The sequence below is a fragment of the Panthera leo genome, chromosome C1 (genome assembly GCF_018350215.1).
Source record: "Panthera leo isolate Ple1 chromosome C1, P.leo_Ple1_pat1.1, whole genome shotgun sequence".
NCBI lineage: Eukaryota > Metazoa > Chordata > Mammalia > Carnivora > Felidae > Panthera > Panthera leo.
In genome coordinates this window covers 33,422,308-33,566,486 of record NC_056686.1, presented here as the reverse complement: position 1 = coordinate 33,566,486, position 144,179 = coordinate 33,422,308, and the positions used below count along the sequence as shown (strand labels likewise).

At 43.0% G+C, this 144,179-nt stretch overlaps 7 protein-coding genes, 2 long non-coding RNA genes and 1 pseudogene across 11 annotated transcripts; 6 read left to right on the top strand and 4 right to left on the bottom strand.

Moving 5' to 3' along the window:
• The first annotated feature begins 18,905 nt into the window (after positions 1-18,905).
• LOC122226815 (olfactory receptor 2A12-like) lies at positions 18,906-19,853 on the top strand. Its single transcript, XM_042950611.1, has one exon. It carries the CDS (start codon positions 18,906-18,908, stop codon positions 19,851-19,853), a length of 948 nt encoding a protein of 315 aa, XP_042806545.1.
• An 8,385-nt stretch (positions 19,854-28,238) lies between these two features.
• Positions 28,239-29,177, bottom strand: LOC122226816 (olfactory receptor 2G3-like). Its single transcript, XM_042950612.1, has one exon. It carries the CDS (start codon positions 29,175-29,177, stop codon positions 28,239-28,241), a length of 939 nt encoding a protein of 312 aa, XP_042806546.1.
• Positions 29,178-37,723: 8,546 nt separating this feature from the next.
• LOC122226820 lies at positions 37,724-41,968 on the bottom strand. Of its 2 annotated transcripts, none has more exons than XR_006205783.1 (3): positions 41,908-41,968; positions 40,598-40,685; positions 37,724-37,951 (listed from the first exon to the last, which is right to left on the bottom strand). It is a non-coding gene; the product is annotated as an uncharacterized LOC122226820 (long non-coding RNA). The 2 variants fall into 2 exon arrangements; XR_006205782.1 differs by having other exon boundaries at positions 41,710-41,959.
• Positions 41,969-46,800: 4,832 nt separating this feature from the next.
• LOC122228005 (olfactory receptor 2A12-like) lies at positions 46,801-47,748 on the bottom strand. Its single transcript, XM_042952817.1, has one exon. The coding sequence runs from the start codon at positions 47,746-47,748 to the stop codon at positions 46,801-46,803; it is 948 nt and encodes a 315-aa protein (XP_042808751.1).
• A 16,116-nt stretch (positions 47,749-63,864) lies between these two features.
• LOC122227812 (olfactory receptor 2A12-like) lies at positions 63,865-64,848 on the top strand. Its single transcript, XM_042952548.1, has one exon. The coding sequence runs from the start codon at positions 63,865-63,867 to the stop codon at positions 64,846-64,848; it is 984 nt and encodes a 327-aa protein (XP_042808482.1).
• A 13,086-nt stretch (positions 64,849-77,934) lies between these two features.
• On the top strand, positions 77,935-78,965 carry LOC122225864 (annotated as a pseudogene).
• A 7,410-nt stretch (positions 78,966-86,375) lies between these two features.
• LOC122227317 lies at positions 86,376-106,754 on the top strand. Of its 2 annotated transcripts, XR_006205963.1 has the most exons (4): positions 86,376-86,561; positions 87,557-87,626; positions 102,636-102,720; positions 106,318-106,754. It is a non-coding gene; the product is annotated as an uncharacterized LOC122227317 (long non-coding RNA). The 2 variants fall into 2 exon arrangements; XR_006205964.1 differs by lacking the exon at positions 87,557-87,626.
• On the top strand, positions 92,052-92,999 carry LOC122227315 (putative olfactory receptor 2B3). Its single transcript, XM_042951720.1, has one exon. The coding sequence runs from the start codon at positions 92,052-92,054 to the stop codon at positions 92,997-92,999; it is 948 nt and encodes a 315-aa protein (XP_042807654.1).
• LOC122227316 (olfactory receptor 2A12-like) lies at positions 98,937-99,884 on the bottom strand. Its single transcript, XM_042951721.1, has one exon. It carries the CDS (start codon positions 99,882-99,884, stop codon positions 98,937-98,939), a length of 948 nt encoding a protein of 315 aa, XP_042807655.1.
• A 12,079-nt stretch (positions 106,755-118,833) lies between the features above and the next one.
• LOC122225863 (L-amino-acid oxidase-like) lies at positions 118,834-125,061 on the top strand. Its single transcript, XM_042948587.1, has 7 exons — positions 118,834-118,870; positions 120,496-120,710; positions 121,197-121,309; positions 122,337-122,538; positions 123,058-123,126; positions 123,336-123,472; positions 124,036-125,061. The coding sequence occupies exons 1-7, from the start codon at positions 118,834-118,836 to the stop codon at positions 124,865-124,867; spliced, it is 1,605 nt and encodes a 534-aa protein (XP_042804521.1). The 3' UTR covers positions 124,868-125,061.
• Positions 125,062-144,179: the final 19,118 nt, after the last annotated feature.

Genomic DNA, 144,179 nt, shown 5'->3' with positions numbered 1-144,179 from the left:
GATAAGAGAGGAAAGTAACAGATTCTCTAGAAAAAGGATCCTATTAAACGTGTCTCTGGCATCTGAAGAGGATTGACAAGGATGAAGGCAAAATACAGACAGTAGTAAGATGTTCAGGTTATGGCTGAAAAACACCATCATGGAAAAGGGGTCCTGTAAATAACTGAGCTTACCCTCCAAAATGGATGTTGGCTGGCCATTCTCTCAAATTCCCGATGTTCATCAGGTCAGGCTCCTGGGGATCCACAGTCCTAGCACCTATGGACTGTACCAGAACTGTCCCACTTGCTGGGAAACCATTCCTCCAGGATGAGATTTGTGAATCATGGAGGTCTGGTTGGGGCTGGTTGGAGTGCTGGGGAGAACCCGACTCCAAGGATCTAGAAAGAAGGGCTAGGAGGGGGAGTAGGAGCCAAGACAAAACAGTAACAGGAAAGAGGTGCGAGATGAACAGAGCGGCGAGGGGGTGGTCTGGAAGGAACAGAGGAAGAGCTGGGCAGGGAAACTGGTAAGGTAGGGTAGCAAGAAGGGATGACTCTAGTCAGAGGTGGGAAAGAGGTAGGGCTGTAAACTGAGGGAAGTGGACGGCACTGGGGAACAGTCTGACAGCCAGAAGTTTTCGGAGGCAGGGGAGGAAGATGCGTTGGGAAACGAGAGTATGAGGGGACAGAGCGGGAAGTTGTAGGCTGGGGCTGAGATGAAGAAATCGGGGACAGCTTTCTTGTCATTTTTCCAAACGACGTTTCTCTAGCTACTCGTCTTGGCAAAATGAGCAACTGGGCACAAGCTCAGACCTACCCCAGCATTTATCTCACAAACCAGCCATCACATCATCCCATGGCTCAATGCCCATTATGACATGTGTGTCCCCCTCCCTTTGGGTAAGTCAGCATGCTCACCAGCCAGGGAAATGGCCCCAGTTGCTAGGTTGGAGAATTGATCACAGGAAATAGAGAGAAGAAATGGGGCTGTAGTATTAGTCTGTGTTCCTTGGGATAACATGTAGCTTTGCCCCTCACTACGCCAAGATGGATCAAAGGGCTATGACACAGCGAGGGACTGGGGACCACGAGAACGGATCTGAATCAGGAGTGGGCAAAGTGAGGAGAAGTCACAGTGCCTCCAGCTATTTAACTTACTACATTTTCCAAAGCCCCTTCACATCATTTATATCTCTCCGTGAATAACAGGTGATCAGAGATAGTATGTCCATTTTACCAATAAAGATACTGTAGGCCAGGCAGGGAGCTATATGGACAGGCAGTGGGTGACAAAGCAGGTGTGACTGAAACTTGAACCAAAACTTGAGACATAGGGGGGCATGCAGGCGGGGGCACAAAATAGCACAGAGCACTGTCAGTCAGCATGACCATCTCCCATGTTTCTGGACAGGATCTTGTAGGGTTGTTTCAGAACAGAACTTTACAGTGCAGCTTTCCTCTTGGTCCCTGGGGTCCCTTGGTTTGTTGCCTGACCCTTGCCTGGAGCCAGGAACATAGGACTGAAGCCAATAACTCTTGAGTGCCTAATAATTAGATTTGGACTTTCTTGCTTACTACCTGAGACGTCCAGCTGCATGTCAGATGATTTAGGAGGCTACTATACCCTTCCCCTTCTCTTCCTCTTGTCTGATGTGGCAATTCTGTCTGCTTACCATTCTTGGTTTCTTTGATCATCACCCAAATCATAAGCTCCTTTGGTCCTCTATTCTCTTCTGTATTCTTTAAATTTTTTTTTAATGTTTATTTATTTTTGAGAGAGAGAGAGAGAGAGCTGGGGAGGGGCAGAGAGGGAAACAGAATCCAAAGCAAGCTCCAGGCTCTGAGTTGTCAGCACAGAGCACAATGTGGGGCTCAAACTCACAAACCATGAGATCATGACCTGAGCTAAAGTCAGAGACTTAATGGACTGAACTATCCAGGTGCCCCAATTCTCTTCTGTACTCCTAACACCATAATATGCTCAGTTTTCTCCTTTGGTCTAACATCCATGCTCTTGCATACTTCACAAAACTATCAGCTGTATTCTTCAGAAGTCCAGCAACATGACTGGAAAACCTTCTGTTTCCTCAGACTGTTTCTTTATTTCCTGTCCCTTGAATCCCCTGGCTTTAACTGTAACCTGGATTTTCCTACAGGACACTGCTTCCCTTGCATATGTCTCCTTCTCTCAAACTCTGCAATTCTTCAGGGGGAATGTGGTGTATTTCCTTGTTCCTTCTGTCTCCTTTCAAGCCATTATTCTTCTCTTCCTATTAGAAAAATCACTCGCTCCTTAGAAGTTTTTGCTGCTTACCATTTCCTTGGCATTGTTACCTTCAGACTCGTGGATAATTTTTTTTCTATGAAAATTTTGCACTTGTCTCAAAGTCTTAGTCTTGAGTCCATCATCTTGAGTGACTTCAGTGCCCATATAGATGACCCCATTCAGTGGTCTGACCTCCTTTCTTTCATTCATTTATCAATAAAGGTATTTTATTGATACATTCTACTTTAGCCATAGCCATACCTGGTCTTTTCTATTGCCAAAGAATTATCCCACCTCCATTTTCTTTCTTTTTTTAAAAAAATATTTATTTATTTTGGGGAGTGCATAAGAAGGGGGAGGGCAGAGAGAGGTGGACAGAGGATCTGAAGTGGGCTTTCTGCTGACAGGCTGACAGCAGCATGCCAGATGTGGAGCTCAAACTCATGAACTGAGAGATCATGACCTGAGCCAAAGTCGAAGTTGGACACTCAACCAACTGAGCCACCCAAGAGCCCCAGACATTCCATTTTCTGACCACTACTTCCTCAACTTACAGTGTAATCACTCAATTGCTCCCCTTCACTGGGGCCTACAACCACTGGCTCTTTCTTTTCATTAATTCTGATTCCTATGTTATCTTTATTTTTGTCCTTACCCACTTCAGAATCTATGATTCATAATTTCAATGATTTTCTCTCTTTTTCTTAAAAAATTTTTTTAATGTTTATTTATCTATTTATTTATTTTTCATGTTATATTTTATTTTATTTTATTTTTTAAATTTACATCCAAGTTAGTTACCATATAGTGCAACAATGATTTCAGGAGTAGATTCTTTAAGGCTCCTTACCCATTTAGCCCATCCCCCCTCCCACAAACCCTCCAGTAACCCTCTGTTTGTTCTCCATATTTAAGAGTCCCTTAACTTAAGAGACTCTTAAAATAAGTCCGTATTTAAGAGGCTCTTAAAGAGCCCCTCCCTGTTTTTATATTATTTTTGCTTCCCTTCCCTTATGTTTGTCTGTTCTGTGTCTTAAAGTCGTCTATGAGTGAAGTCATATGATTTTTGTCTTTCTCTGACTAATTTTGCTTAGCATAATACTCTCTAGTTCCATCCACGTAGTTGCAAATGACAAAACTTCATTCTTTTTGATTGCCAAGTAATACTCCATTGTATATATGCCACATCTTCTTTATCCATTCATCCACCAATGGACATTTGGGCTCTTCCCATACTTTGGCTATTGTTGGTAGCGCTGCTATAAACATTGGGGCATGTGCCCCTTTGAAACAGCATACCTGTATCCCTTGGATAAATACCAAGTAGTTCAATGCTGGGTCATAGGATAGTTCTATTTTTAGTTTTTTGAGGAACTTCCATACTGTTTTCCAGAGTGGCTGCACCAGTTGCATTCCCACCAGCAGTGCAAAAGAGATCCTCTCTCTCCACATTCTCACCAACATCCGTTGTTGCCTGAGTTGTTAATATTAGCCATTCTGACAGGTGTGAGGTGGTATCTCATTGTGGTTTTGATTTGTATTTCCCTGATGATGAGTGATGTGGAGCAGTTTTTCATGTGTCTGTTAGCCATCTGGATGTCTTCTTTGGAGACGTGCCTACTCGTGTCTTTTGCCCATTTCTTCACTGGATTATTTGTTTTTTGAGTGTTGAGTTTGATAGGTTCTTTATAGATTTTGGATACCAACCCTTTATCTGATATGTCATCTGCAAATATCTTCTCCCATTCCACTGGTTTCTTTTAATTTTGCCAATTGTTTCCTTCGCTGCACAGAAGATTTTATTTTGATGAGGTCCCAATAGTTCATTTTTGCTTTTGTTTCCCTTGCCTCTGGAGACATGTTGAATAAGAAGTTGCTGCAGTCAAGATCAAAGAGGTTTTTGCCTGCTTTCTCCTCGAGGATTTTGATGTCTTCCTGCCTTACATTTAGGTCTTTTATCCATTTTGAGTGTATTTTTGTGTATGGTGTAAGAAAGTGACCCAGGTTCATTCTTCTGCATGTCGCTGTCCAGTTTTCCCAGCACCACTTGCTGAAGAGACTGTGTTTATTCCATTGGATATTCTTTCCTGCTTTGTCAAAGATTAGTTGGCCATACGTTTGTGAGTCCATTTCTGGGTTCTCTATTCTGTTCCATTGATCTGAGTGTCTGTTCTTGTGCCAGTACCATACTGTCTTGATGATTACAGCTTTGTAATACGGCTTGAAGTCTGGGATTGTGATGCCTCCTGCTTTGGTTTTCTTTTTCAAGATTGCTTTGGCTATTTGGGGTCTTTTTTGGTTCCATACAAATTTTAGGATTGTTCTAGCTCTGTGAAGAATGATGGTGTTGTTTTGATAGGTATTACATTGAATATGTAGATTGCTTTGGGTAGTATCAACATTTTAACAATATTTGTTCTTCCTATCCAAGAGCATGGAATCTTTTTGCATTTTTTTTTGTGTCTTCTTCAATTTCTTTCATAAGCTCTCTATAGTTTTCAGTGTATAGATTTTTCACCTCTTTGGTTAAAATTATTCCAAGGTATTTTATGGTTTTGGTGCAATTGTGAATGGGATTGATTCCTTGATTTCTCTTTCTGTTGCTTCATTGTTGGTGTGTAGGAATGCAACCAATATCTGTGCACTGATTTTATATCCTGCAACTTTGCTGAATTCATGGATCAGTTCTAGCAGTTTTTTTGTGGAATCTTTTGGGTTTTTCATATAGAATATCGTATCACCTGTGAAGAGTGAAAGTTTGACCTCCTCCTGGCTGATTTGGATGCCTTTTATTTCTTTGTGTTGTCTGATTACTGAGGCTAAGACTTCCAATACTATGTTGAATAACAGTGGCGAGAGTGGACATCCTTGTCTTGTTCCTGACCTTAAGGGGGAAAGCTCTCAGTTTTCCCCCATTGAGGATGATATTAGTGTTGGGTCTTTCATATATGGCTTTTATGATCTTGAGTTATGATCCTCCTATCCCTACTTTCTTGGGAGTAGGAATCCAAGAAATGATGCTGTGTTTTGTCAAATGCTTTCTCTGCATCTATTGAGAGGGTCATGTGGTTCTTGTCCTTTCTTTTATTGAGGTGGTGAATCACATTGTTTTGCAGATATTGAATAAGCCCTGCATCCCAGGTATAAATCCCACTTGGTCGTGGTGAATAACTTTTTAAATGTATTGTTGGATCCAGTTGGCTAATATCTTGTTGAGGATTTTTGCATCCATGTTCATCAGGGAAATTGGTCTATAGTTCTCCTTTTTAGCGGGGTCTTTGGTTTTGAAGTCAAGGTAATGCTGACTTCATAGAAAGAGTTTGGAAGTTTTCCTTCCATTTATGTTTTTTTGGAACAGCTTCAAAAGAATAGGTGTTAACTTTTCCTTAAATGTTTGGTAGAATTCCCCTGGAAAACCATCTGGCCCTAGACGCTTGTTTTTTGGGAGATTTTTGATTACTAATTCAATTTCTTTACTGGGTATGGGTCTGTTAAAATTTTCTATTCCTTTCTGTTTCAGTTTTGGTGGTTTATGTTTCTAGGAATTTGTCCATTTCTTCCAGATTGCCCATTTTATTGGTATATAATTTCTCATAATATTCTCTTATTATTGTTTGTATTTCTGCTGTGTTGGTTGTGATTTCTCCTCTTTCATTCTTGATTTTATTTATTTGGGTCCTTTCCTTTTTTTTTTTTTTTTTTGATCACACTGGCCAGTGGTTTATCAATTTTGTTAATTCTTTCAAAGAACCAGCTTCTGGTTTCATTGATCTGTTCTACTGTTTTTTTTTTTTTTTATTTCGATAGCATTGATTTATGCTCTAATCGTTATTATTTCCTTTCTTCTGCTGGTTTAGGGTTTTATTTACTGTTCTTTTACCAGCTCTTTAAGGTGTAAGGTAGGTGTGTATCTGAGACCTTTCTTCCTTCTTTAGGAAGGCCTAGATTGCTATATTCTTTACTCTTATGACTGCCTTTGCTGTGTCCCAGAGGTCTGGGGTTGTGGTATTATCATTTTCATTGGCTTCCATGTACTTTGTAATTTCCTCTTTAACTTATTTGTTAGCCCATTCATCCTTTAGTAGGATGTTCTTTAGTGTCCAAGTATTTGTTACCCTTCCAAATTTTTTCTTGTGGTTGGTTGATTTTGAGTTTCATAGAGTTGTGGTCTGAAAATATGCACAGTATGATCTCGATCTTTTTTTTAATTAATTAATTGTTTTTTTAATGTTTATTTATTTTTGAGAGAGAGTGAGACAGAGTGTGAGCAGGGGAGGGGCAGAGAGAGAGGGAGACACAGAATCAGAAGCAGGCTCCAGGCTCCGAGCCATCAGCACAGAGCCTTATGCGGGGCTGGAACCACAAACCATGAGATCATGACCTGAGCCGAAGTTAGATGTTCAACTGACTGAGCCACCCAGGCACCCCTGATCTCGATCTTTTTGTACTTGTTGAGGGCTAATTTGTGTTCCAGTAAGTGATCTATTCTGGAGGATGTTCCATGTGTACTGGAGAAGAATGTATATTCCACTGCTTTAGGATGAAATGTTCTGAATATATCTGTTAAGTCCATCTGGTCCAGTGTGTCATTCAAAGCCATTGTTTCCTTGTTGATTTTCTGATCAGATGACCTGTCCATTGCTGTAAGTGGGGTGAAAAAATTGAAGTCTCCTAGTATTATGGTATTATTATCAATGAGTTTCTGTATGTTTGTGATTAATTGATTTATATATTTGGGTGCTACCACATTTTCAGCATAAATGTTTACAGTTGTTAGGTCTTCTTGGTGGATAGACCCCTTAATTATGATATAATGCCCTTATTCATCTCTTATTACAGTCTTTATTTTAAAATCTAGATTGTCTGGTATAAGTATGGCTACTCCAGCTTTCTTTTGTTGACCATTAGCATGATAGATGGTTCTCCATCCCCTTACTTTCAATCTGAAGGTGTCTCTAGGTCCAAAGTGGGTCTCTTGTAAACAGCATAAAAATGGATCTTGTTTTCTTATCCTTTCTGTTACTGTATGTCTTTTGATTGGAGGACTGAGTCCATTGACGTTTAGAGTGAGTCTGAAAGATATGAATTTATTGTCATTATGTTTCTTGTAGAGTTGGAATGTCTAGTGATGTTCTCTGGTCCTTTCTAGTCTCTATTGCTTTTGGTTTTTATTTATTTATTTTTTGTCTTTTCTCTCCTCAGAGAGTCCTCCTTAAAATTCCTTGCAGGGCTGGTTTAGTGGTTATGAACTCCCTTAATTTTTGTTTGTCTGGGAAACTTTTAATCTCTCCTTCAATTTTGAATGACAGACTTGCTGGATAAAGACATCTTGTCTGCATATTGTTCCACTTCAGCACATTGAATATATCCTGCCACTCTTTTCTGGCCTGCCAAGTTTCTGTGGATAGGTCTGCTGCACACCTGATCTCTCTTCCTTGTAGGTTAAGGACTTTTTTTCCCTTGCTGCTTTCATGATTTTTCCTTGCCTGAGTATGTTGTGAATTTTCTAAGTTGTTGTTACTTTCTAAGTGTCAAAAGAAAACAACTATGAATCTAGAATTTCATACCCAGCCAAATTATCATTCATGACTGACATATAAGACACATAAGACATGTCCATCGTTTAAGACCAAGTGCTGAACAAGGAGAATTTACCACTAATAAGCTCTTATTCAAAGAAAAGCCAAAGGATAAGAAGAAAATTTGATCCTAGGAAGTAGGAAATGCAAGAAGTAACACCAGAGTAGAGGACTATGAGCTAGGATTGGTAAATAGGAAGCCTTTCCACCAGCGACAGCAAAACTTGTTGCAGGCTGAATGCACATTGCTGGCAGTTCCCTTGGCTGTAGAAGTGACAAGAAGTCAAACACACTGGAAACAGAAAGAAAAGCCCCTTCCTCCTGCAGTGAATCTCTGGTGCTCTCTACTGACACAGTTTAACATTACAACGTGTCAGCGGGTAAAGGAAAAAATGTTTCAGGGTCCAGCTCCAGGAGCACAAAATGAGACAATGCACTCGGTGGGTTTGGGGCAACAGGCAATGAATTGGTAACTGGCATGGCAATGAATGAACAAAGAAACTGGTAAACATACGTAAATCTAAACAAGCACCATGTGACTAAAATAATAATAGAAACTACTAATTTTGGGGCTATAGGGTGAGTCTGGCAGGCTGGTCTACCAGTGCTCCTAACTGTACACACAGAGCACCTGCTGCACTCTGGATCTTCCTCTCCCCTGTTGGTTTTGGGGTAGGGGTAGGTGGGTTGGTGATGAAGTTGCTCTAGGAGGGGCTAGGAAAGCTATCCTGGTAAGAGTTCACCATATGTGAAGCAAAAATGTAGAGATCTCCAAGGAGAAATAGACAAATTCACAATTATTTTTGGAAATCTCAAGACCCCTTTCTCAATAATCAATAAGACAAGTACATACAAAATCCACAGAGATATAGCAGACTTCAACAACACTATCAAACAACTTGACCTAATTGGCATTTATAAAACACTCCATCCAATGACAGCAGAATAAACATTTCTTTCAATTACAGGGGTTATTTGATCCATACCATCAATATTCTGGGCTATTAAACAAGTCTCAATAAACTAGAAAGTATTCAAGTCATGGAGAGTGTGTTCTCTGGTCACAGTGAAATTAAATTAGGAGCCTGTAACAAAGATTTCTAAAAAATCTACAAATATCTGGAAACTAAATAGCAGGCTTCTAAGTAACCCATGGACCAAGGAAGAAATGAACAAGGAAAATTAGAAAGTATTTTGAACTGGATGAATATGAAAACACAACATACCCCAATTTTTTCTTTTATGGAGAAAAGCTTCAGGGAACTATCAGTAGAAGCAATGAGAATGGATACTGGCCAGAAAAATCAGGTGACCAGCATAGTCTATGACACCGATTTTAGCTATCACTCCTAAGGAATCAGTCCAAGAATGAAGTCTGCATGTGTAAAGATATTCATTTCAGTATTGCTTATAAAAGGATTTGTCAAAATGTGTATGTCATTATGCATTCACTTAAGATGATATGTTGAATATAGCACAACTTGGGATAATGCATATGCTATAACATGAAGTGGATGGGGCGCCTGGGTGGCTCAGTCAGTTAAGCGTCCAACTCTTGGTTTTGGCCCAGGTCACGATCTGAGAATCTTGAGATTCTCTCTCTTCCTCTCTCACTACCCCTCCCCCACTTGCTATCTCTGTCTCTCTCTCAAAGGAAACAAATAAGCTTAAAAATTTTTTTTAAACTTAAAAAAATAACGTGAAGTCAATAAAAGCAGTCTACAAAAGGACCAGCATACGATAAATACAAATTTACACAAAAACTTGTAGTTGATAAGATAATGGAGAAAAAACACTAACAAGAAGATGGCTTTGGTTTTAGAGAAGTGGGATTATGGTTGATTCCCTTCTCATATTCTCCCGACTTCTCAGGAATGTAGTCATAACACAATGTTGACTGAGGCTTTTCCTGTTGTATCAAAAGTTTGGCTAAAAGCTCCATTTTCTGCAAGAGCCTCAATGAGTTGCCAGACACAACCCAGTCCTGTGTTCATCACTCCATCACCATGCACTTGTAGACTGTTTGAAAAGAACTGAGACATGGAAAGGACGTTCATTACATTGGAGAGTTCATTGTTTAGTGTAGGCTTCGTGCCAGGAGAGAGTAATGTGCTCTTCCCCTTTCGGTGGGGGAGGGGAATGGGTTCTCCCTGGCCCCTCACCTGTCAAGTGGAAGAAGCTCTAGGAGAACAGTCAGAGAGGCCACACAGAGAGATTTGTGCTGAGCTGCAGCAATTCTAGGCCTCCCTGCCCTGGCCCGAGGATGCAATCAGACAGGCGCTCCAGGATCGACTGGGAGATTGACATGTGTCCCTCAAGTTTGGGATGAGTGAGACTAGTGTCTCCTTCCCACCTGGGGAATACTTAAGGCAAGAGGCTGACCAGAGAGGCCCCTGAAGGCAGGGAGAGCAGACAGGGTAGCGGCGAGGCCTGCATTCCCATTTGGTGTTGCAAAGATGTGTGTGGATGCTGCATGTACATCCTGCCGATTCAGATAATGCAATGAAACTTGACTTTGCTCCTTGGTTGTTGAATGGATCATTCTGGCTGTGGTGTGGAGAGCAAATTGTCAGGTGGATGTGTGCAGGTGTAGAAATCCTTCATGAATTTTCCCTGGAATATAGTGGGGGCACGTTGATCTTCAGGGTGTTTCTTTTTGAGATCCAGAAAGGTTTCTTACATTGTACTTCTGGATATTGCCTCTGTTTTACTGTTTCTTCTGTAGAAACTCTTTAATACCTGCAGACAGATCTTTGTAACTCATCTTTGTTCCGTAATTATCCTAATTTTCTTTCTTCTTCCCTGTGTCCCGCGAATACTTTAATTTTTATGGAAGGCCCATTGTGCCCTTTACTGTCTCCACTTCAGGCTATTTTTGACTACTGTGGTAAATGTACTTTGTTGGCTTAAATGCATTCTTCCCTCAGTCTGTTATCGTCACATGATCTGCTTTGTCCTTTTGTACTTGACTGAAATCACAGAACAGCTATTTAAAAATATTTGCCTTTCCAAATACAGGCTTTTCCTCTGAAGCTCCGGGCCACCGCTCTCTTCTCATGAGCTGCAGATACACGTTGGGGCGCTGGCCCTGGAAGTGCTGGCCTTGATGGACTGACAGAGTGGCAGAGTTAATGAGGGTGTTTGCACCGCAACAGGATGATGATGACCTTGATGTTGGTGGTGGGGAGATGATGAGTTGGGTGATAATGCTGAGGGCAATGATGCACTGGGGAAAGGGTGACATTTTGGGAGGGATGCCAAATGAATGTGGAGGTGAATACTAACAGGGCGATGTGGCTGTGGTAAGGTAACGTCTGATGAAAAAAACAGGTGATGGTGGTGGTGGAGGGGAAGGTGATTTGGGCAGGTGCTTGTTGGCTGGTGTACACGCTCAGGATAAAGTCAGGTTGAAGTTAAAGCAGGTTTCTTCAGATGCCTCTGAGGGACACTGGGTCATCTCTGATCTTGCTGCGTAGCTGCTGTGGCTGGCCCAGATGTCTAATGAGCTGAAGTTCTTAATGGTGTTCCTTCCATGTTCTTAAACACTGAATTTAACAAGCTCCCCCAGGACTTCTCACGTCAGAGCAACTCCGCTGTGGCTTAGGCAGACCACAACCAGGAAGGAGGACTCCTGGGGCAGAGGGACCCAGGGGTGGCTCCCAGGAACTGGGGAGCAAAGTTGGAGACTCACAGCAGGAGGGGGAAAGAGGAAGAGCAATCAAGACATTACTTTTGGCTTAATTGAGATGAGAAAATTTTAACTCTGTATAACCAACAGTTCTTATATCCTCCTGGGAAACGTCAGGTTAATGCAGAGCTGGTGGGGAATTCTCAGTAGCTCAATGTCTGGAGCCTATGATTACGTTTGGGAAGTCACGCACACAGTTCCAAAGCAGGCCCCCAGACTCAGCAGGCATACGCTGCCTAAGAAGTTTTCTCCACCTTGAACTAGCCTTGACATGTAAGTCAGTCACCGAAGATCACTGCTGTTAGCCTTACGGGAGACAGTGATAGCCCAATTACATCAGGAATCTCTCAAGTACTTTTACTGCTACTGTTTGTAATTTCTTTTTACTTTTCTCTAATTATACAAGTGAACATCAATATATTCATTATAAACATTTAAAAATACAGATAAAGAAAAGTTCCCTTTGATTCTCTCTTCAATACTAGTCCCCTTAAATCTGCAAAAATCAAAATACATGGTAAAGATATATTGTTAACAATTTCATCATATGACTTTTGACAATTTGGGGAAATTGGGTAAATGAACTGAAAAATGCCCTAAAGGAAGAAAGAAGAAAAAAATATATGGCCCCTTGAATAGTTGCAGAAAAAACATTTACTAAAAGCTAATACAATATTTTTTTTCTCCTGGCTTTTTTATTTAAAATAATTTTTTAAAAATATTTTTAGGGACGCCTGGGTGGCTCAGTCGGTTAAGCATCCGACTTCGGCTCAGGTCATGATCTCATGGTTTGTGAGTTCAAGCCCCGCGTCAGGCTCTGTGCTGATGGCTCAGAGCCTGGAGCCTATTTCAGATTCTGTGTCTCCCTCTCTCTCTGACCCTCCCCCGTTCATGCTTTGTCTCAAAAATAAATAAACGTTAAAAAAAATTTTAAAAAATATTTTTTAAAGTTTTTTGAGAGACAGAGAGACAGAGCATGAGTGGGGAAGGGAGAGAAAGAGAAGGAGACACAGAATCTGAAGCAGGCTCCAGACTCTGAGCTGTTAGCAAAGAGCCCCACACGGGGCTTGAACCCACAAACCGTGAGATTATGACCTGAACCTAAGTCGGACACTTAACTCACTGAGCCACCCAGGCACCCCTTTTCTCCCAGCTTTATTGAAGTATGGTTGACAAATAAACATTGCATATATTTAAGGTCTACAATGTGATGTTCTGATAGTGGTTACTACTGTCAAGCTAGTTCTCTTCTAGTTCAACCAAGGTCTTCTTTTTTCTTTTTAATTTTTATTTTATTTATTCTTTTTAAGCAGGCTCCACACCCAATGTGGGGTTCAAACTCACAACCCTGAGATCAAGAGTTGCATGCTGTACCCACTGGGCTAGGCCAGCCAGATGCCCCCCTCTTCTGTAACTTACGGTGAATGAGGTGATTTGAGATCTTTCTTATTTTTAAATAAACTTTTTTTTTGCATTCTGTGAATTTTGATGTGCTCTGTTTTTTTGTGTTCATTCCTCTCAAGTATCTTCTGTTTTCCCCTGTGATTTCTCCTTTGACCTATTGGTTGCATTAGAGTGTATTATTTAATTTCCACATGTTGAAACTTAATTCCAATAGTAGACAAAACCTTTGCACTTGCTCTGCCTTCCTTCCCTCCTCAGGGCCCTCACAGATCACGCAGGACTCCCAGGAACAATAATGGAGAGTGAGGGTAACAGGAGGTCAGTCATGGCTGCCTTCCTGAGGGGGTGGACCTGAAATTTAGGGCAGGCTTAAAGACACAAGGGAAGAGGGTCTTCAGGTGGAGAGCATAGAAGGAGCAAATGAGGGAGAATAATAAATGTACAGGTGACTTACTTCCTATACACTTGGCACAGTCTTAAGAGCTTTCTATTTGTGAACTCCTTTTACCCTCCCTACAACTCTATGGAGCAGGTTCTAGTTTCCTGATAAAAGGCCTGGAGGCCTGGAAAGGTTTCTGAAACTTGCCCAAAGTCACAGCTGGTAACTGTGACACTAGGGATTGAACATATGCAGTCTAGCGCTAACCCAGAGAAAATATGTGGCACAGGAGGGCATGGACCTCTGGGGAGTAGTCGGGGCTCCAGTCAGGGGGTCTTGAGTACTAGGTGATGGGAGTGCAGACTTGATACTCAGTCCCTGGGGGATTTAAGGCACAGAGAGTTCGTTGGAAGTCATTGGATTTGTCCTCCTGGGAACTGGGGCCCCCGTGAGCACAGTTTCAAAGGAGAGCTCCTCAGGCTTCTGGCCCATCCCTCACACAGAGCCTGAGAGCAGGTAAAGAGCAGTGGGAGTGGGGACGGTGGCCCATGGCTTTGGTGTCTGCTCCTCTGAGGCATCCTTTCTCTGCTTGCTCTGGTTCTCTTGACTTTCTACAAATCTCCACATCTGCAGGTCCCTTCATGCCTATGCTCTTTGCTCTGTCCTATCCTTTGTCCACTTCTTCTTCCCCAACTCTGACTTGCTCTCCATCCAACTACCTTTCTTTTCCCTCTGACTGAGTATGCACATCTCCTTTAAGACATTTGGCCTTCAGTTGCCAATGAAGACAAAGAGAAGGAGGAGGGGCTGTTGCTGGGGAGGCTGAGGCAGCGGGGCTCTCCCATGTGTCTGTCCCAATCAGGGGGACCCTTGGAAGTGGGCAAGTCAAGGGATGCAGGTGAGAGGTGGGGAAGGTTGATAGGACAGCACTAGGATATGGGAGAGGAGGAGGGAGGCTGCAAGGAGATCTCAGGGGAGGCAAGGATTTGGAGGACCACTCTGACATTGGGAATTGCTCTAAGGATCTCTTATTGAGGAGCAGGGAGCAAGGCAGATGCCTCCCGCCAAGATACTTATAGTTCAGTGATACTCCCTGTCACTGTTGTCCAAAATTGTGGGACTGAGAGTGCTTCTGGAGTTCTGGAGCTATCCCCCATCTCTATTCCCTCTTCTTCTCTTCTACCCACCCAATGCTCCTTCCCCCATACATTCTGCACCAGTAGAATGAGCGGACAAAGGCCACACTGAAAATGCTCTTTTATTTAGATTGCTCCTAGAAAATGCTGTAGGACTGAGTGAGTGGGTGGGACTGGAGGATGAGAGTCACAGTGAGAGGCTGCTACAGTGCTCCAGGTATTAGGCATTGGGAAACAGGTGAAGACAGATAGTAAAGAGGACAGAGAAGATGGGAAAGACCTTAACTCCTCCGGATGGAATGGACCTCAGCAGTCCTTCTGCTCCACCTATAAGTCCAGGTTGATCCCACTGTGTCCCTGACATATGGTCAGCTAGATTCAGCCTGAACCTGTCAACAGAAACAGGGAGCTCATTGCTTCTCAGGACAGTCTTTTCTGTCTATGAATATCTCTGGATGTTGGAACTTTTCTGTAGTCAATCTGAAGCTTGGTGTCCTAGTAAAATTTATATTAATTCTAAATTTGGGACTATGCAGGGAAATTCTTATTCATCTCCCTTAATGCAGCCCTTTAGATACTTCTGTAGACAGACCTCAGCATCCTCCCTAGCTTAAATTTCCACAGAGAAAAATCACCAGTTGCTTAGATTTGTTTTTGTACCATCATAATATATCTTTCTACAAGCCACAACTTGTCCACGTATCTCCTTAAGACTTGGGTCACAGGTGTAAATTCTACATTCCAAATATGTTTGCCCCACTGGAGAGGGCAGGTATCAATCACCTCTATTTATCCTGCCAATATAGCTTCTAGGATGGAATCTAAGACTGGCATCCTTGCCTTAACAATTTAATAAATATTAATTGAGTGGCTACCATGTGCCCAGCACAGTGATTGACACTAGAGATATACTAGTGAACAAAACAAAGTTTCTGCTTTTACAACCTACTTGGGGACAGCAGACAATAATCAGATAAATAGGTAAGTTTTTTAAGAAATGAGAAGTACAATAAAGAAAGTAAAGCTGACTAAGGAGACAGTGAAGGATGGCTGCATTTCAGACAGGATGGTGAAGAAGGAGCTCTCTGATGAGTGACAGTTGGGCAGGGAACTGAAGGAAGTAGGAGAACTCCCCCCTAAAGAGATCTGGTAGAAGGGAGCATAAGTACTGGATGTTGTGGCAAAAGTCTTTAGGTGAAAGTCTAGTTGGCAGTTGTTGGACTCGAAAGGGTAACAGTGACAGTGTGGTTTTTGTGGAATGAGACAAGGGGACAGTAATGGGAGATGAGATCCAAGAGCTAGAGCATGTAGTAAAAAATTAGGAGTTCAGTCTTGGATGTGAGAAGTTTGAGAAGTCAAACAGCAACAGGCAGAGTTCAAGTAGGCAGTTGGACACAAGGAATATAGGGGGACCATCCAGGCAAGAGATATAAATATGGAGATGTATTTAAGGCAGGAGATGGGCTGGCTTCAGACACTTTTGGTTCTCATCTCACTTGGTATCTATCCATATTTGACCACAAAGACCATCCTCTCCTTGTAGACCTTGTCTCTCCTTGGGTTTCTGTGTCACATGTCATCCATCTTTGGCCCCTCAATACCATCTTCTCTGGATTCTCTCCTTGAAGCCAACCCTTAGAATGTGGCTTCTCAGAGTGCTGCTTTCAGCTGTCTTCTCCCTCTACACGCTCTCCCCAGGTGATCTCATCTCTTCCGATGGCTTCAGTTCCTATAGAAGTGCTGAGGACGCTCAGATTCCTGTCTCTAGAGCTTTCTTTTCAGCTCTCAACCATCAGCCAAACAGATACTGGGAGTCCCACAAACTCCCCGACTCCAAAACTAGACTCATCATGTGTCCTTCTTCCCTCCTTCCCAAACTTTCCACTCCCATGTACCCAACCTCAGTGAATGACACCATCATCCCCATCCATTTACTCAAACTTGGAATCCATCCTTGACCCATCTTTCTTTCTCACCACTCCCTAATCACTTACCTACATCCATAGACTCACCTCCTAAAGACTCTTGTTGAATACCTACCTTTCATATCAATATTTGCTCCCACTCTCATCCTTTCCTCCCTGAATTGCTGCAGTCTCCACACTGCAGCCAGTGTGATTGTTGCCAGATATAAGCCTGATGTCATGCCTATTTGGTGGATCCTTATGTTCCTTTCTATAAAATCCACCCTCATTAGACCATTTTGTAGGGCTTTATAGGTCCTCCAAGGTCTGTCCTTGCCTACCTCTTTACCCCATCTCCCATCACTCTCTGGCTAGCTAATGGTTCATGACTTCACACAGATGACTTTCTCTCCCTGGTATATCCTTTCCTGCACTTTCCTTGTAGTTAGCATCTACCCACTCTTCAACGACCAGCTTGACTCTTACCTCCTGCAGGATGTCTTCTATAATTCTTCAGATTGAGTTAGGCTTGCTGTAGCAAGTTGCAAGTAGCAAGGAGGAAGTATGTTATGTTTCTTTACCTTTTAGTTTGTCAATTCCTCATCCCAATTCCCAGTGGCTTTAGCCACTGCCAGGCTTGCAGTAAGAGAGAGATGAGGTGAGGGGCAAGACAGTCCTGAGTTGACTGGTACTATCTTGATAATCTAAAAATTGTATTCTTGTTCTTCTCTGGTTTTTAAAGATTATTCCTTTCTTTATGGAATTCTTTCATTGCCACTAGTTTTTATTTTATTTTATTTAAAAAAATTTTTTTATTTTTAGTTTAGGGAGAGGGAAGACTATTTTTAGTCTAGTAGGGACTAAACTAGACAGAGAGAGAGAGAGGGAGAGAGGATCTTGAGCGGGCTCCACGCTCAGCACAGAGCCCAACATGGGGCTCAATCCCATAACCCTGGGATTATGACCTGAGCCAAAATCAAGAGTTGGACACTCAACCAACTGAGCCACCCAAGTGCCCCAGCATTGCTACCAGTTTTTGAAAATCCAGTCTGATAATCTTTGTCTTTCAGTAGGCTTGCTTACTAATATACATTTAACGTAGTTACTATTGTGATTAGGTTTGAGTCTATCATTTTAATACTTGTTTCCTACTTGTTCCAAGTGTTCTTTTTTCTTTATTCCACTTTTCCTGCCTTCTTTTGAATTAATCAAAAACTTTTAATTATTCCCTTTACATTCTGTACTGTATTTTGAGTTTTACTATTTTTTAAAATTATTCTTTTGTTATTCTACAACAGGGATTGGTAAACCTTATATTTTTAAAAGGGTTTTTAAAAAACAAATAAAAATATGCTACAGTGACTGTATTTTCTGTGCAAAGCCTAAACTATTTATTGTCTGACTCCTTATGTGAAAAAGTGTCTTGACACATGACCTAGAGACTAAAATATGCATCTTTGGCTTATAGTCTCACTTAAAGTGCCATTTTCCAAACAATGCAAAATTTAACAACAGTTTAAGTCCATTTCCTCCTCCTTCTTGTTAGACCATTTTTGTCACATATTCAACTTCTATGTGTATATTTAAAGCTCCAACAAGGTGTCGCTATTTTTGTTGCTTTAAACAATTAATATTCTATGATATTTACACACACATTTATGATTTCTGGTGTTAATTTTCTCTTTCAATTGCATACTTCCATCAGGGACCATTTGCCTTTAGCCTAAAGAAGCTCTTTAATATTTCTTTTACTGTGAGTCTTTTAGTAATTGATTATCGGGTTTTTGGAGAGCAAACAGCTTTCATTCCATATGGATATATTTGTTGAGTATAGTATCCTAGCATGGTAGTTTCTTTCCCTCCATCTCTTGTTCCTTCCTTCCTTCCTTCTCTCTCTCTCTCTCTCTCTCTCTCTCTCTCTCTCTTTCTCTCTCTCTGTCTCTCTCTCTCTCTCATGTATTACCCACCTCTGGTCCATGGAAACACATGACTTTGACTTGTCATGAAGCTGAATTTATTTCCAAATGATAGTTGTCTTCTGGAGTAAGTCAGATATCCAATAACTATGTCTCTAAAATTCCAGAGTACCTATTAGGCTACTCAAGTAGTCCCACTGAAGTCCATTTTGATAAAAGCTTCCAAGGAGGGGTAGAAATCTTCATGTGGTATGAAACTCACAACAGATGCTGTAATCTCAAATATCGAATTATTTTTTTGACTGCTTTGAAATCTTTTATAAGCTCCATGAACTATGGTGAGTTCAGGAAGTGCAGGACACAGTTTTGGACACTCCTTTTTGCAAGTTCTACATTTTGAAATGTGAAATTTATTATCTGTGGTCTCAGAATAAACTAGGATTAAGTAATACAATATTAACATGCTGTTTCATATAAAATGGAAATTCTTTTTTAAAAAATTTTGTTCCCAGCTTTGTGGGTGTCCTAATGAGAACCTACTTTGCTACTTATATTTGGCCCTCCTAATAAAAGAGTAGCATCAGGGTTTGAATCTGAAGACTTTATTTTATGAATGATTATGGCTCTGTTCTTTCTCTATACCAGGAGAAGGATGCAAGACTTACGCTGGGGAAACCATAGCTCTCTTACTGAGTTTATTCTTTTAGGATTCTCTCGTAACACAGAGATAAATGTTATTCTATTCAGTGTCTTCCTCTTCCTCTACCTCATCACTCTTCTGGGCAATGGGCTTATTATCACCTTGATACGCATGGACTCCCGCCTCCACACACCCATGTACTTTTTCCTCAGTGTCCTATCCATTATGGATATGGGCTATGTCACCACCACAGTGCCCCAGATGCTGGTACACCTGGTTTGCAAGGAGAAGACCATCTCCTACATTGGATGTGTGGCGCAGATGTACATCTTCCTGATGCTAGGAATCACTGAGTCTTGGCTTTTTGCAATCATGGCTTATGACAGGTATGTGGCCATTTGCCATCCCCTGAGGTATAAAGTCATTATGAGCCCTTTGCTATGTGGGTCAATGGTGGCCTTCTGTGGATTCTGGGGTATCAGCTGTGCCATGATATACACTGTCTCTACTATGATTCTTCCCTATTGTGGTCCTAATGAGATCAATCACTTCTTCTGTGAAGTACCTGCAGTCTTGAAGTTGGCCTGTGCAGACACATCTCTCAATGATCAGGTGGACTTCATCTTGGGCTTCATTCTTCTGTTGGTCCCACTCTCCCTCATCATCATTGTCTACATCAATATTTTTGCTGCCATCTTGAGAATTCGCTCAGCCCAAGGGCAGCTCAAGGCCTTTTCCACCTGTGCCTCCCACATTACTGTTGTCACTATGTTCTCTATACCATGTATGGTTATGTACATGAGACCTGGTTCTGAATCTTCCCCAGAAGAAGATAAGAAGTTGGCTCTATTCTACAACATCATCTCTGCCTTCCTCAATCCTATCATCTATAGTCTTAGGAACAAAGATGTAAAGAGAGCTTTCCTCAAAGTGACAGGCTGGGGTAAAGCCACAGAATGAAGTCACAGAAGCATGGGCACCAGCAACAAACCCGGGACACAGCCTACATGACTTCTCCATCTAAATTCTTTCCAACATCCAATGGGCACACATGATGTATTAATGGGTTAGTCTCAGTAAGATCATATCTCAGAACACCCGGGAGGTTATGGCAATAGGTGTTCCTCAAGCATAAAGACACCTGACAGGGAACTCCGTGAAGGCACGCCTATATTTGATTTCATTTCTGTACCACCAGTTTACAAGACCTGGCATAGAATTGGCACCAATATTCATGTTTCCTATTACTGAGTGAACATGCACCTGAGTGCTTGATCTCTGGATTCTTGAAATAAGTTCAAATTGATGGGCATAAGACGACTTCTGGTCAGTGACTGACTAATGGTCAGTTACTAGTTACTGACTAATGGTCAGTAACACCATTAAAGCTCAGTCAGGGATTTGACAAGGTCTGAACCACAGAACAATTTAAGAAAATCTATGGTAATCATATAAAATAGGGTTCAGGAAAGTAATATAGGTCACAGGTCATTTCTCCTTCAATACTATTAGGAGAGTATTCATTTAGGGCACATAAACCCTCATGTATCTAAAGTAAGGAGCTCTGTCTTAGTGAAGTGATATTTTCAGGGGAGAGCAGAATCTCCTAGCAATTGGGAAAATCTCCTCCCACCCAGACACTTTCATAATGCATTTTTAACTGTATTGAAATACATTGACATATGGGGAACTGTAGATATTGAAAGTATACAATTTGATGAGTTTTGAAATGTGTATATATACTTATGAAAATACCACCATAATCAAGATCATTATCATCAACCCCCAAAGTTTCCTTGTGACTCTTTGCAGTTCCTCTGTGTTAGTTATCTATTGTTGTGTGACAAATTACCCCCAAATTTTGTGGTTTAAAACAATAAACATTTGGGGCGCCTGGGTGGCTCAGTCGGTTAAGCGTCCGACTTCAGCTCAGGTCACGATCTCGCGGTCCGTGAGTTCGAGCCCCGCGCCAGGCTCTGGGCTGATGGCTCAGAGCCTGGAGCCTGCTTCCGATTCTGTGTCTCCCTCTTTCTCTGCCCCTCCCCCGTTCATGCTCTGTCTCTCTCTGTCTCAAAAATAAATAAGCGTTAAAAAAAAAATAAACATTTATTTTTTCTGTGGGTTAGGAATCTGAGCAAAGTTTAGCTGGATCCTCAGATTAGGGAGTCTCAGAAGGCTGTAATCAAGGAATCAGCTACAGAAATCCTAGCACTTGACTGGGGAAGGATCTGCTTCCAAGCTTACTTGATTGTCACCAGGGTTCAGTTTCTGGTGGGCTTTTAGACTGAGGGTCTTTCCTGACAGATGCAAAGTCAGATGCTTAACTGACTGAGACACCCAGGTGTCCCCATTCCATGTTATTATCCTTGACCAACACCTCATCTGGATAGGATGCTTCACTTGGGGAGGTGTCTCAAGCCTGCATTCCTGTAGGACCTGACTGCTGGACGCCTTTTTTTAAAGAGAGGTTTTAAAAACTTTATTTTTCTATTGAAATATATTTGACATATAATACTGTATACATTCAAGATATGCAACTTGTTGATTTGAGATATTTATATATGGTAATATGATTACCATTGTAATGATAGTTTGCACCTTTATCATACCACATAATTATCACTTCTTTTTTGTGATTAGCATAACTAAGATCTAGACTCTTAGTAAGTTTAGTTATTACAATGCAACACTGTTGTCCATATTCACTATACTGTGCATTAGATCTCTATTTACTCATTGCAAGTTTCTTGATTGGGTCACCACACTTGTCAGTGACAATTTCTACTGGTCAAGGGAGTACAAGATATATATTCCCTTGCCCTCCTTGCAAACCAATTTCCCCTGGTAACAGGAACCAGGCAATATAGTGACCCTCTCCTCCATTTTGTTTACAAGAGTGGCCAGCAGGCAATCTCAGCGTCTAATAGAACCATAGATCTCGTCCCTAATGAATGAATTCCTCCTTTGAGCACAAACTCAAAGTTGTAGGGACAGGAAGCAAAACTTCTCTTGAAAGCTATTTCTGTGTGTGTCTGACTTGATGGTTCAGTGGATATGATAACACAGTTTATGATGGGCTATTTTGTTTGCCTAGTCATGTGGTGGGTGACCCGCAGTAAGATTTTCAGCTTCTACCAGGGCATGAGATCCATGAAAAAAAAACCCCAACATTGTATTTTGAAATAATTTATGATTCACAAGAAGTTGCAAAAATAGTGAATTGAGCTCTTGTGTATCCTTTATCCAGCTTCCCTGCATTATCATATCCAGTAAACTGACATCAGTATACCACTACTAATGAAACTACAGATGTTATTACAATTTCACCATTTATTACATGTACCCATTTGGGGGGATATATGGTTTTAAGAAAAATTTTTATATTCATAGCTTCATGTAACCACAATAAGGATACAACATTGTTCCATTACCACAAAGAGGGCTGGCACTGATTGTCTATCATCTATTTTGTCACTTTAACCGAAAATGTTACACAAACAGGGGTGAGTGGGTAAGTCAGTTGGTTAAACATCCGACTCTTGATTTTAGCTGACTCGGGTCATGATCTCATGGTTGAAGGATCAAGCCCTGCACAGGGCTCTGTGCTGAGCATGGAGCCTACTTAAGGGTCTCTCTCTCTTTCTCTCTCTCTCTCTCTCTCTCTCTCTCACCCCCTCTGCCCCTCCTCCCTGACCTGTGCTCTCTCTCTAAAATAAACAAACATTAAAAAAGAAAATGTTACACAAATGGAATCATACAGTATGTAACTTTTTGAGACTAATAAAAAAAAACCCCAAAAAACCCAGCCTGATGTCTTTGAGATCCATCTAGATTGTTGTACATATCAATGGTTTGTTCCTTTGTATTGCTGAATAGTATTCTCTTGTATGAAGGTACCAAAGTTTATCCATTCACCTGTTGAAGTACATTCAGATTGTTTTTAGCTCTTGACTTTTATGAATAAATCTGCTATGAATATTTGTGTAAATATAAAAAAACAAGTCATTTTTTTTCTAGAACAAATTCTCAGGAATGTGTTTGCTGGGGTTGTATGATATGTGTATGCTTATAGTAATATTCTAACCCAAACCACAATGAGATACCACTTTACCTATTAGGATGGCTATAGTTTAAAATACTACATTAACAAGTATTGGTGAGGATGTGGAGAAACTGGAACTCTTACACATCGGTTGTAAGAACATAAAATGGTACTGCTGCTTTGGGAAATAATAGTTCCTCAAAATGTTAAACATAGAGTTATCATATGAGCCATCAATTTCAGTCCTAGATATATAAGAGAAATGAAGACATATGTTTACACAAAAGCTTGTATATCAATATTCCTAGCATCATTATTCATAATAGCCAAGAAGTGGAATCAATTCAAATGTCCATCAACTAAATGGATAAAAAAATATGGTATATCCATACAATGAAATGCTACTTTGCAATAAAAAGGAATGAAGTAATAATACATGCTAAATGATGACCTTTGAAATCAGTGAAAAAAAGCCAGTCAGAAAAGTCTGCATTTTATAGGGTTTCATTTATAGAAAATGTCTAGAATAGGTAAATCTATAGGCAGAAAGTAAATTAGTAGTAGTTGGGTAGACCTGGGGATAAGAGCGGGGGAGAAGGAGTGATTGCTAATCGGTATGGAAGTTCCTTTTGGGGTGATGAAATGTTCCAGAATTAGATTGTGGTGTTAGTTATATGATTCTGTGAATATAATAAAAACCATTGAATTTGCACAGGGCCAGTGGGTGAGTTTTATGGTATATAAGTTATATCTCAATGCAGCTGTTTTACAAAAGCATACACCAAACCGTTCTACAGAGAGGCTATACAATTTTGCATTCCCACTAGCTATGATCCTGTTGCTCTGCATACTTCCTAGCCTTGAGTGTTGTCAGTATTTTTCATGTAAGCCAGTATAACAGGCTAAATAGTGTAAGAGTATAGTGACACCTCCTCATGGCTGTCGTCTGTATTTGACTAACAGTTCATGATATTGAAAATCTTTTCATGTGCTTAATTGCATTTATTTGCCATCTGTATAACCTCTGTTGAAGTGTTTGTTCAAAATCTTGTCCATTTTCCAACAGGATTCTTTATTTTCTTACAGTCGAGCTTAGAGAGTATTATATATATTCTAGATACAAGTTCTTTGTCAGATATGGGACTTGAGAATATTTTCTCCCAGTATATGGCCTGTCTTTTCATCTTTTAACAGGATCTTTTGCAGAGCAAAAGTTTTCCATTTTGGTGAAGTCCAGTTTATCAGTTTTTGAATTTATGGATTACATTTTGGTATAAACATCTAAGAAATTGTTGCCTAAATCTAGGTCATAAAGATTTTCTCCTATTTTTTAAAATAAGTTTCATAGCTTTACATTTAACATTTAATCAAAACGGTAATGCCTCCGATCCTGCAAAATGACTTTGACCGTTAGATGAAGGAGCTGGTTGGGGCTGGACCCTGCAGGCCACAAAAGACTGGCCATGAAACGCCACTTAGTACTAGTGGCACTTTGGCATGGACACAGCATCCTTTGTGTCTATCAGAAAAAGACCTTTGTGCTTCTCTGGTCACCATCCCATCAGCCGTAGCAGCCAGGAGAGCCAAATGAGCCCCAGTAGAGACACCAAAGAATCTGTCACTGCAACCCAAGGCTGATAGGTACCACTCTGGGAACAGGCTGGGACAGAACATTTCATCAGGACCCCTTGTAAGAGGAAAGTAATGCAGGAAGGAGTAATGTGCCTGGCACCCCTGCTCTGCAAATCTCTAGTATTCACGAATCTCAGAACAGGAAGCGATGTCAGAGGTTACCCGGGTTGGCCTCCTGGGCTCTGCAAGCCTCATCGCTGTGGTCTTTCTGACCAGGCTCAGAGTAAGCGACCACTTCTACTACCGCATTTGGCAGCCTGCTTCTGAGCATGAGTACTTGACTCACGTTCTGTTTGACCACATGTTCACACTGAGCTGTTAAAACATAGAGTATGAACATGGCTGGCTGCATAGAAATAAAGATTTTTTTTCCTGCAATGCTCTGGCCACAGCATGGACTTTGAGAAAGTTCTGGCTGCCATACAATCAGGATCTGGACTGATCGCTAGTACTTGGTTGTGCAAAATATGAATGTGTTTGGAAAAAAAAAGTGGGTATGAACCAATGGGATTTTTCACTATAATGACATTACTCCCCTATTTGTTGATTGATTTGAGGTATCCCACTCATGATAATGTGCACTGTAGCAGAAAAGATCAAGGTTAGGACTGAAAGAACCATCACATACAAAACTTTGTAGGAAGCAGTGAAGGCAGTGTTTAGATGGACATTTATAGCTCTATAGGTATTTATTACAAAACAAGAAAGACTGAAAATACTGAGCTAGTCATTCCCATTCTGTTTACTAGAGTAAATATAAAGAGAGCAGGAGGGAGATAATAAAAACAAAAGCAGAAATCAATTTGTAGAAGGTTAATTAACAAAGCCAAAATCTGTTTCTTTGAAAATACAAAATAGATGCTCCTCTGGCAAGACTGATCAAAGAATAAAGGGATACATATTAAGAATTTGTACATATTAAGATACATATTAAGAATTTAAAAAGGGGGGATACAGAGCTACACATACAACAAACTTAAAAAAAAAGTTTGATACCGGTAAACTTGAACACCAAGATAAAATGGACAATTTTCAAGAAAAATTTAAATTGGCAACATTGATTGAAGCAGGAGGAGGAAATGGAAATAGTAAATCATCAGAAGCTCTTTGGAAGAGGGGTTAGTTTACATGCTACAGGGGACAGACATGGTCAGAACTCTGGTTAGAGAAGTTTGAGATTTTCTCAATGGAACTAGCTGGGATGGCTCAGAGGGGAAGCTTGTTCCAGAATTGGAAGAGGTTTGCCCTATTTGGAAAAAAAATAAAGTGTCTGTAACAATGTCAGAGACTCTATCAAGGCAAACTGTGTGTCTGCGTTCACTGGAATTTCCTGGGAGTCCATGATTTCATCCCTGCTGTGTGAATTTAAGAGAAGAGGCTCATAGAGTGGATTGGGCCATTGAAAGCCTCTACTTGCCAGATGTCTGGACATACTGTGATTGGGGGTGAAATTAAATTGGGGTGAGAGAGGAGCATGAGAACGAATGTGAAAACACAGATAAGGTAAGCTGCCTTAATCAGTTTATTAATTCATTAATTTGAAAAGGTGGGGAGTGTGGCTGTGTGTGTGTGTGTGGGCGTGCACAAGTGTGTACAAAAGTATGACTCAGTGGCACTCTCTCCTATTCTGAGCTTTAATGTCTGACTTCAAGGGTGAAAGGGTATTTACAACTATTAATGGTGTGATCATAACATGCTGTTCACCAGCTGTTTCTTGCTTTTATTCACTTAGCATCTTGTGAGCAGTCATATCATTAAATATTCTTATAAAATACATTTTCAATGACTATGGAGTACACCATTATACCATAATATATTTAAATCACTCTCACAATGACAGATGTTTTCTGTTGGTTCGAATTTTTTCCTATGTAAGTAACACAATGAAAATGGTTATGTTACTTTTCCTGCCCTTTTGATGTCTATTCCTAAAATGTCCTGAAAATAGAAGTATTGGGTAGGAAATTATGGACATATGTAAGGTTCTTGATACATAAAGCCAAATCACCTTGCAAAAAGATGGGTACACTGGCCATGTACGAGAGTCCATGTTTCAATGGAGCCACCTCTGACTCCATTGTTTAAAAACTCTTCGCCATTTCAAAGGTGAAAAAGTGATATCTCATTGATACTTAAATTTGCATTTCTTTGGTGCCTACTGTGATAGGATTTTCCCCACACATCTATTAATGATTTGAATGTCTTTTTTTATGAACTGTTCAGATCTGTTGCCAGTTTCCTGGGGTGTTTGTATTTTTCTTACCAATTTGTAAGAGCTCTTTCTATGTTCATGTCATTATCAACATGTCTGTAAGTATGTTGCAATGATATGCCCTGTTTTGTTATCTGCCTTTTAATTTTGATTCATTATTTATGTGACACTCTGGCTCCTGTGTGGTGGCATAGGGCAATATTTTTGAGGACATAGAGACCTACACCTTTGGCACGGACCCTGGTAACCCATGGAGGACATAGGCATTCATGTTGAATTTTCCGGCCAGTCCAGCTGATTTTTTTTGCAAGGAGTTTCATAGTCAGTGTACATCAGCAAGGGGGTAGGAAAGAACAACCCGAAGGTGTTGCCTGTTAGCCTATGGAACATGTATTGCTTTGTTGGGTGCTGGAGTTCCTGCGGCAGCAAACAGACACAAAACCAGTAAATACAGTGATGCCCAGTAACATGACCCTGCAGATTAATGAAATTTGGGAAAAAACAATTTATGTTTGTAAACATTCTATGAGGCATAGGCAGAGTTTCAGGGAAGGTCTCTCTAAGCAAGAGGGAGCAGAAGAGAAACTCCCCATGGAGATTTTAACCTCTCCTGGACTGCCTAACTTTTGCATCTGGGGGGAACGTTATACCCACTCCCTCCCTAATTTTGCTCATCCTCAAGTGGACAGAGTCTCTCTTCCTTGAGATCACCCAGACAGGCTGTAGTTTTCCAAAATGGACTTTATTAGAACAAGGGGCAAAGGAAAATCAAGAGGTGTAAAGATACAAAAGCATAAGAATGAATGGCTACAAAACAAAGGTAGAAGATGAGTTCAAGGTGCACAATTTGTGGATGGAAGATAAGGGCTCACTTCCTCATTCTCAAGTCTCTCACCCTAAGATTCTCCACTTCTCAGTTTTTGAGTTTTTAATACTCCCACTCCCTGCCTTTTTCCCTTTACTCTCTAGGGCTCCAGTTACTTCCACAGTTCAGAAGAAGATCATTGGCTAGTTCAAGGTTGACAGTTCATCCCTAAGAAATAAATTTTAAACATTAAAACTAGTATCTGTTGAAAGCTGACTATTGCTAGTCTCGTACTAAATACTTTTCACATAGAATCTCACATCATCATTACAACCTCCCTGTGAGGAAGAGATAGGTATAAACCTTAGAGAAGTTAAATGGCTTGCAAAAATTCATATGTCCTGCTAATGGCTAAAATCAAGTCTGTCATCCTGGCTCTTGACCACTATGCTCTACCTTCACAATCACCTCTGTCCCAAACCAGGTCACCACAGATGCTGTGGTTGTCTGAGTACTCAGTTCCTTCTCCCTAGGCCAGGGTGAAGGGTTAGCTTTATGGAGTACAGCCCTCCCAGGTCTCCTGGAAGAGTCTTTGAGGGGTTGTGGGTGTGAGTCCTGCTTTGTTTGGCTCCCCAGGTCTTCAGCTTTAAGGCCTCACTGTGGGGCCCTGCTCTGTCCCATCAATTTGAGGAAAGCCTTTTTCACGTCCTTGTTCCTCAGACTGTAGATGACAGGGTTGAGGAAGGCTGTGGCAATGTTATAAAAAAGGGCCATTTTCTTGCCATTGTTTGACAAGGAGTCAGAGCCAGGGCTCATGTACATAATGATGCATGGAATGGCGAACATGGTGACCACAGTGATGTGGGAGGCACAGGTGGAGAAGGCCTTGACCCGTCCCTGGGCTGAGTGGATCTTCATGATGGTGGCAAAGATGTTGGCATAGACGATGACAACCAGGGACAGTGGGACCACAATGACATTGAAGCCCGTGATGAAGTCCACCAAGTCATTGAGGGATGTGTCTGCACAGGCCAGCTTTAGGACAGCAGGGACCTCACAGAAGTAGTGGTCAATTTCATTAGGGCCACAGTAGGGCAGACTCATAGCAAAGAAGGTATAGCACAGGCCACCCACCACACCATAGGCTGCACAGATGCCCACCATGAGGAGGCACATCCAATGGCTCATGATGATCTTATACCGGAGAGGATGGCAGATGGCCACGTACCTGTCCACAGACATGATAGAGAAAAGCCAGGACTCAGTGACCCCAAAGAGGAGGAAGATGTACATCTGGGCCACACATCTAGCAAAAGAGATGGTCCTCTTCTCACTGAGAATATGCACAAGCATCTGGGGCACGGTAGTGGTTGTGTAGCACACGTCCAGCGTGGAGAGGACACTGATGAAAAAGTACATGGGTATGTGGAGGCGAGAATCCTGGTGAATAAGGGTGATGAGGAGGCTGTTGCTTATGAGGATTAGCAGGTAAAAGGTGAGAAAGAAGGTGAAGAGCAGAGGGTTGGTCCTAGGGTTGGGGGCAAAACCCAATAGAATGAATTCCGTCACGGAGGACTGGTTGAGTTCTTGCATTGTGATCTGCCTGTTTAAAGAGTTTTGAGGATATGTAATTTATTGAGTGTCTATGCCAAGGGTGTGTAAGGAATTTTCACACTCATTGTTTCATTTATGTTTCTTAATGGGCAGTTTGGATTGGCAGATGGAAGCACTGTGAGATATGTCCCCATAGTAGCTTGGGTGGTATTGGGGTTGGGTTCAGGATTTAGTTGAGGAATATGGGGATGAAAATGGTGAACACCAAATCAGGGAAGCGTTATATGCTGTTTCCATTCTGGTCTATAGGTATCTGTTTTTCCTTCTGACACAGCCTTGCTTTTCTTTCTTTCTTTTTTTTTTAATGTTTATTTATTTTTGAGAGAGAGAAAGAGAGAGAGAGAGAGAGAGAGAGAGAGAGCAAGCAGGGGAGGGAGCAGAGAGAGAGGGAGACACAGAATCTGAAGAAGGCTCCAGGCTCTGAGCTGTCAGCACAGAGCCCAACGTGGGACTTGAGCTCGTGAACTGTGAGATCATGACTTGAGCTGAAGTCAGATGCTTAACCAACTGAACCACGCAGGTGCCCCAGAGCCTTGCTTTTCTATTCACCTTATTTTCTGTTTTCTCTTGGAACTACAGGGGTTGCTAATACTTGGTTTCAGATTAGGATCAAGGTACGACTATTATACTCATTATTTGGGTTAAGGTTTATCTTTTTTTAAAATCACTATTAGGATTGGGACTAGGGTTAGAATTGGGGATTAAAACCAATACTATGCACAATAAAAATTAGAGTTAATATTTAAGATTTAGCCTTTTCTGGTGAATAAGACTTCACCAGTGTTCATTAATTATGTCATTCATTCAACAAATTTTTACCAAATGCTTATTGAAACATTGTCTTCCAAAATATAAGGGATATTTTATAGTTAAGGAAAGGTCATGAGTAAAGTGAGTATAGTTCCATAAACAATTTTTAGAGTTACTAAAATAAAAAGAATAACACCAACACATCATGCAAAGAGGATATAATCTTAACAATGTGTATATTGTACAATTACTCTTCATTTATCATACCTCCTTAATTGGAAACTCTTCAAAGATGCCTTCCTTCACACTGTCCATATGGTGCCAATAAATTGGTTTTGCTTTGTTGGAGATGGTGAACATACTGAGATTTAAAAATTTTCCCTGTGGCTGGTCCATCTTTCAATATTCATTGTCTGTTTGGTCTTATGATTCAGAAAAACTTTTATTTTATTCTGAATATACTAAAAATTCTAGTGATTATAAGAAAATGTTCAGAAGTAAATCCACAAAACCCAGAGTTTCGTGAAAGAGAAATTTGTTGAGAGTGGTTACAATTTGTTGGGAAGGGTTTATTAAGCACATGCACTCTGCCCACGTGGGTACCCCAGCCCACCTCCTTATCCATTTCTGACTTGTACACCCTTTGTTCCTATGGCTTCGTAGATTGCTCTCAACTTTCTGTTTTGTGAACTCTCACAGAGACATTTAATATGGCATCTCCAAAAACTCCTTTGATATTATAAAGAATATTTGTTACAAAGAGCCAGCATCATGCTTACTGCTAAAACTATAGCATAGAGGTCACTTAATGGTCACCTGAAGGCCAAGTATAACCCACAGATATATTTTGTTTGGCTTGTATAGTTTTTAAAAGTTGAATTAATTGTCAATATTTTTAGAAGTTGAGCTTACACATAAAAAAATAGATTTTTAGCATCACAAGCTCGACTTGGCAATAATGGGCCCATGTTCCTCCAACCAGCAGGAGGTGAGCATGTGGTTTCCCTTTGGATGGAGTGTGAACCCACAAGTTCACCATATTCCTTGTCCTTCCTTATTATTTTTCATAGACTAGTTTTACTCAGTTACACTGCCTGCTTGCCACGCCCCAGCCATGCATTTGAATTTATGATCCTTGTTCTGGTGGTGTGCAAAGTGTTTGCTACTATTACTGCTAGTGTGTAAGATTATTCAGAAAGGTGTAGCCAAAGAAATAGTTTAAGGTGAGGAAATAATATTATAAAGATCAGAAAATTATAATGATTTGGAAATATCATACTTGTCTCTTGTAGAAATCCAAGACAACCAACTGATACAGTTCTAGAGCTAATTAAAGAGTTTGGTTGAGTTGGCTTAATATGAAAAAAGTTGGGGACCCTGGAGCCTGTGCAACACCAGCAGCTGGGCCCTGACACCTCTCCTGCTGGGTCTCCCCAGGTACTGACCCTGCCCAGCAGCCAGCTGCCCAGTGGGTCTCCCCAGGCCCGGTTCCTCCCTGCGTCCTGGCATAGGCCCGGGGAACTGAATTAAATTTTTTTAAAAAGGGAAAAATAGATTTGAAGAACTATATGCATAGTAAGATCTCATGTGTACAGAGATGCGCATGCACACACATTTTTAAAAAATGTATTTTACATCACATATCAGATGCATAGAAAATGACGGCTTGTTATACACAGACTTGTCAGATTTTTTTATCATTGAGGACTAAGATTTACCATAGTGGTGAGTGAGCAGCTAGCGATGAATGAAGTTCCTTTTCTTTTTCTTTTTCCATTTCTGTCCTATTTGCTATTTTTCTACAATGAGTATGTGTATTTTTTTAATCATTAAAAAACTAAGAAATACCCCAAAACGTAGAAATGTTTTATACCAGAAAAAAAGTTAGAAACATATTGGAAAAAAAGATCTAAAAAAGCAGCAAATAAACAAAAATATACAAATACCTAAGGATGAGCCTCACAAGAAATGTTCAGGACCTATGAGAGCAATATGAATGATGACAAAACAAACAGAAGATTCCTTAGAACTTTTCTGAAAGACATAAGGGAAGCTTCGATTAAGTTCAGGGATATACCATATTTCTGCACAGAAAAACTAAACTTGGCCAAAAACAAAACAAAACAAAACAAAACAAAACAAAACAAACCTCCCCCCAAACCACAAAAACCAAAACCAAACCTTTATCTCCAAATTTATTTATGTTATGCAAATCTAATTAAAACCAATAGAATGATTTTATAAGAACTTGATAATGTGATTCAGAAGCTCATGAAAGAATAAATAGGTGGGTGTCAGAAAGGCTGACATTAACAACTCAGGCAACAACAGGTGTTGGCGAGGATGCAGAGAAAGAAGATCCCTTTTGCATTGCTAGTGGGAACGCAAACTAGTGCAAGCCACTCTGAAAAACAGTATGGAGGGTCCTCAAAACACTAAAAATAGAACTACCCTATGACCCAGAAATTGCACTACTAGATACCTATCCAAGGGATACAGGTATGCTGTTTCGAAGGAACACTTGCACCCCAATGTTTCTAGCAGTGCTATCGACAATAGCCAAAGTATGGAAAGAGCCCAAATGTCCATCGATGGATGAATGGATAAAGAAGATGTGGTATATATATACAATGGAGTATTACTCGGCAATCAAAAAGAATGAAATCTTGCCATTTGTAACTACGTGGCTGGCACTAGAGGGTATTAAGCTAAGTGAAATTAGCCAGTCAGAGGAAGACACATACCATATGACTTCACTCATATGAGGAATTTAAGAGACAAAACAGATGAACATAAAGGAAGGGAATAAAAATAATATAAAAACAGGAAGGGGGACAAAACATAAGAGACTCTTAAATATAGAGAACAGAGGGTTACTGGAGGGGTTTTGGGAGGGGGGATGGGCTAAATGGGTAAGGGGCATTAAGGAATCCACTCCTGAAATCATTGTTGCACTATATGCTAACTAACTTGGATGTAAACTAAAAAATTAATTAACTAAAAAATACAAAAAAATAATAAATAGGTGGGAATAGTCAAGGAAATACTGAAGGAAAAAAGGGACAATGAAGAGGGAGTCAAGTTGTCAGATTTAGCAAATAAAAATAAATCTGACATTCAAATTTAACTGGTTATCCTGGATTTTATTTGTGACCCTCTTCCAAAGGAGTAAACAAAATACCATATATTTATGTATGTATGTATATGTGTGTGTGTGTGTGTGTGTGTGGTATACATACCACAAAAATGTAGTGTAAGCTCAGAGACAGCTACACAGATGGATGGGACAGAACAGAGAGCCTGGAAATGGACCTCAGCCAGGGATGAAGAGGTGATTATAAATCAGAGGGCAGGAAGTTATTTAACAAATGTTGCTCAACCAGTTGATGATCTGGATAGAGAAAGTTCTTTTATGCCGCCTACCAAGATAAATTCTAACTACATGAAACCGTTAAATGCAAAAAGCAAAAACTATAAAGCATCCTAGGGGAAAATATATGGGTGAATGTTTATTATATGATGAGACAAAGAGAGACCTTTATAGCATAACCTGAATGTTCGGAGTCGTTCAGCCTCGTGGTGATAATTCTTCCTTTTATAAGTACACAGGGCAACAAAGCTCCTCATCCCACCTGCTGTGAGAAGCCAGATTCTTTCCCCTTCTTAGTTTTTTAGTAGTTTTGAGGGTTCCTTGTGTATCCCTGGTTACTTTGTTCTCAAAATTTCTCCTCTCACTGAACCCTTGGCCCCCTGCCTTCCTCGGGTTGGGATGGACCTCTTCCATGGCTCATCCCTATTCTCTTTCACCTTTATGCCCCAAACCTCCCCAACACAAGGTTGTCCTCAGATTTGTTCTGAAGGTGTTGTAAGACAAAGATGTGTTACAAGGAAGCACAATTTAAAATTGAATATTTAATTCCATAAAGTCCTTAGACCCTCCATGCAACAGTTTTTCTTCCTCTAGTCCCGAGACAACCATTATGTCATACGGGGGTCTGGGTTCCTTCCTGGAACCTTGTCTCATCTCCCCTTATCTCCCTTCTAGGACTTCTTATTCCTGTCACCTGAGCAGCCAGCCATAAACCCCACTTCCCTATCTCCCTGCTTCGTGTATCAGAAGCATCTGGAAGGCTTGTTACACACTGCTGTGCTTCACACCCAGAGTTTCCCCAAAATTCAGTAGGTCTGGAGTGGAGCCCCAAAATTTGCATTTGTAACAAGCTCCCAGGGAATGCTCACACTGCCTGCTGGTGGGGCCACACTTTGAGAACCACTGATCCACTTAACTGTGCAGAGAAAGTTGACTCTCTTTCTTTCAATTTCCCTGTGTCCATATTATGCCAATCTACTCACATTCCCCCTGCCTAAATGCCAGTATTTTTTTCCTTTCACATAAACACAAAAACAAAATGGTAAAGGAAAAGACAAATATTTTTGGTGATATAATTTTCTTTAAGTTAAAAACACTAATGATATTTGTGATATATGTGGAAAACAAGTGCCATTAGAATATATCTTCTAAAACATAAAGAAAAACTCTAGCAACTGAGAATGAAATGTGAAAAATTAATTCACAAAAGAAGAGATCAAGTGGCCAATGAACCCACAGAAAAGTTTAACTGTTGTTAATGGTTAAAGATCACACCTTAAGACCTCAATGAAGTACGTTTTCAACCCGTAAAATTGGCAAAAACTACTTTAAAATGATAATGCCTGGCACTGGCCAGTTTACAATAAAACAGGAATCCTCATAATGTATTGTTATGGGAAATAAATTACTATACCTTTCTTTCTGCTGATGTGACAGTATGCAATTTTCTGATACCTTTCTTTCTGATGATGTGACAGTATGCAATTTCACTTTTAAGAATTTCACATAGGGAAAAACATCAGGGATGTGGGGAGAGATTTCATCAAGGGTGTTCACTGCAATATTATTTCTAACAGGGAAAACTGGAAACAACATAAATGTCCTATAATAAGGGACTGGGCTAAATAAATTATGGTATATTGATATGATTGAATACTGTACAGCCTTTAAAATCATATTTTGGAGACTACTCCATGTTGTAGGGAAATGCTCCAATAGATTGTTAAGTTAAGGAAACAGAATGTGAAACTATATGACCCAATCCTAATAGTGTAAAGATTTACAGGCATACACAAAAAATTGGAAAGGAATGTACCAAAATGTTAACTGGTCATTTCTGGTGCTTAGATTTATAGCTGATATTATTTGTTAAAGTTCTTTGAACTTTATAAATTCTTCACAACGAACATGAATTCATTTTATAATAAGGAATAAAGTTTGGGGCACCTGGATGGCTCGGTCGGTTAAGCATCAGACTTTGGCTCAGGTCATGATCTCACAGTTTGTGAGTTTGAGCCCCACATCAAGCTCTCTGCTGTCAGCATGAAGCCTGCTTTGGATCCTCTGTCCCTGTCTCTCTCTGCACCTCCCCTGCTGACGCTGTCCCTCCTTCTCTCTCACAAAATAAATGAACATTAAAAAAATAAGGAATAAAATTCAAGATACTTTGAAGTTAGAATACCTAGGGGTTTGGCTTCTTCTTTCAGTTTAGATCAAAGGGTGGGTACAGAGAGGAAGATGGCAGATGGAGAGAGATGCAGGGACTAGAGAAGGGCCAGACGGAATGGAAGAGAGAGCCCTCCTGCTGTCCTAGCTCATCTCCTCCACTGGGCTGCACCTGGAATTAGCTTATGCAGTTTATTTATTTATTTATTTATTTATTTATTTATATATTTTTTTAACATTTATTTATTCTATGAGAGACAGAGAGAGACATAGCATGAGCAGGAGAAGAGCAGAGAAAGAAGGAGTCACAGATTCCAAAGCAGGCTCCCAGCTCTGTGCTGACAGCTCAGAGCGGGGCTCCAACTCCCCAACTGCGAGATCATGACCTGAGCCAAAGTCGGCCATTTAACCAACTGAGCCACCCAGGTGCCCCAGTTTATGCAGTTTAATGCACATACACATCTTGGTTAGGGTAAACGTGTTTTGGATAGGAGATGACTTGGGAGGTGAAAACCCAGGTTGACTCCCCATAAGTGGAGAAGTCAGATTGGGAGACAGAATGGTAACCCCATCCCAATGTGGGATGAGACCAGACCAGCTCACAGAAGCGGGAAGTGTGATCACACAGGAAAAAGAAAGATGAGCTGAGATTCCAGATTCCTCAGGGCGCTAGACCTCTGGGACTGCAAAACTAGGAGAAGTGAGGCTAGATCTGAGGCCAAGGCAGAGCCCTGGATTTGGAGTTGGGCACACCTGGGCTCCAGGAGTAGCTTACTGTTCTTGCTGTGTAACCTGTGCAAATTACTTCACCTCTCTGAACCTGAGCAGCGTCGTCTGTACAGTGGGAACTCTGCAAGATGGTTGGAGGTTGGGTGAAGATAGTCCTGGGTTTATGCCAGTGAACAAAAGAGGTGGCAAATGAATGCCAAAAACACCTGAGGGATTGGTGTTGGTGTCTCTGCCTGAGCCAGCATGGGAGGTGGGGACATAAAGCAGACACATCTCTGCTTCCTGAACCACCACGAGAGTCCAGAGAATGCTCCAGCTCATGAGAGGAGGAACCCAACTTGCCCTGGGGCAGGTGCTCTGAGCTCTGGCCACTCCCGATCCCAGCCCAGAGATACATACGGGCTCCCACCTAAGAGGCTCACCTCCAGCTGTAGGTCTTCAGCATGGCAGAAGACCAGAATAAGGCTGCCCAGTACCCCCAGCCTACACCCCACCCTGTTCCCCCGACCCCCCTGTCCACCCTCCAGCTCAGGCAAGAAGGCCATTGCTCATTATTAACCATAAAAGAGACCAGAATTCTTAGCGTGCACACAGGCCTTCACATTTGGGCCCAGCCAACTTCCCCAGTCATTGTCCCTCTGTGTCCTATAAGAGCCGAGCCCTCCTGCTCACTGGAGCACTAGTTGGCTGCATGGCTTTGGGAAGTCGCCCAGCCTCCTGGCTCTCATGATCTCATCTATAAAAGGAGGGTGGTGGATAATCTGTAATGGCTCCTCTAGGACAGACACTCGATGCTTTTCTACTTATGCCTGGATTTGGAGGCGACTGGGGCCAGAGAGTGGGGCTGGAGAGATAGAGCAGGGGGTGCCAGGGCCCCACAATTCCATGCCTCCTCGGTGTCTAGGCTAGACAACACTTAAATGTCCTCCATGGAAGATACTCGAAGCTGAGACAGCAGGGGAGGCATGTGTGACTGAGGGGACACCGTCCTCTAGATGGGCCGTTCCCTGACAACAGAATTGAAAATGGATGTTGGACCACTGAGGTGTTGGGGAGCAGGTCATGGAGTCTTACAGTTCCCGAGCTATGCATTTTCAGGCTTTGTCAAAGACAGACTTCTGCAGGAGCTCAGAACCTACTCCATTCACACCCTCCTTACCCAGACACACGTGACTGCTGGTGGCTCCTCTTACTAGTTACAGACTTGAAACTCAATTTTATAACCACTAGTACAATCTTCTTGTTTTACCAAAGCCCAGAGAGGGGAAGTGACTGGCCCAGGGTCACACAGCAAGAGTGTCTCAAGTATGAGCACCCACATGGCTTGAGCCCTAGTCCAGGCTCTTGCACTGCCAAGTGTTGCTCTCAGAGATGAGCCATGGGCCAGGAATGGGACTTAGGGACATGGGGAACCTGATGCTGCAAACTACGTTTTCTCTCAGCTCCTGAGATATGGAGGTCCTTAAACAAGGGCCATAGTGATGAGAGGCTGCCCGGGTCTTACCTCCGACTTGTGCCTGCAGACTGAGGACAGAGGAAGCAGAGAAAATGTGGGTGGTGGGCCTCTGCCCCCAGGAATCCTTGGCCTTTGATGAATTTGTCTTTGTCCAGAGTGCAGCCTAGAGACTGATTTCTTCTCTCACTTTCCTTGGCTGGTTTGCTGTGTGTCTCAGGGTCAGTTGTTTGGCCTCTCTGAGCCTCAGGTTCTGACTCTCCCACAGCCAGGTTTGATGATGACCTGTACCAGTGAGAGAACAGGAATGGGTTGTCTGATTGCAAGGTCCTGGTAAGGGGTGAGCCTCTAATCCCCAGGTTGTCTGTGGCTTGGGGCTGGGGGTGCCAGCCTTGGCCCCTTGTTAGGATGTAATAGAAATTAGAGGAAAATTGTTTGCTTCTTCACTCGGACCCTTATATTTATCTCCTCCTCTCATATCTACTCTTCTGCAGCACAGCTAGGAGATGAAAGGCCCGAGAGTTTTAGGTTTTCACTGTTGCTATTTACTGCCATGACTCAGAGCCAGTAATTATTTCTTATCCGTAAAAATGGAGTTTGATTACAGTAATATTTAATTCTGTCAGGTTCTGAAGATATATGGTTTCTCCTCCCTTTTCCTTTCTCCAGCCCTTTCCCCTGTCACACACACGTACACCCTCCCCCAGTGTCAATGCTGACCTGCAGATGCTAAGCGTGACCCGAGAAACAGGAAACTTGACCCAGAAAGCAACAAACGCAGAAAAAATAATGGGAAAAGATAGAGAGGCCCTGGGAGGGAAAAAGAGACTCGCATACAAGTGATAAGGAGGCAGAGAGGCACAGAGAACCAGAATGTGAGGGGCACTGGCAGGAGAGAGAAAAGACCAGCACTGAAGGAGGAAGAAAGTGAAAGAATGGTCATTCTCTTTGTGAAGGAAGAGGAGAAAGGACTGAAGGAAAGAGCTGTGGAGCAGTGGAGACCCATGGGGAGAGGATCAGAGGGATGGAATGAGAAGACACAGAAGGGAAAGAGGTGGGAGCCAAGGAGAGACAGGTGATGGTCTGCAGTGCTGGGAAGGTGGGGTGGGAACTGCAGGAGGGCTGCCCAGGGCCACTGCACCTCAGAGAGCTGGTGGAGACCAAACGGGAGGAGAGGGACAGAGACCGTAGGACAGGGGTGTGGAGAGAGGAGAGATAAGGAGCTGGAGGTGGAGAGCAAGAAGGTGGGCGAGTGCAGACCAGACAGTGACAGAGGAGTGGAGGCTGAGATGGCAGGAAGGTGAAGGAGCGATTGGGCCAAGGGTCAGGTTCAAGGGGAGACCCAGGGAAACCCAGGGGGGAGATCCATGTGAATCACGGAGACAGCAGAGGCAGAGAAGAGGAGGACAAGGGATGGGTAGAGAGAGGCCTTGCCGCAGACTCATGCTGTGGTCCAGGGAGCGATACACAGAGCCAACAGGGCAAGAGGGGCAGAGTGCTGAAGATCAGTCAGCACAGCCGAGCCAGAGCTGCAGGAGGAGGGGCAGAGAGACAGACACTTGGAGGCAGAGAAACAGAGCAGCAAGCAGAAACAGAGGCAGAAAGAGATGGGCAGAAAGGGATGGAAAGCAAGACAGAGAAAGAGAGGCAGAGACAGAAGATCGCAGGCCAGAGAAAGACAGGCAGACAGACAGTCATGCACACACTCACACAGACGTGGGGAAAGAGACAGGCAGCTGGTGAGCAGGACTGCAGATCAGGCTGGGCTCCTACCCGACCTCGATGCAAGGCTGGGCGAGGCACCAGTAGCCTCGCTTTTCCCCAGGATAGTTGGGGGCATGCTGTCCTAAGCTTATAATCCCGTGGGGAAGGGGGTTGTGGGCAGGACTCCCTCAGACTCAGGGGCCACTCCTGAATGGCATGTGTCCATGGGGCCCTAGTCAGGACAGTCTCTAAGCCTCTAGTCCAGGCTCCCACTAAAGGGTGTCACCCCCCAGGGACCTCAGGCCGTGCCTTCTGGAGGCCCAGGTCTGGCTAGGAGAGATGAAGCCCAGCCAGGGGTGGCATTGCAGATGCTGGGGAGGGTGTGTGGAGGGCTCAGACAGTGCCCTGAGGGCAGGTCTTTTCTCAGCTATCCCTCCTTTCCCAGGGGGAAAAAAAAATAAGGCACCCTGGGAGGTCTAAGGTGATGGAGGCCAAGAAATTGTCCTCTCCCCCTGCCAAGTGGCATCCCCAGGGCTGTGTCATCCATTTGGTACTGCAGACAAAGTGTCTAGAGTCTTTGGGCTTTCATAATCTACAGATGTGTCAGAGACCCTAAAGCAAAGAATATTTGCTGAAAAACAGAGATCTCACAAAATAAAAATTAGTAAATATTTAAATGACTTTTAATATAACATTTTGTCAAGTTAGTGTGAACACATTCAACTTTTACATAGTTACATAGTAAGTGATACATTAATAATGTCTTTTAAAAATTTTTTTCTTAATGTTTATTTATTTTTGGGAGAGACAGAGACAGGATGTGAGTGGGTTAGGGGCAGAGAGAGAGGGAGACACAGAATCCGAAGCAGGCTCCAGTCTCCGAGCTGTCAGCACAGAGCTCGACACGGGGCTCAAACCCACGAGCTGTGAGATCATGACCTGAGCCAAAGTCGGACACTCAACTGACTGAGCCACCCAGGCGCCCCTACATTAATTATGTTTAATGTGGGACATGGGTACATTTCCTCATGTGTCTTATAAAGGACGGTGCCCATGGAGGTCCTAAACTGCTCAGTGGCTCTCAGACCTCAGCCCTTTGAGAGTATGTTCTGGCATTTCAAATCACTTGTGAGAAGCTTTTTTTCTTCTTGGTGGAGAGAAGAGCAAGAGAGAAGGGGCTAGAACTGTAGCAATAAGTGCTAAAGACGGGTGACAGAAAGAACTTACATCCTGCAATTTTGAGGCAGCAGCAAAGACCTTGGAGCCTCCTCTTTTGATGTCTTTGGCCAAAGGGTGAGGAGGAGATCAGTCCTGCCTGGAGGGCAAAAGAAACTTCAGATTCTATCCTTTCTGGGCATGAGAAGGCCAGTTGCTCACAGATGGCCCAGGGGACTGGCATCGCATTTGGAACTTGGCCCAATATGCCCCCAGGAGCCAGACTGGGGTTTGGCTTCATTACATAGGTATGATTTAGTTGAGATCTCCACGAGGGAGAGGCCACTGAGAGCTGAGCCCAAGAGTCTGGCTTCTGGGACAGGAGGGCTCCTCAGGCTGGGACACTCAGCTCATATTCGGCTGCCTCTTGGGTGCTGTAGGGTGTGGGAAGCCAGGGCTGGGAGCCCTGGAGCCTCACTGTGCCCTGTACTCCCTGGATGAAGTCCCCTCTCTCCTGTAGCCACACCGAGGGCCGGGTGCTTCCTCCTCGGTGACAGGGTCTCTCTCCTATTCCCTGCTCTCCTGAGCCTGACTCCCACAGGGAGTCCACTGCAGCACTGACCAGGCCACAGAGTCCTCTTGCTCTTTTGAGGAAAGCTCAGGATTTGGTGGTGTCCACAACCAGCTAAATCTGACTTCAGCTCCCTTTGAGAGACCCTCAAGGCTGGAGGCCTTTGCCTGCCCCACAGGGAAGCTCCCACCCCAGAGACCTCCTCACACCCCTGGAGGCTGTTTCTTTCCCAGCATTTCCCTGGCCCAGCCTGGAATGCCCTCTTCCTGACTGGCCACCCCAAGCACTCAGAGACTGTAGGTGTGTGACCCACCTCCTTCCTCAACTGGCAGGGTGATAACGCTGATACCAAATTCCAACGTGGGTTTTTCTCCATGTGGCCAAGCAGCTTTCCCATACTACCTGGTGCCTACAAGCCACCTTAATTCTCACATAATCTGCCTGGAGATAGAGTCAGATCCCACAGGTTAAGGGCTCAGTCCTACAAGACTTTTCCCACTCTCTTACTTCAGACACCAATCAGAAGCCCAAGGTGTCACCTGTGCATCTGACCCTTCCTTGGGTTCAATTAATTTGCTAATGGCTTATAGAACTCAGAGGAACATTTACTTACTGTATTGCCAGTTTGTTGTAAAAGGATGTAACTTAGGAGTAGCCAGATGGAAGAGATGCACAGAGCAAGGTATGTGGGAAGGGGCATGGGGCATCTATGCCTTCTCCAGGTGCACTGCCCTCCCAGCACATCCAGGTGTTCACCAACCCAGAAGCTCTCTGAACCCAACCTTTTGGGTTTTTATGGTGGCTTCATTACCTAGTTGTGATTGATTAAATCACTGGCTGTTGGTGCTTGAGCTCCAGCTCCTCTCTTCTCCCAGGAGGTTGAGGATGAGACTGAAAGTTCTCTAATCGCATGGTTGGTTCCACTGGTTGTTCAAAAATCACCTCAATGACACAACAAAGACACCTTTATGGCTCTCATCACTTAGGAAATTCCAAGGTTCTTAGGAGCTCTGCGGCAGGAACCATAAGACTGTGTATATATTCCTTATTGTAAATCACAATATCACACAGGCTCTGTAGGCAGTAAGTGTTCACATAGCTCCTAAAGTCATCTTCAGCTAACCTTCAGCTCTGACTTGGTTCCTCCCCTGCTCAAGAACCTTCAATGGTTCCAACCTGTGGGAAAAATTATGCAAGATTACCAACTGCCATTTCCTGTCTGATCTTCATTCAGGTACCTCTCAGGTAGGCAGCTTTCTAAGGTAGCCCCTAGTGATGCCTACCTCCTGGCAGTCACACCTTTGTGTAATCCCCACCACTTGAGTGTGCTTGGAACCCAGCTTTTTCCTTTTAATGGAAATAGGGCAAAAGCAATGAGATAATTACTTCTGAGATTTGGTAATAAAAGACTGACTTCCATTTTGCTTGAACTCTCTCTCTCTCTGGCTCTTCTCAGTTTTTGCTCTGATAAAGTAAGTTGGCTTCTTGTGAGCTGCTCTATGGGGAAGTCCATGTGGCAAGGAACAGAGGTGGCTGCTGGCCAACAGACAACACGGAACTGAGACCATCAGTGCAATAGCCAGTGAGGAGCTGACTCTTGCCAACAACCGCATGATTTTGTGATACTAGCTGCTGGTCCAAGATTCTGCAGAGCAAGAGTTAATCACATGGAGTGGAATTAACCAATGAGATTATTTGTTCAGATCATTATTGCTATTGTTTTTAATGTTCGGGTGTTTTGGATATATGAGAAAACCTTTCCTCTTTCCCCTCAAGCTGTCTCTAATACTTGATTTAGTAGATTCACTTTTTGTGAACTGCAGTGAAACATTTTTAACTGATAACCTGATTTTTATTAACTTACCACAATTCAGACACTTAAATTAGTCTCTTTACTTATTAGCATACATTCAATAATTATGTCTTCTTTTTACCCAGGATATACTTGGTCAAACTGATTGTTTAACAAAGATTATATTTAAGAATTATTACCTCTTAAGCAAGCATGCTGAGCTATTATTAAGTAGCAAGGGTTGAGTTGACTTGTGAATTCAATCTCTATAAAGCTCTCCCAGAAAAACTAACCTGTTATCTGGCTTATAAGATCCCAACCTTATAGATGTTAAGAAATGTCACCCACTGGCCAGCAGGAAACTTAAGCAAATTTCAGAGCCTTCATAAGAAGGAATTCACCCCAAATTTATAGGTACTATGGGAAAATTTGAAGGAGTTAATTTCTTGGGATTGGTTTTCCAGCCTTAGCATAACAGATAATAGAGAATTTAAAAGTCCAATGTGAGATTTCCATATGAAAACTTACAGGCAGAAATTAATTCTGTGACTTTAGAAGTGGCTCAATACTGCATGTCCCTAGATTTGCAAAGCAAACTACAGATGGTCCATGTGGCTAACATTCTGCGTGTTACACCTATATAAACAACGAGGCCAGACATAATGAGACCGGTATTTTTTTAATCAAGATAATTTTTAAAGATTATTTAATATCACAAGGATGGGTGTTGTAAGAAAAGAAAATCATCTGAGACTTGCAAAAAGGCAAAAGGGATTTCTTGGTGTCCTCTTGGTATAGTGCCAGATGTTGTTTAGTAGACCCTCTGAAGATTATCTGACTTTATAAGGGTGTACTATTTTAATTGATTTTCTATGGCCTTGGATGTTTTATAACTCTACAGATGTAACTGTTAAATTCTAGAAAACTGGTAGAAAGAAAAATGATTTCTGTCTATAATAATCCAAATAATTCCTATTCGTAGAAATGCAAATGAAATTTTTCCAGTAGAGAATATACTTTGGCCCAGTCCTAACATCTTACTACTTCCTTCATGAATTAATGAGCTCAGTGAAATCTTTGATACATGTTCATTTAAGAAAAGCCATAAAGGAAAAGATTCATAAGTTTATTAAAAATTCTATTTATTAAAAGTCATTATTCTATTCATCAAAATAAAAAGAAAAGAATACTCTTTAGCAATGAAAACAAATCAACATGATAAATGTCAAAATCTATTATTGAGTGAATACATCAAGTTACAGGAAAATATAGATTGTATAATTCAATTTAAAAAATCACTACACATCCATAAAAAAGGATGAGATCTTGCCATTTGTGACAACATGGATGGACCACTTAGAAGGTATTATGCTAAGTAAAATAAGTCAGGCTGAGAAAGACAAATACCATATGATTTCATTCATACGTGGAATCTAAAACACAAAAGAATAAACATATAAAAAAAAAAAAGCAGAATCTGACCTATAAATACAGAGAACAAACTGATGGTCGCCAGAGGGTAGGGAGGTGGGGCGGATGGGCAAAATGGATAAAGGGAAGTGGGAGATGCAGGCTTCCAGTTATGGAATGAATAAGTCATGGGAATAAAAGGTATAGCATGAGAAACATAGTCAATGATATTGTAATAGTGTCCTATGGTGACAGAGGTAGCTACACTTGTGGCAAGCACAACATAATGTGTAGAGATGTTGAATCACTATGTTGTACACCTGAAACTATGTCGTGTGTCAACTATTCTAAAAAATAAAATAAAATAAAATGAGAGTATGACCAAAAATAGTGTTAAAACCTTTTAAGAAATCATGAAAACACATAATAGTTTAATAATTGTATCATATTTCTTTAAAAATATTAATAAAAACAATTTAAAATCTTTTAAACCCTAAAATATAGACATTGAGATGTTAACAGTAATTATCTCCAGGTCTAAGGAGATAAGTAGACTTCACACCCAAGGTAGAGCCCAACATGGGGCTTGAACTTACAACCCTGAGATCAAGACCTACACAGAGATCAAGAGTCAGACACCCACCCAGGCACCCCCCTCATTGTCTTCTTTTTGTTTGCATCTGTTTTATAAAAGTTTAAGAATAAATATTATATTACTTTTGCAGTAAAGAAAACAAGCAACAAACTGAGGAAAAGATATCTTCAATGCATGTAACAAACAAAGAAGCAATACCCAAAATATATAATAAACTACAAATCAAGAAAAGAAAAGGCAAACAATATCTCATATTCACTGAACATTTACAATTTGTTTTTCACTATGACAAGTGCTTGACATGTATTGTCTCATTTAATCCTTCCAACAAACTTCGGACGTCTATACTATTTTCTTCCTATTAACAGATGAGGAAACTGAGATTCAGAGAAGTTAGGTACCTTGCCCATCACCACTGAGTTAGTAAAGGGTAGGGCTGGGATTAGAACACAGTAGTCTGAGTCCAGAACTTACTACCCAGTACTACCAAGAATCTTATGAAAAAATGCTAAATTCATTAGCAATCAGGGAATTACAAATGAAACAAAAAAATGATTTTTACCACTTTCCATCCATGAGATAGGTAGCAAGTTTAGGCTGTTTGAGATAGATAAGTAGTATCAAATGTTGATGAGAACTGGAGGTGTGTATCCATATAATTATTTGGAAGAATAATTTAGGAGTATCTAGTAAACTTGAAACTGCTTTGATCTACGATCTATAATGCCAAGTCCATCACTATATACAAATCCTAGGAAAACAGTACTTACAATGGAGAAATGTTCAAAGAAAAATTGGAAAATAAATCTTCAACAATATAGGATTAGGTAAATGAGAAGTGTTATATTTAAATGCTCACTGCAAAGAATGAATTAGGCTTGTGTATATTGAATGGGTAGATGTCAGAAACAGGATGCTGAATTATAGTGTTTTCAGAATAATATGGATATCATGCTACCATTATAAATTTTCAAATTCATGCAAGAACAATTCTATGTGTTGCTTATGGATGCAATTGTCTGTAAGCAAAAGTTTAAAGTTTAAAACTACATGGAGTAGACCTCAGTTTAATGATAGTGGTTGACTCAGAGGAGCTGGGAATATTCAAAGGGCACTTATTTTTTAGATTTATTTAATTATCGAGAGAGAGAGAGAGAGAGAGAGAGAGAGAATGAATCCCAAGCGGGCTCCACACTCAGCACTGAACCCAACACGGGGCTTGATGCCACAAACCATGAGATCATGACCTGAGCCAAAATCAAGAGTCAGATGCTTAGCTTACTGAGCCACCCAGGCACCCCAACAAGTGTTTATTTGGGATTTGGAAAAATGGGGCCTTTGTTATTTTATTTCTATTACTTCTCTTTGTGAGTCTCTGCCTCTTTCTCTCCCTTTCTCTCTATATAGAGGTAGAAATATGCATACAGATATATAGAGGTACATATACACATGTTTTTATTTTATGAAATACATATAGTATTTATTTTCTCAAAATAAAAGTGAGATTTAAATAGTAAAATCAGATAAGAGTATCAGAAGCTGAGTCCAGGTCAAATAAATTATTAGCCACATTGTTACACAGATGTGTGTAAAATAGTTCTAGCTTGGAATTTATAGCTCCTAGTGCAAAAAACAATGTTAATTATTACTTGTAAGTGCATGTCAGACAGTAATGCAAGACTGTGCTTCCGTATGATCTGTCTACTCTTTACATGATTTTTATCCCAAATCCTCTACACTGTAGAAATGCATGTGTGCATGTTAAACATTTGACTGTGATCTGATTGAACTGACAGAAATTTCCAGAAGGTGAAGAGAGAATCCAGGAAAAGCAATAAAGCGATGGCCTTGAACCATGACATAGTCAGTGTTGTCCGCAACTCTGGGCAACTCTGAAACATCCTGGGTCACTGAGATGCCCTTCTGTTACCAAATACATTCAGAAAGGCGCCCTTTACATCTTTATTCCGGAGGCTGTAGATGATGGGGTTGAGGAAGGCAGAGACAACATTGTAGAACAGAGCTAGCTTCTTGTCCCGCTTTGGGTCATACCAGGAGCCAGGCCTCATGTACATTATCATGGCTGGCCCATAGAACATAATGACCACAGTAATGTGGGAGGCACATGTGGAGAAAGACTTGAGCCTCCCGTGGGATGAGTGGATTCTTAAGATGGAGGCAAAGATGCAGACATAAGAGACCAGGATGAGGGAGAATGGGACCAAGAGCAGGGTGAAACCCAAGATGAAGTCCAAATGGTCATTGAAGGATGTGTCTGCACAGGCCAACTTTAGGACGGCAGGGACCTCACAGAAGAAGTGGTTTATCTTGTGGGGGCCACAATAAGGCAGACGCATGGTGAAGACAGTGTAGATCAGGGCCCCAGCTATGCTAATGGCCCAACAGCCTGTGACCATCTTGATACAAATGGAGCGGCCCATGAGCAAGGGATAGTGAAGGGGGAAGCAAATGGCCACATACCTGTCATAGGCCATAATGGCATAGAGCACACACTCAGCAATGCCCAGGACCAAGAAGATGAACATTTGGGCTACACAAGCTCCCCAGGAGATGGTTTTCTTTGGACACACCATATTAATCAACATCTGGGGCATGGTGGTAGTGACATAGCTCATGTCCACCAAGGAGAGGATGCTGAGAAAGAAGTACATGGGTGTGTGGAGGTGTGAGTCCATGTAGATCAGGGTGATGATGAGTCCATTGCCCAGAAGAATGATGAGGTAGAGGAGAAGGAAGAAGGAGAACAGGGCTATTCTGACCTGTGACTCACTGGAGAAACCAAGGAGGATGAACTCAGATACAAAGCTGTGGTTCTCCTTGCCGAGGCTCTGCATAGTGATCTATTAAGGAGACAAGGACTTCCCTGTTCTGTCCTTGGCCTTGGGGGAAGGAGGACACAGTTGACAGAAGCTGAGTCATACACACATAGCACCTTGCACAGTAGCTCTCATGGATTTCATCAAAACTTTGTTGAGTTGGATACAAAGGGAAAGAAAGATGGGCAGCTCTCTCACTGGCAAGTAAGTCAGGAGATCTGGATTCATACCTGTAATATTATATAGGATGCCCGACTGCCCACCGGTCCTTCTCTGGAAACTATCCTCACCCTTAGAAGGCAAGGCATTAGGTAGCCATGTTTGTAGCAGGGGACCTAGCCAACCCCTGGCCACTGCTGAATTCTATCAAGGGTGTACACCTGCCCCAGTCTGGAGGGCAATTCTCTGAGAATTCAAAATGACAACACTAGAAATCTATGTCAGTGAGCTGTGGGTGCCTGAGGTACTAACAACCAGAGTCGGTGTGGTGGTAGCCAAAGTTACAGGGGAGTCAACACTATAGAGAAAAAAAAGTGGACATCTTGCAGAAATGATAAAGAGTGGACATTCTGGGCAGCAGAGAAGAGACCTCACAGAGAAGAGACCCCAGTCACTGAGAGCATGACTCTGGCTCCTGACTTGCTACCTCCAGTTCCCCCTTTGTTTCCTGTGCTTGGATACCTGTGGGATTTTCTGTTGAATCCTTACAAACCCCATGACCACATTTTAAATTCAGCTCTTCTTGAATGTCCCAGGGTTGTCACTTACCCAGCTGTGTGACCTTGGGCAAGTACCTTCACTTCCATTGGCCTCAGTCATCCCACCTGTTAGAGATGAAACATCTGTGGTACAGAGTAATGGCAAGGAGCATATAAGATTCTGTATGTCAAGACATTTGGCAAAATATAAAACACTAGACAAGTAAAGGGGTTAGTATAAGTGGAGTGAGTCTGGAAATCAGAAGAACAAAGGGCTGGTCCTAACTCTGTCCTGGATTTGCTATGTTCATAGCCCCATTTATTTTTATTTTTATTTTTATTTAAAGAGAGAGAAACTGGGGAACAGAGAGAGAATGAGAGAGAATCTTAAGCAGGCTCCATACTCTGTGTGGAGCCCGAGGTGAGGCTCAATCCCACAACCCTGAGATTATGACCTGAGCCAAAATCAAGAGTCAGACCTCAACCGACTGAGTAACCCAGGTGCCTCAACAGCCCCCTTTTTAAGTGAGGCTGTTGGACTTGCCCACTCCAAAGGAAACTTCCAGCTCTGCTATTCTTTGATACAGAAATACCAGCCTGGAGCCCTGTGATTGCATCAGTGCCATGAACACCACAGGGAAGGTTGAGCTGGGAAGTCAGCTGAACAGGATTGTGATTGCAAGAGATTCCTTCTGGGAGTTGGAGACATGAGGCCAGAGCAGAGTACACAGAGCATAGATAGACTTCGTGTCCACAAACCTGAGTCTTGTAGCCTCTTTACCTGCTCCTAAGTCACTTAGACTCCAGAGTCCCATATTCTTCATCTGTAATACCTCCTCCATAGTGGAGGTTGTGTGAAATATACCTGGTCTATTGACAGTGCTCCACAAAAGGGAAGGATTTAGATAATGGGCAACTGAGTGGAAGGAGCAGAGAGGAGCTATCCTGGCATTTTCAAGTATCTGAGGCTTCAGAGGACAGGGCTGAAAACACAATTGTGAGGACTGATTGCTACAAGGTGCTGGTGGGAATCTGGAAGGTGGGAATGTTGTTTGAGGCTGTTTGGGCAAAAGAAGATGGTATGATGGTATGTGCAGAGCTTTAGGGAATACCAGGAATTGGATGAAGAAGAAAGAGGGCTCCTATTAGGAGTGGTTGTGAAGGAGAGAGAAGGGAAGCTCAGAGTCTTAGACATTGAGGGGAAACTTCCAAGTCATAAGAACTGGTCAGCAGTGCCAGGCCAACCCCAAAGCCGGATGATGAGGGCTGCAAAGGAGGAGGAGATAACATTCTTCTTTCCATCTGTCCATACCCCAGACTGGGCTTTTTCAGGGGCTGCTTCCTGGTCCCCTTCCTAGTCCACCCACCAGCCACCAGTACTGTTTCATCTGTTATGCCCTTTCTCATGGTTCCTTAGCCTGGCATTTAAGGGCTCTCCCATCTGATTCTAACCAATCTTCAAGTCTGCGATTCACCAATACCTAAATGAGACTTCTGAGCCATGATATTAACAGCATGGTTACCAAAAGGATCATAGTCTGGGCAGCTGGGGGGCCCTCCTATCTGAACTACAGATCTTCCAAGGTACCGGCTTTTTCAGTACCAGCCATACATGCCATGTGGATCTGTATCTTGCTTCCCTCAAGCTGTTTATCTGCTGAGAATGCCTTCTATAACCCTTTTTGCTTCTCCACATCCCCCCTACCTTCACAGCTCAGCCTGGGGTTTCTTCTTACTCAACTATCTAGCCTTGTAGATCTTGCATATTTTGTTCCCAGCCAGGCTGTGGGCAGAGGCTATATCTCTTCAAGATCTCTCCACAGTATCTAGCAGGGACTGCAGACTGCTTTGGGAGCCTGTTCCAGTGCTGGGTCTCTGGCTGCATAGCCTGCCAGGTTCTAACCACTATGCCTACTGCCTCTCTCAAAGGACCCATGAAGAAATTATTACATCAAGCCCTCAGGCTAGGAAAACGCCATATTCATACCCATTCTCCTTTCTCCACCTGCCAACACTTATCTGTCCCTTCCTGGCCTCTGCTCTTTGGGTGCAGAAAAAGGAAGAGAATGCCTTGTCAGGGGCCCCAGCACACATGCTGGGCATGGGGCTGGTATGGTACTCCTGAGAGGGACTTGTGCAAGGCTAGAAAGTGCACTGGAGATCCCACTCCTGTTCAGTGAGGGCAGGCACTCCCTACACTTCTCGCCCAGTGAGCTGGACAGAGAAGACTGGGCTCCTTTGTCACTCTTGGGGGTGCCCATGGAAGGAAACCCTCCAACCCTTCCCTTAGTCCCAAGTACAAATGACCAGCACCCTGTTCTTCTGCTTGAGTAGCCTCCTTCACTCCTGTGGCCCCAACAGCCTGCTTTCTCTTGGTCTCATACAGTATAGAAGCAGTTCACTCCTTCACCTTAGCACTGTGGCCCTTCAGGGGACACTTCGTCCTCTCTTAAGTGTGCTGAATGCAGAGCAGTCCTGGAGGGAGGTGCTTCCAGCTGGCAGACACAGAGGTCCTCTTTGCATTAGCATGGGTTGGAGAGTGAATTTCTGATCCCTAGTAAGCCCTGAGGATTCTCTGTCCATGCTGATAAATGCAGCACAGAGCCCCTGGGCTGGATAAAAGCCTCAGCCAGGGAGTTTAATGCCACAAGACACTTTGGGCGTGGCCCCTGGAGCTAGTGAGCTGGGCATCCTTCTTAAGTTTCCACTGGGGACTGAAACTTCCCCCAACTGAGACTCAGAGGAGGGAGGAGTCCTATGGCTGAGCTGCCACATCTCTGTATGACACAGCGATAGTACTCATAAGATGTGTTTGTTTCCTTCCAAAGCATGTGTGTGTGTCTTTATGTCCTCAAGCATCTTATCCACGGCCGCATGCCTAAGGCTTGGGTGTGGATAACATAAATGCTGCTAATACCTCCTAGTGTCTTTGTCACTGCCATTTATTGAACTCTACTATAATCCAATGCCACAGATCTCCTTGTTGGGTAAATGCTACCAACCCTATTACTGTAGCAATAATTGCCTACTACTGAACACTCACTTTTATCAGATGGTACACTGGGCACTACACATAATCTAACTAGTCCTCACAACAAGGTCAGTAAGCCATTTGATAGTAGGAGTATAAGAGAATTAAGTGGCTTGCTCATACCTCCTAGTAGATAAATTACGGTCTGAATTTTAACCTAGATCTGCCAAATTCCAAATCATTCTACTGTAGCATCTCTATGACCAAGGTGAAGTTCTGGTTTACAGGGTGTGTACAGTCAGGCTGTAGAGTGTCTATAAGGCTGGATGTAGGAGCCAGGTGGTCAAAGGCCAGGACAGATGTACAGTCTTTCTCAGATCCACTTGGAAGATACTCTCCAACTAAGTTCTCTCTTGGGTCCATCTAGAATTCCAGGAGAGAAAGGCAGAAGACTGGCTTAGCCTCATTAAGTGGTGCAGGACAAGGCTCACTTGAAAGGAACATGCCTCATGGATGGGAGGCACTGACCAACTATGAGAGATGGTGTAATCCAGCAAGGTATAATTCAAATTCTGAGGGGTGCAGCAATGAAGGTGAAGTTCAGGGCAAAGCCAAATCCAGTTTGGGCACTGGGGGACTTGAGGCCAATGGGGAATACCTTTATCTTGCTAGAAGACAGTGATGAGGAATCCAGGTCAAGTGATACTTAGAGGTCAAGGTTGTTTGTCCACAGGACACTGGATGAGAACTGAGGGGCAGGACTGGATGGGGCCTGGTAACTGGGATGGGTCCCAAAAAGAGCAAGTCCCCCTAAGGGACAGGTTCTCAAGGCCAAGACCAAAGAAGTCTTGTTAATATATTTAGAGCACAAAGTTGGACAAGCCAGCAGCTGAACAAAACTGGATGTTATCTCAGATCTATTGCTTGGGTTCCTAGAGATGCAGCACATTTATCCAAACGGCATGGATTTTTAGGGCCGACAAGTCTCAGTTACAGTGCTTGGCTCCATCGGTGGGGAGATAGGTCAGGCAAAGATGGGATTGGGTAGGGTGATCTCATATACTCGTTTTCACGGAACAGTTCTGGTTTATTCCTGTTGTAGATCAATTAACTCCTTTCATTATTTTAAACACTCCCTTTTACTCTCAAAATGTGTCTGACTTTGGGCTTTATGTGGTCTCCTAGATTAGGGGCCTGACATGGGGCAGCCATACCCAGGGCACAGGAAGCAGATGTTGCACGGTATAGTCATAGATTTTGATGTATTTTCTCTCATGACTATTTATCCCTACATCATTCCCTTCCCCAGGCTTAGGTTCTGAAATCCCAGAAGACACAGAGCCAATGTTTGTTGTGTAACACAGGGGGAAAGAAGGCCAAACAGATTGGTGGTTGAAGGCTGTCTCTACCACTCTCTAGCCACATGGCCTTGGGAAAATCACTTCCTCTATCCGAGCCTCATTTTCATCATATTTGGAACAGAAAGCAATACTCTGAGGGTTAAGGAGGTACATGTAAGTGTGAGCACAGGTTTGGGTACACAGAAGGGGCTCAGTCAGTGGCAGATCCCATCCTGACAGCAATAAGTGAGCAGTATGAAGGGTCAGGTTAGATCTTCCCCAGCTGGGGGCCAGAACACCTGTAGTGGGGGCAGGAGCCCAGATGCCTACAAGCAGAATGGAGGCCCCTGCCCACATCACACTTCTCAAGCAAGAGGGAGGGAAAGGTGCCTGTGTAGTGGTAATTTCCTTCCTCCCTAAAAGAGGATGAACCTTTGGAATCTGGGATTCTTGGGACCTGAAGCTCAACGTTCAAGAGGGGACTGCACATCCATAAATGACTAAGCAGGTAAGGGAGTTTGTCTAATGTGCCAGGCAGTGCTGTGCCAACCACTTAATGGTTGTCTCATTCAATCCTGGTTGTGGTTCAAATCCCAGTCTTCTCTCTACTAGTAACTCAGGCAAGTCATTTAACCTTTTTAAGCTTCAGTTTCTTAAACTGTAAAATTTGGATAATAATATGAACTTCACATGTTTTTTCTGAGGACTAAGTGAGATGAAGTGTTTAAGCACCTGACACCATGAACACAGCATGTGATCGAGGGATGGGAGAAGTCATTGTCATCATGATCATGATCATTACTGTTCCTCTTAAGCCAACAGCTGCAAAGTGGTCCACATGGGGCTGGAGTCCAGACCCATGCCCCTCTGGCACCTGTTCCTTCCAGTACACTTCCTGCCTCTCAACTTAGTCTCTTTTCACCTGACACTTGGCCATGATGTATTGTTGGCTTGCATTTGTTGAAATTTTGTGAAAAAATTTTGCATCTGTGTTCATGAAGGATATGGTTCTATAGTTTTCTTTTCTTGTAATATTTTTGTTTGGCTTTCATATCAGGATGATGCTGGCTTTACAGTAAGTTGGGCACTATTCCCTTCTCTTCTATTTTCTAGAAAAGTTAGTGCAGACTTGGAATTATTCTTTCCTTAAAGGATTGGTGGAATTCACAAGTGAATCCATCTAGTTCCGGAATTTTCTTTGTGAAAAGGTTTTAACTCCACACTCAGTGTTTAAAATGGACATGTGGTTATCAGCTTACCTACTTCTTTTCCAACGAGGTTTGGTTCGTTAATGTCTTTCAACAAATCTGTCCATTTTATGTAAGTTATTGAATTTATTGGAATAAAGTTGTTCGCAATGTCTACAGAATCTTTTTAATATCAATGGAGTCTGTACTGGTGTTACCTTTCTCATATATGACGTTGGAAATCTGTGTTTTATCTTCTTTTTTCTGATTAGTCTATCAGACCATTACCAATATTATTCATCTTCTCTAAAAACCAACAAACCAGCTTTTGGTTTTATTGATTTTCTTCATTGTTTTCTGTGTTCTGTTTCATGGGTTTCCTGATCTTTATTATTTCCCCTTTTTTGCTTACTTTGAGTTTAATTTGCTCTTCTTTACCTAGACGCTTAAGGTAGAAGTAGAAGTCATTGATATGAGATTTCTTAGTTTTTACGGTCATGGTATCAAGTTTACTAATCTTTGTAATCCCATCCAGTGCTTTTCTCATGTAACATATTATCGTCTTCGTCTGTAGAAGTTAGATTTATATCTTTCTCATTTCTCCTTAATATGCTCAGTCTTTCCTGTAGCTTTATAAACACATGGAATATAGATATAACTTAAAACAATTTTTAATGTGTATTGGATTTTGAGAAAGAGACAGAGTGCAAGTGGGGGAGGGACAGAGAGAGGAGGAGACACAGAATCCAAAGCAGGCTCCAGGCTCCAAGCTGTCAGCACAGAGCCGGACATCAGGCTTAAACCCATGAACCATGATATCATGACCTGAGCCAAAGTCGAATGCTTAACCCACTGAGCCACCCAGGTGCCCCTAGATATAACTTTTTAATGTCCGTGACTACTTATTCCATCATCGGTGTTACTCCTCAGTCGGTTTTAACTGAGTGATTTTTCTCATGGTGGTTCATATCTTCTCAGTTCATTACATTCCTGGTAACTTTTTATTGGATGCCAGACATTTTGAATCTTACCTTACTGAGTGTCAGATATTTTTGAATTCCTGATGAATATTCTCAGGCTGCTTTTCTAGAATGTAGTTACTTGTAGACAGTTTGATTCTCTTGAATTTTGGTTTTAAGTTTTGTTGGGCAAGACCAGAGCAGCACTTAGTCCAGCAAGTGAGAACAGGAAATATCTCTGGCCCTGAGAGAGCTCTGAGAATGGTTCCATCTAGCCTTTCCATTTGTCTTCCCCCTTCCCCATCCTCTGATGCTTTCTTCACACATATACACTAATCAGTGCTCATCTGAGACTTGCACAGGACCCTATGCAGACCTCCAGAGCTCTCTTTTTCCTAGTACTCTGCTCTGTGAACTCTAGCCACCTTGGCCTCCGTCTCACTCGGTTTGGACAGCTATAACTGAGTAGCATAGACTGGGTGGATTAAACAACAAACATTTATTTCTCATAGTTCTGGAGGCTCAAAGTCTGAGATCAGGGTGCTAGCATGGTCGGGTTCTTGGTGAGAGCCCTCTTGCTGGCTTATGAATAAGTCCTTTCTCCTTGTGTCCTGATATGGTGGACACAAACTATCTCCTGTCTCTTTCTCTTTTAATAGGGCATTACTCTCATCATGAGAGCTCCACCTTCATCACCTAATTACTTCCCAAAGATCCCACCTCCAGATACCATCCTATTGGGGGTTAGGATTTCAACATATGAACTTTGAGAGTACCCAAACATTCAGTCTAAAGCAGCCACCCAGACTCTCAACTCTATCTCTTCTGTCCAGGGAAACCATGAGCCTCCTCTATGTCCTCGCTTCCTGTGGCAGCCTGGTAACTTTGTGAGCAGTAAGCTGGGACAACTGCAGGGCTGGACCCATTGCTTTTCCTCTGTCAAAATCACTGTTCTTTGTTGCCTGATGTCCAATGTCTTGGAAAACATTATTTCATGTATTTTGTCTAGGTTTTTAGTTATTACAGGTGGGACAGTAATTCTGGTCTCTGTTACTTCATCTTGATTGGGAATGAAAAGTCTTAAACTGGCGTCTCTTTTTTTAAAATTTTTTAAAAAATGTTTATTTATTTTTGAGAGAGAGAGACAGAGTGTGAGCAAGGGAGGGACAGGGAGAGAGGGAGATACAGAATCCAAAGCAGGCTCCAAGCACCAAGCTGTCAGCCCAGAGCTTGACATGGGATTCAAACTTGCAGACCATTAGATCGTGACCTGAGCCAAAGTCAGACACTTAACCAACTGAGCCACCCAGGTGCCCCTAAACTAGTGTCTTTCTACTTTGTAACTAACTCAACTCAACAAATTTCTTGTGCCAGGAAACCAATATATTATGGTGATATACAGTTTGGTATCATCTATAATAGAAAAAAAATAGGACTAAAACTACATATCCAACAATAGGTGAATAATTCCTTGACAATAATGGTTACAAAGAATATATGGGTAGATGGTAAAAGGGTTAGCAAATAATACTAAGTTTTTTAAAAGATAGATACTTAATCCATTAGGATTTGCATACAAACCCCAGAAACCCCAACTTACAGTGGTTTAGACATATAGGAATTATTTTTCTTCACCGAACAAGAAGTCTTGAGGCAAGACATTACTCATATTAGTTCACAGCTGGATAGTGTTAGTGGGAGAACCCATGTGATTCTCTGAGCCTTTTCCTTACAGTCTCAAGATGACTTGCCCAGTTGCAGACATGGCATTTGTATTCATGGCGATAGGAAGGGAGTTTTAGGGGGAGGGGTTGTATCACTGTCATTCTATCCCTTTTGTTAGGAAAAGAAATTTTTTCACAATAACTCCTCAGCTGAGTTTCCCTTGTGTTGCACTGGACAGGACCAAATTATGTGACTGCACCTCACTAAAAGGGATTCTGGGAAAGGAAGAAATAGCACTGTCATTTGGGCTTGGACCATTCATGAGGTATTGACTGCCTCAAACAATCATTGGCAGCAAGAATGTGGTTCTGAGAGCGAAGAAGGGGGAATTGGAGAGTCAACCAAGTAGCATCTGTCACAATAAAATTGTATGTAAAGTGTGATATGAATGAGATAAGAAAAAAGAAGACACTATCATTTACACACAGAATAAATTAGAGAGAAACATCTAGAAGCCATTAGTGACATCGAAGGAACTGAATGGTAATTATTTTCTTCCTTCTACCTTTCTATGTCTATGAAATTTCTCTGATGAACATGGGTTACTTTTGTAATTCAGAAAACAGAGAAGACTCTGTCAGGGATTGTTCCAGATATAAAGGAATCCACAGTAGAATGGCCTCTTGACTGAGAACAGGAATCACTATTTCCCACTCAGCTTCTACCACCTTGTAGCTCAGAATCTGACTGTGGAAGTCTCAGAATCGGGACTCCTGGAAAGCCTGCGGCCCAAACTGGGGGAATCAGAAAAGCTTAGGGCAGACTCTATCCCCAGACGAGAGACTTGGGTGGTCCTGGCTTGTGATCCTCCCCCACCCCCAAGCAGTGTATGGTAGAGGCACTTTACGATATGGCAGACCTACATTGGGATCCCGCTGCCTCCAACTCATCCAATGCCTTGGGTAAGTCATTTCTCTTCTCTGAACTTCAGTGCCCTTGTCGATACAGTGGAAATAACTTGCTTCTTGGAGAATTACATGAAACAATGCCTGTGAAATACTGGGCACACAGGAGGTATTTAATAAATGCTGGCCCCTTTCCCCTTTTCTTTCCCTAGCCCCAGGAGAATGTATGCCTAGCAGAAGCCCCTGAAGAGCCTGCGACCCTCAAAAGTGCTGCTCTGGGGTCTAGCGTTCATTAGCCAACCACCTCCCACTGCACATGAGACTGCCCTTCCCCCCTGAGATGCCTCAGCACTTCCTGCCTCTGGTCTGCCTTGTGCCTGATCACAATACTGGGACCAGCACTGGTTAGGAACACAGCCTGTGTGGTCAGACAAAACTGCACTCAGTGGGGCGCCTGGGTGGCGCAGTCGGTTAAGCGTCCGACTTCAGCCAGGTCACGATCTCGCGGTCTGTGAGTTCGAGCCCCGCGTCAGGCTCTGGGCTGATGGCTCGGAGCCTGGAGCCTGTTTCCGATTCTGTGTCTCCCTCTCTCTCTGCCCCTCCCCTGTTCATGCTCTGTCTCTCTCTGTCCCAAAAATAAATAAAAAAAGTTGAAAAAAAAAAAATTAAAAAAAAAAAAAAAACTGCGCTCAGTGTCCCAGCTCCACACAGGCTCCTTAATGCTCTGAGTCTCCATTTCTGTATTTGTAAAATGGTGATAATCATGCTGCAAAGGTATCAAATGGCTGGTCCATAATGACTACACAAACCCATACCCAAACAAAACCCAATAGCAGGTATTATTATGATTTAGGGAACACAGCTACATTCTACAGAGAGGAAGCAAGGGCTCTGGGAAGCTAAGTGGCTTGTCCAGGTCACAGTGACTAAGTCTGTCTGACTGCAAATCCCTGGGTCTTCTGTGCACCAGTTGCTTCCCCAGAGGTTGCTCATTGGAGCCCTTAGGTGCTGAGCAGAAGGGTGGGGCCTTCCCTGTGCTGTGAGTGTGAAGCATCTGCTGGGGGTGCCTCCCCACATTAGAGATGCTGGGTATGACAAGGTTCCAGCTTGGGGAAAATGGGCTGATCAGAGCATGAGGGCTTATCAAGAGCAAGGAAGGCAATGCAGACAGCCCCACGTACCCTCACAAGGAAAAGTAGGGCAGGTAAGGGCTAGCACATTGTAACACAAACGGGGGATTCTGGAGGAGAGAGGAGGCTGTGGTGAGAGGCAGGAGGGTGGAGGGGCAAAGAGGTATTTAAGAGAACACAACACTGATATCAGAAGTACTTGCTTTTAGTTCAGTACAAGGATTTCCTGAAGGGCAGTCAAGGCTACGTAAGCTTCCTTGAAAGGTAGTGAGCCTCCTGTCCTTGGGAGATTATGAACAGGAGATGGAGCATCCTTTGCCAGGGAGGCTGCAGAGAAAATGTGTGTCCTGGCAGGGATTAAATTCTCCAAGATCGCCTCCAGTCCCAAGGTCTGGTGAATGTCTGAAGTTGTCCAGAGCAGATCTGTGGGGTGTTGTTGAGGGCTCAGGGAGGGACTGGCAATCCAGAGCATATGATAGCAAGACCCAGAGCCTGCTTGCTCTGGACTCCTGCCCAACCCCACCTTCAGGCTGGGACTTCAAGCCCCACCTTGAGCTGGGACTGGGATTGCCCTCCCTGGCTGGGAGGGCAAGACCAGGCTTGGGAGTGCCATGGGCTGGGGCAGGGTCTTACTCTGAAGGCGGCATCTGCCAGCAGTGCTTGGGGAGGCTGTATGTTTCTGGCTTCCATGCTCAGTGTGCTCTGGCAAGAGGGGGTGAGTGAAGGTGGAAGCCTCCTGGCACAGCTGCCAGGGACCCCTGAGGGCCAACACCTGCTCCCTGAGGCCAGGCTCCAGGTTCCTCTCTGACCTGAAGATTCTGTCTTCACTTTCCATCCCTTTCCAGTCTAGTGATACTCTTTCCTGCCACTGTGGTCCTCTGTCTCCTTGTCTGTCCATCTGTGTACACTGATTCTTCCTGATTTGCTTCTACATCTCTGTTATGCCCAGTCTGGGTCTCTGGTCTATGCCCTCATCCATTCTTGCTGCCCTTAGATAAGGAGCTGCCACTTCAGACCCCTACTCACACCTGCTCTGTCTTCAGTCTCTCAGGATTCTCTGGATCCCACCAGACTCCCATGGCTCATCCCACCCATCCCCTGGTGCAGCAGACTCCAGGCCCTCAGAGAAGGCCCTGATTACCCTCATACCCCACAGCAATGCTCTCTCCTCTTTCCATACAGCATGGAGGCTTCTGGAGGCTACTTGATGCAGTAGAAGGAGGACATGTGGGGAAGGGCCAGCTCTGGCATCACCTGCCTGTCTGCTGACCTCTCATCAGGGTGCTCATTCTCCTCCTAAAGCTCATTGGGAGGACAGAGACCATGGGAAGGAGAACAGAGGGGATGCATGGGCTCAGGCAGGGTCACTATATGGCTGTGTCACTGTGAGCGGAGCAGGCAGCAACATCCTTAGGAGCATGGCTGGCATTGTTGCCTCCCTGCATCTGCTTGCCCTCAAGGGCTGTCTGCCCCAGCTTCACTCACCCTGCTTTCTGGCCATGGTTTCTGCCCTTCCTGTCCCCTTTCCTTTCAGCTTCCACCATGGAGGAGGCAGGAAATGAGAAAGCAAGTGAGAAAATAATTGGTGAGGAGAAAACAGGAGAATCTGTTTCCAGGTGGGTCAGTCCAACTACATTCTTGCCAGAAATGCTCACAGAGGCAGTTATGAGCCCAAGTTATGAACCCAGGCTCTGGAGTCGGCCGAAGCTGTGACTCTGGGCAAGTTGTGTCTCCACTCTCCTCACCTGTAAAATGGGCACAGCAATAGCACCCACTCGCAGGGTGGCTTTTCCTGTTTCCTACAGCAGGTGTCTGTTCTGATCAGAGGGTGCCAATATTTATTATTAAATCTTTCAGCTATCACCCCAGCTACAATGCATGTAAAACATGTATTACAGCGTGTGGCACACAGTGAGTTGCTCAAACAATAACAACACTAATATTTTATTATATTAAATTATTATTCATTATTACATAGTTTTGTACATGTATACATATATGACATAATATATATTATTAGTTATTACATTAGTTATTAAATTATATTATTTAAAATAATATTATGGTTTTTATTATTTATTAAGATAAGAGTTGAGAGAAACAATAGAGGTTCATAACACTTGGTGCAAGCTTTCCCAATCTTTTTCCCTCAACCTACTTGTGCCCTGATTTTTCCCAAGGAGATTCGTGAACTCCGGACACAGGTAATTTTCTTCAGATCTCTGATAAACTGGAAAGAAAAGTGTAGGGAGAGAGGCAATGCCTGTAATCTCTTCTTCTCTTTTTTATTTTTCTGCTTCCCAAGGTCTCTCGGTCTGTAGATCATTCAGCAAGCAATTATTAGGTCTTACTATGCTGGGCTCAATATTAAGTAATGAGATTACAGCGGAAAACTGGAACATTGTGCATTGAGGCTGAGCTGCTCATGGGGCTGTGTCTGACCTGCAGAATTTCCCAGTTTGCTTCGGCTCACGTTGAACTAGCATAGAGTCCAAGGTGACCTGCTGGGTTCCAGGAGTTACTCTGTGACAAGCTCCTACTATGACTTGCGATTTATCTCCTTCCTAGGTCTGCTCTCTGCACATGGCATCTTGGGTCACGGGGATGCTTTCTGTGTCAACCCCTGCAGTGGCCAAAGAACCCTTCAAAGTGTCAGCCCAGCAACTGCCTTGGAGCCTGGTGATCAAAACAAAGTCTGACTTTGAGGAGTGAAGCCAGGGTATTTGTCTAACTATCTTAGACTTTTCCCAGTAGACAAAGGAGCCACTGAAGGATGGAAGAAGTGGCCAAGTCAGAGTTTTGTTTTAGAAAGAATGCTCTGAGGGCTAGGGTAGGGTATGGGCTGGGCAAGTACCCAGCTGGAGGACAGAGATGAAATCAGGTGAGAGACAGGTGCCAGTGTCTGAACCAGACAGTGGCAATGGGGTAGGAGAGGGTTGGGTAGACGTGAGAGGCATCTTGGAGGTGACAACAATAGAACCTGGAATCAGAAAGGATGTAGGGGGATGGCAAGGGAGCTGAGGAGATTTCCTGAGGTTTCTGACTGGCATGACTTCGTTCACCTTAAAAATGCCATCACTGTGTGTGTGTGTGTGTGTGTGTGTGTGTACGCACTCATGCATGCACACATCTATACCCATACATCATAACATTAAATTAAGCCCAGCACAAGATTCTCTGCCTTTTGTTTTGCCTTTCCCCCTAAGAATCAAAAACAGAAAACATTTGAGTAAATTGAGGACTCAGATTAGTTTGCTTCTGATTAGCTATGGTTTTGCTACACATAGGAAACCTGATCACTGCTGCAGAATGAGTGATACTCCATTTTCCCCATATATTCCCTCTCTGAGCCTCAGTTTCTCATCTGTGAAGTGGAGATAATGACATCTATCCTATACATCTCACAGATTCATCATGAGGCTCAAAGGGGAGTGAATGTCAAGATATATTGTCAGCTACAGCTCAAAATCCAAATTCTTTATTTTTGACCCAAATAGTGGAACAGAGGCCAGGCTCAGGCTCATCACAATAGATAATAATGTCTGCCTTTGTTCTTCCTCACATGGGGCTTCTGGTTATAATCACTGAGAGTCAGGCAATTTTTCTTCCCAGGAAAAAAATGTTTTGCCCTCAAGACAGTCAGGGGAAGAATGATGGGGAACCAGGGGTTCAGGGAGCCTGCATTTCTGACCCAAGATCCTGGTTATGGGACAGTATCCTTGGGTACACTTTGCTGGTTTATAGACAGCTCATTCCAGTTGCCCTCAGCCTCCCTGCATGGATCAACCAGATTAAACACTCTTTAACATAAGACTATTAAAGAGTCAGTCCATTCATCAACTGTGTGTAAAAAATTAGAAGTAGAAATGGCAGCACATTTTCCCACCATTGGTCCCAAGGTAGAATATTCCCATCTTGGGTCCTTAGGAAACTTCCTCTCAGGAAGAATTTGGCTTGCAAGATAGGTATTTTTTTTCCTGTTTTACAGTGAGGAAACTGAGGCTTAGGAAACAAACTAGCAGCCCAATGTCACATAGCAAGTAAAGCCAGAGCTAAGATTCAAGCAGAGCCCACTGTCTCTACCTTATTCCTTTTTTCCCTGGGGAAAGAATGTGACTTACAAAGACTCTTTCATGAAAGGTAGAAATTTAATAAAAATAGGCATTTTCCAGCTATCTGACAGCTATTGAATAATGTCTGTGAAGACTCTGGAAAAGTGCTTAGCATATAGGAGGTCCAAAGTGTGTGCAGTCCTTCGGTCAAAGTCAAGAAACCATCTGATGTATTGAATGTATAGCAGGCTCTTGTACAGACTGATTCATGGTGCTCCAAAGGAGAATAAGAAGATTAGAGAACAAGTAGGGTTGGTTGGATAAATTGGTGCCAGGAAAGGGAAACACTGACACCATGAAGATTACTCCTGTTCCTAAGAACCAATGATACACATGACATCACTTTGGTGAGGCTGTCCTTTCCCTGTTCTCTGTGAAGAAGCTGAGGCTCAGGGAAGTTAAGTTGAGAAAGAGCTGAGAGTGAGTAAGAAGCTAAAAGAAAGAATGAGATACTGGCTGTTGTGGGGAGAAGTGACAGAAGGTGGGCATCTGGGACGGTGAATTGACTGTAAGCTTCAATTTTGGTGGGGTACTTCTCAGGAAATTTGCTTGCATAGCTCCAACCTGAATCTCAGTCCTGTGTGTGGAGAACCATCCAGGAATGCAGTTAACATTCACCATGCACCTACCCCATGGTAGGCCTTTCGTGTGGTGCTTTTCATGACAAAATATCACTCCTTGGTATCATATATCATGGATATCATATTCTTGCAGCAAACTTGTAGCAAGGAGACAACTACTCTCTAATTTTGTACTTGAGGAAGTAGTCTCAAGGGGGCAAGGGTGTGGGGTAAAGGACTTGCTCAAGGCCATTCACTCAGTCAACTATAGAGCCAGGACTTAGAACTCAGTGAGCCTTCTAACATACCATGGCCTGGGAAGGGGCCAGTGGGTAGTCAGAGAGATGGCCCAGCTCAGGCCAAACTGAAGGTAAAATTAAAGTGGAAAATAAATTAATGTCTTCAGTAGGACATCTTCTTCTTCATAGGTCTCCTGAGAGTAGTGGCAGTGGCCCAAGAGCAGGTAAAATAGACAGTCATGGTGTCTAATCATAACTGGACACTGACCACTACTACCACAACCCCATCAGTAACTCTCACCTTGGTGCATAGCTTAGCTAGTTCTCTGTCTGAATTGGTTCCTTTCTTTTTCATTTAGAAGTAGAACATGATGCAGGAGACTAACCAGTCCTTTGTGGCTGAATTCATCCTTCTGGGCTTCTCCTTCAACCCCAGCACCACTCCTCTGCTCTTCTCAGCCTTCCTGATGACCTACCTGCTGATTATTCTGGGAAATGGCTTAATCACCATCCTCATCTGCCTGGATTCACACCTCCACACACCCATGTACTTCTTTATTGGCATCCTTTCCATATTAGATGTGGGCTATACCACTACAACTGTGCCTCAGATGTTGGCACATCTAGCCAGCCAGAAGAAGACCATCTCTTTTGCCAGCTGTGTGGCCCAAATGTACATTTTCTTGGTGCTAGGCATCATGGAGTCGTGGCTCTTTGCCATCATGTCTATAGACAGGTACGTGGCCATCTGCCACCCACTCAGGTACAAGGTCATCATGAGCCCATGGTTATGTGGAGTAATGGTCATTTTCTGTGGACTCTGGGGTGTCATTTCTGCTCTTGTCTACACTGTTTTTGCCATGCGTCTGCCATACTGTGGCTCCAACAAGATCAACCACTTCTTCTGTGAAGTTCCTGCAGTCTTAAAGCTGGCTTGCGCAGACACCTCAGTCAATGACCAGGTAGACTTCATTCTTGGCTTTACTGTCATCCTGGTCCCACTCTCCCTCATTCTTGTCATTTATGTCAACATCTTCATTGCCATCTTGAGGATCCGTTCAGCCCAGGGGCGACTGAAGGCCTTCTCCACTTGTGCCTCCCACATCACTGTGGTCACTATGTTCTGTGTGCCAGCCATGGTCATGTACATGAAGCCTGGCTCTGAGGCTTCCCTGGAAGAGGACAAGAAGTTGGCCCTGTTCTACAATGTTATCTCTGCTTTCCTCAACCCCATCATCTACAGCCTCCGGAACAAGGACATACAGAGGGCTTTCCTCAAGGTGACAGGCTGGGGCAGGGCCTTCCAGGGAAGGACAGCTGGGGAACAGAGAAGCAAGACTCATGATGCATAGTCAATGCCCTAAACATTCATTTGCATGACCCAGCAACACCAGGACACACACAGCCCTGGCCCCAAATCTCAACTCTCTACAGCTGGTGGCAGACAGCCCATGATTTAACTGACAGACTAGTCACTGTGACATATCTTCCAGATACATCAGTCTTTCAGCTTCCTTTTGTTTTAAAGTCTCAACAGGTAACAAAAGAAGGGGCATCCTAAGCCATTAAGTCTATTATCAAGACAAAAGGAATAAGCTTTGGGGTATGCCCTGTGGCTGAATCTTGAGAAAGTTTCGTTACCCTACAGGAACTGCACACAAGGTGTTAGGTTAGCTGGAGGGAAGGGCAAAGGCACTGACATTGGAGGATTCCTGGACCTGGAAGGAAGAATAAAGTAAATGTCATTGCAGTGACTTGGGGGTGTGGTGTACTTGTTTTGGACATGCAGATTGGAAACAAGCTGGGATCCCTGGAGGCTAACTGCATTTGGTCCCAATGACCTCCCCCTGAGACTTATTTCAGGTCTCTCTGTTCCTCCTTCCCTCCTTACAAGTCAACTGGACTTCTGTCTTTGCCATTTCAGGGCTCCACATATGCTCTTTTTTCTCTCCTCACCCTTAACTCCACCCTACCTCCATCCTATCCTGTTATGCTATTATCTCCTGTTCATCCATCAGATCTTGGCTTAAACTGTGGCTCCTCAAAGAAGTCTTTTATTGAGCTCCCAGAGTGAGCATTCCAAAGCACCCAGTACCTCTCTTTCATAACAAAGGCATGCAGTTCAACATATGAATTCTCTGCCGGATAGCAACTTCCATGAGGCAGGACCATGAGTATTCAGTTGATCCCTAGGATCTAGTCCCATGCTACCCACATACTGGCCTTCAACAGGTATTTTATGAATGAAGGAATAGACACTTCACAGGAAAAGCCAGAGAGGGAAGACAAAACCAGTAAGTGATAGAGTTACTGAATTAGGACTAGCAAAATGTAGGAAATAGTGGCAGGTACAAAAAGGAGAGGATATAAAAAGGAGTAATGTTGTTCAGCTACAATCATATGGAAAAAAGTTTGCTTTCATTATTAATAAACATGGATTGAATAAGTGGGATATCATTTTCCACCTATCAAACTAGCAAAATAAGAAAAATGGTGATACTCAGTTCTGGGAAGGACACCCACACTCATTGCTGAAAAGATTATCCTTGGTTCTACCCTTCTAGAGCAGTGCCTTCCACATAGTAGGTACTCAATAAATCTGTTATATGGAGAGTATAATACTAGTAATCATGCCTCTATGCATTAAACATTTATGTACCAATACAGTTGTGAAAAATTTATATATAAATTAATTCATTTAATAAAAATATATATCATGAACCTTTACAATATTTATATGCTTGAGTCCAGAAATTTAACTTCTAGGACTTTGTCCTAAGAACAAAATCAGAAATGCAGACCAAGTTGGATCTAAAAATATGTTCATCAGAGAGCTATTGGACACAACTATAAATACGATATATCAACTCTACTACATGCTATTCAATCGATACCATATATCATGTTTCGAAGCAATATTTAGTTACATTGAAAAGTGTGATATAATGTTCGGTAGAAAAAAGTCAAGTTATAAAGTTATGCATATAAGGTTAATCCAACTTTTATAAAATACTCCTACATTTGTTTATAAAACCCTGAATGGATATATGTTAACATGTTAACACAAGATATCCCCAGGTAGTAAGATAGTAAGTGATTTTTATTTTATTTCTTGCTTTCTCTACTTTATAAAATTTCTACAATCAGTATATATTATCTTTATAGGGGAAAGAAATTAAGATGACTTGAGAAATACTTATCCTGTCAGAGAAAAGAAAGTTAGCTATGACGCTGGCACCATTCATTCATTCATTCATTCATCAAGCGTTCATTGATGCTTACTATCTGGCAAGCCCAGTGCTGGGCCCTGTGGGTGCAGACATGATAATCTAAGTCCCAGTCTAGTGGTGAGAGACAAGTATAAGACAAGGATGCCATAAGGTACTAACTGTGATGTTCCAAGCTCTGAGGAAGTGATGAGGCCATATTTCTGCTGGGTGCTGGAAGCATGAGTAGAAGCTTGATAAATGGAGAAGAGAGCAGAGAGCAGGGGCAGGGGATCCCAGACAGAGGACACAAGGTATTGAAAGCCTAGAGACATGGGATTATGAAGAATGGGCAAGATGGCTGGGACCCAGACCCAGGCAGGGGAGAGAAGATATGACAGATAGAGCCTGGCATGCTATGGTAAAGAGCTTCAAGTTTCCCTTCTAGACAAGTATTTACCAAGGACTGTTACCTGGAACTTTGGTCCTGTGAAACATTCTGTGAGGAAAAGATTTCTTGTCCAAATAACCTCAGAGACACTGATCTCCTCTTCATGCTTCTCAGTGTACAATATAGGATGTTAGACTCTGAGAAGACCAATGGATAGATAGACGAACAACTAAAAACAAGGAAAACACCTATGCTAATTCCACTTAACACAATATTTACCAAACTTGTTGGATCACAGAGCTTTTTCTTCTTGGAACATTTATTAGTCAAAGAAACTAGAATTTTCTAAAAGTGTACTTTAAGAAGTGCTATTGGGGGCACCTGGGTGGCTCAGTCGGTTGAGCATCCAACTTTGGTTCAGGTCATGATCTCGCAGTTTGTGGGTTCGAGCCCTGTGTCGCACTCTGTGCTGACAGCTCAGATCCTGAAGCCTGCTTCAGATTCTATCTCCCTCTCTCTCTGCCCATCCCCCACTCAGACTGTCTCTATCTCCTTCAAAAATAAATAAACATTAAAGAAAAATTTTAAATAAAAAAAAGAAGTGCTATTGTATGCATGGATGTATTTGAGGGTGGAAATACAGAAAAATATAAAGCCACTAAAGTATACTTCCAATGTCACCCCTCAGACTTAACTTTCTTAATATCTTTGTGTATTGCTTTATGTCTCCATGCACCATTTGTCACAGTTGAGATCACATGTAAATATTATTCTATAGCTTTTCATCATGGCCTATGTGTCTCACACATGTATTTTCCATAATCTTATTTCATCATGCTTCAGTTTCTGTATTTTCTTTTGACTTGCTTTCCAGTTTACTAGTTTTTCTATTCATCTGGGTCTAGTGTGCTGTGAAACCTAGAAATGTATTTTTAATAACAATTACATTTTTAACTCTAAAATCTTAATTTTAGGGGGTGCCTGGGTGTCTCAGTCGGTTAAGTGTCCAACTCTTGATTTCAGAGATCAAGCCCCATGTGGATCCTGCTTAGCATTTTCTGTCTCCTTCTTTCTCTGCCCCTCCTCTGCTCACACTCTCTCCCACTCTCTCTCTCAAAAATAAATAAATAAACATTTAATGGGAATTCAAGCTGGTGCAGCCACTCTGGAAAACAGTATGGAGGTTCCTCAAAAAACTAAAAATAGAACTACCTTACCACCCAGCAATTGCACTACTAGGCATTTATCCAAGGGATACAAGTGTGCTGTTTCGAAGGGACCATGAACCCCCATGTTTATTAGCAGCACTATCAACAATAGCCAGAGTATGGAAAGAGCCCAAATGTCCATCAATGGATGAATGGATAAAGAAGATGTGATACACACACACACACACACACACACACACACACACACACACACACACACAATGGAGTATTACTCGGCAATCAAAAAGAATGAAATCTTGCCATTTACAACTATGTGGCTGGAACTTGAAGGTATTATGCTAGGTGAAATTAGTCAGAGAAAGACAAAAATCATATGACTTCACTCATATGAGGACTTTAAGAGACAAAACAGACATAAAGTTGGCCAGAACATACCCTTATTATTCTTTTTTTATCTGTGAGACCTGTGTGATAGTTCCTCTCTTCTAATAGTGATAATTTGTGTTTAATTTTTTTCTTCCTCAATGACCTAGAGATCTATCAATTTTATTGAACATTTCAAAGAATTACCTTTTGGTTTCATTGATTTTCTTTATAGTTTGCCCATTTCTATCTCACTGATTTTTTTTTCAGTTTATTTAGGTGGAAATTGAGATTTTTTAAAAAGGACCATTCATTTTTTCTAACATAAGGACTTAAAGCTATAGATTTGCTAAGAATTGGTTTAGTTGTAGCCACAGATTTTAATATGTTGGTTTTTTTGTTATCAGTCAGTTCAGAATAGTTTCTTATTTCCCTTGTGATTTCTTCCTGGATACATGAATTATTTAGAAATGTATTGTTTGGAGGCACCTGGGTGGCTCAGTCGCTTGAGCGACCAACTTTGGCTCAGGTCATGATCTCATGGTTTGTGAGTTAGAGCCCCACGTCAGGCTCTGTGCAGACAGCTCAGAGCCTGGAGCCTGCTTCGGATTCTGTGTCTCCGTCTCTCTCTGCCCCTCCCCAACTCATGCTCTGTCTCTCTCTGTCTCAGAAATAAACATTTAAAAAAAAAAGAAATGTATTGTTTAACTTCCAATATTTGGGACTTTTCTAGATATCTTCTTTTATTGATTCTTAATTTAATTCTATTGTGTTCAAATAACATACTCTGTAAGATCTCAAAATTTTGAAGTTTTATAGCCCAATATATGGTCTATATTGGGGAACATTCTGTGTGCCCTTTAAACGAATGCTGTTTTGGGCTATAGTGATTAACAAATGTCAATTAGATTAAAAGAGTTGACAGTGTTGTTCAGATCTATGTCCTTGTGATTTTTGGTCAAATTGTTCTGTCAAGTACTATGACATGAGTGTTACAATTGCCACTACAGTTGTGAAATTGCTCCATTTTCACTTTATTCCTATCAGTTTTTGCTTCATGTATTAGCTAAATGCACATTTACGATTATGCATTTTAAGATGCATGTGTGTTTGGCTGTGTGAAGTTTTATCTCACTAATATGTAAAATAATCTTTTTTTTTAGTATTTGCTTATTTTTGAGAGAGAGACAGAGTGTGAGCAAGGGAGGTACAGAGAGAGAGGGAGACACAGAATCCAAAGCAGCCTCCAGGCTCTGAGCTGTCAGCACAGAGCCTGATGTGGGGCTCGAACTCTCAAACCATGAGATCATGACCTGAGCCGAAGTCAGACATTTAACTGACTGGGCCACCCAGGCACCCTGTAATATGTAAAATAATCTTAATAAGACTCAGGCTCAAAAAAGTAACACATAAAAGACAGCCTATGAAAAAGATGACTTGGAAAAAGACTGAAATAGAAATGAAATTGTCTACAGCTTGCTTCAGTTTGGTTTTTTGAGATTTTCCCTAGCCCATTATGAGAACTAATGTCAAGGTCTAAGAATGATTACATTGATGTGAGTTTGGGTGTAGGCAGAGTTAAAACCTTTAACTGATGTGAAGCATTCTTTTCTGGTATAGTACAGTATGCTTCAGCTTAAAAGACTTGACTCTAGGGGCACCTGGGTAGCTTGGTTGAGCATCCAACTTTGCCTCAGGTCATGATCTCCCAGTTTGTGAGTTCGATCCCCACATTGGGGCTCGCTGCTGTCAGCACAGAGCCTGCTTCGAATCCTCTGTCCTCCTCTCTCTATCCCTCCCCAGCTTGTGCTCTCACCAAAATAAATAAATATTAAAAGAAAAAAAAGGCTTGGCTTTGGATGATCTTCTCTGTAGTATTCAGCTCTATTTGATGCTTCTTGTTTAAGATTTTATCTTCTCCTTTCCTCCTAAGCAAATGTTATGGAACTGAATGAATAGATCCTTATAGGTCAATGTAACCCTGGGCAGGCAAGCTGAGGTCCCCTATGGAGAAGACAGAAGGTATAAATAGCTCTGAAAATGAACTGTCTGGAAGGACAAAACTGCTCACCCTTATGTCTGGGTATAAATAAAAATTGTTCACTACAGAGCAACTGAAGTTTTTGCGGTGAGGGCAGGGGTTTCCAGATTCATGTTCAAAGTCAGAAAAAGAAGGAATATGTGTGCTGGGGAGGATGAGAGGTAAGATGCAGGGAAATTCTAAAATCCTATACCATTAAGTGAAGTTAATTCCATTTGAATATTTGGATTCAGGTTAGTAAATCTTAGCCTTCTATAGTGTTAAAGTTAATGAACATATATCTGTGTCCTTCTGCTTGACTGACATCTTAATTTAGTATCTCAGAGGCAACTCAAATTTAACATGTCCAAAATGAAACTCATCACTGTTTACTTCAAACCTGTTCCTCTCATGAGTTTTCCATTTGAATAAATGGCATCATCATCCACCCAACAGCCCAAAACAACTGATGTCCCACATCCAATTAGTCTCTACTAAATCCCTTTGATTATCTCCAATTTGTCCCCTTCTTTTCATCCCTTCTATTCCTGGACAGTAAAGCCTAATAATCTCTCAATTGAACTCTTTTAATAGACTCCAATTGGTCTTCCTCCTTCCAGTTTTATTAGCCAAACTGGCTACTAATCTTTCAAAAACTCTAATCTGGCAATCCAATGGTATGCTGGTAAATATTTAACCATCAGCTCTCTGGGGAAAATAAAAAGCTCTGATTTGTTGTGTTTGCCGATTTCTTTGGTGTGAATGCTTCTACCGTGACCAATTTCAAGCTACCAATGTGATATCGCTGAGCACAGGGTTGGGAAGAAGTGAGCACAATTGGCTCTCATGAGCCAAGTCAGCTACAGAATGCCACTAAACCATGTCACTCTCTCTCTGTTTTTTTTAATGTTTATTTATTTTTAAGAGAGAGAGTGTGTGGGAGAGGGGAAGAAAGAGGGGGAGACAGAGGATTGGAAGGGCTCTGCACTGACAGCGGAGAGCCTGATGTGGGACTCAAACTCACAAACCATGAGATCATGACCTGAGCTGAAGTCAGACACGGAACCGACTGAGCCACCCAGGCGCCACTCTTTAATAATAAATTTCAATAGATCTTCGATGCCCTCAGGATATACTATAAACTCTTCAGGCTGGTCTACAAGACTCTCCATGATCTGGCCCTGATAATTTCTCCAGACTCATCTCCCCCATCTCCCCATTCCTACCCAACACCCACCTTGCTCAAATCCTCACTTTGTGCTTTAATCAATGGGCACAAAGATGGGAAGAGATTTTTCCAGACTCCAAAAAGGAGAGCTAAAAATGGATGGGACAGGCATAGAAATGGGAAAAGGCCAAAGGCAGGTGTGCAACCAGCTCAGCCTTCAGTGGGACACAACAATCACTGGACAGATGAGACAACATTACCTACTGAGATCAAGATACCTGACTCCGAGACCTAGTTCTGTCTGACTTTCCACAGTTATTTCTATCACTAGGCCTCAGTTTCCCCACATCTAAAATGAGGGTTTGGGGTGGGGGGGAACACCTAAGAGCTTTCTAGTTTAGACATCCTTTTTCTATGGAAGCCTTAAATAAAGTTCAAATAAGACCAGCAGAGCAGCTAGAACTTGGGTCCTGATGTTGGCTTCCTGGCTGCACTCACATACGGGCCCTAATCATGGAGGCCTGAGTTAAAGTACCAATTTCCACACTCCTCTTGTAGTTCTAGTTCCCCCAAATATTTGGTGTCCTTTGGGGCACATATAGCCGTTCTCTGCATCCTGATTGCTCACTCTTTGCTGAACCTTCCTGTGAGTAATGGGATCCCTCAGGATTGGAAGGCTCCTGAGGTGATACTGACATCTATTTGGCTATACCCTTAAGGACTCCTTGGTCCCTAATACCTGTGGGCCTCATTAAAACACCAACCAGGTATCTCCCAGGTTGCTGCTGAGATGCAAGAGCTTCTGGAAAGTGGCTAACATAAGACCCTCTTATAGACCAGTATATGATGATACTGGAGCTGCCCAAGGCAGTTGTGGGACATGTGTGTGGAGTGGTGAGTACTAAACTTGGGATCAGAGTGGGAGGATAGTCAAAGGGCATGAAGGACAAGCCCAGAAGCCTGAGGAGGCTACTCCCACCAGATCCCTCCCAGCCTTAGCTCTGGCACAGTGTCATCTGTAGGTAGTACAGAAGAAGCAGAGCCCAGTGACACAAGGTCCTTGGCGAAAGACACATCTGGGTTGTGTCCTCTAATACCATGCAACATCAGGAGAGTTACTTTCTCTGAGTCTCAATTTCCTTTTTCCTATGAATTTAGATTTTTTTGAAAAACACTTGTCATGAGAGTGAAATACTATACCAGTATTATCTATGCTTGTTGGAGCACTAACTACTCTGCAAGCACCTCACATGTACTAGTTCACATGTTGAGCAACTTCACATGTACTATTTCAATTAATCATCAGAGCAATCCTTTAAGATGAGTGTATTATGATCACTAGTTTCCAGAAGAGGATGGAGACACATAATGTTTAGATAACTTTCCCAAGGTCATTATGCAAATTAGCAATGGAGTCAGGGCTAGAACCCAGGTCTGATTCTAGTGCCATGCTCTTAACAATTATCCTATCTTGGATGTAAAGGAACTTGTCTGTGGTAAGTGCTCAGTGAAACTGGGTTCCATCCCTGCCTCATCCCACACTTTAATGCCATTTCAAGTGGCACAGACTAAGACTAGAAAAGACGCATATTTAAGGAAGGTAATACCAAGGACTATTCATGCGTTACTGATTTCATTTCTCCTATTTTTTCATTTAACTTTATTTGTTTCAGCTAACAAATTGCCAAGAAGAGGATTTTCGTTGTGCCAGTTTACCAGTGGGCAACCTGGGTAGAAGTCATCAGAGAAGAAGACCTTGACATTGGTTTTGAAAGAGGAAGTGATGGAGAAACCACTGGAATTCATCCTTGCAACAAAACTCACACTTAAACCATCAGTATAACTTCACAAAGTCATTAATCCAATGTTTATTAATCGTTACCCATACCCTGTGCTAAGAACTGGAGATAGAAAGGTAAGACATGGCTCTCCAATTAAGGAACTTCACAAACCAGTGTTCATACAAGCCTGTGTATGAGGAATAATAGAAGCACATTAAAGGTGTTATCATAGCCCAGAAGTATGGTAAGAACCACAAGAGAAGTATGGTGGGAATCACAGAACAATTGTGTGATTAGGATTTTACCAAGAGGAGGAAACAGAGAAGGCAGCTTCTAGCCTGCCCTTTTTCTCAGGGTCCCCCTTCTCCTTCCTGAATAAAGCCAATGTGGGCCCTGCTTAGGAGGTGGGAGAGTAACCCCTCCTGGGTACCAAGGACAACCCCCAAGGGAGGGCCATTTTTGCAAAAAATAAAACAATAAAAACTTCAAATTATCCTTTAAATTTTTACACTACTGTTGACTAATACTGCATTCCCACTTTCTTTCAGGTTTCCTTGGCACTCATCATTACCATATTACTTTGTTTTGATTCCCAATTGTGTTATGAGGTTGGGTGCATAGTGAGAAGTCACCCCCTAAAATCATAGATTCTCTGAATATTGGTGTCACTGAGCTTTAGAACCTTAGGGTGTCTGTGGTGAAAGGGACTTTTAAAGTTGTACATTCTGACTTCACTTCTAAAGCAGTGATAGTACCCCTGAATGATGTGGGCTTATAATCATGCTTGAACACTTCTGAAAATGGAGCACTTGCCATTTCACCACCATCACCACCACCACCACCACCCACCCACCAGCAGAATGTGTCATTACTGGGAAGATCAATCACCAGAAGCTTTGTTTGTTTTTCTAAACTAAGCTTACACTTGTCCCCCTGCAACTTTCACCAATCACTTCTAATTTTTTGATCTTGGGAACACATAACACACATTTCCACCTTTCTCTGTATGACATCTTTGGTGAGGTCTCTACAGTTCCTCATAAGTCTCCAAGCTAAGCTTTCCCAGTATCTTCCACTCTTCCCTAAGTAGCATGTTTTCATGGGTCCTTTACTAATAAGCTCTTTTCTCTGTATAGACAAGCTAGGTTGCCATTTTTCCCTTCTAAATTGTAGGTCCAAATATTAAAAACTGCTCTGGGCAGCCCTTGGTCTCTATGTAGTTAATAGCAGGTATTGACTTTGTGTCCTTGTGGGGTGACTATAAATGATGTCTGTAAATGGTCTAGGCCAGTTCCTGTTTAGAAATATGTTGAGAGCTATGTATGTCCAAGGGAAAGCCCAAAATGAGCTTGGCACAATGGCTAGCTTTATAGGCAGCAAAGTTCAGCACTAAATATAGTTCCACCATGAGTAGCATCAGTGGCTTGCCCCCTCAGAGGCTCAGCTTGGATTCAGTCCATCCATTTATCCAACATTTATAATGCCTATTCCGTGCCAGGCATGGTTCTAGAATCTGATGGTACACAATAATCAGGAAGATAAAAATTCCTGCATTCTTGTGAGGGAAACTGACAGTTGAAAAAATTGTATCATACATTAGAAGATGCTAAGTACTATGAAGAAAGAAAACAGGAGATGGGTATAGAGAGTGGGGGATATTTCAGTGTTAAGCAGGATGGTCAGAAAAGACTCAAGTTTTTCCTGAAAAGATGGACATTTGAGCAAATACTTGAAGGAGATGATGGAGTAAAGATTTCTGGGGAAAGAGAATTTCTAGCAGTGAGAACAGTAAGTGCAAAAGCTCTGAGGTAGGAGCATGCCTTGAATGAGGAACAGCAAAAGGCTGGATGGCTGGACAGACAGAGTGAGAGATGGGAGGTAGGAGATGGAGCCCAGGATGTGATGGGGGGCACTTAGCTCCTTTTCTGGGTGTTACCAGAAGCCACTGGAGGGTTTGAGAAGAGGATTCACATTATGTTTAAATGATCTGAACTATATATTTTTTAATGTTTATTTATTTCTGAGAGAGAGAGAGAGAGGCAGAGCACAAGCTAGGTGGCAGGGGCAGGGGGCTGTGCAGAGAGAGAGATGGAAACACAGAATCTGAAGCAAGCTCCAGGCTCTGAACTGTCAACACAGAGCCCAACATGGGGCTGGAACCCATGAACTGCAAGATCATGACCTGAGCCGAAGTTGGACACTCAACCAACTGAGCCACCCAGGCACCCCAATCTGACCTACACTTTAATAGGATCACTCTAGTTACTGTGCTAAGAATAGACTGTAGGGGAAGAGAATGGGAATCCTGGAACTGGTTAGGGGATATCACAATATTCCTGGCAAGAGCAAATGATGATCTGGACCAGAGTAGTAATGGTGTAGAGGATGAGAAGTGATCTTTTTTGGGATACATATTTCAAAGAGAATAGCAATACTGCTGATGAGTTACATGGGAGAAAGAGAAAAGTTAGAAAGTCTTTGAGTTGCTTTTTAAAAGCTCTTAGCCACATCAAAGGATGGAATTGCCATTAACTGAGCTGAATGTGAAAGGAGGAGGTTTATAGGGAAGTGGAAGTTTGACTTTAGAAAAATGTTTAACATGCCCCTTATATATCCAAATGAAGATAGGTGGCAAGTAGGCAACTGGACAGACGAATTAAGAGAAGACATCTAGGATGGAGATATATTTCAGATTTACCAGCATACTCTAGTGTTTAAAGCCTAGGTCATATCTGCAAATCAGAGTGAGGATTTATTATTCAAATCCCACTAGCCACCATTCTATTGCATTGTCTTCCAACATGAGTATCAATATTATTTTTCTCATCCATCTGAGCCTGAGTCCTGCTCATGGCTTTATATGACATTATATTAACCCAAATGGATAGCTCTCTGCCTTTTCACTACCACTACAAAAATGTCTCAGATATTGAAATCTTGATCCAAGTTTTTAGGGTTCTTTATGAAAAAACCTGACCATCTGCAATGCTGTGCGATATGCACTTTCTGCCCCCTACAAGTGTGATTACACAGTTCGGTTTTCGCTCACAATGCCATCTAAAGTGGGCCTATTTTTGTGCTTGGTGACCTGCTAAACCTGCATGAAATCTGATGGTGTGAGAGACACATTTCAGCTTAATGTTGTGGGACTTGGGGTTTGAGTCCTACTCTCTGTCTGACCTTGGATGGCTGGTTGTATGAAATGAGAATAGTGATACTGACCTTGGTGGGTTGGGGTGGTAATCTAATGAATTACATTTATTAAAATGCTTTTATAGATTGCCATTCTATAAATAACCATTTCCTTCTTTGGGGTCTCGAAAAGGTGTACAGCCAGCTGTCCATAGTCTGTTGCAGTCATATAGGGACTAGCAGAAGGATTAAGAGAAATGGACTGGTCAGTAACATGTTCTGTCATCCAGGCCTGCCCAGGAAGGATCAAGGACTAATTCCAGGTCAGACCGAAGACCAATCCCACCCACCACCCAACTCTCTCCTGGGAGCAACATGGCCTTGGAGGAGTCTTTACTAGTTTTTAAGAAAAGCTTCCAGATGCATAGGCACCTAATTCCCAGGTAAATATGCTTCATTTTCTTGAGAAATGCCAAGAGCATAAAAGTTTTCTCTAGACTTCAGTTCTTGAGTCTCTGGCAATCTTTACTTTTCAATTTTTTCTTTATAATTTTAAACACAATTATAGTGATTAAGTGATTACAGTGATCACACTATAGGAAGGTGGGGATAAAAAAGAGGATATACACTTCCTGGAAGGTGGGGATATAAAAGGGGATAAAAGTTCTTGGGGAAAGATTCCTCTTCCCCAGAAAGTTTATTTGAGAGTCTCTTTTTTTCCTGAAAACTTATGATGTGTGGGTTTTCAAAGTGACAGCAGCAGAGAGGAAGAAAGCTAAGAGAAGAAGCTAGGGCTTTTGTTTGTTTCACATTTACACTGTCCTTTGCAACACCTCTTAGTCTTGATATTTGAAAGAATGACTTAAGAACTATAGAGACCTCTAGAACTTTTTGGTTTACTGTAAAACATTTTTTTTTTTATTTTTCTAGCCTCTTTATTTTGGTTTATGGTGTGTGTGTGGGCTGGGGCGGGGGGGGGGGGGGCGTGTAGGTGCACGTGTGCACACGTCCTTCCAAATAGGACTTCGGCTGGTACAATTCCTTCCATAACACCCATGAAATTTTACCAGGGCTAGTTAGTTAGACAAACCAATTCATATTTATAGAATCTCTACTAAGTACCACACTGGCCCAATTTGAATAGAATGTTCCCTGGTTGTGGAAGTGCATATCTTAGTTTGATTGTTTAGCTCTGAGATGACTTTTGTCCTTGCATCTGTGGCTCTCACGTGGTGTTCTCTCATTGAGACTGCAAAGGATTAAGGAGTATGTTCTCTTCTTTCCTCAGAAGGAAGGCAATACATAGCCAAGGCTGGAGAAATGAAAGCTCTGTAACTGAGTTTATCCTCCTGGGCTTCTCCAGAAATCCCTGGACCAACTGGATCCTTTTCTTCCTCTTCCTCTTTCTTCACTTACTTACAGTCCTGGGCAATGGGCTCATTGTTACCTTGATCAGAGTAGATGCACACCTCTACACCCCCATGTACTTCTTCCTCAGCATCCTGTCTGTACTGGATCTCAGCTATGCCATCACCACTGCGCCCCAGATGTTGATCCATCTAGTAAGCAGAATAAGACCATATCCTATATTGGGTGTGTGGTCCAGATGTATGTTTTCCTGATCTTGGGAATCACTGAGACCTGAATTTTTGCAGCCATGGCCTATAACAGATATGTTGCCATATGCTATCCACTCCAAGACTAGCCAAACCCTGTGTATAGTTCTGGTAGTCAGCTCTGCCCTTTGTGGTCTCACCTGTGTCCTCATTTACACAGTCTTTGCAATGAATCTGCCGTACTATGACCCCAATGAGATCAACCACTTCTTTTGTGAAATTCCTGCTGTCTTGAAGTTGGCTTGTGCAGATACATCCCTCAATGACCAAGTGGACTTTATCTTGGGTTTCATCTTGCTCCTGATCCCATTATCCCTCATCCTGGCCTCATATGTTTGCATTTTCATGGCTATTCTAAAGATTCATTCCACTCAGGGATGAACCAAAGCGTTCACCACCTGTGCTTCACACATCACTGTGGTCATTATGTTCTGTATTCAATGTATGGTCATGTATATAAGGCCTGGTTCTGAAGCCTCCCCAGAGGATGACAAAAGTTGGCCCTGTTCTACAATGTCGTTTCTGCCTTTCTCAACCTCATCATTTACAGCCTCTGGAACAAAGATGTGAAGAGGGCTTTCTTCAAGCTAATTAGAATGAGTAAGGATGCTCAACAGCCATAGACTAGGACAGCCTGCAGTGCCTCTGATCTCTGTCTATCCCATCCATACTTCCGCTGAAGTCATTAGACTGGATCAGGAGCCCAGAATGAAGGAAATGTCTAGAAAAAAAAAAACACTTTTGCATTAATTTGGCCACTGGACACATTAGGGAAGGACTCAGAGAGAATTGTGTTCAGGCTTAAATATATCATTGATCTTCTTTGGCTTTGGAAGAATCACCTTAATTCTCTGGGATTTAATTTCCATATCTGTAAGTGACTTTAATGTCACTATGTGTTTTATATGCACTTATTATTTTAATTCTTATAACAACTCCAGAGGTAGGTATTATCATTCTCTTCATACAGATAAAGAAACTGAGGCACAAGAAGATTAAGTAAATTGTCAAGTGCTACCCAGCTAAAAAGTAACACAATTGAGATTTGAACCCAGGGTTCCAGAGCCCAGGCTCTTATATATTATATTATATTACGCTGTTTCTTGAGTTGTTAATAGAGACTTTTAGGATCAGCTGAGATAACAGATGAGACGGTATTGAGGAAAATTTAAAACACTTAGGATTGTTATTCTAAGTCACAACTATAGAGTCAGACCCATGAAGTCTAGAGTTCTATTGGATACTTATGTTTTTCTCACTAGCATTTGGTAGCCTAAGCAAATAGCATTGTGCTATGAACTATTAACTTCTCAATAAAAGTTTGTTGAGTGAGTTTTCCAAGCCCCACCTCTATCCTCAGTCTGCCATCTCCCCAATTTTCCTTTCAGCTCCTCTTTACTTTCATGGGTCTCTCTTTCACTTCATTATACCTACCCCCCAAATGTGGCTTCCAGCAACCTAGAGTTTTATTCACAAGGAGCATGCCTTGGTATCCAACTAACTTACCCTTAAATTTCATTTGCCACCAGAGAGATCAAGGGAACAATGGGAAGAACCCTGAGCTTTAGTCCTGCCTTAATTTGTTGAGAACTTGGAAAAAACGCCTAATCTACCTGGAACTCAGTCCCTCCAATCTGTAAAATGGAGATAGTGTCCATATCTGACCCTGGCTATACCATAATATTATTTTTAAGTTCAAATGGGAACAGACCTTAAAACTTAAATAATTATATAAATTATCATTAGAGAGTCATTACCTTTAAAGCTAGATACCTCAGAAAATGTTCATTATTAATGGTAGCTTATATTTCTCAACTATAAATGTTAAGATCAGGCTTATTGTGAGGTCAGGATGTATGGGTTAGATAGTCATGATTGTAATTGACTGCATTACAGAGTCATGCCTTCAATATACACACACACACACCCCAAAGTTAGTGAAACACAATCACAACATCAGCTGCCATATTAACCAGGAACTAAAATATTTCTTTTTTTTTTTTAATTTTTTTTAACGTTTATTTATTTTTGAGACAGAGAGAGACAGAGCATGAATGGGGGAGGGGCAGAGAGAGAGGGAGACACAGAATCGGAAGCAGGCTCCAGGCTCTGAGCTGTCAGCACAGAGCCCGATGCGGGGCTCGAACTCACGGACCACAAGATCGTGACCTGAGCTGAAGTCGGACGTTTAACCGACTGAGCCACCCAGGCGCCCCAAGAACTAAAATATTTCTAATGCTATCAAAGCAAATCAAATTTCTACCACTCTGAATTCAGACAAATACTGAACTGCTTTCCAAAAGGCAATAAAAGATACAAATCTCTTCAAATCAGCTGCTCTCTACATATCTTTCTACTAGGATTCCATTAATAAAATATTCCAATTACTCTTAGCTGCTTAGAAACAAGTTTTATTTGTAAACCAAGGATCATCTGAATGTTAAGAAAGCCCAAAAGATTACTAAATGCTAAGAGTGTGTTTTGCTCATTAACAAGTTTTTCCAGAAGACAAGTTTAGGGGAATTGCCAGCCTAGAGTGCTCTTAGTATTCCCCAAGCATGAAAGAAATGGGAGCTTTTTTTTTAACTTTTTTTTTTTAATGTTTATTTATTTTTGACAGAGAGAGAGAGAGAGAGAGAGAGAGAGAGACAGAGCATGAGCGGGGGAGGGGCAGAGAGAGAGGGAGACACAGAATCCGAAGCAGGCTCCAGGCTCTGAGCTGTCAGCACAGAGCCCGACACGGGGCTCAAACTCACAGAATGTGAGATCATGACCTGAGCCGAAGCTCAACCGACTGAGCCACTCAGGCGCCCCAGAAATGGGAGCTTTAAGACTGATGTGGAACTGTGAGGAGGGAAGTGTCTGTAGTTCCAGGGTTTCCCCCATGAAGGCCACAGCCTCTAAGGAGAGAAGCCCTGGGGAGGAAGGAGCCTTGACTGCCTGAAGAAAAAAAATTTTTAACAAGACATGATGATTGTGTTTCTGGGGGCTTGTTATGAAAATTGCTCTGGGGTCATTAAAGGTGGCAAGTAAGGATCATTTGCTGGAGCTAATGGGACTTCCTTCTTCAGGCTCTCAGAACAATAGAAACCCATAGCAGTCCCACATCATCCCCTCATATCCTGCCATGATCCCTCTCCTCCAGCTAGTCCTGACTCCTCAGGTCTTTGCATAGGCTGATCCACCCAGAGAGCTCTCTCCTCCATGTCTCTTCTTCAGGAAGCATCCTAACTACTTTCTGTCTAGATGAAAGCTTTTTCTTTCCCTTTGCCCTACAATAGAACAGTCAGCTGGGAGAGATCTTAAAGGGTCTAACCCTTATGTTGGCCTTGAGTCTCTCTGACATCAAGAACTACTAACATGTCATTCAAATATATTTACATAAGACTCAAGGCATGTGGCTTGGGATGTCCTTTCTCTCATTCATAACTGGAAAAAAAAAAAGCAAGATGAAATCTCAGCAAATTGGGAGTAAAAAGAAATTTACTCTCTGTGACAAGAAACACTTAACTAAAACCCTGCAGTTAACATCATACATAATGGTGAAAGACTAAGTGCTTTCCCCCCAAAACCAGTACCAAAATAAGGATGCTTGCTTTCATAACTCCTATTCAAAATAGTCCTGGAAGTCCTAGCCAGTGCAATAAGGTGAGAAAAGAGAAGATAAGAAAGGAAGAAGTAAAACTGCCTCCATTTACAAATAATATAGTTGCCTATGTAAAAAAAAAAAAAAAAAAGGGCAAAGGGGCACCTGGGTGGCTCAGTCGATTAAGTGTCCCACTCTTGATTTTTGGCTCAGGTTATGATCTCACGGTTTGTGGGATAGAGCCCTGTGTTGAGTTCTGCACTGACAGCAAGGATCCTGCTTGGGATTCTCCCCATCCCTGTTTCTCTGCCCCTCCCCCACTCACACTGTGTGTGCTCTCTCTCTCTCAAAATAAGTAAATAAACATTTTTTAAAAGGTGAGGATTCTACATTAAAACTTTTAGAACTAATTAATGGCCTTTGCAACATTACAGAATGCAAGATTAACACAAAGGAATCAATTATATTTCCATATAGTAACAATGAACAATTGGAAACTAAAATTATATGTTATTTACAATAGCTTCTTAAAAATTAAATACTTTTAGGTATAAATTAACAAAACATGTACAGTATCTGTGCTGAACTGTAAAACACTGATGAAAAGAATCAAAGATGTAAATAAATGGAGAGACATTTCATGGTCCTGGGTTGAAAAATGATACATAGTAAAGATGCCAATTCTCCCTCAAATTATTCTGCAGTTTAATACAATTCCTATAAAAATTCCAACAGGATTTTTTGTTGATATGAACAAGTAAATCTGAAAATCTATATAAAAAGGCAAAGGAACTAGACTAAAGCAATTTTGGGGAAAAAAGGAATAAAGGTAGAAGAACCTGTATTCAATTCTAAGACTTGTATAGATGTTGTAATCAGCAGTATTGGTATTGGTACAGATAGACACAAATATCAGTGAAATAGATTAGAGAGTTGAGAAAAGGTCACAAAAGTATTTAAAAGTATTTATTCATATTTAATGAAACTGGAAAAAGTAATTGAATAGAGAAAGGATAGGATAGTGGTTTTTTTTAATGTTTATTTATTTAATTTGAGAGCGAGAGAGCAAGAGAGCAGGGGAGGGGCAGAGATAGAGGGAGACAGAGAGAATCCCAAGCAGGCTCCGCACGGTCAGCACGGAGCCCAATGTGGGGCTTGAACTTATGAACTGTGAGATCATGACCTAAGCTGAAACCAAGAGTCAAATGCATAACCAACTGAGCCACCCAGGCACCCCTTGGTAGGATAGTGTTTTTAACCCGTGGTGTTGGAACTATTGGAAGTATAGAGAAAAAGATAAATCTCAATTTAAACCTCTTCCTTATTCAAAAATTAACTTAAAATTGATCACAGAGCTAAATGCAAACTGTGAAACCATAAAACTCTCAGAAAAAAATAAGAGAAAATCTTTATGACCTAGTGTTAGATAAATATTTCTTAGACATTACACTAAAACATGACCCATATAATGGAACTCTGTGCATGACCAAATTGATGGTTCAGTGGTTGTGGTAACACAATTTATTATGGGCTGTTTTGTTTGCCAAGTCACATGGTGACTCATAGCTATTCAGTATCCACCAGGCAGGGCACAGGAGCTATTTTTAAAATAATTTATTTGAAATAATTTAAGATGCACAAAGAGCTGCAAGAATAGTACATAAAATTCTGGTGTGCCCTTTAAAATTCCAGCTTCCCTCAATGATAACATCTTATATAATCATAGTACATTGTCAAAAGTAGGGAACGAACACTGGTTACAATACTAAACTAGAGACATTATTCAGATTCCACAAATTTTTTATATACCTTCAGTTTTTTGGGTAGTTTTGTTACAAACTGAATTGTGTCTCCCCTTTCTTCCACCAAATTCATATGTTGAAGCCCTAATCTGCAATATAACTACAGTTGGAGATAGAGCCTTTAAAGAGATCATTAAAGTTGAATGATGTCATATGGGTGGGTCTTCATCCAATCTGACTGGCACCCTAGTAAAAAGAGGAAATTGAGACACACAAGAGACACCAGGGATGCTCACACAGAGAGAAGACCATGTGGGAACACAGCAAGAAGGCAGTTGTCTACAAGCCAAGGAGAGAGGCCTCAGGAGAGACCAAATAACTTGACCTTGGACTTTCAGCTTCCAAATCCATGAGAAAATAAATGTCCTTTGTTTAACTCTTCCAATCTGCAGAGTTTTGCTATGGCAGCCCTAGCAAATCAGTACGAGTTCTATGATATTTTATCACAGACTATTCCATTTCCACAAAGCCACACATATTACCCCTTTGTAGCCATCCCTCCCCACAATTCTCACCCCATTACCTATCTATTTGTTCTCTATCACTTTAATGCATCATTTCAAGAATTGTACAGAAATGAAATCACACAGTATGTGTATAGATGCCCTCAAGTGTGGCTATACGTTATTTCATGGGCGGTTGCTAATGGGATGGAAGGTTGGCCAGGAAGAAAAAGATTAGAGGATTCATGATGAGCGGTCTAGAAGAGGTTATGTGGATATGCCTCTCACAGACCCAGAATATGAGGATAATCATGTGCTAACACAGTGAGCACCCACTGCGGGGGTGTCTCTCGATAATCAGGTGGACTAGATGATCCACCTGTAGATCAGTCAGCCTCTTTCCCTAACCATACAAGTGCTTGCTCTACAAAGCAGCCACTGTAGCATGATAGAGGATATGTGTGGACTCAGCCACATGAACTCGGCCTCACCAAGGCTGAGTCAGCCATTGCCACTGCTGTGTGCCAGGCCCCAGCAGCAGAGACAGAGGCTGAGCCTCTGATGTGGTACCATTCCCCGGGGTAGCTGCCAGCTACCTGGTGACACATAAATTACATTAGACCCTTTCCATCACAAAGAGGCTACAATATGTCGTCCCAGGGATAGTCTCATATTCAGGTTTCCTGCCGACAGCATGTCTGACAACCCACGATCAGTGGTCTTATAGAGTGTCTTATCCATTGCCATAGTATTCCATGCAGTATCATCTCTGACCAGGAAACACACTTTCCCTCAGAGAAAAGTATGACAGGGGCACCTGGGTGGCTCAGTCACTTAAGCGTCCGACTCTTGATTTCAGCTCAGGTCATGATCTCTCAGTTTGTGGGTTCAAGCCCCGCATCAGGCTCCACGGGGGCTCTGTGCTGACAGCGCAGGATTCTCTCCCTCCTTTTCTCTCAGTCTCCCTGCCCCCCACCCCATCCTCTCCCTCTCTCTCTCTCTCTCAAAAATAAACATTAAAAAAAAGGTATAACAGTGGCCTTACACTGGCAGAACTCAATGGCCACCCACTGTGCCCAAACACCCAGAAATATCTGGGCCTAATAGGATGAAGGAATTACCTACTGAAGTCTCAGTTATCTTGCCACATGGGAGAAAACATCCTGTAAGATTGTAATGCCATCATAAAGAGTGCAGTTTATGACTTAAACCAGCAATCATTATGTGGTATTATCTTCCTCTGAGGGGACACACAGGTCCAGGTGTGATGTGAGTGGTCCCTCTCTCTAATATATGAATTAACACTCCAGAGAAATCTCTGCTTTCTATCTCTGCAACTTTGGGTTTGGTGTGTTTGGAGATTCTACTGCTCAAAGGGGAATTCCTTTCACTAGGGAAGAAAATCTTGGTTCTGTTTGATTAGAAGCTGAGATAGCCTCTTGGCTGCTGCTGCTAAACCAATAGGCATAGTGACATGATGACAGTGAAACCTGACTGCGGTGCATTTAGGAGAGAATGTAGGACAGGAAATGCACACCACCCTCCCTTAGGAGACTTCCTCCAGAGGGGAGAAAAGAAATGAATGGGTGGTAACTGTCAGGGAAGTGGGCCACAAGAAGGAGATTTTTCTTTAAGACAATATAAAAAAAAAATGAGTGCTTTCTTCCCCTCCCTCTGCTCTGTCTCATATAACGCAATGCCTTCTTTTTCTTTCTCTTCAACAAAACTAAAGGGGGAGCTTGCAGATAGAAGGATGAAAGCCAGCGGAGGGTTCCCCTGGATGAACACAGGCAGTGCTAAGTAGGGAACACACTTTGCTGAGTTGCATTGCACATGCTAATAGAAGGGATGATGAAAACTTCAAGGGGACTTTTGTTTTGTTTTTTTTTGTTGTTGTTGTTGTTGTTTTTTTTTAACGTTTATTTATTTTGGAGACAGAGAGAGACAGAGCATGAACGGGGGAGGGTCAGAGAGAAAGGGAGACACAGAATCCAAAACAGGCTCCAGGCTCTGAGCTGTCAGCACAGAGCCCGACGCGGGGCTCGAACTCACGGACCGCGAGATCATGACCTGAGCCGAAGTCAGCCGCTTAACCGACTGAGCCACCAAGGCGCCCCTTTTTTTTTTTTTTTTTTTTTTTTGGGGACTTTTGAAACACCATATTAACACCTACATGTTCTGCTAACCTCCCTCCAGTGCTCATGGCAGGTGTTACTGAACGATCATGGCAGTCCCTCTCCATGAGCCTGAGGTTACTCAGTTTCTGCCTCGATCCAGTGTTCTAGGCAGTTGCCACCAACCAGAGTTTGAAAATAAGATGACTCCATTACCATTTCTGAGTAGCCCAAGTGTTTGACTCCAGGTGATGGTGATTTCAAATCAAAGAAGGTAAGTTCAGACTTCTCACTTCATGTCATCCAAGGGGCTGTCTCTCCCATCTATGATGGGGATGGATTCTGACCACAGTTAGGAGGTACCTGCTGTGTGTCCTGTCCCAGGCAAGAAGCAGAGCTGGTGGCTGAGAAGGACACGTTGTGGTCCCTCATCACTCTAAGTCTCATTATGAAAATATACGTTTGTGGGACAAGCAAATCAACCATCTGATATATACTGGGGAGCTATGTCAAGCATAAATGATATGCACATTTTACTACATCTGTTTCATACTCAATCATATTTAATTCCCACAGCTACCCTATACTGTTATTGCCTCATTTTACTGGTAAGGAAACTGAGGTACAGGAAGGCTGCTATCTTGTCTAATACTACACTATTACTAAGTGGAAGAACCAGGATCTGATCTCAGGCCTTCTGACTGTTCAGGGCTTCGCTCCCATGTGGAATATTTATCAGTTGTTTCATCCTGAGCCAGGTTCTGTGAAATATCTCACAATTGTTGGTATATTATCTTCAGTGCAGGGAGCCACAGTCTTTGGGGACCACAGGATGTCAGAACACAAAACAGGCCAGGATCCAGCAGGGCATGATGGAGAGAGTGGATCAGGGTCCTGGGGACTGAGAGCAGAGCAGAGCTCTTCTCTGCCATTCCCCTTTCCCTCAAACACCTGTGGATTCTTTATGGCTCATGGAAGCCTTCCCTGATCTGCATGCTTGGCCTTCACCTCTTGCACTTCTCAATCAATGCACTTACAGTAATTGACACCCACACATCTGTCCCCTTGGACTCTGAGGCAGAGTAAGAAGAAGCCCATGGGGAGCGAGGGGTGCTGAGCTGGGAGGGTCAGGGGACCTGGGCGTGTAGGCTTTGAGTGCCAGTCTGGGGAGGTGAAGTGTGCTCAGGGCTTGGGATGGCTGTGACGGGGCCTGGAGAATCCCACGGCACAGAAGCTCATTAAGAAGCTACCTGATTTGTCTTCCCTGAGGATCAGGAGCAGATTATGAAAGAGGGAACCAACAAGCCCCTGGCTCATCCCACACTGAGCCCAGTGACAGGTAAGGAGTAAAAGGGCAGAGGAAGGGGCCTGCTTTTCACTTGTCCCCGCCTGTCTCACTGGATGCCTGCCTGCCTCCTTTCCATCCACATAGGTCCTCCTGGGCATCTGCTCGATTTCCTGACCTCTGTCCTCCTGTGTTCATTGACTTCTCTCTGTACAGTGATCAGTCTCTTTGTCTTTCTCTCTCCCTCTCCCTCCTTATTTGTCTTTTGGGTGTGCTCCTCAGTTGAGGGGGAGAGAGATGGAAGGAAGTGAAGGCTGCTGTTACAGAACTGAAGCAGTTGGCTCTCCATAGAGGATTTAGGATGAGGCCCTGGTAGGAGAGATAAAAGTGGGGGTGATGAGTTATAGAAGGTGGGAGCTGGAGGGAGATGTTAGAACTGAGAAGATCTGAAATGCTCTTATTTGGGAAGGAGAGGGAGGTGATTGCTTCCAAACAGGATACTGATATCCTGTCATTAAACCCCCTGGGGTGGCTGGAGAGGAGGCTCACAGTGGGCTTGGAGCCCCCATTAATCTATTCCTGGCCTTTCTTTCTCTTTCCTTCTATACTCCTCTTTTCTCCAATTCTGTACCATATTCTGGTCACTGAGTATGTAGCAAGGACTGGGGATGGGAGGCCTATTGAGAGCCTACTGCAATAGTCCAGGCATCAGATATCAGGTCCAGGTGGAGCTGCCAGAGGGATGTCAAGGTCTTCAACTCTTCCAAATAGACTAGACCAGAGACACTCCTTCTCTACCAGCAGGTTGGTCACAATGCGTTTTGACATTTTGTTTGATCCTCTCACAGGATGACCAAGTTCACTACCTTTCAGGACAGTTGATTCTATCTGTGGACTGCCCTCTCTAATGTCAGCTGGTTGTATTACATTGGATCTTGTCTCCCTAGTGTAACTCCCAACTATACTTCTTAAGACCACCCCGGACAAGTCTTGTCCGTCTTCCACATGAAAACCTTTCAGAGAGTTGGCCCTCAGCTTCCAGAATGCCCTTCACCTTTTATTCCACATTGTAAACATACCCAATTTCTCCAACACTTCCTCATATGATATGGTTTCCAGACCCTTCTTTATAACCTATTTCAACATATCCACACTCCCTTTAAAATGTGGACCCACCATTGAAAAAGATGCCCTACATGAAGTCTGGCTACCCCAGACACATTCCATGACACCTTGTGTCATCTGTTAGCATCCTTTCTCAATGATGTCACCTCCATGATGACTTTTTAGAAAGTTTACTTACACTGATCCACTTTCGGTCCTCAGTTATTGCCCAACGAACTGCTACTCCACCTAAACTGTTGTGGTTGGCTTTTTGAATCCAAGGAAGGGACAGAGGATTTTAGCTCTACGCTATAACATTTCTTTTCTTGACATTAGCTTCTTGTTCTACCATTTGAGACTTGAAATTCTACTTTCAACCACTGGATCAGATTGTCTTCCTCACCATCTACATGAGAGGCTGTGAAGGAAGAACCCATGAGACCGACTGGTCCATGGGAAGGTGATCTTGAAATTTCTGGTGGTCACAAGTAAAAGATCTGTATACAACTCATTCTTACCTCCTTTCCTTCCATTGTACTTTTCCTGAAGCTGCCTATCATGACTTGGGCACTTAGTCCCGTTGCTGTTGCCTCCTCAGAGACCTTGCAATATCACCTCTTTCTCTCTCTCTTTTGGCTTCCCCCCTCCCCCATGTATATATCTTTAAAAAACAGCAACACAAATAAAACACTCTTTCCACCTTTTGTCCATCCCAATCTTAGATATCTCTTCATTACTCCACTTTACAGACCAGTTCACTCTTCAAAACCCACTGGTGTCTGATTTTTACTTTCATCACTTCACCAAAATTTCCCACTTTCAAGCCAAGAATAATTTCCACATTATTATATTTTTAAAGTTTTATTCCTCCTGCTCTCTCTGTAGTGTCTGGCACCATAGGCCCTTTTGGAGATGTTAGCTTCCTTGGTTGGTGGAACCAAGTTCCCTGCCTCCCTGATGCTCTTGCTCAAGCCCCAGCTCTTCTACTGCTGATCTCTCTTGTGTTCATGCCCCAGGCTGCAGATTTTGATTCTTTGCTCTTTCTCTAGACTATCCTGGTTAGTTCTCATCCATTATGTACCTTGATTACCTCCCCAATTTTTATCTTCCACTTAGATATCCTTCCTGAGTTTGAAGGCTATCTGACCTATTCTTTGATAGTCAGATCCTCAAGGATGCCTCATGTTCCAAGCTCTATGTCTGTAACAGAGTTAATCATTACCTTCCAGTCATTTCCTGCCTCACGCCATCTCTCCCTCCTCCACCTCCACCCAGGTTTTGTCTTGTAATGGTTCCCAAACCTGAAACCTCAAGCTCATCTTTGTCCCCTCCCTCTTTCTCATCTTATGTACCCCTCAGTTACCAAGTTCTGTTGATTCAATTTCCCACACCTCTCTCTAATATCTCTTCTCTTCTTTATTGCCTATAATGCTATGCTGCTTCTGCCTTTTTCCCATACCCCTCAAATGGTCTTCCTCCAATGCCTTCTTCTAACTTCCACCCAAGTAGTGACATTTCTAAAACTTAAGCCTCGATGAATTACTTTTCTGCTTAAAACTTATCTCCAAATTGTCATGGCCTAAGTGATCAACTCCATGCTCCTTATTAAAGTACACAATACCCTTTTCTTTTCCCTCTTGCCCTGTGAAGACTATCCTACCCTCAGATTTTATGTCTTGTGCTCCATGGTTGTACAAAACTCTCCCTTAGTTATGGTCCTTTGCACCTGCAACTCCATCTTCTTGCAAAACTCTTCCTTAGGATCTTTGCTTAGCTAATTTTTGCTCAGCTTTTAAGTTTCACATTATGTGTTCTCTTCTTGGAGAAGTCTAGCTCCCAAAGGCTACCTAGGTGCTTCTTTAAGGAAGCACAGCCTATCCAGGCTCCTGTGACACTCTGTACTTACTCCCATCAGCACTTATCATTTGACTGTCATTTATTGTTTACCTGTCTCCTTCCTGTGTATGCATTTTGAGGGCAGAGATTTTTATTACTGTATCCCTGGTGCTTAGCACAGAGCTTTGACTGCTAGCCATATTTCCGTCATAGTGCTAAGCACATTGGGATGTGGTTTGTGCCTCTACTCTTCTATCTCTCTAACCAGACTGTAAGCTCCTTGAGAATTAGGAATATAACTTATTTGTCCTTGTCTCCTCAGCTCTTAGAATAGAGCCTGATAGGTAGTAGGTGCTCAATCAGTGTTTGTCGACCATTTGATGAATGATACCATGAGGAAGGGGATTTGATGGGAACTAACATTACTGAGCTCCTGCTATGTGCTAATCACAGAGCTAAGCACTTCACACCTATTATGTATTACTTCTCATGACATCTCTTCTGGTAAATTTTATGTAGATTTTACAGAAAAGGAAATGGGGCTCAAGGAGATTAAATTACTTGAGCAGAAGCACAGTTGAAGCATCAAGAACTTGAAGTCTAGTCTTCTGATTCCAAATCCCATGCTCCACTAGAACACACCACCTCCTATGGCATCACAAACAAGGAATCAGCCCTAAGTTTTAAGATATAAACTAAATTCATGCAGCCTTTAAATGGGTCTCCCCTCCTGTCATAAATCTCAGCTGCAAAAAGGAAAGGACTCCAAGGGATATATTACCATTGGGAGGGTATTCTTACCAGGTTGGAGGGATTAAGAGATACCAAAGCTGCCTTTAAGCAAAAAAGGATAGCTATTATTCTACCTCTATTATAGTTTTAGGGTGAAGCAGGAAGACCCTTCCCTTCATTTGTGGGTAAGGCCAGGATGAAGCAGAGTGGTGAAAAACTTTGTCTAAAATAAAATTGGATGTGAGGAAGCTTCCAGAGGCCCAAAAGATTCAAGAAACACAGACTTGAGTAAAATTTTTCTAAACATTTTAATGTTTCTGGAGTCATATATCTTTCTCACATTTCTGACTCACCTCCTCTATACTGTAACAATCAGAAGGTTAAAGCACCAAAGGAAAGGGTTCTGAGTGTTTGTTTTTCAAGGAGAGGGATGGGAGAGCTTCAGATCATTACCCCACTCTATAGCCAGGACTAGGGGAGAAGAGCTCCCAAGCAATGCATTATGTGATTGTAGCTCCTGAAAGACAAGAAAACAGGTGGCCTTGCTGGGGCTGATAGAATAAAATGAGACCCTGGTGGTCTTGAAAAAAGATTTGGGCCTGAGAAACAGAAAATTCCATGAAGGTTTCCCTCCCCTCCCCAAATTTGGCCTCACTCTGACTAGATCTCAGTCTTTGGACTTCTATTTGTCCCAAATAGTATCCAAATAAACACCATCTGCCAGCAACTGAATGGTCATTGTACCTGAATGTGCATCCTAAGCTGGGCCACTAGTCAGTTCATTTCTCTTTCTGCAGCTGAAGGAGAATGCAGAAATTTCCCTGGGACAACCACAGCTCTGTGTCTGAATTCATCCTTCTGGGCTTCTCCAGGGATTCCCAAATTAATACAATCCTCTTCAACATCTTCCTCTTTCTCTACCTCTCTACACTTGTGGGCAATGGACTCATTGTCACCTTGATTCACTTGGACTCCTGCCTCCACACACCCATGTACTTCTTCCTCAGTGTCCTCTCCATTCTGGACATGAGCTATGTCACCACTACTGTGCCCCAGATGTTGGTGCATCTGATCTGCCAGAAGAAAACTATCTCCTATGTTGGGTGTGTGGCCCAGATGTACATCTTTCTGGTGTTGGGCATCACTGAGGGCTGGCTGTTCTCTGTTATGGCCTATGATAGATATGTGGCCATCTGTTATCCACTCAGATACAAGGTTATCATGACCCCATGGCTGTGTGGGGCAATGGCCATCTTTTGTGGACTGTGGGGTATCAGCTGTTCCCTAGTCTACACTGTCTTCACAATGCGCCTGCCCTACTGTGGCCCCAATGAGATCAATCACTTCTTCTGTGAGGTCCCTGCTGTTCTGAAGCTGGCCTGTGCAGACACATCCCTCAATGACCAAGTAGATTTTATCCTGGGCTTCATCCTTCTCCTGGTACCCCTCTCTTTCATTCTGGCCTCTTATGTCCGCATCTTTGCCACAATCTTGAAGATCCGCTCAGCTCAGGGTCAACTCAAGGCCTTCTCCACCTGTGCCTCCCACATCACTGTGGTCACCATGTTCTGTGGACCTGCCATGTTTATGTACATGAACCCCGGGGCCAATGCCTCCCCAGAGCGGGACAAGAAACTGGCTCTGTTCTACAATATTATCTCTGCCTTTCTCAATCCCATCATCTATAGCCTTAGAAACAAAGATGTGAAGAGGGCTTTCCTCAAGTTAACAGGTTCAAGCAAGGCCTCTGAGTGAGGCCATTGGAGCACAGAAGGCTACAACCAGACCTGAAACCACATGTTCCACCCTATTCCCTCCCATCACCCTATGGATAGGCATGAATCACTGACTGAGAGTTATGGGAGATAATATGTAAGGTTGGTGCCTGGGTGGAAGCTGTTGATGGTTCCAGCAGGTGAGCTATCCTCAAACATCAAGAGACCCAACTGTAGATAGGGTGCCAAGTCAGGACCTATGTCTGATTTATGTGTTTCCCAGGGCTCAGCAAAGGGTCTGGCACAAAGTATCATTAACATTTGATGATTGAATGAATGAGCTCATGAAGATTGCGCCTATTAAATCAACTCAGGATGGCCAGGACACAAAGACTAACAGGACCCATATGAGTGACTTTATTTTATCTCAATCAGGAGTACGAACAGATCTAAAGAAACATAGTCTCGAGAGAAAGGAAAAGTGACCTTAGAAACAGGATTCAGGAATTGGTCATTGTCTATCCAGCACTTTCATGGGAGTGTGGGTCCCAGGGTACAGAGCGAGCCCCTGCTGTGGTGAAGAGATATTTTGAGGGTCTCTTGCTGTACAGATGAAACATCACCCAAACCATACCATACTGGGGCAGAGCTCATACTTTGTGGCAAACCATCACCTTGTAGGATTGTTGTGAGAAGTTAATGTAGGTAAAGTTCTCAAAACAGTGCTTGATGCATTGCATGCTTTACATAAACACTGCCATTCTTCTTGTCATGCTCTACTTCTTTTTCCTAATACCACCATTACCAAGCAAACTATTGAGATCATTTCAGCTTCAAAAGAGGGGCCATTCTGCTCTCTGGAAAGGGATAGCTAACATTGTAAATGAAGATGTTGGCATTTGTTTATACCTCATTCTAGTGTGGATTTAGTGAATTTGAGTCTGTCACCAAGAAACCTATGAACTCTGAACTGGCAAAACTGTAGAAAAATTATGACACCCTTTCAAGCTACCAAATGAAGAGGCCCTGATTACAAACAGCCAGAACTCCTCAGATACTTTCACTGATATTCTCACATGATAGAGCTTTTTAAATAAACATTTGTTCAAATCTAAACTGAGTAATAATGTGTTACTAGAGTACTTGATTCAAGAAGATACTGACAGGTATAGCAGGATATAGTGATCAGAGTAGGGCTGACTTCTCTTACCAGTGCCAGACCCCTTCACCCATACCTGTGGCCCCCTAGAGTCCCCAGCACCTTGGAAGAGGCACAGAAAAGTTGCTCCACAGAATCTCAGAAATTGTACTGACCACACAGTGCCTATCATACAAAAAAAAAGGCAGACAAGACTTCAGTGCCAAGAAAGGTAAGCAACACTCCAGTGAAGCTGGAATCAGAGGGGTAAGCTCTCACACAGAGCCCCTAACAACCTTCACAAAATCTCCTCCAAATTTTGCCTTCACTCTTTCTACCACCAGGGAACAAAAGGGGAAAAGAGGCAGGAGTTCCTGGCATTTATTTTATCCTTGTCATGATTCTGAATTCCCACAGTCCATTGAACTATCCCAGCCTTTTCTGTTTCAAATTTGACTTTGAATTTGAAATTCTAAATCGCCTAATGGATACAAGTGATAGGCATTCAATGAGATGATGCCATGGAAAAATATTGTCAGATTCTCACTTTAAACACAAAGGAAATTTAAAACTATTAGGCCTCCTTGTGATTAATATCAGGCCTCTTTAACCTCAGAGTTATTGAACCTTCATTAACTAATAGTCCTCAATAAAACAGTGAAGGCTCCAATGAAAGTGGTACAGATTCAATCCAAACAGATGTCATTGAAGGTGCTTTGAACTCAGCAAAGAAAGTAATAGTAATTGTGGTATTAATGGAAGTTATGGTGATTGTAACTTGAATTTGGAAGGAAAATATTTGGCTTTGCATTTCACAGTCGCTTATAGGACATTTGCTGAACCTGTTTTGGAAAGTAGTAAGGAAGGGGTCTTGAGGAGAGATGCTGGGCATTGGGGGAGAGCAGGCAGATACCACATAGAAGGATTAACAGGACACATCAAGCCCCCAAATCACAGGAGCAAAGGATGAATTGTAGAGATATGAAGGGCATTGGTCAGGCTTTCCGCCTAGATAATAACTGGTACAATGGGAAGAGACGGCTTGATAATGAGGTTCAATTAAGCCAGAGAACAGTGTTGTAGGATTAAGGATTAGAGAGAACTGGGCAGAGTCCCGGAAGAAAGGGGGATACAGGAAACTTAGAGCTCAGGGTGGGAAATATTCCAGGTGATTAGGCAAAAGCCCATCTGAGAGTATTGCCTCTAGAGAAAATTCTAGGAAACTTAGCAGGAAAGGGAGTAAAAACCACAAAAACCACCCCATTGAGACTCAAATTGACAGAGAAATTATTGAACAACAGTAATTTCTAACCCCACCCCTAAGTTCATGCCTCCTATGAACTGTGCTGGTTTGTAGACCACAAATTCCAGCAGGACAAGGGCCATGACTTCTTCCTGCAGTGCCACGGATTTGGGAATGACAGTTGGCAATCAGCTGGCTCCCATCAATAAACTGTAGGGAAGCAGAGACGGTGGTAAAGCTGGCTTAAAACCTTGCTAGCTTCCTTGATTTCTCTGTTTTACCAACACACCCAAGCCATTAAGTGTTCTTGCTTCTTTCCTTGTCACATCTTTTGGCATCTCCCCATTCACTGCCACCATCTGCTATAATCACCTTCACAAGCCATGCCCAGGTCTCCCTCACTAAGTGCTCTTCAACCCAAACCCTCATTATGTCTCACAAGCCATTCTTCTGAAAATACTGTGTCCCCACCTTTCCTCCACCCCATCCCTCAGCCTTGATGCTTAAAAATACAGGTTGTTTATCACTGTTAAGATAAAATCTACTATCACCCTGAATTATGAATGGTAGCAATCTGTCCTAGTAGAGAAACTAATGAAACCTTATCACATTTTAGCCACAAGACTCATCTCTCCATTACCCTGGCCCCTGACTATCTAGTTGTAGAAGAGCCACTAGGTGGACTTCCCACCTTCTAGAAGGAACTCCAACAGCCAGGAAGACTTCTCCCCCATTATTGAGGCAGCCTGCTTCCCCACAAGGCCAGAAGAACCTCTCATCAGTTAGCAAGTCCTCTCCACCAACCACATAGCTCCTTACTCCTTCCCCAGATGGGGGAAGGAATACCTTAATAATCCATGGGACCCTTCACTTTCTACCTGAATCCCTCTGCCTGGAACTTTGTCATACCAGGTACTGGAGCCTATTGGTGTAGCTGTACCCACCCACCCAAATGCCCTGTTTCACCTCTGAGTAAATGCTTTAGGACCATACTAGCACCCAACTCCACACTTAAGTACTAGAAACGAAATCTCCATCACCTCAGAAGCCAAGAACTCTCTAGTCATTTATTATTCCCAGACTCTGTTCATCTCCCCACTTGCCCAAGTCCCTACTTCTCCCTTTCCCCAGTTCTCCCTCTCTTTGCCATCTTAGTCCCATATTCAGCAACCACCCCTCCCAGGATCCTCAACCTGGAATTCTCCCTAGGGATGCCACACCCTCTGTACCTCTCTAAAAGGGAGTTCTTTGTTCTCACTCTTGGCCTGTGAGTTCTCAGACATGCTCATCCTGATGACCTTTTATCCCATCTCCTTTCTGGTCACCTCAAGCCACACTCACACTGGAGCTCATCATCCCTAAACCTGCACTGCTCCCCAGTAAGAATCCAAGCATTCCCACTGCACTGAGCAAAAAAGTAAACACTATCTACAGGGCTCATTAGGACTGTCCTCTGCCTACTTCTCAATGTCATCTCTGCCTCTTCTGCTCACTTTATTGTGATTACATGGGCCTTCTTCCAGCTCTGCAGAAAATACAAAGTCCTTTCCTGACCTGGGACTTTTGTACCTGGCATCCCTTTGCCTGAAATGCCTTTTCTTGGCTCTTTGCACGGGTGACTCTTCTCATCCTCAGGTATCAGCTAAACCTTAATTCCTTCCCAAGTAAGGCCCTGGGAAGCAGGCTTTCCTCCTCCATTTTTCTCTATCACAGAATGCTACTTGTTTCCTGAGATAAATACACCTTCATCTCTCAGTAACTGAGTTTAGTTTCCATTTTGAGCTATCATCCCAGTGGTGGGAGAAATAATACTAATCTTCTTGGGGTTTCCATCCCTCTCTCCCTGACTCCAAGTTCTGGAGAGCTTACAAAGTGGTGAGGTATGCAGTGGTGGATAGGAGAGGGGTGAGGTATAGTCTGGTCCTCTGTGTCTGGCACCCATTGAGAGAACCTCACTCTTGTGAAGTCTTTGGTCCTTCAGAGTTACTGTGGCATCTTCTTGGGTTGTTCCAGAAGCATTGTAATTACATGACTGTAAATCTCTCCATATACCTGTCTTGGTTTCCCCAAGGCCTGACACTGGCTGGACTATAATGGATGCTCACGAAATACTGGAACTGAATCAACTCATCCCTGAGGCCTCTGAGCCACCAATGAAACCTGAAAGGAAGTTGGATGCTCATGCTAACTCTGAGGCCCTTTGCCAGGATTCTTAGCTTCATATGTCATTTAGATTCCTTGAAAGAATGAGAGTCACTGCTATGTATGTATAGTTTACAAATGGCAGCAACTTCTATTCTTCTAAAATTTTAGAGACACAGAGGTCTTAGAAACCATTACATATGGGGCACCTGGGTGGTTCAGTCAGTTGAGCGTCCGACTTCAGCTCAGGCCATGATCTCGTGGTTCATGGGTTCAAGCCCTGTGTCAGGCTCTGTACTAACAGCTCAGAGTCTGAAGCCTGCTTGGGATTCTGTGTCTCCCTCTCTCCCTGCCCCTCCCCTGCTTGTGCTCTGTTTTTCTGTCCTTCTAAAAGAAAGAAAGAAGGAAGGAAGGAAGGAAGGAAGGAAGGAAGGAAGAAAGAAAGAAAGAAAGAAAGAAAGAAAGAAAGAAAGAAAGAAAAAACAAGAAAGAAACCATTACATTTAACATGCTTATTTTATAGATGAGTAAGGTAAGATCCAGAGAAAGAAAGTGAATTGCCTAAAGTCATAAAACATGTTATAAGATTAGGACTAGAACCCAAGTCACTTAATGTCAGGTACTTTGTCCTTCGACAACACAATGCAGAGTATACCACATCAGACCCATGAACCACATTGATTCCATGCACCAAGTCAAGCCTGTGGGCAGCCTTGGTTCCATATACCATTAGCTTAATTTTCAATGTTGGCTACAGATATTCGTTGGTTACATGTACCACTTTGATTGTCTACATCATCTTGGCCTTCTACCATGTCCATGTACCATGTCACCTACAATTACCATGTTTCATGTTGATTACATGTATTCTATTCATTCCAGTGCCATTGTGTTAGATAATATTATCACCCCCATTATTGCCACTCTCACTATAGAAGAATTATATATCCATACCCATTGCCATATGACATGTTACTTTTCTGTAGGAAGTAGATACTTCCTGTCCTTTTCCTATTGGGCTTGACCATATCATTTGCTTTGGCCAATAGGATATCAGCAAAGAGATCTGTGTCACTTCTGAGCAGAAACTTTAAGAGTTTTTATGTGCCTTTCTCTCTGTCATAAGAATGGGATATTCCAGATAGAGCCTCCTTTTTCAGATTGAATCCAAGAATCCAATGGCAGAAGGCCACAGTCCACATACAACTGACATGGAAGATGAGCAATAAATGAACCTCTGCTGTTGTAAGCCACTAAGATTATGGAGCTGTTTGTCATTGCACCACAATGTAGCAAGTTCATCAAGATTGTCATGTTGGTTTCACGTACCATATTTGTTCCACTGACCAAGTGCTATATTGGTTCCAATGCACAATGTTGTTTGCATACCTTATAAATGTTGTGCCTTTCTTTAGCATTGGACATTCTACCTCAGGCCTCTCCTGTCTCCCAATTCACCAGGGCACCCTACCCCACCCCATCACTTTGAGAAAAGCCCCCTTGATGTCCTTGTTCCTCAGACTGTAGACCACAGGGTTGAGGAAGGCAGTGAAGACATTATAAAAGAGTGAGATCTGCTTGTCTTGCTCAGGGGAATAGCTGGAGTTGGGCCTCATATAGATGTATGTGGCTGGGGCATAGAAGAGTGTGACCACGGTCACATGGGAAGCACAGGTGGAGAAAGCCTTGCAGCGGCCCTGTGTAGACTTGATCTTGATAATGGTCTGGCCAATACGGATGTAGGAGGCCAGAATGAGGGAGAGTGGGGCAACAACCATGAAGACACTGATGACCAGGTCTACCATCTCAATAAGGTGAGTATCCATGCAAGCCAGGCTTCGTACTGAGGGGCCTTCACAGAAGTAGTGGTTGACCACGTTGGGCCCACAGTATGGCAGCCTCATGGTGAGGAAAGTATGGATCAGAGAGAAGAAGAAACCACAGGCCCAGGTCCCAGCTGCCAGTCGTATGCACAGGCCCCAGCTGAGGACAACAGTATAATGCAGTGGGTGGCAGATGGCCACATATCGGTCATAAGCCATGACTACGAAGAAAATACACTCAGTTAGGCCCAAGGCACCAAACACATACATCTGCAGCCAACAGCTGGCAAAGGAGATGGTCTGAGAGCGAGCGAGGAGATGCACCAACATCTGGGGCATGGTAGTGGTGACACAGCCCATATCTAGCAGGGAGAGGATGCAGAGGAAGAAGTACATGGGTGTGTGAAGCTGTATGTCCAGGCAGATCAGGGCGATGATGAGTCCATTGCCCAGGACTGAGCTCAGGTAAAGGAGAAGGAAGGAAATGAAGAGGATCCTGTTGAACGTGGGATCACCAGAGAAGCCAAGCAGGATAAATTCAGAAACCCAGCTTTGGTTCTGGCCTGGAGGTGTCCACATGGTGGGGCCTATAAGAGAATCCCACTCATTTAAATGTCACCCAAAGTGTGGTAGTCTAGCAAGAATGTCAGCTCTGGAGGCAGGGATTTTAATTCTGGCCCCATTACTCAGCCACTGTCTTGAACAGGTTATTTAACATCTCTGAGCCTCAATCTCCTCAACTGTATAATGTAGCTAATAATACTCAACTCTTGGTTCTTATGAGGAGGCAATATACATGAAGCATCTGACATAACGCCTTAACAAAATAAAAAATGGTAAAGTGCTCATATGCAATCTCCTCTGTCTTACTCCCGATCCTTCGGCAGACAGACTGGTTATCCATGTCTAGCAGCAATCAATTACGCCATGTCAGCTCCAGCTCCCAAACCTTTAGAGGTGAAGTTCCTTTCCGCCTTAGAGACCATTTGTCTAGAGGAGCTGCTACAAGCCTCTCCTCACTCTGCAAACTTCTTTTGCCAGCTGTCAATGTGAGGCTTTGTCAATAGAGGGCGCTAGAGGGGCACTGTGATGTGCTAACCCTAGGAAAATACTTTGGTTGGGGCTTCAGTCCTTTCTCAGTCACTCAGCTTGAGAGCCAATGGGTTGGTGCCTGGAAGGCCCAGTAGTACGCACTTCAAATGACCCCAACGCACCAGCTACAGTCGTACATTCAGCCCACACTCTTCCCACCCAGTTGTCATTTCTATGCGAACTCTGGCCTCTGCCCACCAGCAGCTGAGTGTATTCCTATGGTAGCCACACTATCTTTGAAAAAGTCTGAATTTAAACTTTCTTTTTTTTTTAATTTTTTTTTTACACTTTGTTTATTTTGAGAGAGAGAGCGACAGAGCAGAGAAAGGGCAGAGAGAGAGGGAGAGGGAGAATCCCAAGCAGCCTCCACGCTTTGAGTGCATAGCTTGATGCGGGGCTAGCTCCCACTAGCCGTGAGCCGATACCAAGAGCCAGATGCTGGGGCGCCTGGGTGGCTCAGTCAGTTAAGCATCTGACTTCAGCTCAGGTCATGATCTCCAGGTTCAGGTTCGTGGGTTCCAGTCCCACATCAGGCTCTGTGCTGACAGCTTGAAGCCTGGAACCTGCTTTGGATTCTGTGTCTTCCTCTCTCTCTGCCCCCTCCCCCACTCACACTCTGTCTCTGTCTCTCAAAAATAAATAAATACTAAAAAATTAAAAAAAAAAAAAAAAGAGATGCTCAACCGACTGAGCCACCCAGGTGCCTTTTTTTTTTTTTTTTTTTTTTTTTTTTGACCCGGGTGGGGGTGCCAGGAGAAGGGGGAGGGAGAGAGAGATGTCCTAAATCCTTAGTCCCTTCAATGTTTCAATGTGTACTCTCCTTGAGCCATGAGGTAGTAACTGCTTTTTTTTTTTTTTTTTCACTTAATACTTCTGGATGTCTTTCATCCTTTTTAGTAGTTACTCACCTTTTACTAGTTAGTAATTCTTTATATTACATTTTCCCTGTTCACATTACTAGTGTGCTGTCTCCTGATGACATCCTGACTGCTATAGATGCTAAATCTATGGCAAGTGAGTCTGATAAGAAATAGAATGTTGCACAGTTAAAGCTATCTATCCATAAAGAATTTATTAACTACAGAAGTAAAAAGTAGTAGCTATCAGTGGAGAAACTGGACAATATCTTAACCGAGTGATTAATTACAATTAACATCACCAATAAGGAACAGGTAGAGAGGCTCCTGGTGGCTCAGTCAGTTAAGTGTCTAACTTCGGCTCAGGTCATGATCTCCAGGTTCATGGGTTCGAGCCCTGTGTCGGGCTCTGGGCTGATAGCTCAGAGCCTGGAGCCTGCTCCAGATTTTGTGTCTCCCTCTGTCTGCCCCTCCCCTGCTTGCACTCTGTCTCTCTCTGTCTCTCAAAACTGAATACACGTTAAAAAAAATTTTTTTTAAAAAGGAACAGGTAGACACAATGTGTCTCCATATTTGAAATCCTAACAATATAGCATCTATATATTATTTCAGCCCAAAATGCAAAACCTGAATCTAATCATAAGGAAACATCCAAGAAACTTAAATTGAGGGATATTATATAAAATAACTAGCTTTTAATCTTCAAAAATATCTACATCATGAAAGACAAAGAAAGGCTGAGAATCTATAATAGAAGGAAGGATCCTGAAAAAAAAAAAGCATAACAATTAATGCAAGAAGTAATCCTGGAAGGGAGGAATGTCATAAATAACATTATTGTGACAATTGATAAAATTGGATTAGATCAATGCGTCATGTTAAATTCCCTGAATTTGACAGCTACTGTATAAGAGAGTATTCTTTTATTCTCAGGAACTATTCACTGAAGTATTAAGGGCTAAAGGAACATGATATTTGCAAATTATTCTCAAATAGTTCTCGAGATTATAATAACAGCAATATGACAAATTGTTAAAAATTAATAAATCTGGATATGGGCCATACAGGATTTCTTTATAGTATCCTTTCAGTTTTTCTGTAAGTTTAAAGTTAGTTCAAAAAATTTTTCAAAAATAAAAAATTGGGGGCACCTGGGTAGCTTGGTTGGTTGAGTATCTGACTCTTGATTTCAGCTCAGGTCATGATCCCAGTGTCGTGAGAACAAACCCTGTGTCGTACTCCATGCCAAGTGTGGAGTCTGCTTAAGATTCTCACTCTCTCTCTCTCTCTCTCTCAGAAATAAATAAATACATAAATACATGAATAAATATTTTTAAAAGAAAAAAGTTAAAAAATTTTAAATGTGAAATAACTTTTTCAGATAAACAAAACATGACTCTTCAGGTAGAAAGACAGTGACAGAAACATGAAGATGCAAAAAAGAATGACAAGTCCTCAAGGAATGGGTAAGTGTAAATTAATAACGAATGTAAAACAATAATGAAGTCTGGTGGAATTTATTTTGTTAATATTTATTTATTTATTTATTTATTTTGAGAGAGAAAGAGAGAGAGAGCGAGCACATGTGGGGGAGGGGAGAGAGAGAAGGGGAGAGAGAATCCCAAGCAGGCTCTGAGCTGTCGTCAGCATGGAGCTGGACTCGGGGCCCAATCCCACCACCCGGGCACCCCTGTCACGATCTTTGTCTTTAATTCCTTTTAAATTTCACAATGGGGCGCCCGGGTGGTTTAGTGTGTTGAGCATCCAACTCTTGATTTCTGCTCAGGTCATAATCCCAGGATCGTGGGATTGAACCCCGGCTCCAGCTTTGTGCTGAGTGGAGCTTGCTGAAGATTTGCTCTCTCTCTCTCTCTGTCTCTCTCTGCCCCGCCCCCACTCACACGCACACTCTCTCTCTCAAGTTAATTAATTAATACAATAAAATGATTTTTTTAAAAAAAGATCATGACAACAATAACATAAGGAATGGAGGGGGTAAAGAAAGTCAGAGTTCTAAATATTTAACATAATTGGAAAATTGGTAAAACTAATGACTTGTGTTAGACTTTGGTAAGTCAAGATTCATGTTGTGGTATCTATGGAAATCATTAAAAGAATAAATCATGCATTACTAACAACCTAAAGTAGTAGAAAATGGACTAATAAAAATTGTTTACTAATCCAAAATAATGCTTTTTTGAGAGAGGGAAAAATCAAACAGAAAACAGGTGGGCCAAATACAAAGTAAGTGGAGGAGCACCTGGCTGGCTCAGGTGGTGGAGAAAGTCTTGATCTTGGGGCTGTGGGTTCAAGCTCCATATTGGGTGTGAAGATTACTTAAAAATAAAATCTTTTTTTTTTTTTAAAGGTAAGAAGTGGAAAGAGGGTAAATATGAACTTAAATATTTCGGTAGTTACGTTAAATGCAAAAGGACTACATATTTTAATAAAAGTCATGTTTTCAAACTTGAGTTAAAAAAAAAAAAACCCTACATGTTGCTTACAAGAAATGCACCTTAATCATTTTACAATATTTCAATGATCAAATCAATGAATTGTACACCTTAAACTTACACGATGTTATGTCAATTATATGTCAATAAGGCTGGGATGGAGGAGAGAAACACATCTTAATATAAGGACACAGATGCACTAGGAAGAAAGAATGAAAAAAAAATATACCATGCAAATACTAACCAAAAGAAACGTGTAGCTTCATGAAACATTTATCAAAATTGATCATATGCTGCACCATAAATGTAAGCTCCAAAAATCCAAAGGATGGAAGTCATTTCAAGTATATTCTCTGATTACCATAAAATTGGCCAGAAATCAATTTCAAAATAAATATAGTAGGAAGCACTGTCTTTCCCCTCCTGAAAATCCTTTAAGGGTTCCCCATGCCCCATCACTTTAGACAGATGCACAGTGCCCTTCCTGAACATCTGCCCCCTTGCAGACTTCTTTAGCCTCAGCACCCAACCCTCTCCCCATGCCATCGCCTTCCATACTAGCATAGGCTCCATACAGGTATGCCCAATTTCCTGTATGTGTCTACCTCCGTCACACTTTCATGCCTTCTCCAAGGTCTTCAGCATGGAGGAGCACCCCAGCTGCATCCCTGCTGCCCACACACTCTCTGTAGCATGTCCAACGCCTATTCCTGCATTAGGACTCAGCTCAGATGTCATCCCACCAGGAAGCTTCCCCTGACCCGCACCACCATCTCCCACTCCAAAACCTCGATTAGATGCTCCCTCTATTTCTCCCAGGCCCCTATGCTTACCAACGAGTTATCATCCTAGCAATTCTAGGGGGTTCTGATACGCAGTTTGAGGAAATCTTTCTCCCTCTCCTGTTAACTTAATTCCCACTAACCGAATTCAAATATCTGTAATAAAGTGTGGATATGTGGGAGAATTTATAAGGTCCCTTTCAATAACAATAATATATAATATTTAATTAATAATTTCTGTGTGCTAGGAATTCTTACACTAACTTGTCCTCACAACAAATCACTGAGGTAAGTACAATGACCTCTATTTTACAGAGGGAAAAATAAAGGCACAGAGAGAGTAAATGATTCAATCCAGATAACTTGGTTTGTGCAGTGGACCTGGGGTTTGAATGGAGGTGATGTGGCTTCAGAGCCAACTCTTAACTTCACCACTTCCAGCAAACAGGCCCTAAGTGGGAAGGGTGAAGAACAAACTTTCCCATCTACACATCGATTTGATCTTGAGGTTTGGCATGAGCTACTATGGAATCGTGGCTGATGAGGTACAGCCAGCCACCAGACTGGACCAGATCAAAATCTTCCAAGGGCAAAGGGCTTAAGTTGCAGCCATGAACTCTCTCTCATGATAAAGCTCCCTCCATCTATGCCATCATCTGGGTATGAGGAACCATAGGACTGAGTGGGAAGCAGAGGGAATCAATGGAAGAGGACTTTGGAAAGTATTACCACTCTAGAATTTAGTAAATCTTTGTAGAGAGAAGAAACACTTGGTTTCCATGGGATGGGGACATCATTTAGTTAAAGTCTTCTAAAATTCTGTCAGCCCAGCAGACTCTGTCTTAATAGGCAATACCCAAGCCTGGGGAGAGCATGGGGGTGGGTCCTGGTAATCATGGAAAGCCCTGCCATTCTTGAAGGCTTCTCCCAAGATAACCATCATTGTCCTTTCACAGTTGTGTCTCTCAGCCAGACTTGAAGATCTTTGAGCTCAGGAAATTGTATTCTTCATTGCACTGTTTCTAGCCCCTAGAACATGGCCTGACACAGGAGACCAATGAATAAATATTTATTAAATGAGTAAGTGAAAGAAAGAAGGGGGTGTAGGAGGGAGGAAGGAAGGAATGGAGGAGAAATGAGGTATGAAGTGGTGAGGAAAGAACACCAGCAAATGAGGAAATGGTTCTGGGGGTATGTTGGGGGGCAGGTACAGAGAGGACCTGGGGCTAGGTGACCTGGCTACTTCTGACCTCCAGCCCCTACAGATGCCCGCATCCTGCCCACAGCCCCAAGCCCAGCGACCATCTCACCCCTCTGGTATCCCCTGAGACAAGTCACAAAGAGGCTGTCACTTGATCTTGAGGAAAAGAGACTGAACAGGAAGCCCCCTGGGCGGTTGAGTCCAGTGTACCAGGATTCCAGGCAACCCAGTCTCCAGAAAGGCGCTAGGTTTCTGAGAGGCTGGAAGCTGAACCCCCTGCCTTCTCTCCATTGTGCAGCTCACTGCACCCGGCCAGGGCTCAAGGCCTTGCCTGTCTCGTCTTGGAGCACAGACAAAAGGAGCCTTGGCCACCCCAGGCTCCCATCAGTGGACCAAGCTGCTGAAGCTTTATAGGTCTGCCTCCTCACCAGGCTTTCCCTAGGAGAAGCAGAGAAGGACCATCCCTCTGCCTCCTGCCTCCACCCTGTCCCTGGTGAGGATGCCAAGATGGTATTCCCTGAATGGTGTTAACAAGAACCCTACAAGGAAGAGGCCTTTGGGAACAGAGCAGCAGCAAACAACACCCAGGCTGGGGAAAGGTAGTGATCTGCCTATTTCTTTTTCTAGCCTTCTGGAGGATATGAACAGCCCAGGGGAGAAGGGATTGCACCCAGTCACCTTGAAGAAATGCCAAGAACTGAAGGCCTCACTCTGATTCCCCTCTTATTCCCAAACCCCTGTTCCTCCAACTTGTCAATTAGACCATGTTTCAGTCATATCTCTATTGCTTACTGAGCCGCTTTGGGCAAATCACAATCCTCCCCCACCCCCCACCAGTCCAAAGCCTTGGACAAGTTACTCAGCCTCTCTGATGATAATTAAGAGTTGACCATGAAGCCCCTACCCTATATCAGGTCTTGCACAGAAGAAGCACTTAATAAAGGTCAATCCCATCCCTATGTCTACTTCCTAACCTCCCCCTTCCTCTAGTCACACCTGGCAGGGAGGTGACACATTCCCTCCTGCGTGGCATCTCTGGAGCTTGCTCTACTGTATGTCCCTGAACTGAGCCTTCCTGGGGTTAGGAGCACCCAGGATGCTTCAAGTTTTCTTGGGAGGGGCAGGGTGGGGGGAGCTATGATCCCAAGTCTCCCCCCAACCATCAGCTCTTCCTCAGACTCAGCTACACTCTCAGATACTGGCAAACATATCTGGAAAGTAAGTGGAGCAGCTCCATAATACATATAAGGAAGTTGAAGTCCAGCAGAGTAAGGAACTTGCCCAAAAGCTCACATCCTCTAAGTGCAGAACCAGAACTCACAGCAGGATCTATTAAGTTCTAGTGCTTATCCTCTTAAACTTGCTATTATTCTGCCTCAGCCTTTTCCTCTGTAAAATCATAATAATTTCTTACTATCCCCAACCTTCTGTGATGGCTGGGAGAATTAAATGAGATAATGTGTTGAAAACCCAGGCACAAGTCCTGGCCATGCCTCCATGACTATGAGTTCTCTCACCTGCCTCCTGTCTAGGCCTCCTATTCCCCAGCTATTCAGAATGGGGCAGTTGAGCTTGGAGACCCCCTCCTGTCAGCCCCGGGCTACAGAACCAACTTGAATTTTCAGAAGTGCCATAAGCTGGTTGTTAAACAAGATCATTATTAAAGTCAATCTATGTAAACAACAATTAAGTAAATTACACTAAAACAAAGGGCAACAGACCTTGAGGTTATTATGCTAACTGAAATAAATCAAAGACAAATACTGTATGCTCTTCCTTATTTGTGGAATCTAAAAACACTGAACTCAGGGGCGCCTGGGTGGCTCAGTTGGTTGAGCGTCCAACTTCAGCTCAGGTCATGATCTCATGATTAGTGAGCTCAAGCCCTGCATCAGGCTCTGTGCTAATAGCTCAGAGCCAGGAGCCTGCTTCAGATTCTGTCTCCCTCTCTCTCTGTTCCTCCCCCGCTCGTGCTCTGTCTCTGTCTCTGTCTCTCTCTCTCTCAAAAGTAAATAAACATTAACAAAAAAATTAAAACACTGAGCTCAGAACCAAGAATGGTTGCTAGGGCCTGAGGGTTGGGGGGAATGGAGAAATGCTGATCAAGGGTATAAATTTCCAGTTATAAGATGCGTAAGTTCCAGGGATCTAAAGCATAGCCTGTGACTATAGTTAGCCCTACTGTATCATATGCTTGAAAGCTGCCATGAGGGTAGATCTGTAATGTTCTCACAGCAACAACAAAATGGTAATTAGGCGAGGATGTGTTAACCAACTTAATTGCAATATACATTTCGCAATATATACCTGTATCAAATCATCACATCTATATACCTTAAACTTACATAATGTTATATGTCAATTATATCTCAATAATTTTGGGGGGGGGGGTGTGGATCAACTTACAAAATGAAAAAAAAAAGGGATGGGGTGTCTGGGTGGCTCAGTTGATTGAGCATCCGACTTCTGGTTTTGGCTCGGGTCGTGATCTCACAGTTTGTGAGTTTGAGCCCTGTGTCAGGCTCTGTGCTGACAGCATGGAGCCTGCTTGGGATTCTCTGTCTCCTCTTTCTCTCTGCTCCTCCCCCACTTTTGCTCTCTTTCAGTCTCTCTCTCTCTCAAAAATAAATAAACTTTTTTTAAGTAAAAAAAGAAGTCAAAAAATGCTCAAAACTCTTCATATCTTAACTATTCTACATTTTACTGTTCTCCATGTTTGCACGTACTGGATCTGTATAAGGCAAATACTCTCTAATGCAGTAATCCTGTACATCTCTTCACCTCTGGGGGCAGTGACGTCATGTTTTTAGCTTGAAATTGGCCATGATGGGTTATTTCCACTGTAGAATTCAGCAAACAATACAAATCAGAACCCCTTCCTCCCTTCCAGGAAGGACTGTTAAACTTTTACCAGCACACCACTGCTTCCAGTCCTGAGTCCTAAGAATCTACACATTTCAGGATAATCTAGTGCTGTAGGCGCCCCACTCTGCTATTGGTAGGAGCTGGTAGAGCCCTCCATGAACAGTCTCATCCAGGAGAGGCACAGCCCAGCAGCTCCAGTCCTTCTCGGCCCAATAGAGGCTCCCAGACAGCCCAGCATAGCACCTGGCCCTTCCTCCCCATTTCTCTGGACCTTTGCCAGTCTCCTCAGAAACTTCAGCATGGCCACCCATGGTTGAGGTCTTCTGATGTAGACGATGTAGCAGACCAGCCCTGTCATTCAGCTGTCAAGGCAACAGAAACACCTCCCAGGCCCCATTGAGAGCAAAGGCCAAGGTCACTCTGAGCCTACTTTGCATGGGCACCGCTTCAGCCTTGGGAGACAGGGATATAACAGATGAGAAAACAGTATCAGAAAAGAGGAAAGAACTTGCCAAAGGTCACATGGCTAAGAAGCAGAGGAGCCCAGATGCTGAGTCCACGGCTGCCTCGCATGGCTGTTTATTCTGAAGCAAGCTCAGTTTCCACTTCTCTAAAATAGGGTAGACTCTCTCGCTCACTGTATTATGATGCAGATCGAGAGATGGCATGCGTGGGCATTGGAGCCCAGGGCTTAGCACAGAAGAAGCACTTAATAAAGGTCAATCCCATCCCTATGTCTACTTCCTGACCTTCCTGACCTGAATGTGTCCCCCTTCCTCAAGCCACACCTGGCAGGGAGGGGACACATTCCCTCCTGCGTGGCATCTCTGGAGCTTGCTCTACTGTATGTCCCTGAACTGAGCCTTCCTGGGGTTAGGAGCACCCTGGGTGCTTCAAGTTTTCTTGGGAGGGGCAGGGTGGGGAGATCTATGATCCCAAACTTCCCTCCAACCATCAGCTCTTCCTCAGACTCAATTACACTCTCAGAGGACTGCCCTGGGAGTCTTCCCCTGTACACAACCACATCCCCCCACTTCCTCCAGCCCAGCCCGATGGGCTGAAAGATTCAGGGGAATCGAGAGTTTAGGCCCAGAACTCAGGACAATAAAAATGTGCCTCGTCAATTCTTTTCCTCAGAACCATGACACAAAAGGTACACAAAACCATGACACTTGCCCTGAGCCAAGGCCCTGACTCTCCTTGTCCTTGTCATGTACCCTCACTTCAACTGTGAATAGGTATCCATGTGAGGGCCTATCTCCCCATTGGATGGATGGGGAAACTGAGGCCCAGGGAGGTGTAGTAACTTGCCCAAGGTCAGAAGCAATCTAGGATTATAGACAGGATGAAACTCAGGCCACCCTGATATTTCAAATGAAGAATTACTTAAAGACTGCCAAGCATGGTCCTACCCTCCATTTCCCAGAAAATGAAATGTGGCCCAGAAACGCTGAGGGATTTGGCCAAGACCAAGCAGTTAGACAATGGGGCAGCCAGCATGGAAACCCTGCTGCCTGACTCCTGGGCTGGGTCTGTGTCCATAGTATCACATGCTTCAGCACTCCAGTCCAAATTAAGGTCTATACCTGACCTCTAACTGAAATCCTGTCTACTGCCCTGAGAGCTGATTGTGGCCACCAGTGGGGGTGGGACCAACTGGGGGTTGACACGAGAGGGAAGGCTGTACTCTGGATGCTTGATTCTGGACCCAGGGGCCCACAGGCCTCAAGGAGCAGGGGGTGGGCTCTGGAGAAGGGCAAGGCAGGGCATGCAGTGCTAACCCCACGGGCTGTCTAATTGGCCTCAGGTGGAGAAGACCTCTGGGAGGGACCCTGTGGGAATTGGCTCTCATTTGCTAAGACAGGTGCTCCAGAAAGTTTTCTGGGTTTGTGTCTAGGGAAGGAGCTGAAGGGATAGCAGGAGGTGGTGATGATTCTAATGATCAAGATTATCTTAATGGTGCTTTGGGACAGGCTCACAGCACTTTACAGTTTACTGAGCACTTTCACATGTATTTTCTTCACCAGGTCCTCCTAGCAATCCTGTGAGGGAGGAGTTATGGTCCCCTTTTTACAGATGATGACAACAATGGTGACAGACACTTGCTGAGCACTTGTCATGGGCCAGGTCCTGAGGGAGTCTTTGATAGTGGTTTTGGTCACTTCACTGCTGAGTCAGATTTGGCCTTCAAAGTCAGCATGTCCAGCTCCCCACTCCTCTTTTACAGCCAGGAAAATTAAGCCCAGAAAAGGAAATTCAGAGGCCTATATGACTAAGCGGAGGAGACTAGAACCCAGACGTCCTGCCTCTTGGCCATGGGCCCATTCCATTGTTCTCTGGGAAGTTGAAGAATGAGCTGTCCATCTGACCAGCAATAATGAGTCACCCACAGGGACCCAACCACGCATCCCTTCAGCATCTTGAATCCTGGGGTGTTTGTATCCCCCAAGGCTATAAATCTTGTGTGAGCCAATGAAAGGATACACAGACACACAGACAAGCAAAAGGGATAGCAATAACAGTAATAACAAACATAATAATAATGATGATGGTAATGATAGTAATAACAGCAAAGCCTTATTAGGTGGTTTTTTCCTGTGTGCCTGGTAAATGCTTTCCTTATAATAACACTCTTAATAGTCAAAACATCCCTGTGAAATAGATAGTGTTATCGTCATGATTTTGCAGATGAGGAAACTGAGTCACAGAGATTTAGTAATATGAGAAATGTCCTACAGCCACGAACTCAAAGTCTAGGTGTTAACAAGTGGTAGGATGTTAATAGTTTAACAACCAACTCTTTAGCGAGAAGGGAGGAAAAAAATACTTCAAGCCTGATTTGCAGCCAGACTGGCCTTGGTGAGTCAGTCCAAGTTGCTAAGCCCAGGCATATCCTCCATCCCTGTCACCACGGCCATTTTGTCCATGAGCCCATTGGGCAATGCTAGCAGTGGTTGGGGAAAGAGGCTGACAGGTATCCACATTCCATCCACTGTACTATTGAAATCCACTTCTGCTGAAGGCACCCTTTGGTGAGCATTCACACAGGACACAAATATCATCATATTCTGTGTTACTCGAAAGAGGACTATCTTTGTAACTTCCCCAACTGTCTTCCAAGTCCCTGGCCACCTAGCCAACCCACTGGTTACAGTCCATTAATTAATCTAGATTCTTACCTCTGGCTGTTTTCCCTTCCAGATGAAATGAACAATGAAGTGCCTTGTTGATGTTCTGCCCCCTAGGAGTATTTCTTTCCACCACAGGCCTTCAGGGATGTCCCAGAAAAGAGCTAGAGTAGTACAGCTGTCCACTTTCAGGTGGTGTCTGTGTATCATGCAGACCCATCTGTAAACTGGGCTTGGCTGTTCTCTTCCTTATCAATTAATCACAGGGAACCTCCGTGAGACCATAGGCATTTGGGCCACTTCCTAGTGCAAACTGCTTGCACCTTCAGGGGCTGCTAGAGTCCAATTGCATACATTTCACTTCTGTTTGATGATGTATTGTTACTGTACATGACAACTTTTAACTTGGTAAGTCAGACAACATCAAGTTTACAATGGGAATTTAGGCCACATGGTGATTTGGTGACTCATGATCAAGTGTCCAGTTTCTACTAGGGCCCAACAGCAAGTCAAAAGCTGCTTCTCAAAAGGAGAGTAGTGATCTTCAGAGGATAGCAAGGCTTTGCTCCAAAATCCTACGCGTCTGTGTTGTGATTCACCTTTCATGGCCTAAGGCTCCAAACAACATCTCTATCTGCTACTGACGCTTCGGGCACCATTAGATCTGCTGAACCATATGGTTCAAATGGCAGAGCAGCTTGCATGGCAGCCTGGACCTGCTGCAGAACCTCATCTTGTCCTGGGCTTCACTCAAAACTATAGGCTTTTTAATCCCCGTCACCTACTTAACCCATTCTCAGATTATCTTCTATGCCCTTACCACTGTTCCCCCAAGACAGTCATCGAGTCAGGCAGTTTAGACAAAACTTCAAGGACAGAATCTCTGTCACTCTGTTTCAAAGAGTGGCGAGAGGGAGACTTACCCAATTCATTTTATGAAGCGAATTTACTCTTGACAGCAAAACTAAATGCTGGCAAAGCAAGAAGAGAAAATCATTGACTAACTCCACAAATGAACATAAGCACAAAAATCATAAATATAGAAGTCTGAAGTCCCTCTTCCTCCATTCTAAAAACAACAAAACTGTGAAAATGAATTCCTTTCATGACTTATTTAGAGGCAAAACCTGGGAAGAGACTGATCTGACCTAGCCTGGGTGATCATAGGGTGATTATAGGGTGCTGCCCCCCCCCACCCACCTGTGTTCTGTAAGTTATGATTTAGAGGAGCCCGAGAGACACGACAACTCAAAGGGTGTGATATCCTGAATGATCTTGGGAAAGAAAAGGGGCATTTGGAGGGGAAAGAACCCTAAGGAAATCTAAATGAAGTATGGACTTCAGTTAATAGTAATGTATTGGTGGCTGGTTCGTAATTGCAACAAACGTACCATACTACTGAAAGATGCTGGCGACAGGGGAAACAGGGTGTGGGGTATGTGAGAACTCTTTATACTATCTTTGCGAATCAGATTTGTTCAAAACAAAACAAAAACATAAACAAACCAAAAAACCTCTTCTGACTCTTCATCCTGTCATCCTGCACGTACCTACTTATTTTTCTGCTATCCTTTACTCTCCTGTCCAAATTTCCTCCAAAAAAAAAAAAAAAAAAGCTGATATACTCACTGTCCCAAATTCCTCCTCTCCTTCTCTTTTGAATCCACTGTAATCAGGCTCCTGTTGTTAAACCAACGATCAGTTCTCAATCATCACTCTACTGGAAAGCATTTATACAACCGATCACTCCTTCCTTGAACACGTTCTTCACATGGATTCCAGTACACCTCACTTCCTGTGTTTTCCTCCTACCTCTATGGTTCCCCTGCTCAATCTCCTTTATAGTTCCCCTCATCTCTCTACCTCTTAAAGGTGGTGTGCACCTAGGCTCAGTCATAGAACCTATTCTCCTCTCTGTCTCTGCTGAACGCCTGTTGTGTCTTCAAACATGTGCTACCCTTCAGGAAAGAATGACTCCAAGGGCAGAGGCTGAGGCTGTAGCAGAAGCAGAAGGCAGAGCTGCAGGCCCAAAGCATGGAGTGGTGAGGTAGCAGGGCAGAGCATCCAGCCATAGAAGGGTGTTCTCCAACCTTGAAACCTAATGGAATTTGCCCTGCTGGATTTCAAACTTGCTTGGCTCCTGTGACATCTCTATTTCTTCCACATTGTCCTTTTTTCAATGGCATGTTTACTCTATGCTTGTTCACCTTTGCATTTTGAAAGCATATGACTTGTCAGGTTCCGATGACCACAGATGGAAAGGCATTTTGTCCTAGGATGAATCACACCCAGAGTCTTCCCCGTACCTGATTTAGATGATTTAGATCATCTAGGTTTGGGACTTTGAGCTGACAATATTTAGATGAGAACTTGGAGTAAGATGATACTGTAATGGATTGAGACTGAGGGATTTGGGGCTAAATATGTTTGGCATGTGAGACAGACATGAATTTAGAGGGACCAAAAGGTGAACTGCAATGGGCTGAATAGTGGTCCCAAAAAAGATATGTTCAAGCTTTAACCTCTGGAACCTGTGAATGTGACCTTATTTGGGAAAATGGTCTGTTCAGACACAATTAAATGAAAGATCTTGAGACAAGATCATCCTGGTTTAAGGTGGGACCTAAATCCAATGATGTCCTTATAAGAGAAGGCAGAAAGAGATTTGAGACACTCAGACACAAAAGAGGAAGACCACGTGAAGGCAGAGATTAGAGTTAGGCAGCCCCAAACATAAGAACACCTGGGGTCACCAAAAGCTGGGAGAGGCAAGAAAGGATCTGTCCCTGGAACCTTTGCAAGGAGCATGGCCCACACAACAATGTGACTGAGGACTTGTAGTCTCTACAACTGTGAAAGAGTAAGTTTCTCTTGTGCTAATCTGTGATGGCAGCCCCAGGAAACGAACAGAATAACAGAAATGATTGAAAACAAATGCTCAAATACTTGTAAACAAATGTTCATAGCAGCACTGTTCACAATAGCCAAATGGTGGAAACAACCTAATTGTAGAACAATGAATGGATCAATAAAATATGGTTTATATGTACAATATTGTTCAGCTATAAAAAGTAATGAAGTACTAATACGTTCTACATGTGGGTGAACTTCCAAAACATTATGTTAAGTGAAAGAAGACAAATACAAATAGTTACATACAGTATTATTCCATTTATATGAAATATCCAGAATAGATAAAAGCTTACACAAAGAAAGAAAATTGCTGGTGGTCAGAAAATGCAGGGAGGGAGGAATGGGGAGTGGCTACTTAATGGGTACAAGGTTTTCCTTTGGGGTGATGAAAATGTTTGGAACTTGATAAATGTGGCAGTTACACAATACTGGGAATGTGCTATGAATACATAGCAAATGTGCCACTGAATTGTACACTTTAAAATAGTTAATTTTATGTTATATGAACTTCATCTCAGTAAGAAAAAAGTTCTTTAAAAAGTACAAAAATCAGGGGCACCTGGGTGGCTCAGTTAGTTGAGCATCTGACTTCAGCTCAGGTCATGATCTCACTGATCTCACAGCTCGTGAGTTTGAGCCCCACATCGGGCTCTGTGCTGACAGCTCAGAGCCTGGAGCCTGCTTCAGATTCTGTGTCTCCCTCTCTCTCTCCCTCTAACCTACTTGCATTCTGTCTCTGTCTCTCTCAAAAATAAATAAACGTTAAAAAAAATTTTTTTAAGTACAAAAATCATACTCCAAGAACTTCAAAACATTGTTGAAATAATTAAAGACTATGTAAATAAGTGGGAAAACACCCTACATTTATGGACCAGAAGATAATATTGTTAAAATGGTAACACTTCTTGAAGTGATCTACGGATTCAACGCAATCCCTACCAGAATCCCAGCTGACTTCTTTGTAGAAATTGACAAGCTGATTCTAAAATTCATATGGAAATTCAAGGGACTTGGAAAAGCAAAAACATTTTTAAAAAGAAAAACAAGGTAGGGGGCACCAGCGTGGCTCAGTTGGCTAAGTGTCCGACTCTTTGATTTCAGCTCTGGTCATTATCTCATGGTTCGTGGGTTTGAGCACCACATCGGGCTCTGTGCTGGCAGCGTGGAGCCTGCTTGGGATTCTCTCTCTTTCTCCCTACCTCTCCCTCTCTCTGCCCCTTCCCTGCCCGCATGTGCATGCTCTCTCTCTCTCTCAAAATAATAAATGAACTTAAAAAAAAAAAAAAAAAAAGAAAACAAGGTAGGAAGACACACTTCCCAATTTCAAAACTTACTACAAAATGGTCATCAAGACAGTATGGCAGTACAGAAATAAAACCACATGTACATGGTCAACTGATTTTTCACAAGAGTGCCAAAATCATTCAATGGGGAGAAGAATAGTCTTCCCAACAAATAGTGCTGGGACAACTGGATAGTCTCATGCAAAAGAATAAAGTTGGAACCCTACCTCATACCATATATAAAAATTATCTCAAAATGGACCAATGATCAAAATAGAACAGTTTAAAATATAAAACCACTGCGGGGGGCGCCTGGGTGGCTCAGTCGGTTAAGCAGCCGACTTCGGCTCAGGTCATGATCTCGCGGTCCGTGAGTTCGAGCCCTGCATCAAGCTCTGTGCTGACAGCTCGGAGCCTGGAGCCTGTTTCAGATTCTGTGTCTCCCTCTCTCTCTGACCCTTCCCTGTTCATGCTCTGTCTCTCTGTCTCAAAAATAAACATTTAAAAAAAATTTAAAATAAAATAAAATAAAATATAAAAACACTGGGAAAAAACATAGGGGTAAATCTTCATAATCTTGGATTTGGCAATAGGATTTTAGATATGATACTCAAAGCACAGCAATTAAAGGAAAAAATAAATGATGTGAACCTCATCAAAAATTTAAAATTCCATGCTTAAAAAAACATCATCAGGAAAGTGAAAATCTCCAGGATGGGAGAAAATATTTACAAACATATGTGTATATATATGTGGTAAGAGACTTGTATCTACAAGATATAAAAAACTCTTACAACTCAATAATAAAGTGACAAATAACCAAATGTAAAAATAGGCAAACGATCTGAATGCACATTTCTCCAAAGAATATCTACAAATGTTCATTAAGCTCATGAAAAGATGTTTAACATCACTAGTCAACGGGGAAATACAAACCAAAAGCACAATGAGATACCACTTTGCACCCACTAGGACAGCTGCAATCAAAAACAGATAGTGACAAGTGTTGTTGAAGATGGGGTGAAATTGGGGATCTCATTTGTTGCTAGTGGGAAAGTAGAATGGTGCAGGCTTTGTAAACCAGTCTGGCAATTCCTCAAAAGGTTAAACATAGAGTTAACATATAACCCAACAATTCCTTTCCAAAATATATACTTAAGAGAAATGAAAATCTATGTCCACATAAAATCTTATAAAAGAATGTTTAGAGTAGCCCCAAAGTGGGAAAAACCCAAATGGCCATCAGCTGATACATGGATAAACGAATATGATATAAATAAAATAGTCAGTCCTAAATGGAAAATTGTTCAGCCATAAAAAGGATGGAGTACGGATACATGTGACAACATGGGTGAATCTTGAGTACATTATGCAAGCAAAAGGAGCCAGTCACAAAAGACTACATATCGTATGATACCTGTTCTGGATATATGTACTGTCTAGGGTGCCTAGGGCTGGGACAATGAGAAGAATGGGGAGGGATGGTTCATGGGTACTGTATTTCATTCTGGAATGATGAAAATGTTTTAAAATTGATTATGGTGATAGTAGACAACTCTGAAAAGACACTAAAAACCATTGAATTTCTCTTTTTAAATGGAAGAGTTGTATGGTATGTGAATCATATCTCAACAAAGCTATTTCAAAAAATAAGAGGCAGGAGAGAGAGAGAGAGAGACAGAGAGAGAGAGACCTTGATCTATGCTTAAAGCCTAGCCATTCACACTGTAACCCCCATGTGTTATTTTATTTGGTTCATCCAGCAACCCTGTAGTGGAGGAATTACTTCCATTTTAAAGATACTATGATTGTGTGTGATCTGGTGTCAAATCAAACCTTATCTCCAAAAGGAAAAAAGGAAGCCAGTTTAGAGACCTAGAGAGTGCAAGGTACTATGTCAGGCTCTTCACACACATCATCTCATTTAATCCTGAAGCACCCTATGAAGAAGGTATTATTGGCCCATTTTACAGGTAAAGAAATCCAGGTTCAGAGAAGTATCATAAGCCTTATGTCCTAAGCCACACAGCAATGATGTAATAAAGCAAGATTTGCACCCAGTTCTGTTGGATTCCATTGCTGGTGCCCTTTCCCTTATGCCACCCTGGTTCCCAGAATCTGAGGCCTGTGCCCCTGACACTGACTCCCTCTCTCCCTAGCCCCATGTTGCTTCCCCCGTTCCCAGGCCCATGTTGCTTCCTGTCCACTTGTCTCGCCAGCCAGCCTATCTCCACCTGCACTGTACACAGAGAACAAAGAACTAGTCTTGGTACCACAGCCAGCTGGCCTGATTCCCCAGGAGAAGGAATTCCAGTGCCAGAGAAGTGAGTGTCCAAGGAAGCCCCCAGAGGACTCAGAGGAAGAGGGGGAAAACCCCTCCCCACTGCAAATGGGCCAGCCCAGAGACATCTGCCCAGCCTGCCAGGGGAGCCCCTGAGTGGGGCAGGAAGGGCACAGTCTTCCATGGGAGCTCCTGGCCAGAATCCCCACCTTGGACAAACTCACAGTGGAGCAGAAAGCTCATGGTGGGATAGCAGTGAAACTAAACATTCTCTAGTGGAGGCAGTTGGGAGCTTTGACTAGGCTGGGAGCCCAGACACTGGCCTTCCAAACCAGCCCAGACACTTAGCCCCAGTCCTCACCCATTCCTGGGAGGTTGGGGATGGCTCACCTGGCTCCCACAGCCCCTTCTCCCAACTAGTACCCAGGTGCTGGGGTCTGAGCTGGGAGAAGGGGATTTCCCTAGGAGGAGAGCTGGGCCAGGAGGAAGGAAGGGCCAGGAGGCAGAAGATGAGGCCGGGGATGGGGCCGAGTCACCACAGTCTTTTCACCATGAGGGCCGGGCTTCTCTGCTTGGCTCAGCCCTAGGGGCAGGCCGGTGGGACGAGGCCAGCAACTGCTGGGGTGGAGCTGGCTCCTCATAAAGAGAGAGAGAGAGCTGCCCCGGGCTCAGCATGAGCTGTAAGGCCAAGGCCAAGGCCAAGATGAGGGGTAAGTGGGGCCCCTCCTCTGAGACAGAGGCACCTGAGGGAGAAAGTATTGGACTTTGAAACAGGGAAAGAAGATGGAGGGATGGGGTTGAGATGGGTCAGAGAGGGAGTCTGAGCATGGGGCCATGCAATAGGAAAAGACATGGGAACTGAGATGGGTCAAGGCTACGTGGGGGGCTATGCATAGGCCCAGGTGTTGAAAGTGAGTCAAGAGAATGGGTCCAGGTCCAGGTAATGAGTTTAGGGGTTGGGTCCATTCAGAGGGAAGGACATGGGGACTGAGTCAGGAATGCTGGTAGCTCAGAGAGATGGGAGAGTTTGTCAGGGGTGAGAATGGATTCGGGGGGTTGAGGTAGGCTTGGAGGGTGGGGAGAGGGGGTGAGGCTTGGGGTTCTCTGCCATGGTGGCTGGTTACTCCCTCTTCTTTTCGGAGAAGTCACCCCTGCAGAAGTCACCCCTGCGTGTAGTCTCTACAGGGGTTGGCACCTGAAGATCCCTTGCCTTCTATGCATCTCAGGTATCCACATGTACAAAGACTGGACTAAGGGCATTCTCACCCACCCAAAAATCCTAGAGCTAGTGCAGGGGGGCACATTGCATCACCACTCCTGGACGGTCCCCTTCAGAGCAGGTAACACCAAGGAAACCACACAGTCTCTCATTGGAGACTCCCTCCTGGGTGAATTTCTCTGTGCATCAGAGCAGTCAATTTGGGGGATGAAAACCACCACGTCACTCTGGACTTATTGTGTGTTACATATTAACTATAGTTTCCAATCTTGGCTGCACATGAGAAAACCTGGAGGGATTTGAAAAACTACTGTCAGGCTGGAGAGGAACAGTAGGACTGCCAAGGTCCACGGGGCACTGGTAATATCGCTGAGAAACTGGTCACAGTTAACCCGAAGAGAACCATGCTCACACACTCCCACTTTCACACATACCCATCCTCTCACAAAAGCACACATTCCCAAAGAACACAGATACCCTCCGGCTCTGCCACCCAGCCTCACGCTCAGACGCACTCACAGCATCACACACAAGAATGCCGGCACCCATTTCCCTCACAAACTCAAGCACATGCATGTATGCCTTCCTCACTCTTCAGACCCAGGCCACACCCACCCACTTCGCTCTCCCATACAGATTCATCCACACATTTGCTCAGGTGCCCACACTGTCCCACAGACACACCCCCTCCCATGAAATCACAGACAACGCACAGTCATACAGGGCAATGATCACAAACTTACAATCACTGCAACTTCCATCACAGACAAGCTCACACATGCACCCACCATCAGAAGCAGGCATATTCACATCCATAGATGGCTCTGCACACACTCATGGGTTTCCAATCATATGCATACATGTGAACACATGCATTTGTATTTACAACCACACAGCTGACACCAGCACGGTTCGCACATACGTCCACACCCCACACAACACAATCGCCCCACACAGACACAATCACAAATATGCATGTTTACAACCACACATCTGACAGGTGCTGCCTGACCTCACCACCTGCATGCGTTCACACAGCCAAGCTCATCCTGGGTAGGGCAGGGTGCAGAGCCCGGGCCCCAGACAGGCAGTCCCCAATTCCCCTCTCTACCACAGGAATCCTAATCCTGGGGCTGCTGTTGGCTACTCCCAGCTGCCTTGGCTACTTTGAGGACCTGGTCAAGTGCTTCCAGGACCCCGAGTATGAGTCCATCCTTGTCACAGCGCAGAAGGGGCTCCACGTCTCCCCGCTGCCCAAGCGTGTGGTAGTAGTGGGAGCTGGCATGTCAGGCCTGGCAGCTGCCAAGGCCCTACAAGATGCTGGCCACCAGGTGAGCAGGTCTTGAAGGGGCTTCAATCCTTTGCCTGGGGTCTGAGGAGGGGAATCAGTTTGCTTCCTTGGGTGGAAAAGGAAAAAGGGAGAAGCTACAGTCAGCTCTTAGATGGCTGCTTATAATGCACTGATCTCTTAGCCCTTAGTTATGGTTCCTCAAAACCCCAGGCTCCCTTGAGACTTGACCCTAGTTACACCTGCATTCTCACAGAAGCAAAAGCGGAGAAGGGTTATGCTAACAAGAACAGGCCAAGAGGCACTTGGTCCCCCGCCACCACGGAGCACTTCTGCCCCACTTACATTACTCAGAACCCTCCCGGAAGAACTTCCTCCACCACCACCCCCAACCACCGTGTGGTTATCCTGCACATGCAGGGACCTACTGCTAGGAATTCCAGACTAGAGCCTGTGGCAGGATGGGGATGGGTGTACAGGGTGGGAGAAGGGAAAGCATGACTCCGGCAACAACTTCTCTGGACTCCAGGTAACCATCCTGGAAGCCAGCCACCACATCGGGGGTCGAGTTGTCACATACAGGAATGAGGAGGAGGGCTGGTACTATGAATTGGGGCCCATGAGAATCCCAAAGTCCCACAGGTAAGTGCCAAGGAAGGGATGGGTGAAGGGCAAGCAAGAGGAATTAGGTAGGGGTTGGGTAGGGGGGCTGCTGCCATAGGGTCAGAGCCTCTCACATCAACTGTCTCATGTGGAGTCAAGACTAACATTGGTCTCCCACTTGACATGGAAGGCCGAGGCCCAGAGACCAGGGTCACACAGAAAATGGTAGGTCCCAAACTAATAATAATAGTTAGCATTAATTCATCAAATTGTGTACTTTGAATATGGGTAGCTTCGTATGTGTCAATTATACCCCATTAAGCTACAAACTAATAATATTTAATAATCATATTAGCTGCCATTTCTTGAGCACCTCTATGTACCAGGCACCACGCTGGTTACAAATCAAGAAACGGGGCTCAGAGGTATTAAGTGACACACCCAAGATTCTCCTAGGAGAAAGTAACAGAGCTCCTCCTCAAAATCAAGGAGGCAACAGGCCCAAAAACATATGCTCGACCCCTAAACTGTAACTGGCTCCTGGGGCAGAACCCAGCCCCTGGTTCTGTGGCTTCTAAAGACAAAAGAGATCCCTCACCTGGTGTCGACATACCTCCAAAAATATGACTTCTTTTTTGCCTTATGTGTAAACTGAACCCAAGACTTCCCTCCAAACACCACCAAAACAAAAACAAAATGAACCAGCCTAAACTAGGAGTCTTTAGATTTGGCCTCAACTTACTTAGAAATGGAAGGTGAGATTTCAAATACTGTCTGAAACAAGAGGCCTTTGCCTCTCCTTAAGTCTTGTACTCTGGGATTTCTTAAAGAGCCTTTATTGGGTGATGGGTGAACTCCCTCCTCATGATCTTCCTTGTGGGGGAAGAAAAAACAGAAGAAAAAGAGTTAATACCACAGCAAGAGGAAGCAGGGTTAGAGTTGAAGAAACAGTCAGACCTCTCTGGGCACATGAAGAAACTGGTTTTCCTGGAAATGGCTTCTATAGTGAGGCCAGCAGGAAGGAGGTCCTGGGATGGGTGCCATGTTATACCTGTATCTGCTCCAGGCTAGTTCATACCTACATCAAGAAGCTTGGCCTGAAGATGAACAAGTTCATAGAATATGATGGTAACACCTGGTACCTCATCAACGGACAACGTTATCGCACCAGGGAGGTCAAGGACAACCCAGAGCTCCTAGGCTACTCCACGAAACCAATGGAGAAGGGCAAGGGTGCTACTAATCTCTTCAACCAGTCCATCACCAAGGTGCCTCCTGCCTCACCCCTCCCAGGGTTGGGAAAAAAACAAGTTCTGGCCCAAGATCACCTGGAAAGTTGTGGATGGACCCAGCTAGCCTGGTTCCTATATGGCACTCTTGTGATTGGTCCCTCCTCTAATATCCCCTAAGAATGCTGCCACCCCAACCCTAATGCCCAGACCCATCTACTCTCCTGTACTTGGTGATCCAACGGCCCACTGCTTGATGATGACAGTGGAAGGAAAGGGAATCACCAAATAATCCAATACTCAGTAATGAATCAATTCTCTTGGATTGCAGTGAATGTCTTCCCCTTAAATATTAGTCTCCAAAGGTCTTTAAATGAAGGGGAGATTTGGGAGGAAAGAGGAGCATTTAGGAGCTCTTGGAAACACACTTCCCCTGGTCTTTCTATCCCCCACCTCCTTGCCCCCACCCTCTTCAAAGGGACACCCATAGAACCCAGGAGTCCTGCCACTGCTCTATGACTTACATCTAAACTTCTTCCCCTCCCTCCCCTTCTGCAGCTCAAACAAAATCTGAAAAATTTCAACTGCAGCCACCTGGTGTCCTTTTATGATTCCTACTCCACCAAGGTATGTGAGTCAAAGGATAGGGGTAGAGGAGGTCTGTGCTCAGCCTAGCCCACCAGGGTTGTTGTTCTCTGCTGACCAGGACTCTCTCTTCCCACTGCCAAAGACATCACCTCCCTGGAGTCCAGTCCCACCCCCTGCCTGCCCTAGGCCCCTGCTGAAGCCCGTTCCTACATGTTGGGCCCTCCATCTGGCACTCCTACCTCCCACAGGCTTACTTGCTGAAAGAAGGGGCACTGAGCCAAGGAGCGGTAAAGATGATCGGGACTGTGATGAATGAGGATTCTGGATACTACAAATCCCTCCTAGAGTCCCTGCGGACAGACTTCATCTTTTCCAAAAAGGACGAGTAAGGCCAATTGGGACTAGGGCTGGAATCTGCCCCTCCTCCAACCCCCAGAGCAGAGAAACAGAACTATGATTATTGAGTAGGTCACTATGTGCCAGACACAATTATCAGCGCTTTCCAAAAATTGTCACTTTTCATCACCTAGAAAGTCGATACTATTATTCAGAGCCATTTTACTGGAGAAGATGCTTAGGCTCAGAGGGGGTCGATGACTCATCCAAATTCACTTAAGTGGGGTGAGGGCTGGAGCCAGAATCCAAAACCATGTTTCTGGGACTCCTTCTGGGACACAGGACTGCATGGTAACTGAATCCACAGGCTATGGGTCTAGACGGGGTATGTCATCCTGGGACAGTCCCTCTTCAACAGGATTCGGTTTTCCAAAGTATAATTAAACAATCATCCCTCCCTCACAGAGACTAGTTAAGGACATGGAAGGAAGCATCCAGCACAGGCTGCAGGAAGCCAGTTTCCTTGCTTTTCAGACCAGGAGGGCTGCCGGAAACCCAGCAAGGGGGCCTGGTGCCCACACACTGACCCCTGCCCTCCGCTCACCCCTGCAGCTTTTCTGAGATCACCGGTGGCTTTGACCAGCTCCCTAGGGCCCTCAGCACCAGCCTGAAGCCTGGCACCATCCACTTGGGCTCCAAGGTAGAGGCAGTGGTGAGGGACGGGCCTGAGGTCCAGGTTTCCTACCGGGCAGGTGAGCCCAGCTCCGCGAAGCACAACCTCACTGCGGACTTCGTCATTATCTCGGCCTCAGCCAAGGCCACGCGCCTCATCACCTTTAAGCCACCGCTCTCTCCAGACAAGGTGGAAGCACTCCGCGTGGTGCATTACACCAGCGCCACCAAGGTGGTTCTGGCCTGTAAGGAGCCCTTCTGGGAGCGGGAGGGCATCCGGGGTGGGGTGTCTGTCACCGACCGGCCCTCGCGCTTCATCTACTACCCCAGCCACAGCCTCCCCAGCGGCAAGGGCGTCCTGCTGGCCTCCTACACCGTGGACGATGACTCCCTCTTCTTCATATCCATGACGCACGAGCAGGTGGAGGATGTGGTCCTGGAGGACCTGGCGGCCGTGCACCAGATACCCAAGGATGAATTGCGGCGCATGTGCCCCTCCTCTGTGCTCAAGCGCTGGTCTCTGGACCCCCTCACCATGGGCGCCTTCGCTGAGTTCACACCCTACCAGTTTACGGACTATTCACTGCAGCTCTTCCAGCCTGAGGGCCGCATCCACTTTGCAGGCGAGCATACCTCCATGCCCCATGCCTGGATAGACACTGCTATCAAGTCCGGCCTGCGGGCAGCCAGGAATATCCAGGCTGCCGTGGACAAGGAGGCCACCGCGAGGCAGAAGACCTTCACTCATACCCAGAATCATTTCTCACCCTGAAAGAAATCCCTGAGGAAATCCGGCAGAAAAGGGGCTGGGAGGTGGGAGTTGGAGGCAGAGACCCAAGAGAGAGGTCACCATTAGTCCCCCCGCCCACAAGCAAGAATCCAAAAGCACCAAAGAATCCAGTTGGCCAGTCCACAAAGAATCACCCCCTTCTCTCCCCTGCCAGGCCTTGAGGAGGGAAGCAACAGAATCAGAGTAGATGGAGGGTAAGGAGTAAATCAAGGGTGGTGAGTGCTAGAATCTGCCCTTAGCTGTGAGGAAACTGTCTCCTGCTGCATAATAATAAAAAGCGAAAGAGAAAGGTTCCAACAATGCCTTAATTTCTGTCATATACAACTAGAAGCTTCTAAAGGAACAGACAAACCCTGAACCACAGCAATATTAAACCACAGATTAGTCACACACACTTCACAATGCATACAAACCCCATCATTGTGTGCCTCCGCAGGGCGAGGAGGGAGCTTACATCCTGGCCCAACATGGAGTCTACATGGATGGAAGAGATAAGGGCTCTTCTCAGTTCTTTCTGAGCCTGTAAGAGCAGGATCTTGGCCTCCTAGAGACACCTCCTGGCCCACAGACTTTTTCACTCCACCCTTACCTCCCCATCACCAACCAGACCCTCTCCCCACCTCTGCCTGTCAGCCTATACACCCCTCTGGGAGGACACCAAGCTTGTTCTCCATACTCACTCTGCTCTTCTCTAACACCTGCCCTGTCCTTCCAGACCCAAGTAACTTATTCCCTCTCCCTGAATCCTCCCTTAACTGCCGTACCCAAAGCCTAGGGATCTTTCTCTCTCTTTTCAACCCCCACCCTTCCTCCCTAGAGTCCCAAATATTTGGACAATGGATCTTCTTATGCTATGATGTAATGACTTTGTGAGGGCATATTATCTGTCCAACTACACTGAGAGCCCCCAACAGCTGGGATTATATTGTGTATGCCTCAGTGGATTTCCCATAGACACTTAAATATATGTTATTTCCCTCACTCTCTGTAAATATTTATTTCTCATCTACCATGTGCCAGGCACTATGCTGAGTGCCAGATACAAAGAATGGACAGCAGGGGTGCCTGGGTGTCTCAGTCGGTTAAGTGTCCAATATTAGCTCAGATCATGATCTCATGGTTCATGAGTTTGAGCCCGAAATCAGGCTCTGTGCTGACAGTGCAGAGCTTGCTTGGGATTCTCTCTTTCTCTCTCTCTCTCTGTCTCTCTGACCCTTCCCCATGCATACTCACTCTCTCTCTCTCTCAAAATAAATAAATAAACTTAAAAAAAAAAAAAAAAGAATGAGCAGCATTATTCAATTGAATCAAAACCCCTACCTGCGTTCCCATACCTCCAATGATTAGGTCATTTTTTACCCCAAATTCTTGGTTATTTGGGCCCGATCAGGCAAAGGGAAGAAGTAAATAACGTGGTAGCTCTTTCCCTGGAGAACATTCCTACCAGGGTGGCCTTGGAGGACTCTGAAGACCATTGTGATGAAGTACTATAGGGAGTGTTGTGTCTAGAGATGGCATATTGCTTGGAAGGAAGGGAATAGAGAGAGGAAACACGTTTTCTTACTGCATTCTAGTCTATTGTTAAAATCCCAGCTTGCTTTATTCTGGTTTTTCATTCACCCCTATATTAGTCAGGACTTTTTCAGTTCCAAGTGCTAGAAACCAAACACTAACTAGTTTAAGGGAAAGGAAATGTTTTAGCTTACATATCTTTAAAGTCTCAGGTGAAGTACAGTTCATCCAGATCAGTTGGGCTTAGGAATTGATCATTTTTCATTAAGGTTCTCTCTCTTTCTACCTCTTGACCCTGTTTTCCTAACTTAGTTTCTGTATTGAGTTAAATAATGCCCCCCAAAATTCACATCCACCCCCCAACCTGTGAATGTGACCTTATTTGGAAATAGGGTCTTAGCAGATGTAATCAAGTCAAGATGAGGCCATACGTGGGGTGCCTGGGTAGCTCAGTGGGTTAAGCATCTGACTTTGGGTTAGGTCATGACTTCATGGTTTGTGAGTTCAAGCCCCAGGTCAGGCTCTGTGCTGACAGCTCAGAGCCTGGAGCCTGCTTCAGATTCTGTGTCTCCCTCTCTGCCCCTCCCCTGCTTGCACTATATCTCTCTCTGTCTCTCAAAAATAAATAAACATTAAAAAAAAAGATGAGGTCATACTGAATAAGGGTATACTCTAATCCAATAACTGGTGTACTCATAAGAAGAGGGAAATATGAACAGAGACCACTACAGAAGGAAGACAGCCACGTGAGGATGGAGGCAGGTTGGAGTAATGCATCTAGAAGCAAGGATTCCTAAAGATCGCCAGACACTCCTAAAAGCCAGGAGACAAGCATAGACTCTTCCTCAGAAGCCTCAGAAGGAACCAGCCCTGCTGTCACTTCTGTGAGTACTGTGAGAAAATACATTTATGCTGTTTTAAGCCATCTAACTGTGTACTAATTTGTTATGGCAGCCCAAAGAATCTAATACAGCTTCCTTCTTTCTTCTTCTTTTTTTTTTTAAAGCTTATTTACTTATTTTGAGAGAGACATAGACAGTGTGAGCAGAGGAGGGGCAGAGAGAAGGGGAGAGAGAGAATTCCAAGCAGGGTCCGTGCTGCCAGGGCAGAGCCCGATGCTGGGCTCAAACTCACGAAACTTCGAGATCAGACCTGAGCCGAATCCAAGAGTCAGATGCTTAAACCAACTGAGCCACCTAGGTGCCCCTAATTCCTTCTTTCTTCTGGCAAGGAATGCAGTCAGAGGCAACTCCAAGGTTATATCTTTATACGTTGCCATCCAAGGGAAAAGAAAGGGCTGTTCTCTCCCAGTGCATTTTTTAAAGTATAATTTATGGTCAAGTTAGCTAACATACAGTATAGACAGTGTGCTCTTGACTTCGGGAGCAGATTCCCATGATTCATCACTTACACAGAAATATCTTCACACTACCCATCCACCTGCTGGATGAGGGGCCCACTCCTCAGCATAGGAAGTAGGTCTTGTGACCAGCAGCCCCAGCCACCAGTGGAAGGGGACAAGGGGCTATCTCTTTTTTTTTTTTTTTAAGAAAGTGGTTTTTTTTCTCAAATGTTTATTTATTTTGAGAGAGAATTCAAGCAGGGGAGGAGCAGAGAGAGAGAGACAGAGACAGCGGATCTGAAGTGGGCTCTGTGTTGAGAGCAAGGAGCCAGATGCAGGGCTTGAAACCATGAACCGTGAGGCCATGACCTGAGCTGAAGTCCGTCACTTAACCCATTGAGCTACCCAGGCACCCCAAAAGGACCATCTCTTAAGAAGAGTATTTGGGGCAGATAAAAATGACAGATGTACACTACGAACAGCAACTCCTCCAGACCCCAGGGTTGGTCTAAGGGTACTGCTGAGCCACGTCAGAGCTGGCTTCAATCAGCTACCTTAGGGCTTCCCAGGGTGAGATGGTTCACCAGAAACAGCCACAAAACACGTGAGGAGCCAGAAGCAGAGTAAACTAGTTAGTCCCTAGCACTTGGCTCTGTCAAAGGAGAAGTCACTTTCCAAACCCTCTGGGGACCGTTTGTATTTGTTAACTCCCTTAATCTCTTGACAAAGGTCACGCCTTCCTTGAGACTCTCAGAGGAGGGGAGGAATCCGGACCCAATGAAGTGTAGACAGAAAAGAGCAGAAGGCAGGACCTAGGGCTAGCAAGGGCCCTGGGGAAGAGCTCATCATGAATCCCCTTGGTGGAAGACCAGGATCCTGAAGATAGTCAAGAAGGAGCACAGGCAAAAGTGGGGCAGCAGATACACCAGAAATAACAGCCTCTGCCCATGAGATATAAAAATTGCCTGGAGTCTATGGTATAAGCCCTGACAGTTTTATTTTTCTTTTTTGTAACGCAAGTGCCTAATGCTTTGATTGCTGAGACATCCACTTCAGAGAGGACTATCTCAAACAAACACATTGCCAACCACACTAGATAAAGAGCCAGACTACCTCCTTTTTTTTTAGAGATCTTGGCTGAGCTTGATAACTAACCATTGTAGCCACTTGTCTGTTATCTCCCTGAGCTTTAAAATTCCTGCTCTTGTGTTTTAAATTCACCATGGGGCACCGGGGTGACTCAGTCGGTTGAGCGTCCAACTTCAGCTCAGGTCATGATCTCAAGGTTCATGGGTTCAAGCCCCTCATGGGGCTCTGTGCTGATGGCTTGGAGCCTGGAGCCTGCTTTGGATTCTGTGTCTCCCTCTCTCTCTCTCTCTACCCCTTCACCGCTTGTGCTCTCTCTCTCTCTCTCTCCAAAATAAATAAATAAACATTAAAAAAAAATAAATTCACCAACAAAGAGTGTGCCTATGAAACCTTTGGTCCCCACCCTCGACCCCAATAAAAGCAGAACCCCAGGCGCATGTGTGCTGTGTTATTTCCAGGTCTTGTAAGTAATAAATCTATATTTTGTCAAAGTTTCCTGATGGTGGTTGCTGAAATGTGTCTTATAATCATAAGAACCACAAGGGTTGGTCCAGTCACAGCATTGGTTTGGAAAGAGGAGATGTCTGTGGGAAGCTCACAGGTGCCAGGTAAGTGCCCCTTAGCATCTCTAGTCAATATTGATAGGTTGAGACTGGCACAGAGCAGAGGTGAATGACTCCCAGCATTTGGATGGAAGTATAAGGCAGAAAATGAAAAGGTTCAGAGATACCAGAGGACTGTCATTGGGGACACACAGCTTCTACATGGAGTTCTTGATTACAAACAACAGAAATCAAGTCTGAGTGACTTAAGTTGGAGAGGAACTCGAAGAGAAGTGTCAAGAAGCTCACAAAATTGATAAGAAGGCTAGGGCACCTGGGTGGCTCAGTGGGTCAAGTGTCCAACTCTTGACTTCGGCTCAGGTCATGATCTCATGGTTCACGGGTTTAAGCCCCTAGTCAGGCTCTGTGCTGACAGAGCAGAGTCTGCTTGGGATTCTCTGTCTCTCTCTCTCTGCTCCTCCCCTGCTCACATGCACATGCATGCTCTCTTTCTCTCTCAAAATAAATAAACATTTTTAAAAATTAACAGGAAGGGAAGTGGGCAGATGCCAAAGGAGACTGGGTGGCCTGAGCCACAGCCAAGCTCCTGCCATGGGAGCAGTCTGATAGCTAGCTCTGTGGCCACTGAACACTGGGTGTGGCTGCTGGGACTGTCGTGACCAGCCACAGGAGGGTGGCTGCCAAAACTCAACTGCCCCCTGCTTCTTTGTGTCATTTCCCCCGGATTCAAATTTCCAGAAGGAAGCATCCAATTGGGTGAGTCTAGGTCAGTGCCCACTCCCTGGCTGGGTGTCAGGGAAAGCAAATAACCAACAACATTCTGGCTTCTGAGGTGGGAGTTGAGGCACTGCCTTCCAACAAACTTCATTATGCTGGGTTCCCCAAGCATAGGAAGCAGGTGTTGATGCTGGCAGCCATAAGGCTGAAGTCAAGATGAGGTTCAAAGGGATGATGGAGCACAGACCACTTCTGTCTACTACATTAGCCATTGAACCCTCTAAGCCTTGGCTGGACACTACATCATGGGTGAAGGAATTAGAGATTATGCATAACAGGCACCTAGAGATTTTATGTACAGAATGCATGCAGTAGGTCCTTGCATCCTAATGCTCTGAGAGAGAAGTTATTGCCAGTTTAAAGATGAGGACACCAAGGTTCAGCAGGGCTGAGGGATTTGCTGAAAGTTTGACAGTGGCTGGTGTGGGGAGCATTTGCAGCCAGGGCTGCCTGACTCTGAAGTCTAGCTCCTTCCACAGCACAATGCCGCTGGTCTAACTGGAGAGAGGAATGACTAGCTGAAGGAGATGGAGCAAAATCCACACCAACAGATGCCGAGGCAGGCAAAGGAGCAGGAGCTCCACAAAGGCCGAGATGAGCGTGGGAAGAACGATCCCCCTCTCTGAGTGACATGTTGTCCCTAGAATGTTACACTCCCTTATCTTCTTTCCTACATGCTTTCTTGAAAAGGGAAAAAAGAGTGATGCTACAGCTCATAAAACCAACAGCCTCTCTACAGGTCTCTGCTACAAATTCCGGTAAAGAGTCTTTTTCATCTTATTTATCAAAATCTGAGAACACTCACAGAAGTGGGAGCACATGTAACAGTATGTGTAACAAGTCTTAACAGAAAGAGCAGTTGAGAACGACTCCAATAACTATTAAGAGGTAAAAGCATGCCCCCCGCCTTCCCAAAAGACACCACCCTTTGGAGGATTAACTTTGGATACTTTCAGGCTGAAGCTCACTTGGGAGCATGGGGCATCTTGAACAAACCCTCCTCACTTGGAGTCCCCGGGCACAACATCTTCTCTTCCTGCCCCCAGGCATCTTCTTAGAATCTGGTGAGGACATCAAGGGTCAGATGCCAGAGCTCCAGATGAAGAAGAAGGGCTGGAACTTGGAGCTGGGCCCTTGTGTGCCAAGAACCCACTAATTGGCCCCAAGAAAAAAGGGTGAAGCAGAAGGGGTGGAGGAAGAAGAGAAAGTGGACCCTGCCAGGAGCTACAGCTCAGCCCCTCTACATCCTCCTTTTCCAAGCCATTCTGTATTCATCACTGTTAGTCTTCCTGCTTGACAGACAAGGAATTTAGGCCCCAAGAGTGAGACTGACCCAGCACACAGGCGGAAGAGCTCAGGCTAGCTGATAATAAGAAGAGCTTCCATTACTCAGTCTCCCTTTGCAGGTGTAGAGCTAGAACCATACGTTCATTTTTTAACCAAATCCCCACACACAAAAAACTCTATGAAGTAGACGCTACCATCATCTCCATCTACAAATGAAGGAATTAAGAACTAGAAAAGTTGTCTTGTTCTAAATTACATAGACAGACGTGTCTGCTTGGTGCCCTGCATGTCTACACAAATTTAACTTTTTAGTGTAACATGTAAATTAAATGGCCAGTACAAGCCAGAGTCAGACCTAGTGTTGTCTTTAAAACCACTTAACTCAAAAGAACCAGAATTCTGCTTCTTCTTCTTTTGAGCCTCTGGCTGTCTGAAGGGTTTCTATTCAACACAAGGGGTATGGCCCCTGCCCATCTCTCCAAGGCTAGAGAAGAAGGAATCAAGCTCTCCGGTGATACTGCAAGGAGGTGCAAATTGACTTCAGGAAGCACTCTCAGCTGTGTAACTAGGAAGGTTGGGAAATTGCTTTCATTGGAAATGGTCCCATGTTGGCACCCTGTGGGCACGGAAGTGGAGACGTGAGAGTGAGCCACTGCCCCCAAGGCTGTTCTGCACCCAGCAAGCAGCTGGGACTGAAGCTTTTCAGGCTCAACCAGTGCAATGGAAATGCTGGCTCCCCAATGGGTGGTGGCACCAGACTAGGACTTCTAGACCAAACCTGGCTTCCTGAGATACCCAGTAGAGGAGGACAATTCAACAGGAGAGCTCTGACCTAATAGCCCACCAACACCAGCATGCCACACTCCACCCCAAGAGGAAGGCAGGGAGTGTTTATGGATTGCAAGTGTCCTTAAAGAACATGGAGCCCAGACCCCATTTTAAAAATAAGGAAACTGATGGGGTGCCTGGGTGGTTCAGTCAATTAAGCATCTGACTCTTGGTTTCAGCTCAGGTCATGATCTCACAGATCATGAGTTCAAGCCCCACTATTAGTGCAGAGCCTGCTTGGGATTCTCTGTCTCCCTTTCTCTGCCCCTCTCCCACTTGCTCTCTAACTCACTCTCTCTCTCTCTCTCAATAAATAAATGAATGAATGAATGAATGAATGAATAAATAAATAAATAAATAAATAAATAAATAAATAGAAACTGAAAAGCCCAGAGGAATTGAAACCGTGACCAAAGAAAAGAGAATATAAAAAATTTGCTAGTCTGATTTTTTTTAATGTGTATTTATTTTTGAGAAAGAGAGAGCACATGCAATCGGGGAGGAGCAGAGAGAGGGAGACAGAGGATCCAAAGCAGGCTCTATACTGACAGCAGAGAACCCGACATGGGCCTCAAACTCACAAACCGTGAGATCATGACCTGAGCTGAAGTCAGACACTCATCTGACTGAGCCACCCAGGTGCCCCGCTAGTCTGATTTTAAAAATAACTAACGAGAACTTTAGAAGTGAAAACCATAAATGAAATTAGAAACACAAGTAATAGATTTAATAGGAGGTTAGACTGATTTGAAAAGATAATCAGCAAACTGAAGGGAAGAGCTAAAAGATGACAAAAGATAAAAAATATGAAAAAGAACTTAACAGCCATGTAGGATAAAGGGAGAATATCCAGTATAAAACTAATTTGGGATAGCAGGAAAGAACAGGATGGGAGAAAGGCAATATTTGGAGAAATAATAACTGAAAAATTTCCTGAATTGATGAAACACACAACACAAGAGATAAAGTAAGTGTTGAAATCCCAAGCTGGCTAAGCAAAAAGAAGTGCACTCCTGGACACGTCGTGGTCAAACTGCTGAATCCAAAAACCAAACATGTTAAAAGCAGCCAGAAAAGAAAGATCACCTACAAAGAACTGGTAAGTAAGTTGACAGCTGACTTCTCAATAGCAACAATAAGACCACAACACACTGGAGTAACGCCTGCAAAGTGCTTCGAGAAAGTGACAGTCAGCCTAGAGTTCTAGAACCAGCAAAACTATCTTTCAATAATAAGGGTGAAATAAAAATATTTCTATGCAACAAAACTGACAGGCTTTCCAATGAACAGAACCTCACTGAGGGATCTTCCGAAGGGAAGATATAAAAAGTGAAAGCCTACATGGGAAAAAGGAATAGTGAGCAAATAATATTGTAAGCATATGGTAAATCTAAACAAACACCAACAGTGTAAGACCATAATAATTGTGACCAATTCTTAATGTAAAACATTTTAAGATAGAACCAAATCCCTGGACAAAAATAACCTGTAAGTCAAGAGGAAAGTGATTTGAGAGAAAAACATATTGTGTCCCAGTAAAGGAAGTAACACTGTATAGTCCATACCGAGATAAAGGCTTAGTAGAGTTACTGAACTTCAGATTTAAAACTCTGCAGCAGATTACCCACTCATATCTATTATCCCCTTCTTCATTAGTAACAGATCCCTGTACTACTTAAATGTCAATGTGCCCAGCTAAAACCCCACTTTTCCCAGCCACTTTTGAAGATAATCATGACCAATGAAATTTAAACCACGTTTTTGGGTAAAGCATCTAGAAAAGCTCCTTAAAGGGGAATGACTCAGATGGAAAGATGGAAAGGACTCTCCCTTTGTCTCTTGCTCTGTCCCTTATTGTCTACAACTCAGATGAGATGGCGAGAGTTCCAGTAACCATTTTGCAACCATAAGATGGCATCCAACTTAAAACATTAGGAATAAAAATAATAGAATAAATGTAAGGAAAACAGAAGGAAGGATTTACTAAAGATATTGAGAATATATTAATTAGAAAATAATACAAATTAATACACACAAGAGCTTTTTAAAATAACAAATATAAGGGCACCTGGGTGGCTCAGCCATTTAAGTGTCCGACTCGTGATTTCAGCTCAGGTCATAATCTCATGGCTCATGAGATCAAGCTCCACACCAGGCTCTGCATTGACAGTGTGGAGCGTACTTGGGATTCTCTCTCTCCCTCTCTCTCTCTCTGCACCTCTTCTGCTCATACACACACACTTTCTCTCTCTCAAAATAAATAAATACATAAATACATAAATAAATAATATTTAAAAATAAAATAAAATAGCAAATATAAGTTATTAGCTAACCTATTCAATAAAAAATAGGAGGAAGCACAAATGCATAACATAAAAAATGAAAATGGGGATATCACTAGTATGGAATAACTTAAGAGAATCCTACCTAGACTATTTTTCCCGGTGATGTGAAAGTAAATATGATACTTAAATATAATAGATTATTTTCTGAGAAAATGAATATTAACAAAACTGGCCTTAGAATAGACAGGAAAGTTTAAACAGAACAATCACAATAATGAAGATAAATAAAGATGTAAGAAGGCCAACCCTCCCTCAAAGAGCACCAAACTCTGGGGCGCCTGGGTGGCTCAGTCGGTTAAGCGTCCGACTTCAGCTCACGTCACGATCTCGCGGTCCGTGAGTTCGAGCCCCGCGTCGGGCTCTGGGCTGATGGCTCAGAGCCTGGAACCTGCTTCAGATTCTGTGTCTCCCTCTCTCTCTGCCCCTCCCACGTTCATGCTCTGTCTCTCTCTGTCTCAAAAATAAATAAACGTTAAAAAAAATTAAAAAATAAATTAAAAAAATAAAATAAAGGGTGCTACCAAATGCCTCTAAAAATGCTGTAGAAAATAAAGAATTAGCAGAGTTGCCAAAAATAGGGCAATACACAAAAACTAATCATATTTCTATACCAGCAAAAAATTATAAGGTGGGATTTTTTAAGATATAATTTGCAGTTGAATTTCAAATATCTAGAAATAAATCTGACAGAAATTGTGTAAGACCCTTACACAGAAAGAGTAAGACACTATTAAGAGAAGTTTTAAAAGACCTAGAAAAAATGGAGGGATATGAAAATGTACTTAGTTTTCTGAAAATAGCATTTCTCCCAAATTAATTTGTAGTTAATGGGCTCCAAATCCAAATTCCAAAAGTATGTGCATATAAATGCATGTGCATGTAATTAATTTGACAAGCTGATGCCAAAATGTGTGTGGAATTGCATGGGGCCAGGAATAGCCAACAACACATCCTTGAAGAAAAGGAACAAAATAAGCAGACTTGCTCTGTGAGATATTATGACTTCAGCAAAAGCTACGGTAATTAAGACTCCATGGGACTGACACCAAAACAGGCAAATAGACTAACAAAATTAAGTAGAATACCTAGAAAAGTTGATTTATGACTGTAGAGAAGTGGAGAATGGATGGTCTTTGCAATAAATGCAATTGACACAAATAGATATACGTGCAGCTATAACTTGCCTCCTACTACACATCATACACAACAAATCAATTTCAGACAAAACTACAAAGCTTTTAGAAGGTAACGTAAGAGAATATCTGCATTTCACGAGGGTAAGGAAAGATTTCAAAATCACAAAATGAAAAGCATTAGCTGTTGATAAATTAGACAGCATTAAATGTAAGAACGTCTATTTACCAAAAGGTGTCCTCAGATAGGTAAAATGCAAGTCAGAGTGGAGATAATATTTGAAATACATATAACAAAGGATCTGTATTTAAAATATATAAAGAACTCATTCAAATGATTAGAGAAAGAAATCCCAGTAGAAACATCAGCAAGAGACTTGAACAGACATATCATAAAGAAACACAATTTTCCAATAAACATCCTTTCCAATAAACATGTTTTTCCAAAAACATCCTTAACCACAGTAGTCATCATGGAAATGCAAACCAAAACCATGCTCTCCAGACTAGCTACAATTTAAAAGTCTAAAAAGGGGACACCTGGGTGGCTCAGTTGGTTGAGCAACTGACTTTGGCTCAGGTCATGATCTCACAGTTCGTGAGTTCAAGCCCCATATCAGGCTCACTGCTGTCAGTGCAGAACCTCTGTCTTTGGATCCTCTGTCCCATTCCTTCTCTGCCCCTCCCTGCTCACACTCTCTCTCTGAAAAATAAATAAACATTTTTAAAAAGTAAAGAAGAGGGGCGCCTGGGTGGCTCAGTTGGTTAGGCATCGACTTCGGCTCAGGTCACGATCTCACAGCTCGTAAGTTCGAGCTCCGCGTCAGGCTCTGTGCTGACAGCTCAGAGCCTGGAGCCTGCTTCGGATTCTGTGTCTCCCTCTCACTCTGCCCCTGCCCCGCTCACACTTGGTCTCTCTCAAAAATAAAAAAAATTTAAAAATGTTTAAAAATAAATAAATAAACAGAAAGTAAAGAAGTATGTTTAAAAAGATAAATAAAATTCTAAAAAGAAGTGGTGGAGAGGATGTAAATCAACAAAAGTTCACTGGACTTTGTAAATTTACAGAGTGTAAAAAAAAATTTAAAACAATGGGCATGGGGGCACCTGGATGTTGGTTGAGCGACCAACTCTTATTTTGGCTCAGGTCATGATCCCAGGGTCATGGGATTGAGCCCCACATCAGGCACCATGCTGAACATGGAGCCTGCTTAACATTCTTTCTCTCTCCCCCCGCTTTTGCGCTCTAAGAACAAAAACAAGGGGCACCTGGGCTGCTCAGGCGGCTCAGCGTTCGGCTCAGGTCGTGATCTCACAGTTCATGGGTTCAAGCCCCATATTGGGCCCTCTGCTGTCTGTATGGAGTCTGCTTTGGATCCTCTGTCTCCCTCTCTCTCTGCCCCTCCCCCCTGCTCTCTCTCTCTCTCAAAAATAAACATAAGAAAAGAAAAGAAGAGGCAAAACTCTCTCTCTTACTTGCAGATTATTTTCAGATAATCTGAATAGCCAGAAAAATCTGAGGCAGGACAATCACTAGGAAAGCTGTTAGAATTAATAGAAAAATTTCAGGACAAGTCTTCTTAAAACCAAGTATTTAGTGAGATGGTCTGATACAAAAATAACATATAAAACCTAAGCAAGGCATCTGAGTGGCTTAGTCAGTTGAGTGTCTGACTCTTGACTTCGGCTCAAGTCATGATCTTAGGGTCATGGGATCAAGCCCCACTTTCGGCTCTGTGCTGAGTATGGAGTCTGCTTAGAATTCTTTCTCTTCCTCCCTCATCCTTTAAAGAAAAAAGAAAGCCTAAGCCACAGAATCCACATCAATAAAATAGTGATTATGATATTATAATCATAAAACAATTTATGTAATAGTATTTAGCAAGATGCTTGTCACATAGTATGCCTTCAGTACATAAACCACTCTGAGAGGGAGCCAAGATGGCAGAACAGCATGGACGTTTTTTGTGTGTCTCGTGTCCACGAAATACAGCCAGACCACCACTAAGCCATCCTGCACACCTAGAAAACTGATCTGAGGATTAACGCAACAATCTGCACATCCTGAACCACAGAACTCAGCAGGTACACGGCGCAGAGAGGTGAACTTGGGAATAGAGAAGCCACCGAGAGCAGGTGGTACTTTTGCGTGTGGAGAGAGGACGGAGACAATGGGGAGAATACGGGAAAAGCACCCTCCCCTAAAGCAGCTGGAGAGAAAGTGGAAAATTGGGAACAGCTGCAGGGACTAAACTAAAAAGGGAGAAAGGAGAGGGTTTAAATTCCATTAAGACCGTAAACAAGGGGAGCGCAGAGTCTGCAACTCCGTAGCCCCATACCTGGCGGTGCTCTGGTGGGAAGGGTGAATCCCCAGGAACAGAGTGGGGTCCAGGAGGTTCTCAGGCCACACGGGAAAAGCGGTTCCACTACTGGAAGGACATTTCGTAGAGACTGTTGAGGCCACCTGGTCCCAGCAGACCCCAGAGAACGGCCACATTCGCTGGTGCTGGGGCAAGGTCATTGAGGGTGAAGCCTGGTGCCAGATGTGTGTTGCGATTTTCCATTATCCCTGAAATGCTGCTGCTACGCTATCTCGCGAACTTTTTCTGGGGCAGGCCGGCACCTGGCCGCGGTCTCTGGACATCGGCAGCAGCACAGTCTCGCGAACTTTCCTGGGTGCGGCCAGCATTCCGCCACTGCTCCATGAGACCCTTGAAGAAGGGCGGAACAGGTCAAAGCCGCAGTCGTTCGGATGTAAGGGGCTGGGGAAAACAGCCACATCTGAGACAAAACTTGGGAGAGAGGTACTGCCTGGGGCCCGGTCACAGAGTGAGCAAGCAGGGAGTGGACGAGAGCTGGAGACGGAGGACCGGCGCGCGATTGCTGATCCGGGAGAACAGACTGGGTGGCTGGGTGGTACCATTTTCACCGCACCCGCACATGCGCAAACGCACCTACGAACCCCGCAACCATCCACCCCAGTAGGCTAGCAGCGCCATCTAGTGGAGAGAGGAGCTGTTACACTGAGCCCTGCCCAACTGGGCCAACTTGGTTCTTCATCTCACCGCCGGCTTAATTTAAAGACTATAAAGAGCTACATAGACTGACTTCCAGGGGAAAACGAAGCAATTTCAGTCCTACTTCAATCTGTTAGCAGGTTTATCTATTCAATTTTTTTTCTTTTTCCTTTTTCTCTTTTACAATTCTTTTTCTTGAATACAGAAAGAGAAAAAAATTCATTTTTATTTTCAATTTTTATTAAAAATATATTTCTTTAATTTTTATTACTATATTTTTTACTTTTGTGTAAATTTTTTCAAATTCTACTTTACTTCCATCATTTTATTTTAGTCTACTTCAGTGTACTCACCTTTTCAAATTTCAAACAGTTTCCTTTTTTCTTTCTTTTTCTTTTTTCTTTGTTTCTTTTCTTTTTCTTGAATGCAGAAAGAGAAAAACTTCATTTTTACTTTCAATTTCTATTAAAAATATTTTATTTAATTTTTATTACTATATTTTTTGCTACATATTTTTATGTAAATTTTTTCAAATTCTATTTTACTTCCATCATTTTATTTTAGTCTACTACAGTGTAGTCACTTTTTCAAATTTTCAAATGATTTCTTTTTTTCTTTTTTAATCTTTTTTCTTTTTCGTTTCTTTTTTCTTAAATACAGAAAATGAAAAAATTCATATTTATTTTTCATTTTTATTAAAAATATTTTCTTTAATTTTTTTCTACTATATTCTTTACTTTTGTGTATATTTTTTCAAATTCCATTTTACCCCCATCATCTCATTTTAGTCTACTTCAGTGTATTCATTTTTTCAAATTCTCAAATGATTTCCTCCCCACCCCCCGCCTTTTTTTTCTCTAATCTGTCAAACCACTTTCAACATCCCAACTAAAACACACCTAGGATCTAGCATCATCTATTCGATTTGTGTGTGTGTTTTTTTAATTTTTAATTTTAATTTTTTTATTTTAATTTTTTTAATTTCAATTTTTCTACCTCATTAATTCCTTTTCTCCATTTAAAATGACAAAATGAAGGAATTCACTCCAAAAGAAAGAACACAAAGGAACAACAGCCAGGGATTTAACCAACACAGATACAAGCAAGATGTCTGAACCAGAATTTAGAATCACGATAATAAGAATACTAGCTGGAGTCGAAAATAGATTAGAATCCCTTTCTGCAGAGATAAAAGAAGTAAAAAATAGTCAGAATGAGATTAAAAATGCTAAAACTGAGATGCAATCACAGATGCATGCAGCAGTGGCAAGGATGGATGAGGCAGAACAGAGAATAAGCGATATACAGGACAAATTTATAGAGAATAATGAAGGAGGGAGATTAAGGCAAAAGAGCACAATTTAAGAATTAGAGAAATCAGTGACTCATTAAAAAGGAACAACATCAGAATCATAAGGGGTCCCAGAAGAGGAAGAGAGAGAAATAGGGGTAGAAGGGTTATGTGAGCAAATCATACTGGAAAACTTTCCCAACCTGGGGATAGACAAAGACATCACAATCCAGGAGGCACAGAGGACCCCCATTAGATTCAACAAAAACTGACCATCAACAAGGCATATCATAGTCAAATTCACAAAATACTCAGGCAAGGAGAGAATCATGAAAGCAGCAAGGGAAAAAAAGTCCCTAACCTACAAGGGAAGACAGATCAGGTTTGCAGCAGACCTATCCACAGAACCTTGGCAGGCCAGAAAGGAGTGGCAGGATATATTCAGTGTGCTGAATCAGAAAAATATGCAGACAAGAATTCTTCATCCAGCAAAGCTGTCATTCAAAATAGAAGGAAAGATAAAAGTTTCCCAAACAAAAATTAAAGGAGTTTGTGACCACTAAACCAGCCCTGCAAGAAATTTTAAGGGGGACTTTCTGAGGGGAGAAAAGATGAAAATATATATATATAAATAAATAAATACCAAAAGCAACAAAAGATTAGAAAGGACCAGAGAACACCACCAGAAACTCCAACCCAACAAGCATCATAATGGCAATAAATTCATATCTTTCAGTACTCACTCTAAACGTCAATGGACTCAATGCTCCAATTAAAAGACATAGGGTAACAGAACGGTAAGACAACAAGACCCATCTATATGCTGTTTACAAGAGACCCACTTTAGACCTAACGACACCTTCAGATTGAAAATAAGGGGATGGAGAACCATCTATCATGCTAATGATCGACAAAAGAAAGCCAGAGTAGCCATACTTATATCAGACAATCTAGACTTTAAAATAAAGACTGTATCAAGAGATGCAGAAGGGCATTATATCATAATCAAAGGGTCTATCCACCAGGAAGACCTAACAATTGTAAACATTTATGCACCAAATGTGATAGCACCCAAATATATAAATCAGTTAATCACAAACATAAAGAAACTCATCGATAGTAATACCATAATAGTAAGAGACTTCAACACCCCACTCACAGCAATGGACAGATCATCTAATCAAAAAATCAACAAGGAAACAATGGCTTTGAATGACACACTGGACCAGATGGACTTAACAGATATATTCAGAACATTTCATCCTAAAGCAGCAGAATATACATTCTTCTCCAGTGCACATGGAACATTCTCCAGAATAGACCATATACTGGGACACAACTCAGCCCTAAGTAAGTACAAAAAGATTGAGATCATACCGTACATATTTTCAGACCACAATGCTATGAAACTTGAAATCAACCACAAGAAAAAATTTGGAAAGGTAACAAATACTTGGAGAAGTGAAGAGCATCCTACTAAAGAATGAATGGGCTAACCAAGCAGTTAAAGATGAAATTAAAAAGTATATGGAAGTCAATGAAAATGATAACACCACAACCCAAAACCTCTGGCACGCAGCAAAGGCAGTCATAAGAGGAAAGTATATAGCAATCCAGGCCTTCCTAAAGAAGGAAGAAAGATCTCAGATATACAACCTAACCTTACGCTTTAAGGAGCTGGAAAAAGAACAGCAAATAAAACCCAAAACCAGCAGAAGACAGCAAATAATAAAGGTTGGAGCAGAAATTAATGCTATTGAAACCAAAAAAATGGTAGAACAGATCAATGAAACCAGAAGCTGGTTCTTTGAAAGAATTAACAAAATTGATGAACCACTAGCCAGTTTGATCAAGAAGAAAAAGGAAAGGACCCAAATAAATAAAATCAAGAATGAAAGAGGAGAGATCACAACCAACACAATACAAACAATAATAAGAGAATATTATAAGCAATTATATGCCAATAAAATGGGTAATCTGGAAGAAATGGACAAATTCCTGGAAACATATACACTACCAAAACTGAAACAGGAAGAAATAGAAAATTTGAACAGACCCATAACCAGTAAGGAACTCGAATTAGTAATCAAAAATCTGCCAAAAATAACAAGAGTCCAGGGCCAGATGGCTTTCCAGGGGAATTCTACCAAACATTTAAGGAAGAGTTGACACCTATTCTCTTGAAACTATTCCAAAAAATAGAAATGGAAGGAAAACTTCCAAACTCTTTCTATGAAGCCAGGATTACCTTGATTCCAAAACCAGACAGAGACTCCACTAAAAAGGAGAACTATAGACCAATTTCCCTGATGAAGATATTAGCCAACTGGATCCAACAATACATTAAAAAAAATTATTCACCACAACCAAGTGGGATTTATACCTGGGATGCAAGGCTGGTCCAATATCCGCAAAACAATTAACATGATTCATCACATCAGTAAAAGAAAGGACAAGAACCATATGATCCTCTCAATAGATGCAGAGAAAGCATTTGATAATATACAGCATCCTTTCTGGATAAAAACCCTCAAGAAAGTAGGGATAGAAGGAGCATACCTCGAGATCATAAAACCCATATATGAACAACCCAACGCTAATATCATCCTCAATAGGGAAAAACTGAGAGCTTTCCCCCTAAGGTCAGGAACAAGACAGGGATGTCCACTCTCGCCACCATTATTCAACATAGTATTGGAAGTCTTAACCTCTGCAATCAGACAACACAAAGAAATAAAAGGCATCCAAATCAGCCAGGAGGAGGTCAAACTTTCACTCTTCACAGATGACATGATACTCTATATAAAGATTCCACCAAAAAACTGCTAGAACTGATTCATGAATTCAGCAAAGTGGCAGGATATAAAATCAATGCACAGAAATCAGTTGCATTCCTATACACCAACAATGAAGTGACAGAAAGAGAAATCAAGGAATCGATCCCATTTACAGTTGCACCAAAAGCCATAAAATACCTAGGAATAAGTCTAACCAAAGAGGTGAAAAACCTATACACTGAAAACTATAGAAAGCTTATGAAAGAAATTGAAGAAGACACAAAAAAATGGAAAAAGATTCCATGCTCCTGGATAGGAAGAACAAATATTGTTAAAATGTTGATACTACCCAAAGCAATCTACATATTCAAAGCAATCCGTATCAAAATAACACCAGCATTCTTCACAGAGCTAGAACAAATAATCCTAAAATTTGTATGGAACCAAAAAAGACCCCAAATAGCCAAAGCAATTTTGAAAAAGAAATCCAAAGCAGGAGGCATCACAATCCCAGACTTCAAGCTGTACTACAAAGCTTTAATCATCAAGACAGTATGGTACTGGCACAAGAACAGACACTCAGATCAAGGGAACCGAATAGAGAACCCACAAATGGACCCACAAATGTATGGCCAACTAATCTTTGACAAAGCAGGAAAGAATATCCAATGGAATAAACACAGTCTCTTCAGCAAGTGGTGCTGGGAAAACTGGACAGCAACATGCAGAAAAATGAACCTGGACCACTTTCTTACACCATACACAAAAATAAACTCACAATGGATGAAAGACCTAAATGTAAGACAGGAAGCCATAAAAATCCTCCAGGAGAGAGCAGGCAAAAACCTCTTTGATCTTGGCCGCAGGAACTTCTTACTCAACACATCTCTGGAGGCAAGGAAAACAAAAGCAAAAATGAACTGCTGGGACCTCATCAAAATAAAAATCTGCACAGTGAAGGAAACAATCAGCAAAACTAAAAGGCAACCGACAGAATGGGAGAAGATATTTGCAAACAACATATCAGATAAAGGGTTAGTATCCAAAATCTATAAAGAACTTCTCAAACTCAACACCCAAAAAGCAAATAATCCAGTGAAGAAATGGGCAAAAGACATGAATAGACACTTCTCCAAAGAAGACATCCAGATGGCTAACCGACACATGAAAAAATGCCCAACTTCACTCATCATCAGGGAAATACAAATCAAAACTATCATGAGATACCACCTTACACCTGTCAGAATGGCTAACGTTAACAACTCTGGCAACAACAAATGTGGGCAAGGATGTGGAGAAAGAGGATCTCTTTTGCATTGTTGGTGGGAATGCA

Coding starts and splice junctions, on each gene's coding strand:
- LOC122226815 (XM_042950611.1), top strand. CDS start 18,906: ATGCAAGACTTACGCTGGGGAAACCATAGCTCTCTTACTGAGTTTATT.
- LOC122226816 (XM_042950612.1), bottom strand. CDS start 29,177: ATGCAAGAACTCAACCAGTCCTCCGTGACGGAATTCATTCTATTGGGT.
- LOC122228005 (XM_042952817.1), bottom strand. CDS start 47,748: ATGCAGAGCCTCGGCAAGGAGAACCACAGCTTTGTATCTGAGTTCATC.
- LOC122227812 (XM_042952548.1), top strand. CDS start 63,865: ATGATGCAGGAGACTAACCAGTCCTTTGTGGCTGAATTCATCCTTCTG.
- LOC122227315 (XM_042951720.1), top strand. CDS start 92,052: ATGCAGAAATTTCCCTGGGACAACCACAGCTCTGTGTCTGAATTCATC.
- LOC122227316 (XM_042951721.1), bottom strand. CDS start 99,884: ATGTGGACACCTCCAGGCCAGAACCAAAGCTGGGTTTCTGAATTTATC.
- LOC122225863 (XM_042948587.1), top strand. CDS start 118,834: ATGAGCTGTAAGGCCAAGGCCAAGGCCAAGATGAGGG. Junction 120,711..121,196: donor TACAAGATGCTGGCCACCAG/GTGAGCAGGTCT, acceptor TCTGGACTCCAG/GTAACCATCCTGGAAGCCAG. Junction 121,310..122,336: donor AGAATCCCAAAGTCCCACAG/GTAAGTGCCAAG, acceptor TATCTGCTCCAG/GCTAGTTCATACCTACATCA.